This window comes from Neomonachus schauinslandi, chromosome 1 (assembly GCF_002201575.2).
Source record: "Neomonachus schauinslandi chromosome 1, ASM220157v2, whole genome shotgun sequence".
Classification (NCBI taxonomy): Eukaryota; Metazoa; Chordata; class Mammalia; order Carnivora; family Phocidae; genus Neomonachus; species Neomonachus schauinslandi.
Genome location: NC_058403.1, coordinates 84930570 through 85074748, shown reverse-complemented (window position 1 = coordinate 85074748; position 144179 = coordinate 84930570). Strand labels below are relative to the sequence as shown.

The 144179-nt window shown below is 38.5% G+C and overlaps 4 protein-coding genes across 6 annotated transcripts; 2 read left to right on the top strand and 2 right to left on the bottom strand.

Annotated features, from left to right (window-relative positions):
• Positions 1-20018: 20018 nt before the first annotated feature.
• On the top strand, positions 20019-31277 carry ZNF639 (zinc finger protein 639). Of its 3 annotated transcripts, XM_044914768.1 has the most exons (7): positions 20197-20253; positions 24035-24106; positions 24912-24973; positions 25636-25704; positions 27023-27133; positions 29188-29322; positions 29454-31277. In XM_044914768.1, exons 4-7 carry the CDS (start codon positions 25647-25649, stop codon positions 30605-30607), a joined length of 1458 nt encoding a protein of 485 aa, XP_044770703.1. In that variant the 5' UTR covers positions 20197-20253; positions 24035-24106; positions 24912-24973; positions 25636-25646; the 3' UTR covers positions 30608-31277. The 3 variants fall into 3 exon arrangements, with proteins under 3 accessions (XP_021548177.1, XP_044770703.1, XP_044770702.1); XM_021692502.2 differs by lacking the exons at positions 20197-20253; positions 24912-24973 and adding an exon at positions 20019-20032; XM_044914767.1 differs by lacking the exon at positions 24912-24973.
• A 12998-nt stretch (positions 31278-44275) lies between these two features.
• Positions 44276-77804, top strand: MFN1 (mitofusin 1). Its single transcript, XM_044920108.1, has 18 exons — positions 44276-44443; positions 45381-45499; positions 46636-46771; positions 48142-48304; positions 51000-51124; positions 53115-53223; positions 54580-54687; positions 57483-57636; positions 57751-57818; positions 63746-63867; positions 65477-65603; positions 65887-65991; positions 66269-66371; positions 66513-66742; positions 68599-68751; positions 70160-70356; positions 73151-73285; positions 75707-77804. Exons 2-18 carry the CDS (start codon positions 45388-45390, stop codon positions 75786-75788), a joined length of 2229 nt encoding a protein of 742 aa, XP_044776043.1. The 5' UTR covers positions 44276-44443; positions 45381-45387; the 3' UTR covers positions 75789-77804.
• On the bottom strand, positions 69324-69600 carry LOC110582412 (NADH dehydrogenase [ubiquinone] 1 alpha subcomplex subunit 1-like). The gene has a single exon (XM_044920113.1). The coding sequence runs from the start codon at positions 69598-69600 to the stop codon at positions 69388-69390; it is 213 nt and encodes a 70-aa protein (XP_044776048.1). The 3' UTR covers positions 69324-69387.
• Positions 77805-78231: 427 nt separating the features above from the next.
• GNB4 (G protein subunit beta 4) lies at positions 78232-136942 on the bottom strand. Its single transcript, XM_021692456.2, has 10 exons — positions 136843-136942; positions 110714-110811; positions 103022-103060; positions 102219-102325; positions 100527-100590; positions 98605-98767; positions 97355-97421; positions 97047-97248; positions 84813-85029; positions 78232-82466 (listed from the first exon to the last, which is right to left on the bottom strand). Exons 2-10 carry the CDS (start codon positions 110768-110770, stop codon positions 82360-82362), a joined length of 1023 nt encoding a protein of 340 aa, XP_021548131.1. The 5' UTR covers positions 110771-110811; positions 136843-136942; the 3' UTR covers positions 78232-82359.
• Between the last annotated feature and the right edge of the window lie 7237 nt (positions 136943-144179).

The window sequence follows — 144179 nt, the reverse complement described above, 5'->3', positions numbered from 1 at the left end:
AATATGCATTCTATAAATAATTGCTACCAGGTTAAAAGAGGATGTTATAATTGTATGATATTTTATGTAAGGTGGTAACCACAAAGGAAAAATTTATCATAGATACACAAAAGACTGTGATAAGGAAGTAAAAGCACCAAAACTCATCAAATCACAAAGAAAGAAGAAAAGAAGCAATGAACAAAGGATCTACAAAACAACCAGAAAACAATTAACAAAATGGAAATAGCAAGTCCTTACCTTTCAGTAATTACTTTAGCATAAACAGATTAAATTCTCTAAAAAGACATAGAATGGATGAGTGGATTAAAAAAATTAGATCCAGAGGTGCCTGGGTGGCTTAGTCAGTTAAGTGTCTGCCTTTGGCTCAGGTCATGATCTCAGGGTCCTGGGATCAAACCCTGTATTTGGCTCCCTGCTCAGTGGGGAGTTTGCTTCTCCCTCCCCCTCTGCCTCTCCCTGTAACCCCCGCTCATGCTCTGTCTCTCTCAAATAAATAAATTTTTAGAAAGTAAAAAAAATTAGATCCAATGATATGCTGCCTACAAGAGATTCATTTTAGCTTTAAGGAGACATATAGGCTGAGAGTAAATGGAAAAAGATATTCCAAGCAAATATTAACCAAAAGAAAGAAGGAATAGACTTCAGCTAAAATAGACCTTAAGTTAAAAATGGTCAAAAGAGACAAGATAGTCATTATAAATGATAAAGGGGTCAATTCCTGAAGAAGGTATAACAATTGTAAATATTCTTGCACCCAACATCGGAGCCCCTAAATATATAAAGTAAATACTAACTGAAAAAAAAAAAAAGAGAAATAAACAGCAATGCAGTAATAGATGGGACTTTAGCACCCCACTCTCAACAAAGGATAGATCATCAAAAAGGAAACTGCAGATTTGAAGAGCATTATACACCAAATGGACCTAGCAGACATATACAGAACATTCTTTCCAACAGCAGCAGGATACACATTCTTCCCAAGTACAAATGGGACATTTTCTAGGATAGATCATATGTTAGGTCACAAAACAAGTCTCAACAAATACAAGAAGATAAAAATTATATGAAGTCTCTTTTCTTTTTCTTTTTTTTTTAAGATTTTATTTATTTATTTGACAGAGAGAGACACAGAGAGAGGGGGAGTGGGAGAGGGAGAAGCAGGAAGCCTGATGTGGGGCTCGATCCCAGGACCCCAGGACCATGACCTGAGCCAAAGGCAGACGCTTAACAACTGAGCCACCCAGGTGCCCCTGAAGTCTCTTTTCTGACCACAATAGTATGAAACTAGAAATCAGTAAAGAGAAAAGTTGGGAAACTAACAAATATGTTGATATTAAACAACACATTCCTGAACAATCAATGGATCAAAGAAGAAATCAAAAGAGATCAAAAAATATCTTGAGACAAAAATGGAAACACTACATACCAAAAATTACAGGATACCACAAAAGCAAGTCTAAGAGGAAAGTTTATAGCTATAAATGCTTACATTAAGAAAAAGAAAGATCTCAAACAACCTGACATTACACCTCAAGAAACTACAAAAAGAACAAACTAAGCCCAAAATTAGCAGAAGGAATGAAATAATAAACATTGGAGCAGAAATAAATGAAAAGGGGAATAAGAAAATAATAGAAAAGATTAATGAGACTTAAGAGTTTGTTCTTTGAAAAGATAAAATTGACATTTAGGGGGCGCCTGGGTGGCTCAGATGGTTAAGCGTCTGCCTTCGGCTCAGGTCATGATCCCAGGATCCTGGGATCGAGGCCCACGTCCGGCTCCTGGCTTGGTGGGGAGCCTGCTTCTCCCTCTCCCTTTGCATCTCCCCCTGCTCATGCTCTCTCTCTCTCTGTATCTCTGTGTCTTGAATGAATAAATAAAGTCTTTTAAAAAAAATTGGCATTTAGCCAGACTATACACTAACAATGAACAACATGAAAAATAAAATAATCCCATCCACAATAGCATCAAAAATAATAAAATACTTAGTAATAAACTTAACCAAGGAGGTGAAAAATCTAAACACTGAAAACTATAAGGCATTGATGAAAAGAATCAAAGAAGATACAAATAAATGGAAAAATATCCCATGGTCATGAACAGAAGAATGTTGTTAAAATGTCTATACTGCCAAAACCATCTACTGTGTCTATAGAATCAATGCAATCCCTATGGAAATTCCAATGACATTTTTTTTTCAGAAGTAGAAAAAACAATCTTAAATTTGTATGGAACCATACAAGACCTTGAATAGTCAAAGCAATCTTCAGAGAAAAGAACAAAGCTGGAGGCATTACTCTGATTTTAAATGATATTACAAAGCTATAGTAATCAAAACAGTTACTAGCATATAAAGAACTCATAAAACTCACCACCCAAAAAACAAATAATCCAATTAAAAAATGGACAGAAGACATGAACAGACATTTCTCCAAAGAAGACATCCAGATGGCCAACAGACACATGAAAAGATGTTCATCATCACTTACCATCAGGGAAATGCAAATCAAAACTACAATGAGATATCACCTCACACCTGTCAGAATGTCTAACATCAACAACCCAGGAAACAACAGGTATTAACAAGGATATGGAGAAAAAGGAACCTTCATGCACTATTGGTGGGAATGCAAACTGCTACTGCCACTGTGGGAAACAGTATGGAGATTCCTCAAAAAGTTAATAGTAGAACTACCTTGTGATCTAGCAATTGCATACTAGATGTTTACCCAAAGAATATAGGAACAGTAATTCAAAGAATACATGCACCCCTATTCTTACAGCAACATTATTTACAATAGCCAAGATAGGGAAGCATCCCAAGTGTCCATTGATTGATGAATGGATAAAGAAGATGTGGTATATATATAGAAGATGTGTGTTTTTATATACATATGTTTGTGTGTATACACATATACACACAAACATATATAATGGAGTATTATTCAGCCATGAAAAAGAATGAAATCTTGCCTTAACAAGCTCTTTGATATTGTCTTAGCAATATTTTTTTTTTATATGACACCAAAAGCTAAGCAATGAAAGCAAAAATAAACAACTGGGAATACATCAAACTAAAACATTTCTGCAGAGCAAAAGAAACAATGAAATGAAAAGGAAATGTAAGAAATATGAGAAAATCTTTGCAAACCCTTCTATCTGAAGGGTTAATATCCAAAATATATACAGAATTCATCTCAATAACAAAACACAAATAATCTGATTTAAAAATGGGCAAAAGATGTGAACAGACGTTTTCCAAAAAAAAAGATATACAATGGCCAACAGGTGCATGAAAAGGTGCTCAATAACACTAATCACCAGGGACATGTAAATCAAAACCACAAAGAGCTATAACCTTGCACCTGTTAGAATAACTATTATCCAAAAAAACATAACAAGGACTACATGTATGTAGAAAAATGGGAACACTTGTACACTGCTCATGGGAATGTAAATTGGTGCAGCCACTACAGAAAACACTATGGAGGTTCCTCAAAAAGTTTAAAATAGAACTATCATTTCATCCAACAATTCCACTTCTGTGTATATATATCTGAAGGAAGTGAAATCACTATCTTGAAGAGATGTTTGCACTACCATGTGCACTGCAGCATTATTTACAATAGCCAAGACCTGGAAACAACTGAAGAGTCCATCCATGGGTGATGGATAAAGAATTATTCAGCCATAAAAAAGAAGGAAATCCTGCTATTTGCAACAACAGGGATGAACTTTGATATATTATATGAAGTAAATTAAGTCAGACGGAGAAAGACAAATACTATATGATCTCACTTATATGTGGAATCTAAAAAACCAAACTCACAGACACAGAGAATAAACTGATGCTTTCAGGGACCAGTGGGGAAGTAGTGAGGGAAGTAGCGAAGGTGGTCAAAGGGTACAAACTGTCACTTATAAGATAAATAAGTTCTGGGGATCTAATGTTCAGCATGGTGACTACAGTTAACAATACTATATTGTATACCTGAAAGTCGCTAAAAGAGTAGATCTTAAAAGTTCTCACTACACATGCAAAAAAAAAAAAAAGGTAACTGTGAGGTGATAGATGTGTTCGCTAACCTTCTTGTGGTGACCATTTTGTGATATATACATACAGCAAATCATCATCTTGTACACATTAAAGTTACACAATATTATATGCCAATTGTATCTCAATAAAGCTGGAAAAAAAAGATTTAAAAATGGGTCAGGGTCTTTGGCAGAAAATAATAATTTTGAATTTGCTCTCCCCACACAAATTTGGAAAGAAATGTCACTAAATAATGTCAGCAAAAGCTTATTTAAAAAATCAAATAAATATTTTTGGCCATTTTACTTTCTCTTTCATTTTCAGCCTATACTTATGCCATTGAATTTGAAGTAAGTTTCTTATAAGCAGCATATTGTTGGATCGAATTTTATTTTATTTCAGTGTAGCTGACACACAACGTTACATTAGTTTCAGGTGTACAACATAGTGATTCAACTTCCCTTCGCAGTGTGCTATGCTCACCACAAGTATAGCTCCCATCTGTCACCATACAACACTATCACAGTACCACTGACTATATTTCCTATGCTGTGCCTTTTAGTCCTGTGCCTTATTCACTCCATAACTGGAAGCCTGTATCTCCCACTCCCCTTCATCCATTTTGCCCATCGTCCCACTCCCCATGGATCAAAAACAATTTGAAGCCATACTGCCAGTCTTTTAATGATATTTCTATTTTTTTTAAACCACCCACATTTATTTTTTTGGGGAGTTTACATTTTGTTTTTATGTATTTTTTATTATTAACATATAGCGTATTATTTGTTTCAGAGGTACAGGTCCGTGATTCATCAGTCTTACACAATTCACGGCCCTCACAATAGTACATACCCTCCCCAGTGTCCATCACACAGCCATCCCACCCCTCACTCCAGCAACCCTGAATTTGTTTCCTGAGATTAAGGGTCTCTTATGGTTTGTCTCCCTCTCTGGTTTCATCTTGTTTCATTTTTCCCTCCCTTCCCCTATGATCCTCTGTCTTGTTTCTCAAATTCCACATATCAGTGAGATCATATGATAATTGTCTTTCTCTGATTGACTTAGTTTGCTTAGCATAACCCTCTAATTCCAACCATTTCATTGCAAATGGCAAGATTTCATTTTTGATGGCGGCATAATATTCCTGTGTGTGTGTGTGTGTGTGTGTGTGTGTGTGTGTGTGTATGTATACTACATCTTCTTTATCCATTCATCTGTTGATGGACATCTAGGCTCTGTTTCCTGTTTCTCATTCCTATGTTTCTCTTTTCCTACCTTCCTACGGATTATTTGGACACATAGAATTTCTTCTTGATTTATTTGAAATGTTTTTTTTAGTATATTGCATGGTATGGTTTTCTTAGTGTTGTGTATTAGAATATACATATGCAAATTACCATAGACTACTGGTATGAATGTTTTACCACTTTGAGGGAAACGTAGAAACCATATTTCATTTGGGTCCCTTTACCCTCTCCACTTTTTAAATATAGTAATCTTGTGTATTTCCTTTACATACAATGCATACCACATCAGATAATGTTATGATTTTTGCTTCAATAATCAAATATGACTTAAGAAACTCAGGAAAAAGCTAACACACACACACACACAAACTTCGTGCATATGTGACTTCATAGTTGCGCTGGTATGTTTTAAGGGTAAATTTCTAGAAGTGGAACTTATCGATTGAATGGCAAATTTATCTGTAAATTTGCTAATATTGTCCAGGTCTTCCCCCAGGTGTTGTATCGTTTTGTATTCATGAAATTGCCTGTTTCCTTACAAACCTCTACAAAAGAGTTTACTTGCAAATTTTTGGATTTATGCCAATCTCACAGTGAGAAATGATAGCTAGAGGTAGTTTTAATTTGTATTTATATTGTTATGAATTAACTTGAGCGTTTTTTTTATATGTTTAAAGGCCATTTCTATTTCTTTCTCTGTGAACCATTTTGTCTCCATTTTTTAAAAGCTTTCCTTGTTTCTCCTCACAACCACCTCTTCCTACTTCTCATAGGCCAGATGTATTTTAATACTACCTCTATCTTCAAGGAAGTCTGGAAAACACAGTTCAGCCTCACGTCAAGTCAGAATTTCTTTCATAAGGGAGAAGGCAAGATAGGGAACTGAAAATCTCAGTCTCAATTTATCTTGATTTCCATTTAACCTTTCATTTTCAAAGGTCCTTACAGAGATAAAAATGAAGCAGCCAAAGAAGCAAGAAGTGTTAATAGTGATAAGCTGGGAAAATGGGACTGAAATGGGACTGAATTATGTATGTTGCACCCAATAATGTTTCGTTTCTCCTTGGAAAATGAGATTTCTGAATCTGCTTAATATCATGAAGCCAAATAAATTAATAAAAACAGTAATTTCCCTCTCTCCCAACCCCTCCCTCACCACAAGGCTGGTTATTTTGTTTTGAAACTCTGCCTGCTTTTTGTAAACTGGTAAAGACTAAGAGCAGAAAAGATTCCTTAAAGTGCAAATTTTTGGAGTTCTTTTTGTGACAAAATTTGAATATATGAAAGTAAAAAACATAAATTCATCTTTCATAAATCAATGCTATGAAACATGTGGGAAGGAAATTCTCTAGCTTAACTGAGGCTAAAGAGACATGACAACTAGTTTTCATTATGGACCTTGTCTGGATCTTGTTTTTTAACAAACCAACTGAAAAATGATGTATAGAAGACAGAAATGTGTGTTTTTGATGATATTGAGGAATTAATGTTCTTTCTTGTTAGGTGTGAAAATGACATCGTGTTCGTGTAAGAAAATGTCCATATTCTATAGAGAATTATGTAGAAGTGAAATGACCTGTGATCTTCTTGAAATGCTTGAGATAAGAGAGAAAAGGATAAAAGGAATTAAGGGAAGGTGGGAGAGCAAAAGGAAAAAAAGAAAAGAGAAAGCAAGTAGGGCGCCTGGGTGGCTCAGATGGTTAAGCGTCTGCCTTCGGCTCAGGTCATGATCTCAAGGTCCTGAGATCGAGTCCCGCATCGGGCTCCCTGCTCCTCGGGAGCCTGCTTCTCCCTCTGCCTCTCTCTCTCTCTCTCTGTCTCTCATGAATAAATAAATAAAATCTTTAAAAAAAAAGAGAGAAAGCAAGTAAAGTATGGCTTGATAATTATTGAAAATGGGATGCTGAGTATATGAGGGTTCATTTATTATTCTCTCTACTGTATGATTGAAAAAGTTTATAAAAGCTATCAAAAATACCCAAAGAGCATGCAGAGTAAAAATGAAAAAATAAATTTAAGTGAGATTCTCATCTAAATAAACTACCCTTTAAATATACCAAACCTTATCATTTTTATGAGCAAATCAATGATACATCCCTTTAAAAAATACGTTTTTAAGGTTTCAAGTTTTTATTTAAATTATGTTATTTAACATACAGTGTAATATTAGCTTCAGGAGTAGAATTTAGTGATTCCTCACTTACACATAACACCCAGTGCTCAACACAACAAGTGCCTGCTTAATACCCATCACCCATTTTAACCCATCCCCCACCAACACCCCCCATCAACCCTCAGTTTGTTCTTTATAGATAAGAGTCTCTTATGGGGGCGCCTGGGTGGCTCAGTCGGTTAAGTGTCTGCCTTTGGCTCAGGTCATGATCCCGGGTTCCTGGGATCGAGCACCACATCGGGCTTCTTGCTCAGCGGGGGGCCTCCTTCTCTCTCTTCCTCTGTTGCTCCCCCCAGCTTGTTCTCTGTGTGTGTCAAATAAATAAATAAAATTTAAAAAAAAAGAGTCTTGGGCGCCTGGGTGGCTCGGTCATTAGGCGTCTGCCTTCAGCTCAGGTCATGATCCCAGGGTCCTGGGATCGAGTCCCACGTTGGGCTCCCTGCTTGGTGGGAAGCCGGCTTCTCCCTCTCCCACTCCCACTGCTTGTGTTCCTGCTCTCGCTATCTCTCTCTCTGTCAAATAAATAAATAAAATCTTTTCAAAGAAATTAAAAATTAAAAAAAGAGTCTCTTATGATTTGCCTCCCTCCTTCTTTCCTTTCCTCTATATTCATCTGTTTGTTTCTTGAATTCCACATATGAGTGAGATCATATGGTATTTGTCTTTCTCTGACTTACTTCACTTAGCATAATGCACTCTAGCTCCATCCATGTCATTGCAAGTGGCCAGATTTCACTTTTTTATGGCTGAGTGTGTATATATACCACCTTTTCTTTATCCATTCATCAGTCAATGGACATTTGGGCTCTTTCCATAATTTGACTATTGTAAATAATGCTGCTATAAATATCAGGGTGCATATATCCCTTTGAATCAGTATTTTTGTATCCTTTGGGTAAATACCTAGTAGTACAATTGCTGGGTCGTAGGTCAGTTTTATTTTTAACTTTTTGAGGAATCTCCATACTGTTTTCCACAGTGGCAGTAGCAGTTTGCATCCCCACTAAGAGTGTAAAAGGTCCCCTTTCTCCACATTCTCCCAAGCATCTGTTGTTTCCTGTGTTGTAAATTTTAGCCATTCTGACAGGTGCAAGGTGGTATCTCATTGTAGTTTTGATTTGTATTTCCCTGATGATGAATGATGTTGGGCATTTTTTCATGTGTCTGTTAGCCATGTGTATGTCTTCTTTGGAAAAATGTCTATTCACGTTTTCTGCCCATTTCTTAACTGGATTACTTCTTTTTTGGGTGTTGAATTTGATAAGTTCTTTATGTGTTTTGGATACTAACCCTTAATCACATATGTCATTTGCAAATATCTTCTCCCATTCTGAAGGTTGCCTTTTGTTTTGTTGATTGTTTCCTTCACTGTGCAAAAGCTTTTTATTTTGATGATGTCCCAAGTTCATTTTTGCTTTTGTTTCCCTTGCCTCCAGAGATGTGTCTAGTAAGAAGTTGCTACGGCTAAGGTCAAAGATGTTGCTGCCTGTGTTCTCCTCTAGGATTTTGATGGTTTCCTGTCTCACATTTAGGTCCTTAATCCATTTTGAATTTATTTTTGTGTATGGTATAAGAAAGTGGTCCAGTTTCATTCTTCTGCATGTGACTGTCCAGGTTTCCCAACACCATTTGTTAAAGAGACTTTTTCCCACTGGATATTCTTTCCTACTTTGTTAAAGATTAGTAAACCACACAGTTGTGGCTCCATTTCTGGGTTTTCTATGTTTTCCTTTCTGTTCCATTGATTTGTGTGTCTGTTTTTGTGCCAGAACCATACTGTCTTGATCACTACAGCTTTGTAATATAGCCTGAAGCCGGGAATCGTAATGCCTCCAGCTTTGCTTTTCTTTTGCAAGATTGCTATTCAGAGTCTTTTGTGATTCCATACAAATTTTAGGATTGTTTGTTCTAGCTCTGTGAAAGATGCTGGTGGTATTTTGATAGGGATTGCATTAAATGTGTAGATTGCTTTGGGTAGTATAGATATTCTAACAATATTTGTTCTTCCAATCCATCAGCATGGAATGTTTTTCCATTTCTTTGTGTCATTTTCAATTTCTTTCCTAAGTGTTCTATAGTTTTCAGCATACAGATCTTTTACCTTTTTGGTTAGGTTTATTCCTAGGTATCTTATGGTTTTTGGTGCAATTGCAAATGGGATCGATTCCTCGATTGCTCTTTCTGCTGTTTCATTATTGGTGTATAGAAATGCAACAGATGTCTGTACATTAATTTTGTATCCCGTGACTTTGGTGAATTCATGTATTAGTTCTAGCAATTTTTTGGTGAAGTCTTTCAGGTTTTTTACATAGAGTATCATGTTGCCTGTGGATAGTGAAAGTTTGACTTCTTCCTTGCCAATTTGGATGCCTTTTATTTATTTCTGTTGTCTGATTGTTGAAGCTAGGACTTCCAGTACTATGTTAAATAATAGTGGTGAAGAGTGGACATCCCTTTTTTCTGACCATAGAGGAAAAGCTCTGTTTTTCCCCATTGAGGATGGTATTAGCTGTGGGTCTTTCATATTTGGGATACTGAGGTATGTTCCCTTTATCCCTACTTTGCTGAGGGTTTTTATCAAGAACAGATGCTGTACTTTGTCAAATGCTTTTTCTGCATCTATTGAGAGGATCATGTGGTTCTTATTCTTTCTTTTACTAATGTGGTATATCACGTTGATTGATTTGTGAATATTGAGCCACGCTTGCAGCCAAGGAATAAATCCCACTTAATTGTGGTGAATGATTCTTTTAATGTACTGTTGGATTCAATTTGCTAGTATTTTGTTGAGAATTTTTGCATCATGTTCATCAGGGATATTGGCCAGTAATTCTTTTTAGTGGGGTCTTTATCTGGTTTTGGAATCAAGGTAATGCTGGCCTCATAGAATGAGTTTGGAAGTTTTCCTTTCAGTTCTATTTTTTGGAACAGCTTGAAAAGAATGGGTATTTTCTCTTTATTTTATTTTTTTAAGGCATTTTTTTTTAAGATTTTATTTATTTATTCATGAGAGACAGAGAGAGAGAGGCAGAGGGAGAAGCAGGCTCCCAAGGAGCAGGGAGCCCAATGCGGGACTCGATCCCAGGACTCTGGGATCATGACCTGAGCCGAAGGCAGACGCTTAACCATCTGAGCCACCCAGGTGCCCAGTATTTTCTCTTTAAATGTTTGGTAGAATTCCCCTGGGAAGCCATTGGCCTGGACTTTTGTTTGTTGGGAGATTTTTTATTACTGATTCAATTTCTTTGCTGGTTTTCGGTCTGTTCAAATTTTCCTCCTGTTTCAGTTTTGGTAGTTTATATATTTCTAGGAATTTATTCATTTCTTCCAGATTGCCCAATTTATTGGCATATAATTTTTCAAAATAATCTCTTATAATTGTTCGTATTTCTGTGGTGTTGTGATTTCTCCTCTCTTATTCATGATTTTATTTATTTGGATCCTTTTTCTTTACTTTTTGATAAGTCTGGCTAGGGGTTTATAAATTTTATTAATTCAAAGAACCAGCTCCTGGTTTCATTCATTTGTTCTAGTGGGGGGGGGATGTATCTATATCATTTATTTCTGCTCTAGTCTTTATTATTTCCCTTCTTCTGCCGACTTTAGGCTTCATTTGTTGTTTTTCCAGCTCCTTCAGGTGTAAGATTAGGTTGTGCATTTGAGACTTTTCTTGCCTCTTAAGAAGGCCTGTATTGCTATATACTTCCCTCTTATGCCCACTTTTGCTGCATCCCAAAGGTTTTGGACTGTCATGTTTTCATTTTCATTTTCTTCTATGTATTTGTTTTATTTATTCTTTAATTTCCTGGTTAACCCATTCATTCTTTAGTAGGATGTTCTTTACCCTCCATGTATTTGTGGTCTTTCCAAATCTTTTCTTGTTGCTGACTTCAAGTTTCATAGTGTTGTGGTCAGAAAATATGAATGGTGTGATCTCAATCTTTTTGTGTTTGTTGAGGACTGATTTGTGACTCAGTATGTGATCTATTCTAGAGAATGTCCCATGTGTACTCAAAAAGAATGTGTATTCTGCTGCTTTAGGATGAAATGTTCTGAAGGTATCTGTTAATTCCATCTGGTCCAGTGTGTCATTCAAAGCCATTGTTTCCTTGTTGATTTCCTGCTTAGATGATCTGTCTATTGATGTAAGTGGGTTGTTAATGTCCCCTACTATCATTGTATTATTATCAATGAGTTTCTTTATGTTCATTATTAAGTGTTTTATATATTTGGCTGCTCCCAAGTTGGGGGCATAAATATTTACAATTCTTAGATCTTCTTGTTGGATAGACCTCTTTACTATGATACAGTGCCCTTCTTCAACCCTTGTTACAATCTTTGGTTTAAAATCTAGTTTCGGGATGCCTGGGTGGCTCAGTTGGTTAAGAGTCTGCCTTTGGCTCAGGTCATGATCCCAGGGTCCTGGGATCGAGTCCCACATCTGGGTTCCTTGCTCAGTGGGGAGCCTGCTTCTCCCTCTGCCTGCCACTCCCCCTGCTTGTGCTCTCTCTCTCTCCCTCTCTCTCTCTGACAAATAAATAAATAAAATCTTAAAAAAAAAATCTAGTTTGTCTGATAGAAGTATGGCTATTCCAGCTTTCCTTTGATGTCCATTAGCATGACAAATTTTTCTCTATCCTCTCACTTTCAATCTGCAGGTGTCTTTAGGTCTGAAATGAGTCTCTTGTAGGCAGCATATAGATAGGTCTTGTTTTTTTTTAATCCATTTGGATACCCTGTGTCTTTTGATTGGAGCATTATTCCATTTACATTCAGAGTGATAATTGATAGATATGAATTTAGTGTTAAAGTGTTACTTAAGTCATTGTATCTGGAGATTTTCTCTGTTCCTGTCTAGTCTTTGCTGCTTTTGGTCTTTCTTTCCCACTCAAAGAGTCCCTTTAATATTTCTTGTAGGGTTGGTTTAGTGGTCACAAACTCCTTTAGTTTTTGTTTATTTGGGAAACTCTTTATTTCTCCTTCTCTGCTGAATGACAGCCTTGCAGGATAGAGTATTCTTGGCTGCAGATTTTTCCCACTCAGCATGTTGACTATATAATGCCACTGCCTTCTGGCCTGCCAAGTTTCTGTGGAAAAATCCGCTGCTACCCTTAGTTGTCTTCCTTTGTAACTTAGGAATTTCTTTTCCTTTGCTGATTTTAGGATTTTTTTTCCTTGATTCTGTATTTTGCAAATTTTACTACAATATATCTTGGTGTTGGCCTGCTTTTGTTAATTTTGACGGGAGTTCTCTGTGCCTCCTGGATTTGGAGGTCTGTTTCCATCCCTAGATTAAGGATGTTTTTGACTATAATTTGCTCAAATAAACCTTCTGCCCCTTTCCCCTCTCTTCTTCTTCTGGGACCCCTATGATACAAATGTTATTATGCTTTATGGTGTCACTGAATTCCCTAAGTCTACATTCATGATCCAATATTTTTCTTTCCCTCTTCTTTTCAGCTCCATTATTTTCCATAATTTTATCTTCTATATCCCTTATTCGTTCCTCCACTTCTTCCATCCTTGTGGTCATTACATTCAGTCAGTTTTGCATCTCGATTATGGCATTTTTTATTTTGGCCTGATTACTTTTTAGGTCTTTTATCTCTGCAGTAAGGGACTCCCTGGTGTCTTCTATGCTTTTCTCAAGCTCAGCTAATATAGTTATGATTGTTGTTTTAAATTCTGGATTACACATATTACTTTTATCTGTTTTGGGGGGGGCACCTGGGTGGCTCAGTCGTTAAGTGTCTGCCTTCAGCTCAGGTCATGATCTCATCATCCCAGCATCCTGGGATCGAGCCCCACATTGGGCTCCCTACTCAGCGGGAAGCCCAATGTGGGACTGGATCCCAGGACTCCGGGATCATGACCTGAGGCGAAGGCAATCACTTAACCAACTAAGCCACCCAGGTGCCCCTCTTGTTCTTTCTTTTAGGATGAATTCCTCCACCTTAGCATTTTGTCTAGGTCTCTGTCTTCTTTGTATTAGGAAAGCCTGTTATAATGTTTCTTGCTCCTGAGAGTAATGGCTTTATTAAGGTCATATACTGTCCCGGGTCTGGCCCTTCAGGAAGTGTCTCTGGTGTGAGCTGCATGCATTCTGCTGCTGTGCTACGGCTGCTCTATCCCTCAGGTCAGTCTGCTGCGAGTTTCTCCTTGCCTGCAGTGGGGAGTGTTTGGACCTTGTCCAGAGTGTGGTGAGTTTTAACTAGGTGTGCCCTGACCTGCTTGTCAAAAGAGGCCTGATCCACTAGAGCTGAAGCTTTGCAGTACTCTATGATCAGTAGACTTGGAGCATGAGGGGGGCTTGTGCTGGTCTTCTGGGGGAAGGGGCCCGCTGCTGCTCTGGCTCTCAGGCACACTTGCACTACTAAAAAAGAAGCTGCAGAGCACAGAAGGGTGGGGCTCAGTGTAAGCAGCTCAGGCCCCTACTGTGGACACTGTACTGCTAGCTGAAGTCTGTCTGTGCTGATGGGTGGGGGAGAAAAATGGCACCAGTCTTCTCCGTCCTCCCTAGAGAGGGGAGTTCATGCCCACTCTCTGGGAAGCCCTCACAGAAGAGCAAACAATCACTCCTCATTTGTCCCAGGCCTCCCTCAGATCCCTGCCTTCACCCTGTCTGTGTCCAGGCCATCTGCCCACCTGGCAGTGCAGTGCCCATGTGTTTTATCTCAGGCATGCCAGCTGAGTTTCAAAACTCCAGACGTCAGGGGTGTGGTGTGGACCTGTCCTGGTCTTCTGGTGGAGGGTCTCTCCACACTCTGGCTGGTGCTGGTTTGTCCCAGAAGAGCAGTTGCACCAACATGCAGGAGCTTGGAGTCTAGAGTACAGTGCCTAAGTCCAGGTTAGCTGTCCTCAGCAGGAGTCTCTGCCCCTATGCTTAAGGGGCAGGGGAGCACAATGGTGCCTGCCAGCTCTTTTGTCTCTGAGAGGCAATGCCACCTCTCCTAGATGCACTCCAAGAAGGGGTAACCATCTCTCTCAGTGTGCCCCAGGGGATCCTCAGATTATGGCTGTCTGCTCCTGGGTCCCTGCCCTCCTTCTCCACAGGAGCACTGCACTCCCCAACAAGCTCAACACCAGCCACTGCATGGACTTCTAAAACTCCAGTCTTTTGAGCTCCACTAGTTGTTAAAACTCACGATAATCAGCCCTTCTCGTTTTCCCAGTCCATAGCTTTGGGAAAGCACTTTCCTTGTGTGATCCCCTGTGTACTGCTTGCTTTCTCTCTCTCTCTCTCCCCACCCCGGCTTTCTCTCCTCTCTCCATGATCAGGGCTCCCTCCCTCCTGCAGCACCCTCAAACCTTTTCTCCCCCAAATCATGTCTCCACACCTCCTACCTTCCACAATGTGGTCTCTTCTCTCCCTCTAGTTGTGCAATTTGTTCTGTTTAGTTCTGAGATTGATTTCTTGGATATTCAGAATTATTTGATATTTATCTAGGTGTGTTTGAGGGAGGAGGCAAGCACAGGGTCCTCCTACTATACTCTGCCATCTTAACTCGTCTCCTAAAAATTCTTAAACAAAGGGATTTTACATCTGCGAAAGGCAGAAAAATCAAGACCTGCATTCATTATGATGTTCCTCCTTAAATCTTTTTTCTTTTCTTAATGGCTTTAGTATGTTTCTTGTTCATGTCAGGTCTGCTATGGATGCTGATAGCTCTCCACACACAGAAGGGAGGGCTAGAGAAGCAGGAGCTGGAAATGTAATGCCTCCACCTAGAAGTCACACATTAACACTTGTACAGGCATTTTCATGGCCCACACAAGTCATGTGACTCTACCTGACCTCAAACAGGACAGGGAGTATAATCCTCTGTATGCCTGAAAGCAGAGAGCACCAGAAACTGAATATTGTGCAACCGTAGTAATGCCTTCCACAAACCTAAACAATCAATTCGTTTTCTTCCTAGGGATAACAAATATACTTATTTACTGGGGACATGCTTCCTTTTCATCATCTTTTAATCTCAGTCTCCCTTGACATGGCTCAGGCTTCAGATCTTTGCCGGTATATATGTCTAAATCTAAACCTATCAAACAGATACAACACGTGACCTTCATTCAAAATAAAGTCAGCACTCTAGAAAATAAAAAGTGTCATATATGTAGAAATTACTATTAATATTCTAATAAGGAAGTCTAGTCAGATTTTATTCATTCATTCGTTTATTCGGTTAAAGAAAAAATAAAGAATAATAGCAATTGAAAATTCAGCACTGAGTGAAAAAGTTTGATAGTCAAGCAGGGAACTTGATCCAGAATAGAGTCTAGGTAGACTCTCAGTGATAAGGGTCAAGGAAGGGAAAATGGAGTAAGTCTTTTAAAGCCAAAAGACTCTGTTCCATTTTAAGGAATCAATGTCTGAGTGGGCTGACTAGCTGGCGAGATCTAGACTTGCTGGCTTTGAAAGCACTGGGCTGGCTGCTTGGAGGACCTCTGCTCTCTGAGTGGCTCATAATTATGGAGTCCAGGTGTCTCTGTTGGGGATGTGAGGTCCCTGACTCAAGGCTATGGCATGCGGCTGCCTCATGTCTGAGTCAGTAGTATGTCGCTCAGTCGGGTCTGCACTAGTGTTAGCAAGTTAGTGGCCAGGACAGAGTTTACCAATTCATTCAACAAGTTAAATACCTAGACTATTTACCTGCCCCATCCTCCTTAGACCAAGCTAGGTCACCTGTCATGTGCTCCCATAACACTGTATTTACTTTATATAAGTTTGGTCATCACATTCTCATGCTGTTTAATTGGCTATTTTTCCCACTCTATTATAAGGAGCAGCAAGGCAAGGGCTATATCTATCTTGATCACACTGTATCCCCAATACCCAGTATAGTGCTGGACCCAAGGTACATATGCAGTGAATATTTTATTTTTTTGTTCCCCCTCCCCATACACAGTGATTTTTTTTTTTTTTTGAGAGAGAGAGAGAGAAAGAGAGCAGGGGAGAGGGTCAGAGAGAGGGGGAGAAAGACTCTCAAGCAGACTCCAGGCTGAGCGCCGAGCCCCATGCGGGGCTTGATCTCATGACCCTGAGATCTACGACCCGCGCCAAAACCAAGAGTCAGTCGCTTAACCGACTGCACCATCTAGGCACCCCTGCAGTGAATATTTTATTTAAAAAATTAATGAGAGTCTATACAAGACACTGCTAAGCAGGGAGATGGAGCAGACTGGAATATAATATAACCACAATTCAAAGTCTGTAAAGAATATAATAAACAGGGGTGAAGACAGTTTTTGTGAGGAGGTGAAGCTTATGCAAACTGGGAGAATTAAATTGTTAAGAAAAAGAATATAAAATTATAAATACAAAATTTTATTTAAATACAAAATTATACAAGAATATCAAATTATAAATACCTCATCTTGGAAGAGGTTCATGAAATTGAGGGGACTTGAAACTTAAGCTTTGTTTCCTTCACAGTAAATGCATCTCTGGTGATAGGTGGACCAATGTACTAAATACCGTGGAGTCTCTGAAGAGTGATCAGAGATCTCTGCTGGGATAATCAAAGCTTTCACAGAAGACATAAATTGTGAGCTTGACCTTACAGACAGAAGCGAGGTAAAGACATTGCAGGTGGAAAAAACATGCTAAAACACACAGGTGAGAAAGACCTAGAGCCTATCTGTGGAATAGTGAGAAGCGCTACCGGCCAGTGTAGGTTTGGGTGGGGAAAGCCTTAGGATAGTGACTTTCAAAGTGTGATCCTGGGCCAACAACATCAGCATCACTCAGCTCCAGCTCAGATTTACCCATTTAGAAACTGGAACTAGTGCACAGAAATCTATAGTTTGACAAGACCTGTTGGTGATTCTGATGCAGTTAAAGTTTGAAATCCATGCCTTAAGAAGTTAATTGAGCATCAGATGAAGCTATCCTTACAAATTTAATTTCAGGCTATTATACAAGATGGAGAGAAATGAGAAAAAAAGGATTATGACAGAAAGGGAATGAGTTCTCTTCATCCCACACCCCAAAATAAATTACAGATAAGCTAAAAAGTTAAAGTAAAAAATGCAACCAGATATTGGGTAGAAGAAAAGATTAATTTCACAACAATTTAAAACATTTGTACCATTAATAAGATTGAAAAGTAAACAACAAACTAGAAAGAAATATATGCGACACGTATCTCGGGTAAAAAGCTAAAAATTTTAACTTTCCTTTAAAAAGATAAAGAGCCCGTAGAAAAGTGGATAAAAGACATAAACTGAAAATTCTCAAGAGAAATACAAGTGGCCAGTAAACACATGAGAAAATATTCAAGTTCACAAAAAAACAAATACAAATTATGATGGAATACTATGTTTTATTTACCAAATTAACAGAGCATTTTTTAAAGATAGAAACAACTTATTCATCCACTATTTAACTGTATGGTTGCTTATTTATAGTGGAATTCCAAGGTGCCATTAATATTTATAGCATAAGGTATATTCATGCTATATTAAGTGGGGGGAAAAAGCTGCTACAGAATAACATAACACTAGCCAAACTTTTAAAACCAATTTTAAATGGATATAGATTTAAAAAAAATAATGTACAGCCCTTGAGCAAAATGTTACCATTGGTTAGCTCTGGGTTGTAGGATTATGATAACTTTTTCTTTTGCAATTCATACTTTGCTATTGTCTCCATTGTGTGATAAAGATGTATCCCTTTTCTAATCAGGAAAAAATTGAGCTATACTACAAGTGTGATAAAAAGTTGGAGAAAATGATGAAGACTTAATACCCCTTCGGTCAAAATTGTATTAGAAGATAGCAAACTCTACAACTCGGTACTCTTTTGAGATTTGAGGGTTTCATCCCCGGAGCCATTATCCTCTGTTAATAGGAAGGAAAGGAAAAGGGAGACGCAAAAATGAAACTGGAAAACTTAACTCCAGCTAATCAAAGAACGTCAAGTAGCCTCTGATTTGTGATTATGCTAAAGGACATGTCAACATTGTGATGCTCTTTGTAATTATTTCTCTGGGTAAGGGAAAATAGTGTGGGTTTGTTTAAGTAATGTGCTGGGCTGGCGGGGGCGGGGGGGGGGGTGTTTGCTCTCACTACAGAATGTTTTGAAATAAAACTTCAGCCTAGAATGTAAAGATTTTGTTTGGCACAAGGCTACGCATGAGCAAAACAGTAACTTAAAATGGTCCCATACCACCCCCTTGTGGCTTCCACTGTGTCACATCGGGAAACAGCCTAACCAGCCGAGAGGACGGAACCATGCATACCGTTTTCATAAATTCAACAAACACGTGTCCATTCTCTATTCGGTAGCAGGTGCTAACTATACTAGGATTAAAATATACCACTAAATCTCTTTGTACTTTATTCAGGCCATGCCAGCATTCGTAAACATTCACTTATTTGGGCCGAGTACACACATAGAAGTTGAGGTCATAAAAACTGAGCATCGCAAACCGGTGTCTCTTTAAAATACGGCTTTATCTTCTGGGATAAAGGTGAAGGAATGGGAGTAAGGTCTGCGATTATTACTCTTCAGAGTTTGGTTGGTTGGGTAGCATGTGGTAATCAGAAAAAGCACAGGGGATGTGGATGAAAACACATGCACTGCAGCCCTAACTATCCGAGTGACCTTGAGCACGTGATAATCCACATGGGCCCCATTCATCTATTTAACAATTACTTGAACCCGGGTGCTGAGGTTACAAAAATGAGTAAGACCTGGTCTTTTAGACCCTCGCTTTTCTAATTTGTAAATTGGGACTGACAACTTCAATTTACTATAAAAAATTAAACATATACTACCCTTGTACAGAGATGTTCATTTTTGAAACCGTGTTCACAGATTTATTTATGCTTGTTCAATTTAATCCTCTCCACATCTGCTCATAGGAGCTCTAAATCCTTACAGGAATTAAATAATCTAATCCAATACCCTATACTTTTACATTCAGTCCACCGGGATTTCTTGAATCAAGGAATCCGGCTGAAGCTTAATAACGACTCGCGATCTTCAAGATTCTCACCCTCCTGCCCTGTGAACAGCATCGCAGCCCTGCGTAGTTCTTTGGTGGGGCCTCGGTAAAACCTTAACACGGCCGTCGCCCTTTACGTCCCCAGCAAGCAGCGGCCACTCTGGGGGTTGAAATGCCATTTGCCATGCCTAACTCGTGCAAGACGACTCTCGCACGCCCCCTGGAGGAGCCGGGTGGGAAAGGGGCCGCTAGCTTGCTGCGCTTCTCCCACTTCTCTGAAGGCGAGAGGAAGGGCCGGGAGCCCGCAGGGGCGGGGGAGGGGGGAAGTTCCCTCGGCGGCCATGCGGGGAGCAATTCTAGGGAGTGGAATCACCCGCTCGGCTCTGCAGAGGCCGTACCCAGGCCGGAAGAAGCCTGCGGCGGCACAGAAGTACCAGCAGGAGGCGCGGGCCGCCGGGCCACCCCCGGGGCCAAAGAGCGGTGGTCCCTCCCAGGTCCGGTGTGCAGCGTGGCCGCGCCGCTGGATCCCCTGTCGCCCCCCATCCCCCCCCGCACTCTCACCTCGTCACCACCCCGCCCAGTCGGCGGGTCCCTGAGGTGCGCGGCGCAGGCGCGGAGCGAGGCGGTGAGTGCGGCCGCCGAGCCTGGGCCTGGGGCCTGGCGGGCAGGGCGTGAGGCGCGCGGGAGGGAGAAGGGCCGGCCCGGGGGGAGCGCCCGGGAGCGCGAGGGCCACAGCGGCGCCGCCCGCCGGCAGGGCCGCGCGGCCGCTCCGCCGGCACTCGGGCGCCTCGGCTGCCGCCGCCTCGGAGCTGTGCCTGGGCTGGCCGGGCGGGCCCCGGGGTCTTGGTGAGTGTGAGGGAGGAGCGGGCCCGTGGCGTGCGGACGCAGCCTCCCACGGGAGAGGGCAGGGAAGACCCGACGGCGTCTTTTAAAATGAAACCCTGCCTCTGTTTTATGGCGGGATAGCGGCCCCTCCCCCATCCCGGAGGCAGTTCCACCCCTCCGCGGAGGACGTCTCGGCCCCCTGCTGCTGTTTTCCTTATGGCGCCTTTGGGATCGGAGTTTGGGCGTCCCCGCAGGTCGCCTGGCCCTCCTGGGCCCGGCGCGTGGCGCGGGCGTGGAGGCTGCTGGGTGCGGGGGGCTCCTGCGCGGCCCCTCTGACCGGCGTGTCCGGTGGCGGCTGGGCTCTCGACGTCCGTCGGTGCCAGGCTGGCCCCCGGCGGTGCGGAGCGGCTTTGGAACCCTCTGGCAGCGCATCCCTTGTTCGCCCGCGAGCCACCGCCGCAGAAAGCAGGCGTGCGTCCTGGCGCTCTCGTCTCCAGCCAGTGGCCTGGGCCCCTCCTTAGGGTGCTCATACACCCCTTTTGGTTTTCTTGTTTAGTACAACCTAGGGACGCGAGTAATGTGAAGTAGTTTATCTCTTTGCAAAGAGGTAAAAATTTGTACTTGAGCAAAGACTGACACTCAAGTTGGACGTACCGTGGGTTCTAGTTCAAAAACTCTCCTGAAACATTTTTTTTGTGTTTCAATTCTTTTAAAGTCTGGAGAGTATATACTTATTTGAAATGAGTGTGAAAAAGAACTCGCTTTTAAAACCTTATTGTAAAAATGGAGCTTTTGATTATACTTGCCTTATTTTTATACCAGTTAGAGAATATTTATATTACATGAAAGGCCTTAGATGTTGATCTATTTGATATAGGTACTGATTGCCTGTTATATGACATTTTGTACAGACATTCTTGTTGAAAAAAATGACAGGTGGAAGGATGCTGGTATGTATTTTGTAAGTTGCTTTTTAAAAAAATTTTAGTCTTTCATGTGGCATGATGTCATTTTTGTAAGTGTAAAATATACATGTATACCTTAGCATAGGAAAATGTCTAGATGTCTATATACCAAAATGTTAACAGCGGTTTTTCTGGGTGAATAGATTCAAGGTGATTTAATTAATTTAAATTAATTTCTAACCTTTTTTCTAATTTCCCTGCAGTGACATGTATTACGTTGGTAGTTTGTTAAGTGGGGAAGAGGGAGTGAATGATAAGGTGCATGTGATTCAGAATCGTCCCCATGAGAGGAAGACTAGTGAGCAATGTTCATATGACATCTTTGAGTAAAAAGCCAAACTTCATCAGGGCAGTTATGTATACAAAAAGCACTTAAGAATATTTGCTGAAATGAAGGATGGTTAGCATTTCTGGTCTTTTTTTGTTTGTTTTGTTTGTTTGTTTGTTTTAGATTTTATTTATTTATTTGATAGAGAGAGACACAGCGAGAGAGGGAACACAAGCAGGGGGAGTGGGAGAGGGAGAAGCAGGCTTCCCGCGGAGCAGGGAGCCCTATCTGGGGCTCTATCCCAGGACCCTGGGACCATGACCTGAGCCAAAGGCAGACGCGTAACGACTGAGCCACCCAGGCGCCCCAGCACTTCTGGTCTTGAGTAGGATCTTAGCATCATGCAGAAAGGGTGTCTGATAAATGTTTGGATATTGTTCAGCTCTAAGTAGGAGTCAGACCTTTCCTGATCAAGGTGATCCTATTCCTCTCACCTGACAGTCTGAATCCAGGCCAGCTTGCAATGTTAATTTTAATGCCATGTGTGGTTTCCTTTCCTTACTTTTTGCGTTGGTGGTATAGTGGTTAGCATAGCTGCCTTCCTTTCCTTACTTTTTGATTCTTGAAGTTGGAAAGAATTTAAAGTATATTCTGAAATAGCAAGAGGCTACTTTAATGTTTGGCTGATAGTTTCCATTGTTCTCCCTGATAGTTTTAGAACATTTAAAACATGAAGTGTAGTGCTCTGGGCTGTATAAATTCTGGAAGTGTACAGAAGAGGTATTAGGAACAAGTCTTGAGATTTTAGTTTATTACATAATAAGAAATTTTTTATTTTTGAGTGCACTTGATTGGGAAGGGTTCAAGGAATGCTATTTGTGTTAGATAAGGCATTATATAGAGAGGTACTGTTTCTGTAAATCTCATTGCTGTTGGTTTCTTTGGGTGATTCCCTTCCCTTCCTCCCATTTGGTGACTAAGAACTGGAAAATGTCACTTGCTGGTAATAGTGAATAGCAATGAAAATTACTTACAGAGTTAGTTGTTCAAAACTCAAGAGTCAGAAGACATGATTTTTCAGCTCTGGTTCTGCCACTTAGTTGAGTTGACTTTCACTGAATGCTTCCTCATCAGTAAAATTGGAGTGAGTTTGGTGGTATCCCCTCTATGTATGTCACAGGATTGTTGTGAAATAAAATAAGAGGAAAATGCTCAATAAACTAAAAAGCACTGTCTTATTACTGGATGATCACATCACCTGCAGTGCTAATTTATATGTCCAGAACTTAGTGAAGCAGCAAAGACAGTGTGTGCACCTTAGGTGCCTTACCATTAGAAACAAGATGATCTCAGTAATGATACCAAGTTCTACCTGGTATGTATATCACTTTGACAAAAAAAGAAAAGTAGCATAGAAAGCTGGTGGAGAGGGCGCCTGGGTGGCTCAGTTGGTTAAGCGACTGCCTTCAGCTCAGGTCATGATCCTGGAGTCCTGGGATCGAGTCCCACATCAGGCTCCCTGCTCGGCAGGGAGTCTGCTTCTCCCTCTGACCCTCCTTCCTCTCATGATCTCTGTCTCTCATTCTCTCTGTCTCAAATAAATAAATAAAATCTTAAAAAAAAAAAAAAAAAGAAAGCTGGTGGAGAAAATGTCCGTTTCTTTTTCTGACTTGCCCACTTCTGCAATGAAAGAACACTAACCTGAAATGGAAGAGGTGATTCTGATTCTGACAGTAATCTGTTACTTCAATTCGGGTGATCACTTTATCTCCCTATTTGTTTCCAAAGCATGTGCTTTAAAATTAGATCTTTATTCACATTCCAACTCTACCACTTATTAAGAATTGCCTTGACTTAATTTTACTATGCCTCAGTTTCCTCATTAATAACAAGGGGTAAATAATCAATTTTGAGAGAGTGTTGTACATTTTTCATATTATAGGATTAAATAAGATAAAGCATGTGTACAGCCTGCCACATGATTGGTGTTCAATAAATGGTCATTGTCCTTATATTGTTAAATAATCTATAGGGACTTAAACAGTTTGAAGTCTGATTTGGTTTGCTTTCATTGTATTTGTTTTCATTATGGCTGAATAAGCAGATTTATATTCCTATTTTGGTGTTAAAATATACCTATAGCTTTAGAAGGTAAATTCATTTCCAAGAAATGACACATGCATATAGGTATTTATATATGTATATATGTATTTATATGTGTATTATATGTATATTATGTATATATACATATAAATATGTATATACATATAATATACATATATGCATAAAATATAAATTATATACATATAATAACATATACATATAAATATGTGTTATTATACATATATAATGTATACATATATAAAGAAATGACATATATGTATATTTATATGTATACATATTTATCAGTTTTTAGTGTTTTAATACAGTATATTCAAAAGATTATTTATACTTGAATTAATTCCATATAACTTTGCAGTTAATTAAAGACCTGGTGCCATTGTATTCTTGAGTCTCAGAAGTGAACTACATTTTTGCTTATATGACTTCTGTTGTGTTTTTCCTACAGGCATTTTTTACCATCTGTGAAAACTTCCCTGTAATTCATTTCTCCTCACTGCAGTATTAAGAATTATACCAAGTAAGTGGAATGTGGTAAAACCAATTAGTCAATTTTATAACAGTCGATGGGAATTTAATCATTTAATGATTAAACAAAAGTTGCTACCTGTTTTGTTCTAAATAGAATGTTGAATGTGATCTTGTAAGTAAGAAAAGGATTTTTTCTTGAAAATTATATTCTGAGCTTCTATGTGATGAGTATATTTTCTGGAAGTCAGGGGATCAATATAGACTTGTGTAAATATTTTTTTAAGGGAATATATCCACCTTTAGCTTGAAAACTGTATCAAAATATTGCCAGTTGTAAGAAATGTACCTGTTGGGCTCCTGGGTGGCTCAGATGGTTGGGCGTCTGCCTTCGGCTCGGGTCATGATCCCAGGGTCCTGGATCGAGTCCCGCATCGGGCTCCCTGCTAGGTGGGGAGGCTGTTTCTCCCTCTGCCTCTGCCTCTCTCTCTCTCTCTCTGACTCTCATGAATAAATAAATAAAACATTAAAAAAAAAAAAAAAAAAGAAATGTACCTGTCTTAGGGTGCCTGGGTGCCTCAGTCAGTTAAGCGGCTGCCTTCCACTCAGGTCATGATCCCAGGGTCCTGGGATCAAGTCCCGCATCGGGCTCCATGCTCAGCAGGGAGCCTGCTTCTCCCTCTCCCTCTGCCTGCGTGTCTGCCTACTTGTGCTCTCTCTCTCCCTGTCAAATAAATAAATACAGTCTTTAAAAAAGAAAAAGAAAAGAAATGTACCTGTCTTATTCTTAATACGGTACCGTAACAATTTTTTTAATAAAAAGTAATTTAAGAGTATGGTTTATTGTAATTATACAGTTTTCAAAATTACATCAACATGTGAAATGGACTTCTCAACATCACCAAGAAAAAAAAAACAGGTATTGGTGTCCTGCCTTTAAATTTGATCAGAAAAAGGGCGCCTGGGTGGCTCAGTTGGTTAAGCGACTGCCTTCGGCTCAGGTCATGATCCTGGAGTCCCGGGATCGAGTCCCGCATCGGGCTCCCTGCTCGGCGGGGAGTCTGCTTCTCCCTCTCCCACTCCCCCTGTTTGTATTCCCTCTCTCGCTGTGTCTTTCTCTGTCAAATAAATAAATAAAATCTTTAAAAAAAAAAAAAATTTGATCAGAAAAATAAATCCAAATATAAATGGAAGCATTGGGTTTTTTGGGGGGGGGGGGTTGTTTTTTTTTAAGATTTTTTTTATTTATTCATTTGAGACAGATACAGAAAGAGAGAGAGCATGAGCAGGGCGAGGTGCAGAGGGAGAGGGAGAAGCAGGCTCTCTGCTGAGCAGGGAGCCGGATGTGGGACTCGATCCAAGGACCCTGGGATAATGACCTGAGCTGAAGGCAGCCGCTTAACTGACTGAGCCACCCAGGCGCCCCAAATGGAAGCATTGTTTAACACTTCTCTTACAAAGTAGATTTTCAAGTGGTGCATACATTTCTTATTACCAGTAAGTTCTTTGGTTAGAAGGAATTTTTATAAAATATTAACAATCTTTATTTGTGATATTTTTATTAAATTTTTCCATTTTTAGATTGAAAAGATATGAATGAATATCCTAAAAAAAGAAAAAGGAAGACATTACACCCTTCTCGTTACTCAGGTCAGTGGATTATTTTAAAGTTGGGCCCTGGATTAAGTCCCATGCAATTGTATTCTTATCCATTTTTTCATAAATGATCAGATAACAGTTAAATATGTGGGTCAATTTTTAAGTAAGAGAAAACTTTAAGTTCTCTGAATATATATTCCTTATTGTCTACCATGTGCTAGGCACACATCAGAAGTTTACGGACATTATTTAATACTTACAACTTAAAGGTTGAAAGATATTTAAAATTAGATATCCAGGGTTGCATGCTTATACAGCATAACTGAGATTTGCTTGTGTGATTCCCAAGCTTGTCCTTAAGGCACAACATTAACCTTGGTGGAAGATATTTGGATCATTGGGAAAAAATTTTTTATCCTATACATTATTTTCAGAAATGTGAACTTTATTTTGATTGTGTTATTTTAGGTCCTTTGGTTGAGGTTGGCTCTGCTATCCTGGCAATAAGAGAGGTCTTAAGAAGACTCATGTGGAATTTAAGAAACAAAACAGAGGAGCATAGGGGACAGGAGGGAAAAATAAAACAAGATGAAATCAGAGGAAGACAAACCATAAGAGACTCTTAATCATAGGAAACAAACAGGGTTGCTGGAGGGGAGGGAGGGTGGGGAATGGGGTAACTGGGTGATGCACATTAAGGAGGGCACATGATATAATGAGCACTGGGTGTTACATAAGACTGATGAATCCCTGAATTCTACCTCTGAAACTAATAATATATTATTTGTTAATTAATTGAATTTAAGTTAAAAAAATAATAAAGTATATATTGGTGCAAAAAAAAAGAGAGGTCCCTGTGTGGCCACCTGTAACTAATCTCACATATCTATATTTGAGACAGTCTCTGGCATACCTGCTAGCCCACCCAAGCTACACATTCTTCATATCTGAGGAAATTAAGCCTGATTTACTGCCCCATCCCCTCCCAGACAAGACTTGAAATGACTATTCAGAAGCCCTAATTGGTTCTTAGACCATTTCCCCTATGCCTTTTGTTTTCTCTTCACTACATGTCAGATCTTCTTGGTAGTTAATTCATTGTTTTTTGTAGTTAATACATTTATCACATATTTATAATTTGTGCAATTCTGACAGTAAGGCAGATCTATCTTTGTGCACTTCAAGTGTTGTATTGTAAATCATGTAATTTGTGGTTCTTTCATGAAGTTCAATGTCAGTATCCTTTCAGAATTGAAATATTAATATTTTTTACAAATATGATAATTTATATATGTTGGATAAAGGGATGGCTGTTATTAAATGTATGTATGTTTACTTGAAATTTTTAAAATTTTGCTCTTATGTTCAGATTCTTCTGGAATAAGCAGAATTGCAGATGGATTCAATGGAATTTTTTCTGATCATTGTTATAGTGTTTGTTCTATGAGACAACCAGACTTAAAATATTTTGACAACAAAGGTATGTATCGTATTTTCCAAAATATCCTTTAAGTTGCTTTTGATGTATTTTTATTTCTTACTTGAAAATGTGAGTGAAAATTATGACTTCTAAATGGGCAAGTATTGTTTGTTTAAATGTAAGGAAATAAGGCTTTTTGTAAGAAAGCAAGTATGAATTTTTAATTTTTAACATTATTTCAGACCTATAAATAAAAAGCACACTCTCCTAAGTCCATTTTAGGTGGCAAGGAATTGGTAGAAAATCAGGACTGACCTAGAGTTGGGAGCATTTATGATGAAAGGTTAGGATAGTGTTAAACACAGTTCTTCCACTCAGCTGTAGTCTAGAGGGCTAATGGAAGGAAGGAACAGAGGGTGAAGGATTTGGTGTTTTTCAGTCTTGCATCTTTTATTGAGTCTTTTCGAGAGCATTGGGTATATGATAAAAATTTGCATTTGCTCTCTTCTTTCTTTGCAACCATCAAAACTGCCAATTTCCTTGAGCTCCTATCAGAGGCACAGAAACACAATTTTTTAAAAAGCATAAGGAGTTGGAGGCATTTTTATGAACTCATGTTTGGCTTAATAGAGACACAGATGGTTACATACAGAGATATTTATAGATATGTCTGTGTATATGTAGCAGTGTACAAACGTTTTTACTCTGTTAGCTGAGAGGGCCTAAAAGAAATGACGCCCCAGTAGAAGTGAGCCCAGATTTTGGTTTCTAAAACCATTCTCCAACAAAAAGAACTAGCACTTGGAGAAATGGCTGATTCTAGTTCTGAGGCGGGGAAATACATAAGATGAGCCTGGAGCATTTTGTAGTGCCAGAAAATAAGGAAGTACTCAACACACGCACAAAATACAGGTACGTCAAAGGAACACAGGAGCCAACTAAAAAAGCTCCCAGTAGCCAAAGCTGAAACAATTTGAGGGAAAAAAAAGAATTATAACCCAAAATATAAAATATTCCTGAGTCCATAGTGATGTGATTGAATGAATAAATAAATTAGCAAGAAACTGTATAGAAGAATTCCATATTATTTATGTGGAGGCTCCTCCCTCAAGGAAGTGGAATATAACTTTCCACTCCTTAAATGAGGACTGCATACAGGGAGTTTGTTCCAAAGCATAGAGTATGGAAAGTAAAAGCGTGACTTTACAGCAGAGAAACCTGATCAATACTACTTCACCCAGGTGACCACAGTCAACATCTACAGTAATAAATCATGTTAGTACCATGTACCCTTGATGTGATGTGATTAAAAATGGCAGCTTGCCTCTCTAGTCTACCTCTAATAACCCATAATCCCAGTCTAATCATGGGGTATCCTACAAAATACCTGACCTCTACTCCTCAAAACTGTCATGGTCATCAAAAACAAAGTCTGAGAAACTGTCACAGCTAACAGTATCCTAGAGAGAGGTGACAGCTAAATGTAATGTGGAATCTTAGGATCTTGAAACAGAAAAAGGACATTAGGTAAAAACTAAGGAAATCTGCTTAAGTATGGACTTTAGTTAATACCATCTTACCGGTATTGGTTATTAATTGGAACAAATGTATCATATTAAGAGCATGGAGATACTGAAATGTAATGTAAGAGAATGGAGAAACTGAGAATGCAGGATATAGGAATTCTTTGTACTATCTTCTCAGATTTTTTCTGAGAACTTCTAAAAAATAAAGTCTTAAACAACAGTGACATGATGTTGAAGCCCAGTTTTTTCTGCTGACCTGTATTTTAGTTTCCCCATGCTAACTTTAAAACACTGGGTCTGGGCTGAGGGAATAAAGCTTATTCAGACTTTCATTAAACTGAAAATTCCTAAGTAACTTTAAAGAGTATATTCTAGTCCAAATGGGGCACAGACGCAAAAGCAGTTGCTTGTTTGGACAGGTTTTTTTTTTGTGTCTGTTGGATAACATCTCTTTTCCTGGCTAAATCTGAGTCCTTTAGTTCCTGTTGGAATTCAAAATTATATTTAAAGTGTTTAGTGCTTTGTTTAGTAATAATATTTAATGCTTTGATATAAATAATAAGTATTTTTCCAAATCTCTTTTTACAGATGATGATTCTGATACAGAGACATCAAATGACTTGCCAAAATTTACAGATGGAATCAAGGCCAGAAATAGAAATCAGAACTACCTGGTTCCCAGTCCTGTACTTAGAATTCTAGACCACACTGCCTTTTCTACAGGTTAGGGAAGCCAGTTGATAGCATTTACTTATTTTATATAGATTAATGAAAAAATTAGGGATAAAATAAATTTTTTGCCAATTTATTCAGTAGGTCTTATTTAGTGATAATAGACGTGTTATATTTTTCAGAAAAATCTGCTGATATTGAAATTTGTGATGAAGAGTGTGACTCACCTGAGTCAGTCAACCAACAAACTCAAGAGGAGAGTCCTATAGAAGTTCACACTGCTGAAGATGTTCCAATTGCTGCAGAAGTGCATGCAATTTCTGAAGATTATGATATAGAGACAGAAAACAATTCCTCGGAAAGTCTCCAAGACCAAACTGATGAGGAGCCACCAGCTAAACTTTGCAAAATTCTTGACAAGAGCCAAGCTTTGAATGTGACTGCCCAACAGAAGTGGCCTTTACTGAGAGCCAATAGCAGTGGCCTCTATAAGTGTGAACTTTGTGAGTTCAACAGCAAATATTTTTCTGATTTAAAGCAGCATATGATCCTGAAGCATAAGCGTACTGATTCAAATGTGTGTCGAGTATGCAAGGAAAGTTTCTCTACCAACATGCTTTTGATTGAACATGCCAAACTGCATGAAGAGGATCCCTACATTTGTAAATACTGTGATTATAAAACAGTGATTTTTGAGAACCTCAGTCAGCACATTGCAGACACCCATTTTAGTGACCACCTCTATTGGTGTGAGCAGTGCGATGTACAGTTCTCCTCAAGCAGTGAACTCTACCTACATTTCCAGGAGCACAGCTGTGATGAACAGTACTTGTGTCAGTTTTGTGAACATGAAACAAATGATCCAGAAGACTTGCATAGCCATGTGGTAAATGAACATGCATGTAAATTAATTGAGTTAAGTGATAAGTATAACAATGGAGAACATGGACAGTACAGCCTCTTAAGCAAAATTACCTTTGACAAATGTAAAAACTTCTTTGTATGTCAAGTATGTGGTTTTCGGAGTAGACTTCATACAAATGTTAACAGGCATGTTGCTATTGAACATACTAAAATTTTTCCTCATGTTTGTGATGACTGTGGGAAAGGCTTTTCAAGTATGCTAGAATATTGCAAACATTTAAATTCACATTTATCTGAAGGGATCTATTTATGTCAATACTGTGAATATTCAACCGGACAAATTGAAGATCTTAAAATTCATCTAGATTTCAAGCATTCAGCTGACTTACCTCATAAATGTAGTGACTGCTTGATGAGGTTTGGAAATGAGAGGGAATTAATAAGTCACCTTCCAGTCCATGAGACAACTTGATTATTTTCTTTAACTGCCGTAATGTTAATGTAAAATAATAAATTTGACTTTTTTGGAGATGTGAAAATGGATGATTTTAAACATAACTTATGAGAATTGCTTTTAACAAGTAAGATTTTTTTAATTGTCCAATTTTCTTGGCATTGCTACATTTTTCAGTATATAATGGTATCCTAAATGTGGTATTTTCAGTGCATGGTAGTTTTAACCACTCTTGGTATCTGTCGTCTTGTTTCTTACATAAGCTCTGATTTCATGAATTGATGAGAAACAGATGTACTAAAGAAACTAGACTACAGTTTTCCTTCTGTAACCATGGGTGCTATTAAATTTTTTAAACTCAAGATGAACTCAGTTTTTCATGTATGAAGTCATTAAAGTACTGCATTATCAGAACTTAAATGCAATGTACCATACAATTAAGTCCACTGATAGTCCCATTAAGAACCCAAACCTAGATAATCCCCATCAGGAATTATCCCCAAGACTCAGTGGACACTCCATCTGTGTAATTCTTTTAACAACACTAGGAGGCAAGTGTTACAGTAGGAAGGGAAGATCTAGTTTTGTTGGCGGTCTTTTTTTTTCTTTTTTTTTTTAATTCTCATTCAATTTTAGCCCCAATCTGTGAGTTAAATGATTTAAGATGGGAGTGAGGAAGAACTGGTAAGGGATTAGACAATAAAACCAGTTGTAACATTTCATAGCTCAACCTTTTCACAATTCATTTTCAGTTATGCGACAGCAAAGTAAGCCCAAGATGCTGATGTCAAATCATTTATTGACTGCGAAAACCCACTGAGGTATTAATCTAGAATTAGGAAGATGTGGAAGATAAGGGGTTCTGGCTTTCTTCTTGGCTTATAGATGGCCGTTTTCATTCACATGGTGTTCTCTTTGTATGCAAGTCTATTTCTCAAACTTCCCTTTTTTATAAGGTCACCAGTCATACCAGATTAGGGTTAACCCTGATGACCTTATTTTAACCTAGTAAAGATCCTGTCCCCAGATACGGTCATATTTTGAGGTGCTGGGGCTTAGGACTTGAACATTTGAATTGGGAGATGGGAGAAAGAGACATAACCACAATTCAATAGCAGCTTCTTAAATAGCGGTATCACAAAGATATGATTTGGTCTATCAAGAACTCCAATAAACACTGCTGCTAACAAACGGCAGTGTTCAGGAATATTGCTATAGTTGAAGAGATCAATTTATGATCTGTGGTTTTCCCACTACAAGAACCGTGGAAATGTAATCTATCTTGAGAATGGTGGCAGCAACAAGTTTTTTCAAAGCCAATCATTTTTAACTCTATTATTGTCAAATATGCATAATTGTATTCCTAGAAATTCATCAGGGCTACCTGATAGAAATGTTTCTGAGAAAACTTAGTATCAGAGTGGTTTAAACTGGACTAGAATCTTAGAAACCATCTGGTCTAAATCCTGTAGTGCTCTAAGTTTCTTACAGAAATAGGCCAAGGTCACAAAACCAGTTGTAGCAGACAGGGGTGGGATCCAAGTAATTTGGCTTCCAGTCTAATAATGTTTCCATTACACCATGTTACATTAAAATATAAGCTTTGTCCTTGGGGTGTTTTTCATGATTACTTAACCTAGCTGTTCGGCTACCTTCTTGGTAATTCTGTTTTTATGCCTTTTTTATATACATACACCTTCAAGAATTTTATTTTTAGGAAACAAACTAATACCTTGGTAGGTTTTTTTCAATTTTGTATTTTATTGCTTTACATTTGATCACATTAGTAATCAAAGTAATTGTAAGGAAACCTCAAGAGATATTAATCCAAGTTTTAGAACCATATAATTTTGTGCTTTTGATGAATCTGCATCTTGAGGCCACATCCCACTGACAGTTTGTCCAGTAAAAACTTTTTGCTTTGACTCAGCTTTCAAATAAGTCAATGACACCATAATTTGCTTGGGTAGCTGGTTTATATTTTTAGCTTATTAAAGAACTTCTTCAGAAAAACAACCCTAACTAAAAAGAGATTTTTCTAACTACTTCTGGGTTTTTCCCCCTCAAAAACAAACATTTCCACTGAACTCTTGTGATTTGAAGCACAGTTCAAGTCTGAGAATACATAACTGATAGTGATGTTTATTAGCACTACAATAGGATTCTTGGCAGCAAGAATTCTTGGCAGTATTGGGTCATTTTTTTTTTTCTTACTTTTTTTTATCTTCACCTTGCAATGAGTTATTACTTATGGAATTCCAAATTCCCCTGTACTCCAATATTTGAAAGTGACTGTGCACTACTCAAAAGCCTCTCCTCCTGCTTGTAAATTTGCCAGTTTTACCATTTTAAATCACCTCTCTTAGATTTCCTGAGTGTGTGTCATCACATACTAACCAGTTTCTCCATTTCACAGGGCCCACAGCCTGTTGTTAGGTGATTGCTGAGTTGTTAGCAGGTGTAGTATATGTAGGGTTTTTGGTTTTGTTTTTTTTTTTAATAGACTAACACTATTCCTAATTTTTAAATCTGACTTGGAAAGCATTGTATTACTTAATTTCTGACACTTTACCATTAACCTTACTTTTGCTTGTTTTGTCAGTATTACTACCTTTTGCAAAACATTTAATATGTTTCCCAAATGACTATGATTCATTTTTAATGGAATTTTAATGCCTAAAAAGCACTATGACTTACACAAATTTGAAAAAGCTAATAAAAATCAAATGGCCACAATCCTCTTGGGAAGCAGATTGGTTTGCCAAAAAATCAATACTCGTTAAGAATTTAAGTGAAAACAAATAGTTAGACCAAACATCCCAATGGAGAAGCCAATTTGGTTGGTCAGGTTTACCCTATAATTAACACAGTCTCATTCCTATAAATTAAGATGAAATTTGGGGATATATATATATGAGTTTGCCTGTAACTTTCAGTTCTGATGACTGAAGATAGAATATCTACAAGAATTTTTGTTCAAGGCATTTAGGTTATGGAATTACATATACTCCTAATATTGGTTTAGCTTTCCATAAATTAATCTTTTAAGACAACATTCAAATCAAAGAGAAAGAAATGTGTACATTTACGTTGTAAAATACGTATTCACAAAGCTAAAAGTTGTCACGTAATTTACATATTTATATGAAGTTATATGTTCAATTTGTAAGTTTAAAAACTAAAAATTTTAAGACCGTGTTGTTTGAAGCCTACTTCATACTAGCCATTGAAAATAATTTTCTGGATAAAGACTTCCTGTATTAAAGCATCAGTCATCACAACTTCCTTAAGTTCATTCTCCTTAGTAATCTTGGTGTTAAACTGGTAACTACCCAAACCCAAAATAAATCTCATTTGTGAAAAGTAATTTCTTCATTCTAAAAAGAAACAATTTTGGAGGGCAGCTGGCTCAGTCAGTAGAGCATGAGACTCTTGATCTCAGGGTTGTGAGTTCAAGCCTCATGTTGGGTGTAGAGATTACTTAAAATCCTTTAAAAAAATGAAAATTAAAAAAATAAATAATTTTCTCACATTGCTACATAGGAATATTATATTATCTACTAATATTATTCCCACATTTTAAGAAGGATGATTATTTAGACAGTTTTTTAAAGGAATTTTTGTTATCAAAACCTTTAAAAGTGTGTTATTTTTGGTCTTAAAAAGGCAAGTGAATATAACCTGAATAGCCTTTTTCTTGCTAAAAATATTGAGCTAAATGACTTATGCCCTGAGAAATTTAATGAAAAGTATGTTTTGAATGAAAACTCAAAGTTTTCTAGTTTTTAACCCCACCCGGGTAGTGTCCACTACCAAAAAACATTATAGTTGCCTTTCTTTTTCGAATAACCTGAGAGCAGGAATTGGAATCATACCCATCAAATGTAATTTCTGGTGGGTAATTGTTTTTCTTTATTTAATCCTCTATGTAAAGGCCATTCACCATTCTGTTCTGAATTTGAATTGACTGGAGTTTGAGACTATTCGATTCTCTTTTCCTGCCTACCCTGTTCATTTTATTTAGGGTTACCTCTTCTTTTAATGGCATTACTCATATTTCTAAAACATATTCCTCAAACAAAATCTGTGGTTGATTACCTTCATCTTTGCAACTCTTCCGTACCTCTTTTGAGTCCCCAGAAAGTTTCATAAGATTAAAGTTTTCCCAATTAGGGTGAGAGTAAATTTGTTTTCTTTAATTCTTCTATACTCCAAACTGTTAAAATAACTTACTTCCCTCACTCCATATACCACATCACTGGTTTCTGTACCCTATAAATATTTTATATGTTCCTGTCTAACAGCAGTTGGCCGCGCTGAATTTATAAATTCCGGTGTATCTATCTTGGATTTTAAGAAGCAGATTATCCTGGCACAGATCTTAATAAATACTTCTTTATGGCCACAAGATTATGGTTATGTTCCTTATGGCACTGATCAGTGTTCTTTACTGAATAATTAAAATACTGAGGTATAGGAACTAACCTGGAATGACGAAATGTTTGTCTGGAGGGGACCTCAGAAGTCATCTAATCCAGACTCATAAAGTGTACAACATATAAAAATAATTGTATGTGGTACAAGTTTTATTTTCATGGTTATAAATTATATGTTAATCACATCAAATCTGATTCATGGATATTTTTACTTAGGACAAAACTCATTTTTTTAAGAAAAAAGATTGATTTGAAGAAAAATATGAAGTAAATAATAATACATAGACATGGAAAAAGCTGGGTAGGTGATACATGAAAGACTAAAATTTGAGAATACAAAATTCTGATCTAAGCTTGTTTATAGCTTAGAAAAATGGTTATCTAATATCATTAGTTAAATGCTTTTTTTTTTAAGATTTTATTTATTTTAGAGAGAGAGGGAGCGTGTGAGGCAGGAGGAGGAGCAGAGGCAGAGAAGAGGGAGATAATCTCCAGAAGACTCCATGTTGAGTGTAGAGCCTGAGGCAGGGCTCAAACCCATGACCCTGAGACCGTGACCTGAACTAAAACCAAGAATCAGACGCTTAACTGACTGAGCCACCCAGATGCCCCAGTCAAATGCTTTTTAAGCTAGAATAAATGGAACTTCTAATTTCCCCATCACTCTTCAAAAAAATTTCTTTAGATTCTAAAGTTAAGGGCGCCTGGGTGGCTCAGTTGGTTGGGCGACTGCCTTCGGCTCGGGTCATGATCCTGGAGTCCCGGGATCGAGTCCCGCGTCGGGCTCCCTGCTCGGCGGGGAGCCTGCTTCTCCCTCTGGCCCTCCTCCCTCTCCTGCTCTCTGTCTCTCATTCTCTCTGTCTCAAATAAATAAATAAAATCTTTAAAAAAAAAAAAAAAAAAAAAAAAAGATTCTAAAGTTAAAATATGCCCTATTTTTTTTTTCACAGAATGTTATACTAGACACCTGAAGAGAGTAAATGACAGATTAGAGAGTACTGGACCAAAACATGAGTGATTTTTAATCCGTTTGCTAACTATAAATCATATGACTATAACCATGAACAGTGGACATAATGTTACTAAATTTTTCTCAAATAGTCCATGAAGTCTCTTCAATTCCTTAAAAACTTCTATTTCACTACTCTTCAATTTAACAAATAGCTATGGAATATCTATTATCAAGCCATGTGCTCAGTGATAGGAGGATAAAGAACTATGGTTCTTGTCCTCAAAGAGATTTACCGTATAATGCAGGAAACTCATCTCTCACATTTCTGAAGTATTCAGTTAAATATCAAACTGAGTGACTTTTGCATTTCTAAGTGTTTTATGTACAAGGCTACCAGAACAGGGCGCCTGGGTGGCTCAGTTGGTTAAGGCTACCAGAACATTCTTGTATGTGTTGAGGTGTTTTGGCTTTGTTTTGGTTTTCTTTGGGGGGGTGTGGGTGGGTTGAGTTACATATACACATAGTATACTTGTGATTAAATACTTCCAAAATATTATCCAGAATGGCTAAAGTTTATATTCCCATTAGCAAATCGTATTTCCCTACATCCTCACCAAAAATTAGTATCATACCACTTTTTAATTTTCTGTAAATCTGGGGGTCATAAAGTAGTACATTATTATTGTTTCAATTTGCATTATCAGATTACTAACAAGATTGAAAATATATTAATATACTTATGGGATATTTTGGTTTCTTATTTTGTGAACTGCCTCTCCTGGTTGACTTTCGAAAGTTCTTTTTTTTTTTTTTTTTTTTTTTAAAGATTTTTTTTTTTTTTTTGAGACAGAGAGAATGAGAGAGAGAGAGCACATGAGAGGGGGGAGGGTCAGAGGGAGAAGCAGGCTCCCTGCCGAGCAGGGAGCCCGATGCGGGACTCGATCCAGGGACTCCAGGATCATGACCTGAGCCGAAAGCAGTCGCTTAAACAACTGAGCCACCCAGGCGCCCGACTTTTGAAAGTTCTTAATAAATTTTAAATATCAGTCCTTTGTTTCCTATATACACCGCAAAAAAAAAAAAAAAAAATTTTTTATCTATTACTAATTTCTTTTGTTGAACAGAAATCTTTTTTTTTTTTTAAGATTTTATTTATTTATTTGACAGAGAGAGACACAGCAAGAGAGGGAACACAAGCAGGGGGAGTGGAAGAGGGAGAAGCAGGCTTCCCGCGGAGCAGGGAGCCTGATGCAGGGCTCCATGCGGGGCTTGATGCGGGGCTCGATGCGGGGCTTGATCCCAGGACCCCGGGATCATGACCTGAGCCGAAGGCAGACGCTTAACGACTGAGCCACGCAGGCGCCCCGAACAGAAATCTTTAACGTAGACAGATCCATTACATATTCCCTTTACAAGCTGTGCTTTCTGCATCTTGTTTACAGAATCCTCTTTAACCCCAATGTCATAAAGTTATTTTCCTACATTTTCTCCTAATAATTTTCTGTTTATACCTTGCATGTCCAGGTCTGAGTTTCTTTGTGTGTTGGTATGATTCAAGTTGTTGTTTTGTTGTTGTTGTTGTTTTATTCAAGTGAGCCAATTTCCCTAATACTATTTGTTAATTAATGCATCTTCCCTCAGTGTTCATACCAATTTTATCACAGATCAACTGCCCATGGGCATAACTGGCATATAGGTCTGTGTCTGTACTCATTATATTCCTCTGTTCTAGCAACAGTACTCCAGGCTTAAATAGTTACAGTATGCTTAAAATATTAGGGCTTTGCAATGTGTATTAATATCAGGTAGTGTGAATTTATTCCCTCTACTCTTTGAGAGAACTGTACTAGTTATTGGTGGACTTTTTCTTCTTCCATGTAAATTTAGGATTAGTTCCAATTCCATCTGAACTTTTGTTGTAATTGCATTAAAATTTTAAATCATTTTAGAGGGAATTAACATCTTTACAACATTAAAATCTTTCCTTTTGTAAATATCGTATATTTCTCCATTTACTCAAGTCTCTTTTTAATGTTCTTTTAAATTTTTTCATGAAGGTCATATGTAGTTTTTGTTAAGTCAATGCCTAGATTCTTTACAGTTTGGGTTTCTTTATTTTTTTTTTTAAAGATTTTATTTATTTATTTGAGAGAGAGAGACTGAGAGAGAGAGAGAGCATGAGAGGGGGGAGGGTCGGGAGGGTCAGAGGGAGAAGCAGACTCCCTGCCGAGCAGGGAGCCCGATGCGGGACTCGATCCCGGGACTCCAGGATCATGACCTGAGCCGAAGGCAGTCGCTTAACCAACTGAGCCACCCAGGCGCCCACAGTTTGGGTTTCTTTAACAAGCTTATTTTCTAATGGGTTATTACAGGTACATAAGAAGGCTTCTGGTTTTAAACACTGATTTTGGGGGCGCCTGGGTGGCTCAGTCGTTAGGCGTCTGCCTTCGGCTCAGATCATGATCCCAGGGTCCTGGAATTGAGCCCCGCATCAGGCTCCCTGCTCAGGAGGAAGCCTGCTTCTCCCTCACCCACTCCCCCTGCTTGTGTTCCCCTCTCTCGCTATGTCTCTCTCTGTCAAATAAATAAATAAAATCTTTAAAATATATATATATATAAACATTGATTTTGTATATAGACACCTTTTCAGGTTCTAGTCTTCTTAGTTCTAATAGCCATCTTTGCTCAATTTTTTTTTATAGTTTTTGTTTTTGTTTTTTTTAAAGATTTTATTTATTCATTTGAGACACAGAGATACAGAGACAGAGAGAGAGCGTGAGCAGGGAGAGAGGCAGAGGGAGAGGGAGAAGCAGGCTCCTCGCTGAGCCAAGAGCCTGATGTGGGGCTCGATCCCAGGACCCTGGGATCATGACCTGAGCCGAAGGCAGACGCTTAACCGACTGAGCCACCCAGGCGCCCCTGCTCAATTTTTAATGTAAATAATTATATAATCTGCTCTGAATGACATAAACTTAAGGAATTAAATGTCCTTAATAGTTTTTTTCTCTTATCACAGAATTTGGTTGTAATTTCCACTATTATTACTAATTAGCTCCATTATTAATGAGCAGAACTAACAATAGCAGGCATTCCTTCTTTTGTTTTTAGTCTTAGATGTAAACTCCTAAAGTTTCCCCAGTAAGTTTACTTACTGTAGGTTTTGGTAGGTAGTCTTTATTAGGTTTCTTAGTTTTCTAAGAACTTTTATTTTAAATAGGGATTAAACTTAAGCAATGACTTTTTCTGCACCTATTAAGATAAATATGTGGGATTTCTCTTTAGTCTACTAATATAATAAATTACCCTGGTTGATTTTCAGATGTTGAATTATCTTTGTATTTCCAGGAAGACCCTGTTTGGAAAAAAACTTTTTTCGAATACAATGTTGGATTCAGTTAGCTAATATTTCATAGAGAATGTTTGCCTCTACATTCATAAATGTAATTTTTCTTACTTGTACCTCCTATCCAGTGTGGTATCAAGGTTATTCTACTCTTGTAAGTAAGTTGGGTGTTTCCTCTCTTGTTCTGTTCTCAGCAAAAACCTGTATAAGATAAGATTAATCGCTTTTTAAAGGATTTGGTAAAAAGTCACCTCTAAAATCATCTATGCCTGGCTTTTAAATTGGAAATTGCCATTTCAGTTTTTTGAGTGATTATTAACTTATTCAATTATTCTTAAGATAATTTTGGTATTTGATGGCTTCCCAGAAATTTTACACTTCATTTAAGTTTTCAAATTTATTGGCTTTATGGTATATATCTAGAGTTATTTTCCCCTTGATTTGTGTCTTCCTTGTTTTTGACATTCTTGAACAGATTTGGCAGTGGTATGTCAAAATTATAAGTTTTTTGAATAATTACACTTCAGTTTTTGTTAATCTGTATTTGTTTTAGTCTTTATATTTTAATTCTTTTCTCCTTTATGTTTACTCTGCTGGTTTTTGCCTATGAAGTCTGTTCCATTAAAAGAAAAAATGGATTAAATTATTTATTACTTATATTAAAATATCTGTTATGTGATTTGTAACTCGTTTTTACTTTAAAATACAATAATTATATAAACATGTAATTATTACTTACAGAACTAACAAAGGGACACCGTCATGATTTTAAAAATTCAAACAATATGAATAAAGCAAAAGTTCCTTTTGAGATTCCCTATGCTCAAAACTGATTTGAATAGTTAAGGATTTCACATAGCTATTAAGTGGCATAGTCTAGATTTGAACTGAGGTCTTCAGATTTCGAGTTCCACACTTCTACATTAAAAGATTTCTTCTTCAGGGCGCCTGGGTGGCTCAGTTGGTTAAGCGACTGCCTTCGGCTCAGGTCATGATCCTGGAGTCCTGGGATCGAGTCCCACATCAGGCTCCCAGCTCAGCTCCCTCTGAACCTCTCCCCTCTCATGCTGTTTCTCTCTCTCTCATAAATAAATAAATAAAATCTTAAAAAAAAAAAAAGATTTCGGGGGCGCCTGGGTGGCTCAGTTGTTAAATGTCTGCCTTCAGCTCAGGTCATGATCCCGGAGTCCTGGGATCGAGCCCCTCATCGGGCGCCATGCTCGGCGGGAAGCCTGCTTCTCCCTCTCTCACTCCCCCTGCTTGTGTTCCTTCTCTCACTGTGTCTCTCTCTATCAAATAAATAAAATCTTCAAAAAAAAAAAAAGATTTCTTCTTCAATCCGTGTATTTGTTGAATGAACATATGAATAGATCTTAAAGGTGGTGAATGCTTTCAACCTCCACATGCTGGTTGATGTTTGAAATTCGTCCTTAAAATTTCATTCCTCTTTGCTTAATGCCTTAACAACATTGTAAATTATAGTGCTTATCAGTCAGAATTGTTACTAGACATGTATATATTTTATTAAGAAATAAAAATAAAAACTATGTTTATATTTTTCTCATTATAGAAATACATGCTTAATATAGAAAATGTGAAAATAGAGAACTACAAAGGAAAAAAAAATCACATGTAATATCATCATCCAGAAATAAAATATATGTGTTGCACGATTTACAAAAATATTTTTATATACTGGTGAATATATGTGTCAAGTATTTTTCTAAAACAAACTTTAATGACTACATCATATTCCATACTGTCCACATACCATAATTTATTTAACCCATCTCCTTTGGGGGGGAAACTTGGACTGTTTACAATTTTTCATGGTTTTAAATAATATTTTACTAAATATTTATTTGTATTTTTAAATATATTTATATTTGGTTATATATTTATAGCTAAGTGTCTGTCCACTTATTTTCCTAGAATTGCTGCGTCAAAAGATCTTCACATTATAAATTTTGAAGATTTTTTTTTTTAACAGAGCACAAGCAGAGGGAGAGAGAGGGAGAAGCAGGCTCCCTGCTGAGCAAGGAGCCCAATGTGGGACTCTATCCCAGGAGCCTGGGATCATGACCTGGGCTGAAGGCAGCCGCTTAACCGACTGAGCCACCCAGGCGTCCCACACATCATAAATTTTGAATAATTTTCCCAAATAGTCCATAACAATGTGATAGACAATTTTATGTGTCAACTTGAGTAGGCTATAATACCCAGTTATTCAATCAAATACTAATCTACGTGTTTCTGGGAAAGTATTAGTGATTAATATTTATAAGCAGTTGACTTTATGTAAAGAAAATTATTTGGGATGATGTGGGTAGGCTTGACCCAACCAGTTAAAAGGCTTTAAGAGGAGAATAGAGGTTTTCCTAAAAAGGAATGGTGCCTGTGGACTGCAGTATCAGGTCCTGCCCAAGGATTTCCATTCTGCCCCTTTAAGAGCCACTGAATTTGCCTCTTAATAAAAAAAAAAAAAAAAAGGAAGGAAGAAGAATTTCCATTCTGCCCTTATTGACAGCTTGCCCCAGAAATTTTGGATTTGCCTAGCCAGCCCTCACAATCACAGAAGACAATTCTTTGTGATAAATTTCTTGCCCTCTGAATCCTGACTGATACACACTGTAACCCTCCCACCGGCCAAGTATGCGACTGCCCGTGGTCATTTACATTGTAATGCAAAGTTTTCTTATATAAACAGATCTTTATCTATCGTAGATCTTTTTTTAAAATAAGATTTTATTTATTTATTTGAGAGAGGGAGTGAGCAAAAGAGCACATGAGCGGGGGGAGGGGTAGAGGGAGGAGCAGACTCCCTGCTGAGCAGGGAGCCCAACGCAGGGCTGGATCCCAGGACCCTGGGATCATGAACTGACCTGAAGGCAGACACTTAACCAACTGAGCCACCCAGGCGCTCTGAAATAGATCTTTATTGGAAAACAAATTCTGATAGAAGTACAATATCAGGATTCCTAGCTGAATGATTAGCGTACTGTTTATGTGTGTGTTTGTTTATGGTGTGGAGAGAGATTGGTGAAACAAGATAAGGGATTAAAAAAGCATAGAACACTGAAGTCAAATCATTCCAGTTTATTTCTCAACTATGCCTAGGGCTTTAGTATATTACTGATATTAAAAGCCATTTTTTAAATTAAATGCCTCTAATTCCAGCCAGTGGGCTGGCCCTTTAATAAACATTGTGTGGACTCTTGGTAGAGTCCAGTACCTACAGGGCAACCAAAGTGACCTTTTAAAATGTAAATCATATCAGTCCCCAAGTTTAAAACAGCTAGCTATTGCACTTACAATAAAATCCAAACTTCTGATCTTGGCCTATATGATTCTACAGCTACCTACCTCTCTAAACTTCCCACATTTTTTTCTCCCTCCCTACATCCTAGATACATTGGCCTTTTCTTTTTCACCCACCATACCACTCTCCTTCCTATGGGCATTTGGACTTCCGATTCCCACTGTTTGGGGGCACTCTTCCTCTAATATTCCAAGGATTGGCTTCCTGGGAAAAATCAAGGAAATATTATCTCCCCAGAAAGGATCACCCTATGTGACTTAATTTTTCTCATTTTTCTTCCAATAGTCTATCCCATTGTCTTTTTTTTTTTTTTTGGAGTAGGAAGCATATCTGAAATGATCTCATTTCATTTTTTAATTGATATTCATCTATTTCAATAGAATATTAATATTCCTTTACCCAGTTCTAACTATATACCCAGCAGTGTTATTAGCACTTTACATGCTATCGACCCATTTAATTTTCACAACCTACAAGGTAGGTATTATTAGTACTCCAGTTTTATAGATGAAGTGCCTGAAGCTCACAAAGATGAAGTGACTTCACTTGCAAAACTGCATCTCACTTACCAGCTCTGGAAAGAAACCTCCAGACCAACTGTTAAGCCGGGAATAGACCAGCAGCAGCCCCTCTCCAAGGATGTTAGAAATGCACACTCAGGCCTCATCTCTGACCCAATGAATTAGAATGTGCAGCTTAACAAGATCACAAGTGATTCTTAAGTATAAAATTTGAAAAACACTCAACAATGTATCAATTTCCTAAGTCTCACCTCTAAAGTAATTCAACACACACACACACACAGCCATACTCCAAGCCCAGGTCTAACAAGATCACAGGTGATTCTTAAGTATAAAATTTGAAAAACACTCAACAATGTATCAATTTCCTAAGTCTCACCTCTAAAGTAATTAATTCAACACACACACACACACACACACACAGAGCCATACTCCAAGCCCAGGAAACCAATCACACAACAGAAGAGAGTACAGGAAGCCAATTACACAACGGAAGAGAGTCCTGGAGCGGTCAAAAGGTTTTCCTTTATTGGGGCTGCTGCGGCAAGCAGAAATCCCTTTTCTCTGGCAGCCCAAACCCCACCTCATCCCAGTTCACCCCACCTCCTTTTTAGATCTCCCTCACTAAAGTGTAAGCTTGTTATGCCTAAACTAGGCAGAGCTTTGGAGACTTTGATGGGAGAAGAGACGGGAGGCCGACACACGGGGAGAACGCAAACCATTCTGGTACCATTCCCTAGCCTCAACAAGCCCAGCCTTCTGCCCTTAAGAAAAATGGCTGTCGGCGTAGCTCCACTTCCGGCCACGGAGCCAAACAAAATCGGGGCGGAGAAGAAACCGGAAGTGACCGCCCTTTTGGCACTCCTCCCACCTCCTCTCCTTTTCCCAGCTTCTCCGGGGAGGATGAGGAGGCCTGGGGGCTGAGGCTGGTCTACGGTTGCCGGGTGACAAGTTGGAGCCGGGACAGTGTGAGTGCTCGCTGCCTCGGCCGTCGGCCCGTTCACTTCGCTCGGGGTGACCTTCGTGCGGCCAGGGACAGGGGGCGGGGAGTCGTGCGCCGGAGCTCTGTGACGAGGCACCGCCGCCGGTCTGCGGGAAAGGAGCTAGCGAGCGGATTTGCGAGCGGGGCCCTCGGCCGGGTCGAGCCCGCGGAGCCCGCGAGGCCGGAGCCCGGGGCCTGGGGAGCCGGGTCTGGGGCTGGCGCTCGCGAGGCGGTGGTGAGGTCCGGTCCTTAGCTCTGCGGGCGGGGCTCCAGCGCCCGGTGTGGAAGGCCTTTCCCCAAGGTAGGTGTTCACACCCGGTTGAACCGGGTCGTTGCCCTCACCCCGCTTTTCCCACTTAGCTCCTTCACTAAGTCATTTCCTGACCCTCTGGAAGGCTCGGCCTTTTTTTTTGTGGCCACTCTGCTCCATTTCACACGCATACATACCGGGAGTAGACTGGCGTGTAATCGTTTTTGTTTGGTGTCTTTTTCATGAGAAGTTGCCAGAAAAGGAAATTTGTTATAACTTACATTCTTTGAAGTTCTTGGTGCTTTGGCTGGAAACGTTAATGCTCGCTTTAAGCCTTGCCTGCTTATTTGTTGTGATGAGAACTAGTTTTTTTTAAACGTCGGAATTACATTATGATACTGGAATTTTGTTTCCTCACTCTGGGTATCCACCTCCACCCGCTAGAGCTCCAGGTTGAGAAACTTGTTTGCGAACTTGCTTTATCTCACTAACCCTGTTACAGTTTTCCACTATTAGTTTCATCTTCACCAAAAGGAAATAGGTAGAAATTGCAACCAAGATTTTGGCCAATAGAGTTAGTTATTTTAATGGGCTGTCACTGAAAAGTAGTCTTTAATTGCTTGTCTAAAACATTTCTCAAAAAATTATCCAAAAGTATTTTGACAGTTTATTTCACTGGGGAGTTAATGTGGTAGGATGGTGTCATTAATTTGCATGTCTTTATCATATAGTTTAACTTGTGTTTTTCTTTTTTCTTTTTAAAGATTTATTTATTTTAGAGAGAGACACAGGGAGAGAGTGGGCGGGGGGAAAAGGCCGGAGAGAATCTTAAGCAGAAAGCAGACCCCCCCTCCCCCCCAGCATGGAGGTTGACGTGGGGCTGGATCTCAGGATCCTGAGATCACAACCTCAGCGGAAACCAAGAGTCGGATGCCCACCCAGGCACCCCTAATTTGTACTTTTCTAACTTTTAATTTTCTTCCCCCAGTAACATAATGGCAGAAACTGCTTCTCCACTGAAGCACTTTGTGCTGGCCAAGAGGGCAATTACTGCAATCTTTGACCAATTACTGGAGTTTGTTACTGAAGGATCCCATTTTGTTGAAGGTTAGTTTCTCTAAGTTTTGAAAAGAATATGGTTGAAAGTATATGCAGGTACTTTATCCTTTCACCCTTAGTTACTGAATACCTATACGAGGCATTGCTCTATATTCTTGGAGAGATGCCCTAACAAATAAAATCCTTTTCTGCCCTCCGAAGGAAGAAGATTAAGTGGTATTGATAACCTAAGATATAAGTGGTTGTATGTATGATACCACTAAGCTCTTTATTATATTAATGCATTTAATCCTCATATCAATGCTGGGACAGATTTTAATTGCAATTATATTTTATTATTTTTTAAAGATTTTATTTATTTGTCAGAGAGGGAGAGAGGGCACAAGCAGGGGGAACGGCAGGCAGAGGGAGAAGCAGGCTCCCCGCTGAGCAGGGAGCCCAATGTGGGACTCTGTCCCGGGACCCTGGGATCATGACCTGAGCCACGGGCAGACGTTTAACTGAGCCACCCAGGCGTCCCTAATTGCAATTATTTTAAAAATGAAGAAACCAAGGCACAGAAAATTTAAACAACTTGCCCAAGATCACCTAGCTAGTAAATGCCCAGACTAAAAATCAGGCAGCGCACATTTATGCCATTATACTTATCTCTTCCCCAAGTCGGCTGTCAGCCTAGATCTCAGACCTATCTTCTCAGATGAGGCTGGAATGTGGTGGGGGAAAGGGACAAAAAAGTTTTCTTAAAGTGAGTGTAACTGTTCAAACAAGGTTGGTGAGGGATGTCTTACTGGGGAATACTGCTTTGGAGGTAACTGTTGAAATCTTTTCTGGTTCTTAAGATTACATGACTGTCAAGTACAGTGAAAAGCGAGGGATTCTATATACTTCAGTGACATTGGGGAAACATTTGGTAGGTTGGTAGAGTCAAACTTTTTGAGGATAGCCCCTGTAATTTTTAATCATTTTGATATTTTGGGGGCCGGATTCTTATGACCTGTTGCAACAAGGCATTCACCTTTTATCAAATATTCAGATACTGTGGCATTTTTACTTTTCAAAATGGCCATGTTAATGTAGAGCAGAGCCAAAATATGCGAAATGTGTGCATATCTTAGATATTCCCTTGTATAATTAACCCAATATTCATTTTTGTCACTTCTTCTAACACCATTTTAATTTTGTAGCAACATACAGGAATCCAGAACTTGATCAAATAGCTACTGAGGATGATCTGATAGAAATACAGGGTTATAGAAACAAGCTTTCCATCATTGGTGAGGTGCTGTCTCGGAGACATATGAAAGTGGCATTTTTTGGCAGGTAATCCTTTATTGTTTCTCTCAAGGGTAGTTTCCAGAAATCAGCTTTTCTAAGTCATATCTCCAACTTTGTTTCTGATATTTCAGCAAGTGGTATTCCTACCCCTTTGCGCCACAAAGAGTTTCTCCCTTTGCTAAATGTTAAAGCTATTAGCATGAGAAAGCATTTGTTCATTTTAGCTCTTGGTATAAAATGAAACTTTCTAAAGGTCAGTTGTATTTTTACTTTTTAAGGATGCTGATGTCTAAAAATTAGCTTCTTAGCCAGTCCAAAGAATAGAAATACAGATAAATGATATGCATAACTTGTGACTTTCTAAAGTTTCTCTTAATTATCAGGTGTGTCTTCCAAAAGGATTCTCAGCCTCATGATTCCCAGAGGGAGAATAGGAAATGCCATTTGTTAACATAACTATCTGGAGTGATAGAGTGATCTCTGACACAGCTCATGTTCATTTAAGAATCATTTGTTAACTTCCTGTGTACTGTGCACTCTGTTAGGCACTAGGGATTCGAAGACAGATGAGTAGGCCCGTATCATGTGCTGAGTATCAACAGAAACATTTACTCACTAAACTAACTTTTAAGCCCATCTTAGTGCTTTTTTAGTACTTGTGATTTCCTATACTTAGAATTCCCTTTGCCTTGTTTTATCTATGTCTGGCTCTTTCTCACTCTTCAGATCTCATCCTAAATGTTACAACATCAGAAACCTTCCCTGACCGTTGTATCTAAAGTATTCCTTCTCATTTATTCTCTTCTAAAGTGCCCTGTTTATGCCCTTTAAACCTTTTCCACAAAGCTGTGCTGGGTTTTTGTGTGTGTGTTGTTTGTTTGTTTGTTAGGTTTTTTTGTCTGCTTCTCCTGCTTGACCTTACTCTCAGGGCCTTACAGAGTGTAGTATGAGGTAGGTCCATAAATAGGCCCTAACTCAGATTAGGGTGGAGTGGGAATGAGAAGGAAGAGGGCTCCTGGTGAGGTGATGACTCCATTGTCCTATTTGAGAAGGAGAAATAGGTAGTAGCTTTGGATATGAAAAAGATCCAGCCCAGATTTAAGGAGATGGGGACTTCAGACCACAGCTTATGATGGGAAGAATTTGGGGTTGTGATTTCAAATTGTCACAAGAAGCAAGAAATATAAAAAAGGCAAGGATAGCTATATGGGAAAGGTGGGATTTGTGTTCCTCTATTTTTCTGATATGTACATTCCTAATATCTGTGTAGATCAGGTTGGCAACTTTTTTGTAAAAAATGCAATCTGATGAAATTTCTACAAAGTTTGAATTCTAAAAAGGTTGGCCTTCAACCCAATGAAAGAATAAAGTTTTTACTGTTATGTTTTATTTTCATGATTTTATATATTCTTCAGGACAAGCAGTGGGAAGAGTTCTGTTATCAATGCAATGTTGTGGGATAAAGTCCTCCCTAGTGGGATTGGCCATACAACCAATTGCTTCCTGAGTGTTGAAGGAACTGATGGAGATAAAGCCTATCTTATGACAGAAGGATCAGACGAAAAAAAGAGTGTGAAGGTATATTTGACTATTAGCAACCACATGTACCTGAAATAATGTCCTTGTTCTTTTTAAAAAAAAAATTGTAAGATGTCTACATTGCTAGAGATAGAAGAACCATTAATGTTTCTATTTGTAGCTTTAAAGCCATCACTAATATTTTGAATTCTCTAAAATTTTTTTGCTTCAGAGCTAAATCATTAGAAGAATGTATCTTAAAGCATACCTTATTAGAAAAATAAAACTTGTCCTTAAAGTAAATTAGAGTTAAGAGTTTATTACATTTTGGGATGCCTGGGTGGCTCAGTCGGTTAAGTGTCTGCCTTCGGCTCAGGTCATGATCCCAGGGTCCTGGGATTGAGTCCCGCATCGGGCTCCCTGCTCCGCGGGGAGCCTGCTTCTCCCTCTGCCTCTGTCTCTCTCTCTGTCTCTCATGAATAAATAAATAAAATCTTAAAAAAAAAAGAGTTTATTATATTTTAAAATAATGTTCCCAGTGAAAATAACATTATTGAAGTGTGTTGTTGCTATTTAATCTCAAATCTAATTTCATCTTTTGAAAGAAAACTTTGTTTAAAAATTTGGCTCTGGAATGTTTTTGATGCATGTCTGTGCCTTTTGAAACTATTTTATCTTTGGAACGTTTATGAGCACATTCATGAATAAATGTAACAGTTTTATCAGAAAGGGCCAATGGCAATCCCCTACCTTCCATAAATTTCTTAAGGAACCCAGTGCCACTAGGTTCCTTTAGCCAAAAGAAGGGAAAAAAGTGTTTCTCAGTATTATCACTTTCTCTTAAGTCTTCCCCCCCCCCCCAGTTTCTCTTAAGTCTTAAGATCTCTCCCACAAATGCAGTAGTTCAGTGTTTAAAATCCATGCCATATTAGTTTTTGCAAAACTGAGTTGAATTCACTGGTCTAGTTAATTGTTCTGTGAGTTTGCTGTTTGATTTAACTCAGGTAACTCAATTTGTGTAATACCCTTCAGATTACGAGGAATAAAGGAGGTGATGTTTAAGAAAATATTTTCAAAGTTTTAACCCATACAAATGACGGAATCACTTATTTCTTAATCAGGATTTTTACCAAATCAGAATTCAAACTGGCCTTAGATCCTTAAAGTAAAATGTATATGATATTTTAAAGTAATCGTCTCCTTTTTCTTGGTCTGTGCTCTCTACTTCCAATCCACTTCCTTCATGCTCTTTTGCTCCTCTCCCCAACTCCAAAATTTCAATTTGTTTACCTCAAGTTGTGGCCTGCTTTAAGGTACAGACTTTGAGTCTTGTGCTGTAGTAGTTTACTTAGTAAAAGAAATGGAATATTAACAGCTAATAAGCTTACTAAGTACCAGGTAGTATTCTAAGTACCTGCAGTAACTCAAACCTCACCACAACTCTGTCAGATAGGTGCTTTTATTTTTTATTTATTTTTTGTTTTTGTTTTTAAAGATTTTTAATTTATTTTTTGGCAGAGAAAGAGACAGCGAGAGGGAACACAAGAAGGGGGAGTAGGAGAGGGGGAAGTAGGCTTCCTGTGGAGCAGGTACCCGATGCGGGACTCCATCCCAGGACCCTGGGATCATGACCTGATCCAAAGGCAGATGCTTAACAACTGAGCCACCCAGGGATAGGTGCTTTTATTATCTTAATTTTATAGACCAGGCATCAAGATTTTAGTACAAATTTATAATTCTATCAAAAAGTTTATGAAAGCAAGCAAAAATAAAACCTAGCTAACGTTGTCACTATGGAGATTCACCTCAACCCTGATCAGGACTATTGTGCCAATTTGAAAATAGATGTTTCCCTTTAAAAATGGATACCCCTACAGTTCATTTGTATGTGTGCTGGTGTCCTTTCCTTGAATATTAATTTTATATTAAGCCCTTTGTATCTATTGTATATTTAACACATACATGAACGGTATTAAAGTAACACATTAATAAATTAGCATATGTCAGAAATCATCTTGAGAAACAGAAATATTTTAGTGAATTCAAATGGAAAGAGAAGGCATAGTCATTGATGTCAAGCAGGCTTATGTAAGTAAATAACTGCCTGCTGAGAAAAATCCTTTATTAAAAGGATATGTCTTGAGCTTCTCTTGTATTGTTTTAGTCTTATTATTCTGGTGTTTTTAAGCTATCTTAATAATGTTCCTTCTATTTTCACCCCTTACTACTGAGCAGTACATTTTAGAAGAGACAGAAAATACAAATGGGCAAAAAGAAACTCCAAAACTCACATGCTTCCTAAAGCCAGTGGAAACTTCCCTGTGGTATAGAGTTAAATGTGTTTGTATTTTGTAAACAAAATGGTTTCATGTGTGCTATTTTGACTTGCCTTTTTTCTCTTAATATACTGTAAATTTGTTTTCATACATATAATATCAATTTCAGGTGTTACATAGGATTCCATTGCCAGAATTCACTTACTGGGCATTTATAGAGTGTTACCAGCTCTGCTTATTTTTGCAGAGTGGATGAGTAAACTGTTTTAAGGATATCTCCTCCCCCCCGTCCCCGCCCCCCTTGGTAATTCTAAAACTCAGTTTCTCAAGATTGCTGAGATGGTTTTATTTCAGATTATTTAAAGTTCTGCTTTTTGTATATGTTTTGCAAAAATAAATATACCAAATCATAGTGTTTTTAATTTTTATTGAGTTTTATTACAAGCAGAGTTTTGTTTTTTCTTTCCCTTCCACTTTAGACAGTTAATCAGCTGGCCCATGCCCTTCATATGGACAAAGACTTGAAAGCTGGCTGTCTTGTACATGTATTTTGGCCAAAGGCAAAATGTGCCCTCTTGAGAGATGACCTGGTTTTAGTGGACAGGTAAAATTACATATGAATTGCATTTTCTCCTTGTAAAAGTTTATTTAATAGAATAGTATTGCTTGCACTGTGAATTGTGTAAGACTGATGAATCACAGACCTGTATCCCTGAAACAAATAATACAGTATATGTTAAAAAATTTTAAAAAATAGTATTGCTTGCTTTAGCATATAATACATAAAAATTTAAATGTTTAGTTGCTGCTTTGTTCTCATTTGTTAGATTGTTAAGGAGCAGATAAGGTGTTGGTTTATGTTTTTTACTGGTTACATAAAGTGCCAGTTTCTTAGTCTAATTCTATTAGGAGAAATTTCAAGGATAGTGAAACTTTTTTTCCCCTCTAGATTGTAGTTTGGGTAAGTAGCTGGGCCTTAGAGATTATCTAATTCTAGATAACGAGGTAGGTAACTCTGATAAGGTAAATTTTTTTAACTAGTAATACATTTTTTTTTTTTTTTTTTAAGAATTGAAAGAACGCACTTATGCAGTGGGGGAGGGGGGCGGCAGAGGGAGAGAATCTCAAGCAGACTTGGCACTGAGTTTGGAGTCTGATACAGGGCTTGGTCTCCCCACCCTGAGATCACAACCTGAACTGAAACGAAGAGTCCAGCGCTTAACTGACTGAGCCACCCAGGCACCCTAGTAATAAATTTATGCTGAGACCCGTTTCCCAAAATAACTTACTGGACAGTTTACATAGCTTTTCATTGTTCAAGAATTAATTGAATACTTCTGGAATTTTGTTTTGACTCTTCTGATGAGTCTTCATTTATTATGTGTTCTTTTACTACATTGGTGCTAAGTAAAATGATAATGTACATCTGCTAAGCAATGTCCTTAACTAAAAAAGGTAGTTAAATGATTTTTCAAAATTTTGGTATGCTCTTTTGTTTTCTCGGTTAAAATTTCAATGTTGTATGGAAACCATTTTGGTTTTGGTGATGGGCTTTTAATTTTGCTTTATTTCATGGCCAGACTATGTCCATGACTGCAGCCTCTCATCTTGCCACATTGTCACAGGATACATCAAGCCAGTGTGTAGATAGTTGCACTATAATTTTTATAGTATAGATAGTATATTAAACTTAGGTCTTAGCAGAGGGTGTTTTATTATTTATGCTCATGAGCACTTAAATATTTTCTGAGCTGTACTGGACACAGCTGCTTGCACCTTTGATTTTGGTTATATATTAGCCTGTTTGGTTTTGGTTTTGGTTTTTTTTAGTACTTTTCATCCATCCAAAGCATAAGGATTTAAAAGATTAAAATATTGACCATGTTACTTACTTTGTCAAAAATCACAAGGTTATTTATTTTGTTTTTTTTTAAGATTTTTATTTAGTTATTTGACAGAGAAAGATACAGCAAGAGAGGGAACACAAGCAGGGGGGAGTGGGAGAGGGAGAAGCAGGCTTCCCACCAAGCAGGGAGCCTGATGCGGGGCTCGATCCCAGGACCCTGGGATCGTGACCTGAGCCGAAGGCAGATGCTTAACGACTGAGCCACCCAGGCGCCCCTATTTGTTTTTATTTTAAAGATTTTATTTATTTATTAAAACACGAGCAGGGGGGAGAGCCGGAGGGAGAGGGAGAAGCAGGCTTCCCACTGAGGGCTCCATCCCAGGACCCTGGGAGCGTGACCTGAGCTGAAGACAAACCTTAACTGACTGAGCCACCCAGGCGCCCAAGTTTATTTCTTTTTAGTAAATAAACTATTTTTTTTTTTTTTAAGCATTTGTTGTCAATTGGATAGGCTCTGAGATTTCTTTGTCAGCAGAATAAATATTGAAGTTTATAAAACACAGAATCAGCTTGCCACAAGTGCTCTCTTACAGGTGAAAAAGTAAATCTCTTAGGCTTTGTGCTAAAAACTGGTAGAAATCCTGTCCTTTAGACTTCAATTTATAAAAGTTAAAAAAAATGTCTTTCTATAATCAAATTTTCTTTTTAAAAAATATTATAAAATACAGTATTCTCTTACTCCCATTAGTCCAGGTACAGATGTCACTACAGAGCTGGATAGCTGGATTGATAAGTTCTGCTTAGATGCTGATGTCTTCGTTTTGGTTGCAAACTCTGAATCAACACTAATGAACACGGTAGGATTTAATCACATTACTATGTTTGAGTGGTAGGAAATGAGTGTCTATTCTGAAAAGTGAGGGAAATCCAAATCATGGATTAAAAAGAATCCAGGGTGAACAAAGGAGTTTGTGTTTCCATGGGACTGGAAAAGCTGATGCTGGTCTTCTTGAGTGTTCCCATTGGGAATCTAGGGTTTGATGGCTCTAGCTTCTAGTAAATCTTTAAGTTCAAGGTGTGACACATGTGTGGTGTTGCCATTGATTGTGGTTATTTGCCAGTTTCAGAAGGAATGGGCACCAGAATTGTTAGGCTTTTCATACTTCTAGTCTTGTCAACCTTTCGCAGCTTTACGTGTGTACACTCTAGGTTCCAGCTTACCTGTGTACGTTCTACGCCACTGTCAAACCTAATAGATTAGATTATTTATCCAGGATGTCTAGAGCCAGACTCATCCCACATAAATTTCAGAGTTTATAGATATCTAATATCCAAAACTATGGTATGATTTTTTAAAACTGTTATTCCTCAAAAGCATATTAGTGGCCAAGCACCATTATAACCTAGATGTTACCAGCAAAGACCTCTGTTTTGCCACTGTTACTCGTTTTTGTATAACCTGATCTATATCACGTGGACCAGGCTGCTGTGACAACATGGACAGTTGTTTATAATCTCATGAGAACTGATTAATGTTTTAAATCTTTTTTAGAACAACCTCATTATTTGGATATTGATAAATAAGCTTTGATGTACATTCTGACTTCTGTGTCTTTGTTTATGCTATTCTTTGCCCACAATTCTTCCCCCGCTCCCAGCTTCTTATTTTTCAGAAAGCCATTATCAGTACTTTTTAAGCATATCTTTATCACCATTCCCTTCTTTATGGAGTTTTTCCTAATTCCAACTAGATATGGTGTCTCTTTCCTTTAAATAAGCATAGCATGTATTTATAGCATTTAAGGCACATACGTTTCTCTGTTGCTTATTATGATGTACATAGGTCTTACACTGTTATTAATTTACTTAGTCTAAATCTTTAGAAAGATTTGAGGTAGCTTTTTGAAAATACGGACTGTAATACCCAATATCGATTGTGTTCTGCACAATAGTAGAGACATAAATATTTGTTAAATTGAATTTCAGAAAAGACTCATGGCAGGAGCAGGAAAATCTTCAGTTTTGCCTTCTTATAATTTAATTTTCTCATCTTTGAGAAGTGTAATGTTCAGTGCTTTGGGATCCTTTATCAATGGGTATTAATCACTGTTGTCTAAATGGTTCAAACTTTTAGATTAGAGCTTCAACTATAAATGTAAATATAAAATAGCTGTTAAAAGTGAACATACTCTTGGGTATTTGATGTTTTTTAGGAAAAGCAGTTTTTTCACAAGGTAAATGAGCGACTTTCCAAGCCTAATATTTTCATTTTGAATAATCGTTGGGATGCCTCTGCATCAGAGCCAGAATATATGGAAGACGTAAGTTATTTTTTCTTTTAAGTTGTGAAGTATAGTCATGTACGTTATTATCTGAGAAAACAGTATACCTTATAGAATAGAACGTCCTAAGTAGCTGTTCTTTTACTTGAGAAAAGGCTTATGTGATAGAGACCAGAATATTAAGCTACTTTGGAGGAAAATTGTTATAGAAGTACTATATAATCATTTTAGATATTGAAACTCTGTTTTGTTAAGTGTTTTATTGAAGTGTAACGTAACAGAAAAGTGTGCAGATCCTAAGTGTCCAGCTCAGTGAATTTTACAAATTGAACACACCTGTGTCAGGATACAGCTCAAGAAGCAGAACATTCCCAGCACCCTCTTCCAGTCTCTGTCCTCCCTCACAAGAATGAGCACTTACCATGACTTCTAACACCTTTGATTATTTTTTTTGGTTGTTCAGCTTTATGTAGTGGAATCATACAGTATCTACTTTTGTGTCACGTTTCTTTTACTCAGCATTACATTTGTGATATGCATCCATACTCTTGTGCAGAGTTGAAGTGCATTGTCATTACTGTACAATATTTCAGCCTTCGAATAACTACATTTAATTTATTCATTCTGCTAGTGATGGGCATTTGGGTAAATTTCCTGTATTTAGCTGTTACGAGTAGTGCTGCTGTACATATTCTTACATGTGTCTCTTTGATGCACATAGGTGTATGTTTCTGTTGGGTATATACCAGTGGTTCTCAACCTGAGGGGTTGGGCAGTTTTGATCTCCAGGGAATATTTGGCCATGTCTGAAGATATTTTTGATTGTCACAGCTCTGGAGTGTGCTACTGGCATCTGTTGGGTAGAGGCTAAGAGCTGTTAAAAGTCTCATAACAGAACAGCCCTCCCAACCAAAGATTTATCTGACTCAAAATGTCAGTACTGCAGAGATCAGTAATCTGTGAGTATATATCTAGGAGTAGAATTGCTGGACTATAGGTAGAGAATATGCTGTTTCAGTAGACACAGCCCAAGAGTTTTCTAAAGTCTTGTACTGGTTTATACTCCCAAGCAGATTAAGAGTTCCAAGTGATTTATATATCCTTACCAACACTTGGTATTTTTGGTTGTTTTAAATTTTAGTCATGCTGGTGGTTTTAGAAACTTTTTTTTTTTTTAAGATTTTATTTTATTTGTCAGAGAGAGAAGGAGAGTGAGAGCAAGCACAAGCAGAGGGAGAAGCAGGCTCCTGCCGAGCAAGGAGCCCGATGTGTGACTTGATTCCAGGACTCTGGGAACATGACCCGAGCCGAAGGCAGAAGCTTAACCATCTGAGCCACCCAGGCGTCCCTAGAAACTTCTTTTTAAAAAGAATAGGGCGGGGGCGCCTGGGTGGCTCAGTCGTTGAGCGTCTGCCTTCGGCTCAGGTCATGATCCCAGGGTCCTGGGATCGAGTCCCACATCGGGCTCCCTGCTCGGCAGGAAGCCTGCTTCTCGCTCTCCCACTCCCCCTGCTTGTGTTCCTGCTCTCGCTGTCTCTCTCTCTGTCAAATAAATAAATAAAATCTTTAAAAAAAAAAGAATAGGGCACCTGGGTGGCTCAGTCGGTTAAGTGTCTGCCTTCGGCTCAGGTCATGTTCCCAGGGTCCTGGGATGGAGCCCCACATCGGGCTCCATGCTCTGTGGGAAGCCTGCTTCTCCCTCTCCCATTCCCCCTGCTTGTATTCCCTCTCTCGCTGTCTCTGTCTCTGTCAAATAAATAAATAAATAAATCTTTTAAAAAAAAATTGAGAAGAATAGAGTATCTGGAATTTGGTCTGTGATCTATAAAAAATATTTAATTTGCCTGATTAATTTCTTTTTCTGATTTTGATCATAGTTTTTCTTTACAAAAAAAATTAAAATTTACACTATCCTATCACTGTTTACATGTTAGATTATTTGCTTTCATTCTTTCCCCCACCCCCAAAATTGGAATTTTGTTTCATATGAAGTTTTATATCCTGAAGTCTTAAGATAGAGGTCTGTTATCATAGCCACAATCCTAGAGGCTAGTACTAAACACTAACTAGTTTCATCCTTAGTCCTATTTTTTATATTTTTAAAGTTTGAAGTAATCTGTACACCCTACATGGGGCTCAAACTCACAACCCCAAGATTGAGTCACATACTGTACTGACTGAGGCAGCCAGGTGCCCCTCTTAGTTCTAATTTTAATACCTAAGTGCTAATCTTAAACCTAACATTGCAACCCTAATCCCTAGCTAATGCATTCTCCCCAACTTTAATTCTCAGTGCTTTAAGAAAAATAGACATTTATGTTCTGATTTCACAATAAAAATAGCTTAATTGTAGCAAATTAATTGTAGCACTTATTTTCTGGTATCAAAGATATTAATACCTTCGTTGTAAGAAAATTTGGAAAATAAGCATAAGAAATAAAAATGCCACCTGGTTTGTGGTTGTTGCCCGCATGCCACCTGTTAATTTTCAGAGATACATATACACATTTCTTTTTTGTGGTATAGTCATATATGTCAATAACACAGAAATAAGAACCTTTTCCCATGGCAGTAAGTACTAATATATGTCTACAATATGTTGGAAAATGGCTGCATAGTATTTGGTGGCCCATCAGAATTTTAAATGGTCAAAGAAGGATCATTACTTTAAGAGAAAGTATTCTGTCTATTTATTAGAATTTTTGGATTTGTTAAGTAATATGGGAGCTATTACTTATTATAATATCACTATAAATGGAGTTTAGTATAGGCCGATAGCTGTCAGTTACATTTGTTTAATTACTAGAATTATTTCAGTACCCTGTTTTCTTTAGGTACGCAGACAGCACATGGAAAGATGTCTACATTTCTTGGTGGAGGAGCTTAAAGTTGTGGATCCTTTAGAGGCACAGAATCGTATTTTCTTTGTTTCTGCAAAGGAAGTTCTTAGTGCTAGAAAGCACAAAGCACAGGGGATGCCAGAAGGTGGTATGTATTATTATAGATTGTCTTTTGAAATACAAGTATAGTTATAGAAATAACATGCTAGAAATCTTACCTTGCTGTATCCTAGGTTTTAAACTCTTCACGTAAATATTATAGGTGGGGCACTTGCTGAAGGATTCCAGGCAAGATTACAGGAGTTTCAGAATTTTGAACAAATCTTCGAGGTAGGAATTTTGTGAATGTATTCACTAATATAAAACCCTAACATTGGTTGGAGAATGATCATAATCTTCTGTTTCCACTATTTATCTTTGTCAAATAACGTTTGCTTGCTGTTATTTAGTATAGTTACTGCTACAGCAAGTGAAGCAAGTTTGAAGAAAGGAAGTCCCTGCAAAATGGATGATCCGTAAGAATTGAGAATTAAAGATTGTAATTTCTTATTTTTTCTTATGTAGTTGTATTTAAATGGAAAACTGTTTTTCTGATATTGCATGTGTTGTGCAATGAGTGAAATTCTCTTTATTCAGTAATTTGAGGCAAGATTAAATAAATGTAATTGCTGTTGGAATGGGTAATGAGCAAAGTGAAGATTATCTTTTTCTTTTGTACCATACTGTTGATAGAGAATGTAGTTAACGTCATTTGACAAAAGTTTATTACATTTTAAACTGTGTTGTCACCTATTTATTCTCCACATTTTATGTCAAATGTCCTAAATGAAAGAATACAAAAATAATTATGATACAGGGTATCCTATAGTTTAGGAATCTGGTAGGAACTACTGGCGCACATGAATAGCTAATGTATTTGCAGCATTGGGAAGGAAGGATACTTCCTTGTATTTTGGTGTAGGCATTTTATTCAGAGACATTAAAACATCCTACATTTGAGTGAAAAGTTCTTTAGATGTTAAATTTCCAAACTCTTATTTAGCCCTATTTAATCTAGCTCTGCTTAGATTGATATCCCCTTTTCACCCATGAATGAACACGAAGACTTCAGAACTTAAAAAAACTTCTTTCTGTAATTATTCTTCCTTTAAGTCGTAACAGCTTTAATAGTAAGGACATGAATGTTGAATGTACTTGGCAGAATTTTTTAAATTAAACATTTGCTATCTCCCATCTTTAATTTGGTGAGTTGGAGATAGACTGTTATGTAGATGAAAACATAAAGAAGGAAAGCCCACTAGTGGCTATCTTGGTAAGATCTCTCTAAAGTCAGAGGCCCCCTGGGATATTAGCATATGTTGTCCCAAGCTAATCCGTAGATTACATGAAGGCCCAGTCACTCAGAGACCATTGTTTATATTCTTTCCTTTTTGCTTTCACAAGATTCAGTGCTCTCCTTACTCTTTCTCAGTTATTTCATCCATGGGGAAAATACTGGGGAGAGGATGTATTGTTCTGTCTCCCTTTGTCTTATTTATTGACATTTTCTTTCTTTCCTTCTTTCTTTGTGTGTTAGATATTTGTCATTGATTTCTCCTACCAGATCATATTGTTCTCTTACGCATTTATAACCTCTTTCATATTGGTTCCTGCTACCCAGACAGAATATCTCCTTGAAGAAGTGGGAATGAGAAGAGTAAAAGCTGTGCTGTAGAGCACTGGTTCCTAAACCTTGGCTGATCATAAGAATCACATGAGGTGCTTTAGAGAACTGCAGACTCCTGAATTATCCCAGAGACCGATCGAGTGGGGCTGGGATGGACCTAGGAATCTGCATATATTCAAAGCTCCCCAAGTCATGGCAATAATCAGGCAGACCTAGGAATTACCGTTTTTTAATGTTTTTAGAAGAAACTTGGCAGTTTTTCATTGTAATAGTTCATTTGGGAATCTAAGAATTATGTATGGAAAAAACTATGTGCAAGAGCTTTTACATAAAATTGTGGAGAATGTCAGACCTTAGAGTTTGAAATGTTTGTTCAATTAAAAGTATGATAGATTTAATATGAGAATCAGCTAGAAATTATTCGAACTTACCTAAAAAAATAATCAGATGGGCAAAAAGTCTTGTCTTGGTGGCCAGAGCATTTTTTGATGATTACATTGACAACTCTTCAACTTTTTTTCCAGAGTAGAATGTGTTACTTCTTAAATCAATTTTGGTAATTTAAGATTTCATATAACTTGGGACATTTTTAAGAATTTACAATTTAGTAGGATAAAATTGTTCATTTTTAAAAACTTCTGTATTCTTTCTCAGTTCTTTATAGACATACGTACATATTTGTGCACACGTGTATATATTCTGACCTTAATTGGATCTGCCAGTGATTTAACTACTCTTGCTTTATCTTTCAAAGACCTAGCCGCAGCCTTTGGTTAATTTTTCCATTCATAAATAGTATTTTTTGGTTTTTATTCATTAAATTCTATGTTAATCTTTAAACATAGTTTCTTCTGCCTTTTTTTATACCTTTGTTTAAGTGGAATTGTCTTGCTTTTTATTCTTCAGGAGAGAATTTAGGTCTGTGAATTTGTGATGTAACTTTGGACATACACCATAGGTTTCGGTATCCAGTTTAGTTTTCATTGTCTTTAATAGTTTTTAATTGTAGTTGTTGGCATTTTCTATTCAATACAGGAGTTGTTAAGAATCAGATGTTTTGGGGGCGCTTGGGTGGCTCAGTTAGCTAATAAGCGGCTGCCTTCGGCTCAGGTCATGATCCCAGGGTGCTGGGATTGAGCCCCGCGTTGCGCTCCCTGCTCAGGGAGAGTCTGCCCTCCCTCTCCCTCTGCCTGCCTCTCTGCGTACTTGTGCTCTCTGTGTCTCTCTGTCAAATAAATACATAAAATCTTTATAAAAAAAAAGAATCAGATGTTTTGATTCTTTTCATCCAACTTTTGGTTATTTATTTCTTGGTTTCTTTGCATTGTGATCACAGAATGTGTCCTTTATATACATTTTCTCTTTGTTTTTAGAATTCACTTTTTTTTTTGGAGTCTTAGAAAATGATTTTTGTGAAAAGAAAGTACCAAGTCTTTCATTTTTAGCGGTCTGAACTTTGCCATAGACTTTTTGGGTTTCATTTGGTTCTTATGAGCAAAACAGTACAGGAACATTTGGAGTACCAAGTTTAAATAATGCTTGAAAATTAAATCTGTTAAAATCAATCAAGAAAATCAGTGTTAATTCTGTCAATACGTTTCTTACTGTTTTAAACCTGTGTTTGAACAAGTGTATATTCTAAAGATAATTTAGAAATCTAAATATCTTTGCTCAAATATTTGGCAATTAACTGTTTTTAATTTGATTATAAGATGGAAAACGGGTATAAAATAATTCTACTCTAAAATGTCAGTGAATTTGTTGTACAGGACATTCTGAGACAACTGGTGAAATTTGAAAATGGACTGTGTGTTAGGTTAATAGTACTGCCCCAGTGAATGCAGTAATTGTTTCTTGGTTGTACAGGAAAATGATCCCATTCCTAGGGACACATGTTAATATATTTAGTAGTAAAGTTGTGATGGCTGCAAAGTACTGTCAAATTGTTCAGCAGGAAAAAATATCTGTAAAAATATATGTGTCTATATAGATATATCTGTATGGAGAGGGAGAAGGAAAGGAAAACAAATTGGAAAGGTATATTGTATATTAGTATTTTTTCTTGCACTGCCCTGTCAATTTAAAATCTTTCAAAATAGTAAGTTGGGAGTGATGAATAGCATGTTATGGGATGTTTGGGGTCTGTTAAGAGGATTTGACAAAGTCATTTTTTGTCTTAATTACACATAAATATTAATATCTACAAATCTATAACTGTAATTAACTACCAGCTGGCTTCTTTAGATATTATTAGAAAGTTAGAAAACTGTCTTCACTGAGATGTGATTATTGTTTTGGCTCTAAATCCTTAATAAGTTTTGAGATAGTCTATAGGATAATCAGACAAGATGGCATTTAAAATGGTTTGGTGTAGTATTTTAACCTTCTCCTTGGAAAATTAGAGTTCCTGATAAAGTAAGTCTGGAAACTGCTGCTCACTATGTATGTTCTCTATGGGGATTCATAAGCATATTAGTGTAGTGAGGGTTCTGAGACATAATTCAATTTAAGAAAAATCTGTATTTAAATTAACATTTCCCACAACTCAGAATAGAGTATTTCTTTTGCAGGTTGACTTGATATTTTTGTGATCAGTGGGAACATCAGTGTGGGATACTTCCTAAGTAGAAGAAGATTGCTTATTCTCTTTATATTTATTCATGACGTGATTGTATATTTTTAAATAAGGAATGACTTTTATATTGCCTAATAACTTTTGAAAATATTTTCTTTCTGGTCTAGCTCTAATACTGTGCTGTTATCTATAAATTTTGGGTCTTCATTGCTGATATCTAGATCTGCTTCATCGAGGAACATAGAATTTCTTTTAACCTTTTTTTCTTTTAAATTTTCATGGTTTTATTATCATTTTTATGGAGGTTAATTTGTCAGTTTATGAGATACAGTTATTTAAAGAAAATCAAAGCTTTGTTTTGGTTGTTAAAAATAAGCAGTTTATACTTTAACTGTTTAATATTGTGTAGTTATTGGTGGTTTTTCTGTAGGCACAAATAGAACGGGGAATACAGTAACTTCCTACAACTAATCTCTTCAGGATTAGTGATGTTGAGTGATGTATAAATAAGTTTAACCATGAACAAAAGTTAGGCTATACAGTGAAAGAAAGTAATGGGCTGGAGTTAAGGCTTTATAAATTGTTAAGTAAATGAATTACCCTCACATGTCCTATAGCTAAAGAAGTGAGTCGGTTTTATTTTTCATACCTCAAAGTACTGAAGAGGACAGCTAAAATGTCAAAAGAATTAAAAGTTTTTTCTATCTGAGTTGAACAGGTAATCATTTTAGAGATGTGAAGGCTCTAGGTTATAAATAGTGTATTGAATGAATGTAACATACTAATGATTTCAGTATAACAAATACTATAGTATTAAGTGAATACCTTTTAAAGCTTGAAAGCCATTTATTGTGGCAAAGGATAGTTACCACAATTTATACTGGTTACAATAAAAAAGAGGTTCAAGAAGATGAATTCATGGAAATCATGGAGAGTTGGGGTATATCCCTAATTTTTAAAAATTCATCACAGCGAATAAATGTGGCTTCCTACAAAACACCTATTGTAGTTATTGCTGCTTTGACCCAGACAAGCATTTCTTGATTGTTCGAAGACCAGATGGCCTTCCTCTGTAAACACTTGTAGTTGTTTATAGATGTTATGTCAATGCAGAATTTAACTTTCTATGAAGTAAGAATGAAAGGACAGTTTTAACGTAATAATTTTGTGAGCTTTCAATGATGAATTCATAGTAAATATTTTAAATAACAAGTAGTATGCACATGTATTGAAATTGAAACAAATTTTATAGTATAAATGTATCCATTACTATATGTGATGCATTTTAATATATTCTCTTCTATTTAAAAAAAAAAACAAAACAAAACACTGGTCTTGAAACCTGATTTGTATAGCTGTGAATGGTTTATGAGCTATAATTAGCTTGAAGGTGAAACAAATGAGATAGGGCATCATTCGAACTGTATGCACAAACTATAGAGCAAGGACAATAACAGGATTATCTTTGAAATAGCTGTAGATATTTTTCTAAAAATATCCTATAGGTTGTTGCTAAAGAGTATTTTTCAAGTTCAAATATTAATGACTTTGTGTGAATCCTGTCATTCAACTAATTTCTTAAATTGTGGAATTCTAATTCATAACTCAGTTAAGAACTTCATTAGGTATTGTAAGCATGAGAAAAATCAAGACACTAGGAGTAGATTAAAGGCAATCCCGATAAAATTGGTGATTTTAATGGAGAAAGCTTTAACATTGACAACAGTACCCTGCTTATTTATTCATTTATTTTTAAAAATATAGTCAAAAAAACCATTGCACATTACTGTATAAAATTACACAAAGATGATATGAACTTGCTGTTAATGCCCTTTTTACTTTTGATTTCTTGTAGGTTTTTTAACCTTTGTTATTTTAAGTTCTGTTTATCATGCGTTTATTTTCTGCTCTTATTTATGTTTTGGTTATCATTTCAAACAGCAAGTTTTTGTGTTTAAATTCCTGAAAATGTTGGGATGGAATTACAGTAATGTGTTATGGCTTGGGCCCTCGCAGGAGTGTATCTCGCAGTCAGCAGTGAAAACAAAGTTTGAACAGCACACTATCAGAGCTAAACAGATACTAGATACTGTGAAAAACATAATGGATTCAGTAAACGTGGCAGCAGCAGAGAAAAGGTATGAATTCATTTTATTGCAAAATAAAAATATCAGTTTGTGTCAGTATAAATTCCTTAGACTAAGGTCTTAAATTGTTATATTTTAAATACTTACGCACTAAAGTCAGCAACCTACTTGCATGTTTTTAAATGAGTATTTGAAATTATAAATATTCTACAACCTTAAATACATCATTTACATTTCCCGGAACTCAGTATTTTCATGAGCTATGATTTTAACATGCTTCATAGTTTTAAAATACCTTTAAAGCAGTGGAAGGACTATTTCTTCAAGTGGAATTTTTTGAAGAAGTCCATAAAGGAGGTGGCCCTTTTTTTTGTTACATTCAACCTATGACCCATTTTTCATATATTTATACATTGGTACCTTGAAATCTCTTTTGATGCCAGTTGTGGGTTTTTATCAACTGGTAAGCAAACAAGGTGATACTACCTGCCAGCCAGAAAGTCAGTTTGGTAAGCGCTACCCTGTATGTCATTGTACTGCGCTGTTATTCCATTTATTACCTTATAAAGATGAAAGTAAATACATGAAATTGCTAACATTGAAGAAAAGGGTAGTTCTCACAAACTTGGTGCACTTAAAACAAAGTTGTGGATATTATTAGATGTGACACACGTAATGATGTTAAGCCTTGACTGAACTGTTAGTGGGCTTAAGCCAATCAAGGGAAAGATACAAAGCATCAGAGATTGAGGACATTAAATTGGGAATTTTAAATGCATTTGATCTTACAGGGAACAAATACACCTAAATCTATTGCCTAATTTTGACACTTTTGCTGGAATGCATCATGTATAAAATTAGAGAATTTGTAATATATAAAACACAAGAGTGAGAACTCAGAGTCTGATCTCAGGCCCTGTGCACTGTTTCTGTATGAGAGTGTGGTGTCATTTATACCTCTTCCAGCTCAGTTGCTTTATCATAGTAGTCAAAGTGAGTATTTGGTCCATAGGTTGACCTTAATATTACTGATTTGAAAAATACAGGACATTGAACTAAACATAGCACAAAGAAGATGTGACTTGAGGATGGTTTGTATAATCATGTCTTTGGAACTCTCTTAGCTAAAGATAATTTAAAAGAATCTCAGGTCTTTGTTTTCCTATATCCTGTAGTGGTTGACAAATTTTCTGTAAAAGCTAGATGGTAAATACTTTAGGTTTTGTGGGTTGTACTTTCTCTTTTGCAACTACTCTGTTCTGCAGTTTTAGGGCAAAGACAGCCAGCCATACAGATGATAGGCATATGAATGGTCATGGAAACTGTAACAAAAAATAACAGCTGGCTGGATTTGGCTTTTTATTAAATGAAGTCAGTATTTTTATTGTGACTGTTCATATCTGTGTTTGGAGAATCCTTATTCTTTGTGGGATTCAGATGCCACATGTGCAGAGAGACAAAGTAGTTTATATACAGTCATCTAGGAAATATTTTATAAGTGAAATATTATTTGAATCCTTTTAGATGTTGAAATACAAGATTCATTTTCCCCCTGCATATCATGCTAACAGCTGGTTCATTACATAAGTGAATGCCCTAGCTTAATTGCTTTGGGACTTTAATGTATCCTGAGAATTAATTACTCTGCATACTACAATAGGGTTTATTCAATGGAAGAGAGGGAAGATCAAATTGATAGACTGGACTTTATCCGAAACCAGATGAACCTTTTAACACTGGATGTTAAGAAAAAAATCAGGGCGGTTACAGAAGAGGTGGCAAACAAGGTGGGTTGGTCACTTTTATGATTAAAATTTCTGGGAATGGAGAGACTGGCTCAGTCAGTAGAGAATGCCACTCTTGATCTTGGGGTTGTGAGTTCGAGCCCTATATTGGGTGTAGGATTACTTAAAAATAAAATCTTTAAAATAAATTTCTGGAAATGAAAATATTTTTGATAATCCTAAAAATGTTATCCCTGTTACCCTAAAGGCACATTTTGTTAAGTTTTTTACAATTTGGTTGAGTAGGTGCTAATCTTGTCTAATTTTTTTAACTTCATATTTTCAGGTTTCCTGTGCAATGACAGATGAAATTTGTCGACTGTCTGTTTTGGTTGATGAATTTTGTTCTGAGTTTCATCCTACTCCAAGTGTATTGAAAGTATATAAAAATGTAAGTTAAATTGTTGTTAAAGAGAGTTACTCAGTTTTTCTCACCTTATTCTACATTTTTATTTAGTGGATTAGCCATTTTAGTGTCTTCATGGCAATCAATACATGATTGAACTCATATCTCCTGTGCACTCTTGTAATAAGTGTAAACTATCTTGTATATAAAGTACACAACGTTATCCTCTTAGAATAAGATCATTTACTATACTTTTTAAGCTTTCGTAAAATTTGTACATGTTCTAGAGAAAAAATAATGGGCCCATGTACCATGTTAACAGGAGTTAAATAAGCACATTGAAGATGGTATGGGAAGAAATTTGGCTGATCGGTGCACCAATGAAGTCAATGCTTCAATGCTTCAGTCCCAGCAAGAAATTATTGGTAATGTTTATGTCTACAAGTTCATGTGTGGTTTTTTTATTCATTTTGTTGGGAAAGGATTTATTTTCCTTTAGGTGTTTTATAAAATGTATAACATTATTTACTATTGTTTCTTAAATATCATGATTTTGTTTTGTCTAGAAAATTTGAAGCCATTACTTCCAACTGGTATACAGAATAAACTTCATACACTGATTCCTTGCAAGAAATTTGATCTCAGCTATGACCTAAATTGCCACAAGTTATGTTCAGATTTTCAAGAGGATATTGTATTTCGTTTTTCCCTGGGCTGGTCTTCCCTTGTGCATCGTTTCTTGGGCCCAGTGAATGCTCAGAGGGTGCTGCTAGGATTTTCAGAACCCTTTTTCCAGGTTTTTTTTTTTTTTTTTTTTTGAGCTTTTTATTTTGTTATTTCTCCTACTACACAGTTATGTATCTTTGATTTTACCAGTTGAGATTCTTTTTTATTTTGCTTATGTGATTTCTCTAATAGACCTAGTTGTGTCCAATTTGCATATTTATGAGCTAATATCTATCACATAGAACCATTTCTGAATTAGGTATACAATGCAAAGGGAAAGGCAGTTCCAGCGTTTTCATTCAGTACTATTGGAGGTTGTTGTACATTCATTTTTGAAATGGTTTTTATTCCTTAAGTTTTTGTTTTCAAATAGAATTGAAGTTTTGACTTCAATAAATTAGAGTAAATGCAAGCATTTAGAAAAAAACTTGAATTTATCAATTCAGTACTTTTTCAGAAAATCTATGGAGTTGTAAAACCATCACCACAACCCAGTTTTAGAACCTGTCACCCTAGGGCACCTGGGTGGATCAGTCGTTAAGTGGCTGCCTTCGGCTCAGGTCATGATCCCAGGGTCCTAGGATCGAGCCCAACATCGGGCTCCCTGCTCGGTGGGAAGTCTGCTTCTCCTACTCTCCCTGCTTGCGTTCCTTCTCTCGCTGTCTCTCTCTATGTCGAAAAATAAAAATAAAATCTTTAAAAAAAAGAAGAACCTGTCACCCCAAAATGGTACACTTGTGCCCATTTGCAAGTAATCATCATTCCCACCTCCAGCCCTATTGCTGCTAGTCAGCTTCCTGTAACTATCATATTTTGGCCTTTCTGGACATTTCCTATAAATGGAATAATAAAAAATATGGCCATCTGTGACTGGGGCATCTTTCACTTAGCATAGTATTTTCAAGGCTCATCACCATGGTACATGAATGTTGTAGCATTTATCAGTACTCCTTTTTTTATAGGTGAATAATACTCCATTATAGATATCACACATTTTATTCAGTTGATGGACACTTGAGTTGTTTGTACTTTTTGGCAATTATGAATAATGCTGCTATGAACACTCATGTACTATTTTTATGTGGACATCTGTTTTCATTTCTCTTGAGTATATACCTAGGAATGAAATTGCTGAACTTTCTGAGGAACTGCCAAACTGTTTTCCAAAGCAGCTACACCATTTTACATTCCCACCAGCAGTATATTAAGGTTCTGTTTCTCAACATTCTCATCAAGACTTGTTATTGTCTGTCTTTTTTATTTAGTGGATGTGAAGGGATATCTCATATAGTTTCAGTTTGTGTTTCCCTAACGACTAATTTTGAACATCTTTTCATGTGCTTGTATTGGCCATTCTTATATCTTGTGAACTGTCTATTCAGGATCATTTGCCCATTTTTAATTGTATTATTTGGCTTCTTATTGTAGGAGTTCTTTATATATTCTCTAGATACAAGTCCTTTCTCTAGATACATGTATCCTTTGTCAGATACATGATTTCCAAGTACGTTTTTCTAGTCTGTGGCTTATCTTTTAATTTTTACACAGTGTATTTTGAAGTGTAGAAGATTTTAATTTCTAAGTAATTTAAAAAAATACATTTTTTTAAGGATGTGTCTTTGGTGTGAGAATTTTAAAATACAGCTTTAATTCCTCTTGAGAGTTGAGGGCCTACTGTTACAGGTAGAATCATATAGTGTGAAAATTCATCATCATCATGGTATCATTGGTTCAGTATTGATCATAGAAAATAATTTTCAGACCATTTTTATTTTCTTCATATATTTATGGTAAACTCATTGGAGTCATTCTCTTTATAGATTTACTACTGTAATTATACAAGAAATACAATAGAACTTTATAAATGTAACTATTCTATTTGTAGTTGTTTAATTGTGATAATCCTTTTTTCCCCAACCTTATCAGCTCCCCAGATCTTTAGCCTCTACTCCCACTGCTCCAACCAATCCAGCAACGCCAGACAATGCATCACAGGAAGAACTCATGGTTACCTTAATAACAGGATTAGCTTCTCTCACATCTAGAACTTCTATGGGCATCATCGTTGTTGGAGGAGTGGTAAGAAGTCCATTTTAGTATAATTAAAATTGGAATTTTTGCAAAGTTGTCTGCTAGATCACAGAAAGGTATATTTACTTTTATTTCCAGGATACTGTATAAAATGACATGAAAAGTTGTTGGTTAAAATTAGTGAATAAAGATGAGTTTCACAGGTCTAATCTTAAGTTTTTAAAAATACAAATTTATTTATTTTAAAATTGAAATATAATTAACAACATAACATTGTATTCTAGGCACATGAGATAATGATTTGATATACATATATTGCAGAATGATTACCACAGTATACATTTTTAACAAATACTTTTTTTCCTACTTTTTTTTTTTTTTTTTTAAGATTTTATTTATTTTTTTAGAGAGCGAGCAAGAGAGAAACAGCATGAGAGGGGAGAGGGTCAGAGGGAGAAGCAGGCTCCCCGCTGAGCCGGGAGCCCGATGTGGGACTCGATCCCAGGACCCTGGGATCATGACCTGAGCCGAAGGCAGACGCTTAACCATCTGAGCCACCCAGGCACCCTTTTTCCTACTTTTTTGTTGTTTTTATTATGCACTACATTCATACACTGCATAACCTTCTAGAAGGGGTAGATGAGTATGACTGAGTTATTTTTCATCAATCAGGAAAATGCTTCCTTAATCGATATTCTCCAAACCCTTTGACACATAGTAACGATTAACTCCAGAGACCCACCTGTCTCTTTGCATCAAACTCCACTGATATGGGTAATAGGCAACCCTTTTTTCTTTGCCCCCGTTACTGAACCTGTGGATGTGCGCCTTGGCTATGCCGGCGATGACCAAGCACACGGCCATGGCGCCGATCCCGGGCAGGATCTCGAATGACATCACAGCACGGTTGCCAGAGCCCAACAAATACTTCTTTAGGGAAAAAAAATACCACCAACCATCTAGTCCTTAAAACAATGCTTCCTGTTTTCACTTCATAGCACATGAAGAAATGATATTTGTACTTTGGAGTAACAAGAATGATTCAAATCCTTATGACCAAAGGGATCTGCCTGAAAGTATTAAACATTATTTTTTAGTAGTTTTTCTTAACTGTTAAAGTTTTTTTTTGACATCATTAACAACATAGGCCTTACTTGTTTTGGTTTTTAAAATCTCTGACCTAAAAAAAATACACATCCCTTTTTGAGATACATTATATCAACTTAGCAAATGTCTGGCAGGTTATAAAAATTCTTGCCTGATAGTTATGTACTGCTCCTTTTTCATCTTGATTGATTTCCACTTCAGATTTTCTCACAGAGAAGGAAATACATTTTTTTAAAATATGGATTTGAGTCAAAGATCTGTGGGGAGCTGATGAATTTGTTAAAATGCCTTAACGTACAATCTCCCTAGTGGTGATAGTCTTTCTCTAACCTGTGAATTTATCCTACAGATTTGGAAAACTGTAGGGTGGAAACTCATATCTGTTTCACTAAGTATGTATGGAGCTTTGTATCTTTACGAGAGGCTAACGTGGACCACGCGTGCCAAGGAGAGAGCCTTTAAACAGCAGTTTGTGAACTATGCAACTGAAAAACTGCAGATGATTGTTAGCTTCACCAGTGCAAACTGTAGCCATCAAGTACAACAGTAAGTTGAAAGATGTGTCTTTATTTTTTGTTTTTAAGGATTATTGATGTATGACATGTGTAAAAAATGCATAAACAAGAGTATAGCTCAAAAGAATTATCACAGTGTGAACACATTCTGTAATCACCACCAAGGTGAAAAAACAGAATGATATCAAACAAGTGGGCTCAAAAATGTGTGATGGTGAGTGTAATTTATTTTTACTGTCACAGCCCAGATTTACAAGTTTAAATTTTGTTGTTGTTGTTTGAGAAAGAGAGCTTGCGAGCAGGAGCCAGGGGTAGGGGCAGAGGAAGAGGGAGAAGCAGACTCCCCATTGAGCAGGGAGCCCAACACGGGGCTCGATCCCGGGACCCTGGGATCATGACCTGAGCCACCCAGGTGCCCCACCGGATTTACAAGTTTAAAGGCATAATTCTTTTAGAACTCAAGAGAATTTTATAATATACTGGGGTCCACTAGTTTCTTTTATATATCTTAAAATTTGTTTCATTGATTTAATAAAAATACATAGAACTCCAATTAAGTCAATGCATAATACTCTATATTTGGATGCTGCTGAGAGCTGAATTAAAATGTTTTCTGATCTGAAGATTGTGATTTAATGGAAGAAATACCATGTACATAGTTATAATAAAAGTTGAAAAGTGTTAAGTAATGTAAGTGGTAAGTAAGCCTCATAATACGAGGCTCTAGAATTTTATTTTTTTATTATTTTTTTTTAAAGATTTTATTTATTTATTTGACAGAGAGAGACACAGTAAGAGAGGGAAGACAAGCAGGGACAGAGGGAGAGGGAGAAGCAGGCTTCCCGTGGAGCAGGGAGCCTGATGCGGGGCTCGATCCCAGGACCCTGAGATCATTACCTGAGCTGAAGGCAGACGCTTAACAACTGAGCCACCCAGGCGCCCTGAGGCTCTAGAATTTTAAATCATGAAGGATAGTGGGTCAAAAAAGACTTCCCACAGGAAGAGTAGCCTAATGAGTTTTAAATGTGTGGAATAGGAAGATGTAGGCAGAGGAAACACCCCAAACCAAAAGAAAGAAAATAGTGGGGAAAGAAATGTGTTTGGAAACATGACAAAATTTCAGTGTGGTAGATGTGTATATGAGGGGGGGTACATTCGAATATAAACCTAATACTAGGACAGGAGCTTGGATATTTGGGAGTCCTGGGAGTGATGTCTTTGACATTTAGCTCTAGAACAAATAACTGCAGTGGTATGGTGTATTGAATGGTTTAGGCTAAGGAGACAAGAATTGCAGGGAGATTAAACTTTCAGACACAAGATCAAAGCCTGTACTGACATAGTTAGAGCTGCAGAGAATGGAAACAATGAGGGCACAGATTGGAGGATATTTGCCAAATATTTATTTATTTATTTATTTTATTATTTATTTATTTATTTATTTTTTCCTTTCAAAGATTTTATTTATTTATTTGACAGAGAGAGACACAGCGAGAGAAGGAACACAAGCAGGGGGAATGGGAGGGGGAGAAGCAGGCTTTCCGCCGAGCAGGAAGCCCGATGCAGGGCTCGATCCCAGGACCCTGGGATCATTACCCGAGCTGAAGGCAGACGTTTAACCATCTGAGCCACCCAGGTGCCCTTGCCAAATATTTATTGAGCTCCTGTCTTACACAGTAGGTTTTATTTATATTAAGATCTTTTCTCTAGTGGAGGTACCTAGACCTCCAAAAGAAATCAGCTGAGGTTAATATGTAAAAAAAAAAGTTAAGCTTTTCATTCACTTGATCATTTGTTAATTGCCTACCGTGTGCTAATAACTATACTAGAGGTGGTTGTAGGAAATATAGATAACTAGATCTCTTTCTTAGAAGACTTTACATCCTTATGGAGGCAGCCTTGAATAATTACTCAGTTAAAATAATACTAGCTAAATGTTGATTTAATGAAATATGAAAATAATGAAAGATGCTTAATTTGTCTAATATTGATATATGGTGGAATGGGTTGAGAATGGAGAGGAAAAAAGACCATGGGAAATATGAATATACACAGGAGAATAGTTGCAGAGAAAAATAAGTCAGTTAATCATATTCCAGAGGTACTCACATACTAGGCATGCTCCCAGTTGCAAAAATAACATGTTTGCCAAAGCTACCATATTAACTGGCACACAAATTAAGTATAGCCCTTTGGTTGTAGAAACATGGTTCAGTATTGCTATGATTTAAAGTATTTTTTTGTCTAAGTCACATAAGCTCATGAAATTTTCTTGCCTGTTCTCAGTAATTGTTATTTCTGTAGACAAGGGACGAGTGAGGCTTATTGTGCTTTTGAAGAAATACACCCATCTCATGCCTTTTTATAGCTTATTTATATTCACAACCACATATTAGAGGTTGATACTGCCTGTTGAGCATTTGTCTTGAGGCCAGATGAAATTAAGCCTATAAGTGCCATACCCTCCCTCATAACATTTTTAACAGTGTTCTTGGATATCTTATGTTTTAGGTATATTTTAAACGTGCAATCTTTCTATATAAGCTTTAAATTAAAGCTTCGTTCATTTTTTTTTTAAAGATTTTTTATTTATTCACTTGAGAGAGAGAATGAGATAGAGAGAGCATGAGAGGGGGGAGGGTCAGAGGGAGAAGCAGGCTCCCCGCTGAGCAGGGAGCCCGACGCGGGACTCCATCCAGGGACTCCGGGATCATGACCTGAGCCGAAGGCAGTGGCTTAACCAACTGAGCCACCCAGGTGCCCCAAAACTTCGTTCTTTTTAAAAGACATTCATGACTGCTGAAAAAATCATTTTTTATTTTAAGGGAAATGGCAACCACTTTTGCTCGCCTATGCCAACAAGTTGATATTACACAAAGACATCTGGAAGAAGAAATTGCTAGATTATCCAAAGAAATAGATCAGCTGGAGAAAATACAAAACAATTCAAAGTTCTTAAGGTATTTGAACCTTTTTTCCCAATAATACGAACATTTATTGGTCTAATTACCTGAATTATGTAAAATTACTAGTGAATTTGTATTAAAACTTTCTACATTGGCTTAAATTATTATTGTCCATATTCCATATGCTTTCCATTTTCAGTGAAACCTAATTTCAACAAGAAAAAGCAAATCTAAAAAGATTAAAAGGAATTTTTTAGATCTTTATCTAAAACTTTAAGCCATACTAGTAGTCCCCATTCAGAGCAGAAGTTTTGTAATTAAAAGTGCAAGGTTTTTGTTTTTGTTTTTTTTAAGATTTATTTTAGAGAGTGGGTGCGTGCTTGCACACTTGTACCACCTGTATGAGTTGGGGGGTGGGGCGGAGGGAAAGAATCTTCAAGCAGACTCTCTGCTGAGCCAGGAGCCTGATGCGGGGCTCAGTCCCAGGACCCATGAGCTCATGACCTGAGCCAAAACCAAGAGCTGGGCACTCAACTGACCGAGCCATCCAGGCGCCCCCAAAATGTGAGTTTTTAGTCCTGTGTATTCAAGACCCTTAACTTCCATTTTCATTGGGGGACTGTTGGGTGTGCTTAAATTTGAAGTAACAGAAGTAAACAAGATATCCTAATGCGCGATTCTTTGGTTTAACATTGACTTCTCATGGATTCTGTGGGGTCTAAGTAAAGTTTGCCTTTGGGAACCTGACCAGGAGTGTCACATGAGGTGACTACTTCTTCTTTTTTTTTTTTTTTTTTTAACGTTTTTTTTATTTATTCTTGAGAGTCAGAGAGACAGAGAGGCAGAGGCAGAGAGAGAAGCAGGCTCCCCGCCTAGCAGGGAGCCCGATGCGGGACGCGATCCCAGGACCCTGGGATCATGACCTGAGCCGAAGGCAGACGCTTAACCATCTCAGCCACCCGGGCGCCCAAGGTGACTACTTCTTGGTAGTTCCTGACTTTCAGCTTTTACCCCTTAGCTAGCTCACCAAGTATCAGTAAGCGTCAGTTAATTCCTGCTGCCGTTTACCAGGGCGTGTGCTACATACAGTTGCCCATGTAAGAGCAGCTTGCAGTGTCTCCAAATTGAGCTAAATTTTGGGACATACATCTAAAAAACGTGCAGTCGAGTCTATCCATGGTGTCTTAATCTGATGCGCAGTGACATTTGTCATCGCTCCTCAATTTCATAATCTCTGGAAAAGACAACCGCCTGTCACTTAGACCCCAACCTCCTTATACATACAAACACACCCAAGTAAATTTCTTTATTCCGTTCCGCCTGTTTTAAGCTAGATCATCTCAATGTCTTTCAAATTTAGTAGAATTTTTTTTTTACTTAGGTGTTTTTTTTTGTTTTTGTTTTTGTTTTTTTTATTTATTCATGAGAGACAGAGAGAGAGAGAGGCAGAGGGAGAAGCAGGCTCCCAAGGAGCAGGGAGCCTGATGTGGGACTCGATCCCAGGACCCTGGGATCATGACCTGAGCCGAAGGCAGACGCTTAACCATCTGAGCCACCCAGGCGCCCACTTAGGTGTTTTTTTTAGTAGTGTTTCATCTTGTTAGAGTAAAATGTAAATGATACTATTGGCACCTGCTGTAGCTGTTTGATTTTGACAGGACTGACTTGGGTAAGTATGAATAGTTTTGATCTGCTAATCCTTTTCCTAACAGGAAAGTTTAAAATAACAAATACCATAATGTTTAGAATCTCCACTGTTACTAGATTAGGCTCAGAGATTCAGATAAAATTTAATTTACCTCATGCTTCAGGACAGTTGCCTGAAGACGCATACAGTGGAGTCCATATGTACATTAACTCATATGACCTTGACCATATGCACCGAGCAACAGTACAAGACCAAGAGAAAAGAGAGCAGCTCATTCAAGTATGTGCGTGCCCTGGCATAGTATGAGAATGGGAGACACAGTCTGTGTTCCTCTGTCAATGTTAGTTCCTGTTTTCCTCTTGTTAGGGTATTTGGCTGCATCAGGTATGATTCTAGTATTAAAAAAACTTTTGGTATACCATGGTCCTTTGACATCTGACAGCTACTTTATGTATACAGAAAATGTTATTCTACACTATGTGCTTAACTTAAAGGGGAATTCAAGGACAGTTAGGACTGTGACTTAGAATATAACTCCCATGTAAGGTAACAGGACTCCGTTGTCTCTTAGGCTTTTCATTCTTAAGTTTTTGGTTTTTATCTCAGTGTACCTTTTTAAAGTTCTGGACATTGGATTCTGTGTTTACAGCAAAGCTATAATAGCATATATACATACTCTTAAAAGGTTGATAATAGTTTAATCTGAGTTCAGATATTATAGCAGCACCTGACTAGTGATTTTCTTCTTAAGATTGGATGGAATGCATTTTTTTCTCATTGGCTTTTATGATAATTAGATTGGTGTTTTATTCATTTTTTTAAATTAGAAATAAAGCTGTTCAACTTGAAAATGAGCTGGAGAATTTTACTAAGCAGTTTCTACATTCAAGCAAGGAAGAAGAATCTTAACAGAGATTGCTTTGGTGATCATCATAGGAGAAAATGGAACTTGGAAGACTGGGACAGTTGTTTATGAAATGACTTTAAATATGAATTATACTAACTGTACCTAAATTGCAAATCCTTGTGTAGATTCTGGTAATGATCTGTCTCAGGGTGTTTGCATTTCTGAAGAGTGTTACGATGTATTTTTAGTTTTAATTTTGGGTAAAGAAAAGGCTAAATTGTGTTTAAAATGATGAATTAGTTAAAAGCAACAGAACCAACTATGTGACCCCTGAGGGGTGGGGCCTTGTTCTTAATTAGGGCTCTCTTTGTTTTTGATTCTGAAAAACTCTGCTTCCTGGCATCCAGGAGTTAGAGAATGCTCCTTTCATCTTAAAACTGATTTTTGATGCCTACCTTAATGGGAATAGTCATTTGTTTTCTGTTGTTTTATAAACTGTATTGCTCTATCAAGGAGGAGTGTGGAATGTTCTTGAGTATATTGTTTATGCAAGTTACAATCACTTTTGCCGTCCTGGCAGGTATGTAAACCACTAATATACTGTTTTTACTCCCTCTTTTTTCCCATTAAAACTGATGTAAAATAGTATAAAGGTTTGGTATCATAAAGTCTCTCATAAAAGTATCGGGGTCTGAATAGTTTCTAAAGAAACATTTTCCGCTTCAACTAGGATTAGGGCAAGGAAACCTTTCTACTCAGTTTTAGGAATAGTTTGATAAAAATAGCTAAAGATATGGGAGCTCTGAATTTTCGGTGGTTATGGTCATGAACAAATGTTATTCTTCAGAAGGTATTCGCCAAGGATACTGCTGGACTGTCCCTCTGGGTGGCCTTTATTTTTATTGAATGAATTTGCCAGGGCACTGTTAATACTAAATTTTTAACAGTGAAATGTTCATGAGTTCAAGTAGTGTCTGTTTTTGTGTAAAAATTAATAGAAACTTATTTGGAAACATAAAAAATGGCATTCTAGGGCTTTGCTACGCAAAATGTAGTCTGAGGATCACCAAAGCAGCAGCATCTAGATGCTTGTTAGATGCATGACGACAGTGCATTTGGCCAGGGATGGTTTCTGCTTCTCCACAGAGCAATACCATGTTAGGCTCTTTTATATCCATAATACTCAATATTTCCTTTCTTGTGCCTTTAAGGCTCCTGGATGCTACTCAGTCTTTTCATAGCAGGTGCAGCACTATTTTCCAGGATGTTTTAAGGAGAAAATTACATTACTTAGGTCACAGAAGCCTTTCAAAAATATATTTTTATGCAGATCATATACTGGGATACAGTATTAAAATCCAAAAACTAGTTTATAGCTTTGGTTGTTGCTTTATAACCAAAAAATAGTACAAGCTACCAACAAATGGAATTCGGTAGCAACTGCCACGTGAAAAACTGATGTCTAAGACTGGGTACTGCGAATTTAGGTTACAAGTTTAAGACCTTAATCTTTATGTGAAAGTACTTGAACTTTTTGAAATAGCATAGTGGTTTGGTATCACCTCCTTAGTAGTAGTACAGTGGCTGTCAAAGTTTGGTCCCTGGATTAACTGTACATCACTTGTGAACTTCTGGGAAGTGCATACTGCAGGGTCTCCCCCTGACCTACTGAATCCAGTAGTGTTGCAGCCTGTTTTAACAAGCTGTCCAGGTGATCCTGAGGCACACTCAAGTTTGAGAACTACTGAAATAGTGATTCTGGTATAGTGAAGCTACAGTAAGTTCTGCAATACCAGTTTGAATGCAGTTCCTCCTGATCAAGTTTGAAAATGCATGAATGTTGGAAACGTAACACTAAAATAATGAAACCCAACCTTTACGCCTGGAGATCTTTGCACCTCTGACTAAGCCCATGAATTATACAGGAATTATGTAATTCACAGCTGTAGTTCAAAGTTGTTGCACATACTTGATGGTTTACTATATATGTTTGCAGGATTATTTATAACTTTGTATAACCGTAAACTTTTTACAGAACTACATTTTTATAAGTATGCAAGGTGAAAATAAAACTTGTTTGCCTGATAGTTGATAAATGTAGCATTTATACTGGCAGTGAGTTTTAATCTTCATGTTTGCAGTAGGCATGTACAGTATCTTGGGTAGACTGGCTCATGCACCTAGCCAAGTAAGGAAGTTCCCTCGCAGTAACTTTGTAGCCTTTTAACAGTAGGTAGCATTCATAGTGGTAAGGAGTAGGTTAAGGAAAGGAAAAAGGCTTGGAGTTTACTTCTGGGGCTTAATTTTTGGTGTGATTAAGTTTTTTTTTATTCTTTTCGGGGGGGGGGGGGGGGGGGGGAAGCAGAGGGAGAGGAAGCAGGCTCCTCACTGAGCAGGGAATCTGAGCGATGCGGGGCTCAATCCCAGAACGCTGGGATCATGATCTGAGCTGAAAGCAGATGCTTAACCAACTGAGCCACAAAAACACACTATATGAAATCTGGTTAAAAGCACTTTATTGATTACAATATCAATTCACAGCAACATTTCACAGAGCTACTGTACAAATAAAGGAATGAGTCATTGTGCAAGAAAGATCCAAGAATACTATTAAATCATGGTACAAGTCCATAGTTTGGCTTAAAGCTTTTATGAGCTTTAATCTACGTTCACCTTGCCCATAGTCCTACTACTGACATTCAAAGTCAATTGGCTACAAGTTTGTAGAAACCACTGTAGGTGAAGAAAAACATTTTAATCAGCTTTAAAAACCCACTTCTATGTGGATGCCTTTGGATAAGAATATGCGAATCCAAGTGTTCAGATGCTTTGAAAACAATAGAGCACCATTGTGTAAAAGACAAAAGGCTTGAAATATCTACCAAGTATCACTGAAGTTCAATTAAAAAATAAATACTATATGATGTAAGATTTTGTCAGGAACACAACACCAGCTGAAACACATAACCAGGTTTTTCATGATGCTGCATTATAACTATTTTATAGGATCAGTAATTGGATTTAAGAAAAAAGACTTAGGAAATTTTATCAACATGCAAACAAATCTGCTAAATACAAGGTGTACCATCCATCTGTGACTAATAAACTTTTAAAAGATGCACTGCTAGCTTAGCCATTCAACTACAAACCATTTTAATGAGTACCTATTGTAACCAGTATTTTTAGATATACACAGAATTTAAGGCAACTCAAAATGAGCAGGAGGAAAAACTAGTAAATATGAAACATAATACACCTAAACAATCTAATTTAAAATACCTATTTTTTTCATTGTGCTACTCTTTCTCACAAGAAAGATGGTCTAACCTTTGAGGGTGTTCTAAAAAATTCTAACAGAGTTTAAAATTTTGCTTTCCACAATGGCAAAAGGGAAATTTGAAGCTGAACACAGTACTTGATTTAAAAGCAAAAATTTTTAAGCATGACTTATACCCTAAAGATTCTAGAGAGAATATTGTGAAAATGGTAGGCCCATTTAGAAGAAGGCCCATTTAGAAGATTGTTTAATCAATTTCCGTAAGTTTAAACATCAACAGGTAAGCCACAAGTATTCACTTGCCTTGTAATTTAAAATGTGAAACATTCAACAGTATCCAAAGCATAAATTTCCCTGAATGTTTTCACTTTTAAAAAAGGTTAATAACAATTATTAAGTCTAAGACCTCAATACTGTTGGAGAAGGCCAGTTATAATATTGGCACAGTATATTTTAGCAATAAAAATTTCATTGTCACCTGGAGAAGGCAAGATCCATTTCTCTTAATAGGTTAACTTTAAAATTGCTTAACACGTTCCAGAAGCACCTACATCCATATGTCTAGGATACCAGTTTACTATCATCATGCAGTATCAGTTCAGCTGAGTCTACATTAAAATAAGGAGAATGGCCTATTAGACTCTTAGAATTGAAATACTAAGCCCAAATTTTTGCCTCTGTGAAGCTGAACTCAGTGTGGTGCATGGGACCATGGGATCCAAACTAGAAAAATCTGAGTGAGGGAGGAAGGGGCCTTGGATATTCAGTCTAAACCTCTAATACAGCTGCCAAAAATGAGGCCTGCCTGTCCATCAAGGTGGAGAGGTCTTTGCTATCAGCTTTTGGGACGATCTGCGGATCCACAGGGCAATCACTATCACTCTTTTTAGAAAAGAATACGTTCTCTTAAATTATTCTTGCCAGATCTGAAAAAACCACTCTTTAGGAAGTGATTAAGGAATCTATAAATAAACATGCTGAGGCATATTATGTTTAATGTTTCTTATAAGGTAAAAGAAAACACGCACCAGATAAATGCAACAATCCTGATGCGAATTCTTTAAAACTGTACAGTAGTACTATATTACTCTTACTGGTTAAAAGTCTTATGCTCAACACTTGAGACTATCAGCTGAACTCAAACTGCAAGTAAATATATTTAGCAATTGGAACCTATATTACTAGAGAGCAAAGGTTTAGAAGTAAGTTAATGTGGTAATGAGGTCACCATTTGGTCATATGTATATAGCCACAACACTGGTTGGGTCTTAGTTGCCTAGTACACATTTAACTATGGGAACTGCTTTTAAGCTTATCTACAAAGACTAACTCATTCTATCAACATGCTTAAGACCATGGATTTTCTTGTAGTCTGTGCCTCTCTGACAAAATTATCTTGTTATTAGAATAACTTTCAAAGAGGAAGAGATACTCTCATATATACATTATGTGGCTATTTTGCACATGGCAGAGTGCCTTCTTGAACAGGATTTTGGAATGAATTGCTGAACTACACGGCAAACCCTCACCTTCTTGGGAAATGAATACGTTCCTTTAAAATATTCTTGCCTTACCTCAAAGAGCTATTCTTTATGAAATGACAGTCCACAAACATTAACTGCAAAAAAAAGTTCATAGAAATCTTGTATGTGTTTATAAATACACATTCATGCCTGCCATCTACAATATATTTATATTTTTGGTCCTATATCTTAATCTTTACCCATTTCCTTTTTATTATTAGCTATCTTAAAACTGATACAGACTTCATTATAGTTGATGCACTTACTAGCACATTCACAATAGAAAAATGAAAATTCACAAGTGAAATTTGGGGAGTACTTAGATTAGGGTTACATGTGATCATAAGTTGAGACCTATCTCAACAGTAATGAACATGGTTAACTAAATTACAAAAATAATGCACTTCTCTATATGAGAATAGTCCATGACTTCACCATCAAGCAAGACTAAATCTTCTACTGTCAATCATTTAGCTTTAGTTATAGGGGAGAAGTATCTTTGTTTAAATTGGGGAGGAGCATTCTAGTAATAGACACATTATATCATTGACAAACAGGAATTGCTTAGTACTTTCCTCTGACTCCTTTAGAGACTGCTTTTGGAATTTTTCTTTTGGCTGTAAAGTGGAGTCACTTGGATCTAAGCATTCTTTTTTGCGAAATCACTTAGAAACCATTATTTTGTGCCAAGAGAAGAATTACAGAAGTACAGAAGAGCAAAAAGTCTGAATATTTCCTTTTTTAAATTTAAGTCACAGATATATAAAATCTGAATTAATATAAACTATTTGAACATAAATTCATAAAGCTACCTCACTACACTAACTAATCAACTCTAGTGACTGGTTAGATATTAACGCTTCTTTTTCAACAAGATAATGCCATCACGTATTTCCCATCTACATGTATATCAACGGAGAACACTGGGGAAAATTCTTCAGAAGCAAGGACAATCCAAACGTTAATCTGAAATAATGAGTGTGCCCTACAAACTCAGTTCTAGAATATGACATCACTAGGAAAGCCCAACTATTTAGAGGGCTACTCAAAGTGTCATTTGATCATAACCAGATTTTTTAAACGTCAAGAACCGTTTTTATGCAATTACTGCTGTCTAACTATTAATATAATGAGTTTATGTATGTCTAAAATTTCAGAATGAAATCTCGATTCCCTGGCCTTCAGATTATCTCCCCCTCCAAGGACTGAAAATGAGCACTTATTTAAATTCATAGGATGGCAAAGGATGCACCAGAAACTAATGATATTCAACAGAGACTGCCCTCAGAGGTACCTAGGCCTGTGAGCATTCTTAAACATTAAGCAACCAGGAGCTCTTTTAGATTAAAAAGGAAGGTCAGAAATCAAGGAGACCTTCAAACATAAGTACACATACATATGGGATCACTTCCATCTATTACTGTGCCTACTTCCTCCATTATAAAACTCAAAAATGTGGTATTTCTTATGTATAAAGTTAAAAATGTAGGTCTTAAAAAATGCAAACACAATCAAACATGATAAACGGCTATAATGTGTACATTCTGTCCTACACAAAGAAAATAGTTTGAGTACAAGCAAAAATTCATCAAGGTTAAATTAGCTCAACTCCTCAAGTTAATGCACTGGTCCTTTTGATCTCAGCAAGCACCCTTGCCTTTTTTTTTTTCTTCCCCACTTGTTTTGTAGCTTACTGAAATATTTTTGTATATAATAATCTCAATAGAAAAATCTTCACCTGCAAATATAAGGTAGAGTTTTCTTCTTACAGCGATAGGCTGTAGCACGGATTTCTCCAGATCGCAACGGAGAACAGAAAACCTGTACGCACTATTAATTCCAGATTCTAAGAAAACTGTCCCAAGAGCCTGTTGCTACAGCCATGCCATCATCTGTTACACCTAGACAGCTGACACGGTTATCATGACCAGCAAGAACACCTGAAAAACAAAGTTCAGTAAAAAGTTAACAACAGGCAACCTTCAGAATTAAACAAGTATATGCATAAAAGATCTAGAAGGGTATTTAAAACCTAAACGGGGGCGCCTGGGTGGCTCAGTTGGTTAAGCGACTGCCTTCGGCTCAGGTCATGATCCTGGAGTCCCTGGATCGAGTCCCGCATCGGGCTCCCTGCTTGGCAGGGAGCCTGCTTCTCCCTCTGACCCTCCCCCCTCTCATGTGCTCTCTCTCTCTCATTCTCTCTGTCTCAAATAAATAAATAAAATCTTTAAAAAAAAAAAAAAAAAAAAAAAAACCTAAACGGGGAGCCTGGGCGCCAGGGGTAGCTAGATATGTGAGCAAAATACAATTCTTTGCATTACATGCATTTTTGACACCTACATCGGCCTCATGCTTATCACTTTTGAAATATTTTATAGTCATGCTTGGTTATATCTAGGAAAAGAGATGTATACTTTATTCTACATCTCTAATTAAAGTTCATGATCTGACAGCTGTTGCCACTGCTGTTCTCAAAACAAAATTTCAAATGCAGTTCAGTGAAGCAGTCTTTCACCACAAGAACAGTAAGGATGTTAAGAATGAAGAATGAAGGCAACTGACATCACCACTTCCAAAAATACCAAATTAGTTTATGTACTTTGCTCTGTTAAACAGCTAACACTGCAATGTTTTGATTCTAACTTTGGTTGTAACCAACTCATCTAGTTTTAGTTTTGTAAAAGTTAAATTCATTTGATATTCAGATCACCACACGGGATAAAATGAATATTCCCAATTAACTGCAAGGAAAATGAGAAATGTGAAGATCTATAAGAAAAATTGGCATATATCAAATTCAAGAATTTTTTTCTTTAATAAACTGTGTTTGAGTTTGCAGTATCTCTAGATAATGAAGCAAAATCATTTTCACTCAACTTCAGGAACATAATCTGGTCTCTTAATATTCTCTGTAGTACATCCGGCACAGCAACGTTTGGCAACAGGCAAACGTACAACTACAGGTTGAAATAACAAAAAATGAGCATTGTGACTAAATGCTCCTAGTCACATTGGAAAGGAAAATGAATTAGCAACTCACAAGTCGCCATTCAATTTTACTGTGAACGTATCCAGTTGAGCCAACTTGAAAACAAGCAGCTGTACGCAAAGCAAAACTAACTCAAGCATATGCTAAATTATGGAAAACACACACATTCTGGTTTTGTTATGGATACTAATTGATTCAATCCAGGCAAAACACCTAATACCTCTTTAAATAAAAGTCCTAATTGTGTAAACACTGACATTCTCAATGAAATCCACTCTACATGGGAAACAGAAGATAGGAAGGATGTGGCTGTGGTGGGAGGAGAGATGTTAAAGCTGAACCCTCAAGAGAGAACACCGAGAACTTAAAAAAAAAACAATGACTCATTCGAATTGTTTTATTTTTTTTTTTTTAAGATTTTATTTATTTATTTGACAGAGAGAGCAACAGCAGGAACACAAGCAGGGGGAGCGGGAGAGGGAGAAGCGGGCTCCCCGCCGAGCAGGGAGCCCGATGCGGGGCTCGATCCCGGGACCCTGGGACCACGACCTGAGCCGAAGGCAGACGCTTAACCGTCTGAGCCACCCAGGCGCCCACATTCGAATTGTTTTAAAACTTCCAGACAGTGTCTGTTGAGGGTCCAGCTTTCACACCACTCTCCCACCGCTCCCCAGTGTGGATACTAATAGACCACGTTGGGAGTGCGCACACGCACACAAATCAAGTAATAGCAAGAGAGGCATGTTACCTAAAGATCTGGAAGTAAATACTTAGGAGCTACCTTTGGGAACAGGAAACAGGCGCTGTGGCCAGAGGACTGCTGTTTTGGTAACAAGCCATGTAGCTGTGTGATTCCATATGCATAATACGGATTCTAAAAAATACTTAAAAATCACTCTGTGGAAGCTGTTATTCCTGACAGTCTCCGCGGTGACCTGCTACACTCGCTAGTATTCTGGCAGCTACGGGGGAGAGCTCAGGGCTGAGGTTTAGAAAGGGGGGCTGTGTCCTGTCCCAGACAGGATCCGCTCCAGAAGGAAGAGGATTCACAGCCGTTACAGTGCTTCCTGTCGGGTTAGAAGAAACTCCACACTGAATTAAGACTCAAAAACTTACCAAACAAGAAGATATTCTAGAACCAGATGTCACTGCTCTTTACAAGATGGGAACGTCACTATGGACCACGGACGAGAACTGCCAGGGTGCCCGGGTGCCCTTCCCCGCGGCTGCGAGGTGTCCGGGGAAGCTGCCCGTGTTTCCTGACAAAATCCAAACCTACCGTGACCTCTTTACCAACCTGCACGATCTCCTTTTAGCGTGTCCCACACGTTACAGTTGAAGTCATCATAACCAGCTAACAGGAGGCGCCCGCTTTTTGAGAAAGCCACGGAAGTGATGCCACAGATGATGTTGTCGTGCGAGTACAGCAGTAACTCCTGGTCTGCGCGGAGGTCAAAGAGCCGGCAGGTGGCGTCATCAGAGCCAGTGGCAAAGGCATAGCCACTTGGGAAAAACTAAAAGCAAAGGAACACACATTTATTCCACACAAGTCTACAAAATCCACGTGAGGCAGTGTGGTAAGACTCTGGGTGAGACAGACCTAGATTTGAACTCCAACCTGGCTTCTTCCCAGGTGAGAAACATTGGGCCCTGAAAATTCTTCCACACTTCAGGCCTGAGTTTCAGAGTGTTGGTGAGGATGGAATGAACTAACATGCAAGGTCCATGGTTCAGCACAGAGCAAGTACTCACTAAAGACCGGCTCTCTTCCTCCATACGGCTTATTAAAAGATTTGAATCAAACATTACTGTTTACAGAATTTATATATGTGTTGTCTTAAACATTCCAAAATCCCATCATGAGAAATAGGAAACATTTTACAGAAGAGAACATAAATCATCCCAGTTAGGCTGGGTATAAAGTCAAGCTAGGAGTAAACTATGCATTATTAGTTTGTGAATCCCCTTTTCTCAGAACCTAGCACTACTCAACATTTTTTTTTTTTTTAACAGTTTTTTTCATGTATCTTTTGGTCATCTGTATTACTTTTGTGAACTGATTCTTCACGACCTTTGCTTATTTTCTACTATGCTGTTAGTACTTGATTTGCAGGAATAACAAATAGAAATTTTTTTTACAGATTTTAGTTTTTTATTTTTATTTATTTTTCTTAAAGATTTTTTTTTTTTCATTTATTTGACAGAGAGAGAGAGACATTTCAGCAGTCAGAAATACAAACCCAAAATCTGGATGCTATTGTCAATAAATGGTCTTAAGAAATTGCTATCAGAATTCCTAGAGTCTGTAGATATATTTTTTAAAGATTTTATTTATTTATTTATTTGACAGAGAGAGACACAGCAAGAGAGGGAACACAAGCAGGGGGAGTGGGAGAGGGAGAAGCAGGCTTCCCGCTGAGCAGGGAGCCCAATGTGGGGCTCAATCCCAGGACCCTGGGATCATGACCTGAGCCGAAGGCAGACACTTAATGACTGAGCCACCCAGGCACCCCTATAGTTTTCTTTTTTAAAACTATAAAGCAATATTTCATTTTTATGTAGTCAAATTTATCTTTCCATTTGAGATTTCTTCCATTGTTGTAATGAGTAAGGTCCTTTCTCAGGCTTATTAGCTGATGTTCAATTATATCTTTTTCTATTTTTTTTTTTTTAAGATTTATTTGAGAGAGAGAGAGCATGAGTGCAAACATGAGTTGGGGGGAGGGGCTGAGGGAGAAGCAGACCCCCTCCTGAGCAGGTAGCCTGATGGGACTCAAGCCCCGGACTCCAGGATCATGACCTGAGCAGAAGGCAGACACTCAACCGACTGAGCCACCCAGGTGCCCCTCTTTTTCCAATTTTTTTTTAAGTAATTTCATTTTTCACATCTTAATTTTTTTTTTTTTAATTTTTTTTTTTTTATTTTTTTTTTAAGATTTTATTTATTTGACAGAGATACAGCAAGAGAGGGAACACAAGCAGGGGGAGTGGGAGAGGGAGAAGCAGGCTTCCCGTGGAGCAGGGAGCCCGATGCGGGGCTCGATCCCGGGACCCTGGGATCACGACCTGAGCCGAAGGCAGACGCTTAACGACTGAGCCACCCAGGCGCCCCACACATCTTAATTTTTATCTATCCAGGATTTATTTGATATACAGCATTCAGTATAAGGATCTAACTTAATTTTCTTAATAGTCAAGTAATTGTCCCAGCTGTTGATTAATCATTTTACTGATTTTCTTGTTACATCTTTAATTCACTGAACTAATACACACAAAAATGTTAGTTTTGTCTACCCTTTCTTGTACCTGTACCACACTTTGTAAAAATCCTAACTTGATAGTAAATTTTTCTATCTGGCATGGCAAAATACTCATGGTACTCTGATTTAAATCAGTCTGTTTTCTCCTCCCCCCCACTTCAATTTCACAGACATTTGATCAAGTTTCTTTTCTCCATATCCTTCTGACTCATCTCAAAAAAAAAAAAAAAAAAAAAATCCACTTGGGTTTTTTTGAGGGAGAGGGAGAGAATCCTGGCAGACTCTCCCTGGACGTAGGGCTCAATCTCATGACCCTGAGATCATAACCTGAGCCGAAACCAAGAGTTGGACACTTAACGGACTGCACCACCCAGCCACCCCCCCTCCATGTGGGTTTTATTTAAAATTTGCATTAAGCCTAAAAATTAGTTTGAGGGATAGATGATTAGCTTATAATATGCAGTCTTCTCATTCAGGAAGATGGTATTTTTAAAAAGATTTTATTTTTTTAATTTAGAGAAAGCGAGTGCAAGAGTTGGTGGGGGGAGGGAGAGAATCTTAAGCAGGCTCCGAGGTGGGGTTCCATCTCATGACCCAAGCTGAAATCAAGAGCTGACGCTTACCTGACTAAGCCACCCAGGCACCCTGGGATTATTTTTAAGTCATCTCTATGCCCAACAAAGGGCTTGAACTCACAACCCCGAGATCAAGAGTCACATGCTCTACTGACTGAGCCAGCCAGGTGCCCCAGGAATATTGATTTAAAAAAAAAAAAAAAAGTTTCCACAAAATTTTATTATAAAGATTCTACACATTTCTTGCTAATGTATGCCTCTTCCTAATTTCTGTTGCTATTCCCAATAGGATTTTCTTCCTTTCTGTTTTCTACCTGATTATTGGGGTTTGTATATAAGACAGTTATTGATTTTATTGATTTTAAAAGTTTCTGTCGCCCAGAAAATACACCGAACTCTTTGTGGTATCTAGATAGCCAGACTCTCTCGCCTGCAAATAATGGTATTTTTTCTACTTTCTAATTCAGCTTTTATTTCAGTGTCGGGTCCAACTATACCAGCTGGAAGTTTCCGAACAATGGAAACAATGGCGATGGCATTATGGTCTTGTGACTTAATACAATGAGAGTGCCTCCAGGGTTTTCACTGCTAAGAAGCCCCCCACACTCACGATGATGGTGGAGGAAGGCAGTGCTAACAGGGTGAAGGTTCTCAGAAATGCAAGTACTTCTAATTTTAACGCTTTTTAGGATGGTTCAAGCCTGGTCCCAGTGGAGATGGTTCTTCCACATCAAAAACAAGGAACTGCTTTTCCTTTTCAAATTCCCAAAGGCTAAGGAACCTCTAGCCACCACTTCCTCTACCTGCCAAGGATCCAGTTATCAGTCCTCCCAGGCCACAGTGAAGTTTAGCAAGAAGGCCCTCAAGCAAGCGGAAGGCTTCACCAGACCCTTACTGCTACCTAGAGGCTACGATTTTGACCGCTTTCCTCCACTGTAACAGCCAGCAAGATACTCTACATTGTTCCTTTGCAAAGGCCAACAATACCATTTACACACATTTATCAGCATGTATGGGTTAAACCTGATCTCCACCATGGACTGAAACAGAAGCTATACTCAGTAACGGCCACCTAGCGCAGAACACCCAATCACAAAGCTCAGTGTATGGGGCACGGCTTGCCAACAGTCTGTGTTTAAGACACAGGATGACCAGACATCCCGTTTTGTACAGGACAGTCCCCATTTATGCCTTTCTCCGGCGCAAAATTGGTAACAGCATTCTTTCACACTGAAAGTTACACATTTCCTAGTTTGGATGATATATGATCACCTTACCAATACGATGAACTAGTTTTAATTTCCTGGGTGCTTAGGACGGCCCTAAGAGCTAGAGGGAATACTTGAATATAAAGTCTGCCAGATGCATTTAAAGAAAAGTGTGTGTGATGTTGGCTGTTCATTTAAGTTGGGTTTCTTTGGGTTTTTTGTTTGTTTTTAATGACAGAGAAGCTTTCTAGTACTGAGTTTTTTGTTTTTTAAAAATGGGTGTTTGTTTTCTATCAGATACCTTTTGGTATCCAAAATACTGACAAAATGACTTGGTAAATTTTATTAATAGATTTCCTAATATTAAGTCATTCTTTCATTCTTTTTTCTTTTTTTAAAGATTTTATTTTTTTATTTATTCATTTGAGAGAGCGAGAATGAGAGAGAGAGAGAGAGAGAGCACATGAGGGGGGGAGGGTCAGAGGGAGAAGCAGACTCCCCGCCGAGCAGGGAGCCCGATGCGGGACTCGATCCTGGGACTCCAGGATCATGACCTGAGCCGAAGGCAGTCGCTTAACCAACTGAGCCACCCAGGCGCCCTCATTCTTTCATTCTTATAATTAATTTTTACTTGATAATTTATTTTTACCTTGACACCTTGTTGGATTTGATTTGCTATAATTTTTCCTAAGATGCTTTTATCTAGTTTTAAGGGAGACCCTTTTCTTGTGTTTTGATGTAAGGGTTATGCTAGTTTGACACAATGAACTGGGAAACTTTCAGTCTTTTTCTGTGTTCAAAAACAGTTTTAATAGTACTGAAACTCTGTTCCTTCAAAGTATGGATTATTTGCCAATAAACTACATGGGTCTGAATTTTCATAAAAAGTAGTTTTAAACTATCTAGTCAACAAACTGAGGGTTTTAGAGGGGAGGGGGGTGGGAGGATGGGTTAGCCTGGTGATGGGTATTAAGGAGGGCACGTACTGCATGGGGCACTGGGTGTTATATGAAAACAATGAATCGTGGATCACTACATCAAAAACTAATGATATACTGTATCGTGACATAACAATAAAAAAATCATAATAAACTAGTCAAGTTTTCATTTATTGAGTCAGTTTTGGAAAACTGACTTAGAATTACCATGTTAAGTATTTTATGATTTTTTAAATCTTTAAAAAATAATAAAATCTTTTATATGTAATATAACCTTTACTATTCTTAATTTTATATATCTGCAATATTTATCCTTTTCTTTTTTTAAAGACTTTATTTATTTGACAGAGAGACAGCAAGAGAGGGAACACAAGCAGGGGGAGTGGGAGAGGGAGAAGCAGGCTTCCCGTGGAGCAGGGAGCCCGACGTGGGGCTCGATCCCAGGACCCTGGGATCATGACCTGAGCCAAAGGCAGACGCTCAACGACTGAGCCACCCAGGCACCACTTTATCCTTCTTAAGTTTACCAGAGATTTAGGGAGTCAAATCTTAGAGTATTTGAATTTTTTAATTTTCTAATAATTTTCTAGAAATAATTTTTTTTTAAGATTTTATTTATTTATTTGAGAGAGAGAGAGACATAGCGAGAGAGGGAACACAAGCAGGGGGAATGGGAGAAGGAGAAGCAGGCTTCCCGTGGAGCAGGGAGCCCGATGCGGGACTGGATCCCAGGACCCTGGGATCATGACCTGAGCCGAAGGCAGACACTTAACGACTGAGCCACCCAGGCGCCCCTAGAAATTACAAAATTTTCTAAATATTTGTTCATTCAACATATATGCACTAAGCACCTACTGTATCATGCACAGTTCTAAATGCTGGTCTGGTGGTAAATGGAAGTCAACAAAACTGACAAAAATCTTTGTCTCCATGGAGCTTATATTCTTGTGAAGCAGACCATAAACATGAAAAGCAAATAAAAAATAAGCATGTTAGATCATGGGGGGGGAAAAAAAAGGCCAGAAAAAGAGCAAGGGTGCATGGGCAAAAGCTTAGAGTGTCCAGGGAAGACACTACTGAGAAGTAGGATTTACTGAAGAATCCCCCCCTCCAACCCTGCAGGAGGTGAAGTGATGGGATTCTGTTGGGAAGATCAGAGACATGGGGGTGGGGGGGCAGTAAGGGTGACAGTCCTGGGGTGGGGGGGAGGTGGCGGTGGCAAGGAGCCCAGTGTGACTGAGGCAGAGGGACGACTGGGCAGTTGAGAGAGAGAGGGAAGCAGTGTAGGTCATGGGTGACCACAGGTCCACAGTCCCTAAGAGGCTGATATGAACCCCTCAGGATGGTTGTTTTTCAGAACTTATTGGAATATGCTGTGTATTAAGAACAACTCCACTGGGCCCAAATTAGCATGCTGTAATGAACACAACAGTGTGTCCAGTGACAGATACAGTCATCCTAAGTGGGGTAAGTAAAGACTATAAACCACTCCTTGTTGCTCTGGTCAGGTTCTGCCACACGGTAAGTCTGCACTAAACTGAGGGGACGAAACGTTTTTCACAACTCTGGACATCAGACTTGCTGCTCAAGGCTGGACGGACCACAGCAAAGGGGCAGAGGGTAGATGGTGGAGGACCTGCTGGTTCAGGTAGAGGTTCTCACTTCAATCTGCATTTTTTCCTTTTCTCCTTAACCAGCTCCTTTCTCTCCCTCTCCTAGTGTGAACCGTTTTTTCGAAGTCCTGAGCTATTCACTTCAGATTATTTCTTTAGTGGCCTACTATGCGACTGGTTCTTATGTTTAAGAACGTATGTCCAGTGCAGGGTGCAAGGTTTATTCAGTCAACATTATTAAACTACATTATTTAAATCCTTCATCTTTTTTCTTGCCTACCTAGGGTATCAGGATCCCAAGGTTGTATATGAAAGTCTCCTACATAATGGTGTTTTGGATTCATTTCTCCTTGCATTTCTAATGGCTTTGGCTTTCTGCGCACTTCAATGTGACAGCTTCACCACGGACCATTTCTTGTTAACATAAAACTTCTCATCTTATAGTTTGTATTTCAATTTTACTTTGTATAATAGAAATATAGTAATATTACTACAGATTTCTTTCAGTTTATCATTTGCCCACTCTTTCTTTTTTACCGTTAGCTTTCCTGGGCCATTTTGTTTTAGATGTAGCTCTTATAAACAACATATAGTTTGACTTAACAATGTATCTTTTAATAGTGGCAACCATTTACATGTATTGCCTTGAGTTATTATATGTGGTCTTAATTTCTTATCCTAGGTTATATTTACTGGGATATTTCTCCCCTGTCATAAAATAAGGCCTCTGATACTTAAAATTCCTGGGTCACAGTATTTCTCCCTCAACACTCAGCAGATATTGTTCAGAAGCCTTCCAGCCCTGTCTATTATGGGAAAGTGTGAGGCTAGCCTAACTTTTTTTTCATCTTTTGTATCCAGGTAATCTACCTTTTCATTTTGAATATTTCTAGAATTTTTTTGTCCTTATGTTTTGATATCTTAATTTCAAAAGGATAGGTCTATGTTGGTCTTTTTAAATTACTTTCATATACTGGGCAACCCCCTTAAATTGTTAATTTTTCAAAAATGAGCTGAAGAAAGAATTATACTTCTGCTTTCAGCCCAAATGGAGTTAACAGTGATTACATTTACCCCCATGCTGAAAAAAATAAAATAAATAAAATTGACAAAGTATATGAAACCTGGTTCTAAAGACACTGGCTATCAGTCAACAAAGGAGAGTGGTCCCTGAGAGACAGGACACACATGAGGTGAGCCCCGTAACTGCCCCAACTTCCTGCCTGGAGAAAGTTTACAGGTCATGGTGCTGGGAAGGGGATCCCAAATGGAGCCCACAGATGTCCCAGAGTTGAGGAGACAGCTGGGAATCCAGGGAGTCCAAGGCAGCTAGAGTTCACAGGCCAGAAACCGGAGAGGACAACCCTCTCTGGTAAGGGGCCCCTCAAGTATTCAGCTGAGTACTGACCACAGGTATGTGAGGAAACTACTCAAGCACAGGAGATACCCATAAAGATAACAGGAAACAAGCCAATGCTCACCCAGGCCCAGGAATAATGTCTGTCCCTCCTAGAAAGGGGGGAAACCTCACAATTCACTGGGAAAAGAGATCATAAGGTTTTCCCCTCACTGGTGGGACAAACTTAAGCATACCCAAAGTGGTGCTCTGGTCCACCTAACAAAACTGAAATGTAAGACCCGAAAGGATCAAATTATTTCCAAATAACTATTCCCTAGGACAAAGCTAAATAGTATTTATATAAATACAAAATTATCCAACACCCAACAAGGTAAAATTTACAATGTCTGGCATCACATCTAATGAAAATCAGACATGCAAAAGCGAGAAAATACGACCCATAATTAGGAGGGGGAAAAAAAAAATCATTCTTCTGACACAAACCCCAAAAATATCAGATGACAGAATTAACAGACAAGGACAAAAAGCAATGTCTGAGATTAAAAAGGACACTGTATGGGTTTAATGACAGATGAGACACTGCAGAAGTGTACTGAGCTGGAAGACACAGCAACAGCCAACTATCCAGAGTGAAATACAGCGAAGAACAAGGCTGAAAAATAAAATGAACACAGTATGAGTGAACTGTGGGAACACTTCAGGTGTCTTAATATATGTGTATTTGGAGACCCCAGAGGAGAAGAGACAAATATATTTTAATGATAATGGCTGAAAAGTTTCCAAATTTGATGAATAATCCACAGATACAGACACGAGAAATATGAAGAAAATTATACAAAGACACATCATAATCAAGTTGCTTAAAAACAAAGAGAAAGGGCACCTGGGTGGCTCAGTCGGTTCAGCCATTAACTCTTGGTTTCGGCTCAGGTCATGGTCTTGGGGTTGTGGGATCAAGGCCTGCGTCGGGCTCCGTGCCCAGTGCAGAGTCTCCCTGAGATTCTCTCTCCCCCTCTCCCTCTGCCCCTTTACCATGCCCCAGCTCAACTTGTTCTCTCTCTGAAATAAATGGATAAAATCTTCAAGAAAAAAAAATATATATTAAAAGTAGCCAGAGGAAAACAAAGGACACACTGTGTAGAGACCAAATATAAGCATGATAGTACATCTCACATCAGTACCAACATAAACCAGAAGACAATGGAATAACATCTTTAGAGTATCAACAGAAGGGGGGGGAAAAAAAAAAACCAGTGAAAATATTTTTCAAAAATGAAAGCAAAATAAAAAATATTTTAGATATACAAAGCTGACCGACTTTAACAGATTTACACTATAAGAAACATTAAAGGAAGCCTTTCAAGAAGAAAAATAGATGAAAATCTGAACCCATAAACAAAAGAATGAGGAGCACAGAAAATGGTAGCTATGTTGATAAATGTAAAGACTATTTGTTAAATCTCCCTAAAGGAGCATCAGCTCTTGAAAGCAACAATAATATCAATGTACTGTAGGGTTTAAGACCTATAAAAGTAAAATGTACGACAACAATTGCACAAAGGCTGGGAGGGGAGAAGTGGGAGAATCCAGGTAAAAGGTGCTTATCTATGTGTAAAAGTGGTATAAGAGCACTTAAAGGTAGACTGCCATAAACTAGAAATGTACACCACAGATTTTCTCGGCAACCACAACCACAAAAACCAACAAAAATATTGCTAAAAAGCCAAGAAAGGAAATTTAGAAATTCAAAAATTTTCTAAAACCTCAAAAGAAGGCAGAAAAAGAACAAAGAATAGACAGGAGAAAAGGCAAAGAGCAAGATGGTGGATTTAAACCTAATCATGTCAATACAATAATCACATAAAATGTAAATGGTCTAAACAGTAACAGGCAGAAATAGGACTTTTTTTTTTTTTTTTTTTAAAGATTTGAGCGCATGAGCAAGCATGAGCAGGGGAGGGGAAGGGGGAGAGGGAGAGGGAGAGGGAGAGGCAGACTCACTGCTGAGTAGGGAACCCGATGCAGGACTCGATCCCAGGACCCTGGGATCATGACCTGAGCCAAAGGCAGACGCTTAACTGACTGAGCCACCCAGGCACCCCAAAATAGGACTCTTTAGACCCAACTACTGCCCTATAAGAAAATCACTTTGAATATAAAATACAAATAGCAAGTAAAAGCAAGGAAAAAGATACGCCCATGCTAAGACTAATCAAAAGAAAGCTGGGGTAGTTCTATTAATATCAGACGAAAATTTCAGAGTAAATAATACTACGAGGAATAAAGAGGGACATTTCATAATGATAAAGAAATCAACTGACCAGGAGAACACAATAAGCCTAAAGGTTTATGCTTTGAAATACTCACTGAAGCAAAAACTAGTAAACTGCAAGGAAAAATGGACAAATACATGATTAAAGATTTCAATAGCCCTCTCTCAATAATAAATAGAAAGAACTGACAAGTATCAGTAAGGATACAAAAGACCTGAATAATACTATTAACCAACTTGAGATAATTGTTATCTGTGGAACTCTCCATCCAGTAACAGAACAGAGATTCTTTTCAAGTGCAGAACAATGACCAGGCCAGACTGTATTCTGGACCATAAAACAAGTCTCAAGAAGTTTAGAATCCTATAAATCATGCAAAGTGTATTCTTGGACCATAATGCAATTAAAAACTAACAAAAATAAAGATATCTAGAAAATCTCCATATATTTGAAAACTATGTAACATACTTCTAAAAAACTCATGCATCAAAGAGATCAAAATTATAAAGAATTTTTAACTAAATGAAAATGAAAACACAGCACATCCAAATCTGTGGAATGCACCAAAAGCAATGTTTAGAAATTTACCACTGGGCGCCTGCGTGGCTCAGTTGGTTAAGCGACTGCCTTCGGCTCAGGTCATGATCCTGGAGTCCCAGGATCGAGTCCCGCATCGGGCTCCCTGCTCTGCAGGGAGTCTGCTTCTCCCTCTGACCCTCCCCCCTCTCCTGCTCTCTCTCTCATATAAATAAATAAAATCTTTAAAAAAAAAAAAAAAAGAAAGAAATTTACCACTTTAAGCTTCAATATTAAGAAAGAAAAAAAAGTATCAATGGTATCAACTTCTACATTATACACCTAGAAAAAGAAAATGAAACCCAACTACACAGCAAAGAAATAATCAGAAAAATCAATTAATAAAGCAGAAAAATAGAGCACACTGTTCAAACCAAAAGATGGTTCTTTGAGAAGATAAAAGAAAACAGATAAACCTCTACCAAACGTATTCATTTGCTAGTGCGGCCATGTAACAAAGCACCACAAACTGGGTGGCTTACACAGCAGAAATTTAAGGTCTCACAGTCCGTGTCTAAGGGCTGTGGATGGCAGTCTTTTCCCTGTGAGTCTTCACACTGTTTACCTTCTTTGCCTGTTGGTCTGGAGCTTTCCCCTTTTTCTAAGGATACCCCTTATCTTGGATTAAATCACCTCCAATCCGGTATGACTCAGCTAATCACATCTGCAACAACCCTATTTTCAAATAAGGTCACATCCTGAGGTAGTGGGGGTTAGGACTCAATGGATAAATGGATAACCTCAACAAGCATATATCCAAGTAAGACATTAAATTTGTAGTTAAATCTCTTCTCACAAAGAAAATTCTCCTAGAGAGCTTTCACAGGGAAATTAAACCAAACATTTAAGGAAGAAATAAGACCAATTCTACACAATCTGTCCCAGACAACTGAAGTGGAGGGAATGGTCCCCAACTCTGCCTACAAGACCAGCATTAGTCTCATACCAAACCAGAAAAAACATCATCTGAAGGAAAAATAGAACTTTTATGAATATGGCTGTAAAACTTTATAAAAACTTTTATAAATCAAATGCATTAATATATTTAAAAAGTTATGCATGATGACCAAGAGTGGTTTGTCCCAGAATTACAGGGTTGGGTTAATATTTGCGGGGTGGGGGTGAATCAACGTGAATTCACCATTTAACAGACTAAAAAAACAAAAACCACATGATCATCTCAACAGATGAAGAGAAAGCATTTAATAAACTCCATTCATCCCTGACAAAATCTAAGCAAATTAGGAAAAGAGAATACCATCAACCTGATAGAGGTGATAGGATGAGAGATGGAGAAGACTAGGTTTACCTGCTCTAAAATTCTATTTTTCTAACCAGGCTGGCCTACTAATAGGGGGTGGGGGTAACAAAGCATTTACTTTCTCAGATGTTCAACAAAATTATAAAAAATGGCTTTCAATATGTGAATAAATAGAAAGCAGTTTTTTCCCCAAATACATCTTCTTACAAAATTAGGAGTGTCTTATACACATAAGCATTTGTATTCATAGTAGTTCTGGAAATCCTAGTCATTTCTACACAGTTTAGCATTTGACCTACATAGGACAATAATAACCACAATGACTACTTCATTTTCATATACACGAATACTTACCTGGCTTAATCTATTTGTGGTTACCTCTTTGGAGTTTTTGTTGTTAAAATCATGTTAAAGACTTCAACAGTTTATAGGCACAATGCATTTCTTTAGAAATGCTATTTACTTACACTGACAGCATTAATATCTGACACATGTCCAGTGAAAGACTGTCTGCACATTCCATCTCGAATATCCCACAATTTTGAAGAGGCATCACAAGCACCAGAAACAAAAGTCCTCATGTCAGGACTCAGAGAAAGACTCATCACATCTCCAGAATGCCCAGTGAATGTGGTGGTCTGCTGGGCAGTTTCGATGTCCCATAAAGCACTATAATTAAACATAAATTAAAATAATGACTATTAGATCTTTCCTAATGTTAGTTCCTGCTACCACCCTCAACCCCCGAATCAGTGTTCTTGTGGGCCACACTTACCAAGTTGTGTCTCCTGAACTTGTAACAATTTGGCTGTCATCTAAAAATCGACAGCAGGACAAGTAGCCTACGGCACAGAGAGCAACACATTTCAGGTTATCATTGACGGAGTGACTCAATTACCATGTGAAATAGTAACACATTTTTTTAAAACCCAATACGTGGGCAACAAATGTTTGTTAGTATAATCTATAGTTCTACTTTTAGTTACCTCAAGTTCCATGCTGTCTGCAACTCAATTTTATCAACAAACTCTCAGGTATTTACTATGTCGATGGGGCGCCCTGTTAGACACTCTGAAAATGACAAACTTAGGACACAGTCCCTTCTGCCTACTATGATTACCAAAGACAGAGAGAGAGATTCCTTTACACAAATCTCTATTATCTATGGAAGACTAGGTTAGGTACACTGGGAAATCCTTTAATAATACTGTGAGAAATTACGACAACCTCAGTGAAGGCTTCATGGAAAAGGGTCACCTGAATGAGAATTCACCAGTGTTTCCAAATATGGAAATGGCAGGAAAATGCTATTAGAGATTTTTGTAAAAAGCATCATCAAATAGTACTACCAAGAATTCGGAGATTTAAAAGTATTCTTGGAAAGGCAGAAGCCTGATGAGTGGCAATAAATTCCTTATTAATACTGCAAACCAAATGCTACAGTATGGTGTACACTCTATGGTGTGCATACTGGCAAATCAAGCAATGCACTACCACATTCGTGAAGTATTTTCCACTGTGTATCTAATACACCCTTTTAATTACATAACTAAGTACAGATGCCAAAATCCCGTAACTGTTATATGGTTGTAGAGAAAACAGAAAATTCTGTTTTCTCCCCCCCCCCCCCTTTTTTTTAAAGCAGGCTCCATGCCCAGCATGGAGCCCAACACAGGGCTTGAACTCACATCCCTGAGATCATGACCTGAGCCAAAATCAAGAGTCACTTTACTGACTGACCACCCAAGTGCCCCTGTATTTGCTTTTTCTTTTCTTTTATTGTTTGAATATTTTACAATCAATCTGTCATTTTTATAAAAGTGACTATTTTTGAAAGAAAAATAAAGTTACAGTCATCATTTGTAGAACTATAAAGTTGGTCCTTTGCCGATTCATATTCCTTTCTCCTCTCACTTAACACTCAATCTTCAGCAGCTGACCATGATTTGTCACTCGCTCTCGTTGATTGGCTCCCTTAGGAGTCCTCATACTTGGTAGGAAAGGACAATATTTAGTGGAGCTCACCTGTGTGACCCGGTAACTCTCGGCTTACTCTCACGTTTCCCTCTCTGGTTTTTAAGTTATATATAGAGCAGATGTTGTCCAGCCCTCCACACGCGACATAATTACCGGAGGGAGCATAGGCACAGGTCATCACCCAGGAAGACCTCAAAGGAATAGCATGCATCTGTACAACAAATATAACATACAAAAACTATTACTAAGATTACAAAAACAGTCCATTTTTGAAAACGATTTACAGTGAAGCAAATATTACTAAAAATTAAATGCATCTAACTAAAAATAAGCCAAATTAAAAATGCAATGGTTTAAGAGAACAATGAAAAATAAAATACTAATACAGAAAAAGTAATAGGCATGTTAGCATTTATCACCAATTCATTCGGATTTAAGTGTTCTTTTTCAGAAATTATTTTAAGAGGATGCAGAATGTTTCAATGCTAATATACCCATTCAAAATATTAAGTGCAAAATGTTAAAGAATTGAATAAAATTCTTTGTTTTCACAATAACAGTCAAAAGAGGAATTTCCTCCAATATAACACTGAACAATGCAATTATCAGAGCCAATTAAAATGGTTCTTCCATAAAAAATAAAAAAATAAAATGGTTCTCCCATGAAGAGATAGCTCCGTGGGGGCGCCTGGGTGTCTCAGTTGGTTAAGCGTCTGCCTTCGGCTCAGGTTATGATCCCAGGGTCCTGGGCTCAGCAGGGAGTCTGCTTCTCCCTCTCCCCTCTGCCCCTCCCCCTGGCTTGTGCACTCTCTCTCTCTCTCTCTCAAATAAATAAATCTTAAAAGAGAGAGAGAGAGATGGCACTATGTCCTAATAGTAGGATATATACTCTGCACCCAAATTTTAAAAATGTCCATAGTTTGCACTGATCTGCCCACACCGCTCTGGTGCCTTATTACCCAATACCAAACATTTCAAGTAGGCAGCAAAATTTAAGGTATACGGGAATAAGCAAGGCTAAATGGTGATTACTATTATGCTCTCACTTAAACCTAAAATATTTTAAAAGCTATTTTTGTTCTAGGAAAATATAGTTCAAAGACATGCTGGATGGGCAAATTAATATAGAAAAACTGTTATAAATCTGTCTTAGCTAGCTTTAAAATCTCAACCAGGCTGAAGTTATTATTTACTTCACAAAACAGTACTTTTAAATCTTCAATAAAAATAGTGATAGAAGTATACACAGAATCTAAAAGGTATTTCATGTGTGTAAGTTTTCTTGAAGCTTTTCTGCTACCACTCAACCCCTTTACACCAAGGATTCCTTCCAGTGGACACATTAGGAGGACCCATTGGGTTCTGCCAAGAGACAGGGAAAAGTTGTAATTTGCCTCCAAGCTACTGCATCTTCTGAGCAATCCAGAAACACCAATCAGTGGCTAGAGTGGACCCAAGGAAAGCCTCACACTAGCATTCTGGCTTACCCACAACTAGAAATAAAAATCTCAGGGTCTCTGCCCATTAGGAAATGGGTAAGTTAAAAAAAAAAAAAAATCATTTAAAGGGGCACCTGGCTGGCTCAGTCAGAAGAGCGTTGTGACTCCTGATCTCAAGGTCGTGAGTCTGAGCCCCATGTTGAATCTAGAGATTACTTAAATAAATAAAACTTTAAAAAAAATAAATAAATCATCCATATTTAAAACTGATGCACATCCTTTTCTAATATTAAAATACAAAGTAGGAGACTCAAGTAAAATACACTGAATGATAGTCCTACCACTGTCCTTGGGAACATAAAAGGGCTTAATATTAAAAGCAAACACTAAGCCCAAAGAGAGGATCTAGATTAAAATAAATGGAATAAATTTATCTTTGAAGGAAATTGGTTTGAAGTAATTGAATAAAGGAAAGAACTGTTGGACACCAGACCAAATAAAAGGTTAAAGAAAATGACTAAGAAATCCTACCTTATTTGTTGTATAGCTATCCCAAATAATTAATTTTCCATCTTGGGAAGCACTGACTAGTAGCCTAGAGGAACAAACACAAAAATAATTTGACACAGAGGAAAAAGTAGTTTAAATTAGTCATGCATTGCATTACTGTAGGGCAGTTCAGAAAAAAATATTTTTCTAATTAAAAACTTGATACCAGAAAATATCTTCCCAATTTAAAAAAATAAAATTTATTTTGCATGCCAAAGTTTTCAATAGGACATAGATTTTAGCAAAATTTAAACATTTTGGGGCGCCTGGGTGGCTCAGTTGGTTAAGCGTCTGCCTTCAGCTCAGGTCATGTTCCCAGGGTCCTGGGAGTGAGCCCCGCATCGGGCTCCCTGCTCGGCGGGAAGCCTGCTTCTCCCTCTCCCACTCCTCCTGCTTGTGTTCCCTCTCTCACTGTGTGTCTCTCTGTCAAATAAATAAATAAAATCTTTAAAAAAAAGAATTTAAACATTTTACTAAAAATGCCTCTGGTTAAAATTCAAAAAAATGATGCAACTTTTTATGGCGACAACATTCTAGTTCTTATTCAAGATTCTGATAGTAGCTGAGTGGTTCATTATTTACTGACTTAAATTTAATGACATATAAGCCTAACAACCATATTTCACTCCACCTAAAAATCTTAACTGAGAGCCTGTGAAGGCAAGGCAGCGTTATGGGTATGATGCAGGACATGCCTCCTGCCTTTTGAGGCCTCTACCATCTGGCAGAGAGAAGGTATTTACACACATTTACAATAAATTAAGTAAAAATGGTCAGAGGGGTGGTATAAAAATCAATGCTACAGGAAAGTAAAAGGGGGACAAATACCTCTGCTTGTTGAGTTTTGAGAAAAAGAATGCATACTGAAAAACGGAATTCTGTAAGCTAAAGGTAGAAGTCTCTATTCTGTGAGGAGGGTATGTTCATTGACAAGAGGAGGAAAAATACAGCAAGTGTTTCAGGAATTGTGAATTTTCCAGTTGCACAGAGTGTGTGAGAAATGGGCATTACAGCTGAGAAAAGTGGACCGGGCTTGAACAGCAGAAAGCTTTGTCTGCTGGCTAAATATGAACTCTTAACAACTATTAGTTACTGAACTTTTTTGTTTTGCTTTGGACATTTTCATTAGAGTATAAAATTCAAAAGATACAAAAAAAAGCTACCCAGTGTGGGGGAAAAAAAGTCACCCTCCTATCCCTGTCACCAAGTCACCCGGATCCCTTCCCTATAGGTAAATAACATTAGTGGACTTTATGTAGCGGCTGCCACAAATTTTTTATCAAAGGGAAGATAACAGTAGGATACGAGGCAGAACCTGAATTTTTTTTTTAAGTAGGCTCCATGCCCACCTTGAACTCACAACCCTGAGATCAAGACCTGAGCTGAGATCAAGAGTTGGACGGACGCTTAACCGACTGAGCCACCCAGGCACCCTGAAATTAAATTCTTTAAAAATCAATTGGCGGGGAGCCTGGGTGGCTCAGTCGGTTAAGCAGTTGAGTGACTGCCTTCGCTCAGGTCATGATCCCAGGGTCCTGGGATCGAGCCCTGCCTTGGGCTCCGTGCTCAGTGCGGAGTCCGCTTGAGATTCTCTCTCTTCTCTCCTCCTTTCTCCTACCCCTCTCTCTCCCCATTTCTTTAAAAAAAAAAAAAAAAAAAAGGGCAGGTACAAACCTTGAATCATATCCCCAATGCATAGCATAGATCTTAGCTAGGTGACCCCTCAACGTACGTCTCGTTCGCATTTGTATTCGGCCCACAGAATCCATATTTGATGTGATCTTTAGAAAACACCAAGAATGTTATTTTTTACATCTTAGACATAGCTCAGACAATAAAGTAGATATAATAGGCATAAGAAGAAGACAAATTTATAGCAATAATCTCAGAGCCATTATAAGATCAGTAAGTTGAAGAAAAAGCATGACTTAAAATGATCCTATCTGCACACCTTCCAGTGAGAATATCTATTATAGACTATTAATATATATCTCCCAACTTTAGTAAAAAAAAAAAAAAAAAAAAAAAGAGCCACAAATAAAAATCAAATAGATGATCAAACAGTAAAACACGTATAATTTTAACTGTCCATAAGAAAGCAAGCTTTAGTACAGCACATAAAGTATTTCCTTAATAAAAATTATCAATATTAAACTAATGAAACCTTCCTAAGAGTTGATGTAAGAAAAAAAAGTATAATAGCGCATATCAAAAAGAATCAGAGGTTACCTAAAAAAATACATATGAATCTATGTATTTTTTAGAGTATTTGTTTTTCCACAGGCTTCTATTTTAACAAGTATGCTTTAAAAAGCACATGTACATCATTTGACAAATTACAGATTACAGTTTTTAAATACAGATCTCTTTTTTCAATTAAATACAAAAACCACCTGAATGTCATTTGCATCCGTTATCAAGCTCTTTCATGTGAATTACTAAAATGAATGGAGAAAAAAAAAACAAAACAACTTTACCTGAATAAGCGTTGCATCATTACATGCTTTCCTAGCATCCTAAAGAAAGAGGATTATGATACATTTAAACATGGAAATCTCTATAGATAGGACTTAAAATACTATTTTCATTGAAAATGTAGACTGACAAATACACCTTTCACTGTACCACATATTCTTTATTTAAAATTCAGTGGTTAGTATCTTCACAACTTTGTGCAACCACCACTAATTCCAGAACATTTACCATAAACAAACAAACAAACAAACAAAAAATCCCTACACCTCCCAATTCACTCATTCCCTGGTAATCACTAGTTTACTTTCTATCTCTATAGATTTGCCCATTCTGGACATTTCCTACAAATGGAATCCTATAATATGACCTTTTGTGTCTGGCTTCTTTCACTTAATGTAGGTTTTCAGGGTCCATCCATGTTGTAGCAAATGTCAGTACTCCATTTCTTTTTATGGCTGAGTAATAGTCCGCTGTATGGATGGATCACACTGTTTATCCATTAACTGATGGACTAAGTTCTTTCCACTTTTTGGCTTTTGTGAATAATGAGGCTGTAAACATTCATGTACAAGTTGTATATACATGTTTTCAGTTCTCCCATGTATATACCTAGGAGTGGTGGAGGATGTGATAACTCTACGATTAACTCTTTAATCAAGTGTCAAATTGTTTTCTTCACAGCAGCTGCACCATTTTATACTCCCACCAGGAATGTATTATGAGCTTTCCAATTTCTTCACATCCTCACCCACAGTTGTCCTTTGTATTATTATTATTATTATTATTATTATTATTAGCCATTTTCATGGTTGTGAAGTGGTATCTCACTGTAGTTTTGACTTGCATTTTCCTAATGATTAGTGATGGTGAGCATCTTTTTCATCTATCTGTACATGTGCTTACTGGCCATCTGTAGATCTTCTTTGGAGAAATGTTTATTTAAAGCCTTTGCCCATTTTTAAATTGCATTATTGTTGAACTGTAGGAGCTCTTTATATATTCTGGACACTAGATCCTTATCAGATGTATGATTTGCAAATATTTTCTCCCATTCTGTAGGCTGTCTTTTCATTTTCTTGACTAGTGTCCTTACAGAAGTTTTTACTTCTTCTGTTGCTTGGGCTTTCAGTGTCATATTAAACTGCTGCTGAATCCAAGGTCACAAAGATTAACAGCTTATGTTTAGTTCTAAAATTTTTACTTTTTTTTTTTTTTTTTTTTTTTTTTAAAGATTTTATTTAGGGCGCCTGGGTGGCTCAGATGGTTAAGCGTCTGCCTTCGGCTCAGGTCATGATCCCAGGGTCCTGGGATCGAGTCCCACATCGGGTTCTCCGCTCAGCGGGGAGCCTGCTTCTCCCTCTGACCCTCTCCCCTCTCATGCTGTTTCTCTCTCGCTCACTCTCTAAAAAATAAATAAAATCTTAAAAAAAAAAAAAAAACTTAAAGATTTTATTTATTTGAGAGAGAAAGAGACAGCACGAGCGGGAGGGGCAGAGAGAGAGAGAGAATCTCAAGCAGACTCCACAGACTCCACCTGAGCAAGGAGCCTGATGTGGGGCTCCATCCCAGAACCCTGAGATCATGACCCAAGCCAAAACCAGGAGTTGGACGCTTAACCAACTGTGCTACCCAGGCACCCCTAAATTTTTACACTTTTAGCGTTTATATTTAGGTACTATTTTCAGTTAATTTTTATAAATGGTATGAGGTAGGAGTCCAAATTCATTCTTTTGCGTGTAGATATCCAGTTGTCCAAGCACCATCTGTTGAAAAGACTGTTCTCTCCCTCTCAAATGGTCTTGTTATCCTCGTTGGGAAAAAAAAAAACCAAAAAACAAAAAACAATCGGCCCTAGATACATGGGTTCATTTAGGGACTCTCAATTCTATTCCATTGTGCAAATATACTTCTGGTTTATGATTAAAAGATTTTAAATTTCACCCCCATGAGTAAAAATGAACTAGGTTGATTTAATAAGCCCATAGTATTCAGAGTTATATTTGTTACTAAGCTTCAGCAAAAAGCTTCAGAGTTCCCTTTTGGTTTGTTCTGGCATCTAGAAGTTGAGGTGATAGGAAGGATATTTATAGCATACCCAGGTCATTTCAGAAATATTTTGACAAATATATAAGCACTTCTTTAAAATGCTTAGTATCTGTATACAGTGTACTTGCAATCAGAAATACAATATTTTAGATCCAATGAGGAAAAGATAGGATACATCAGGAAAACAATTTATGTAATAGGTAACAGCTCTTACTTAGTCACATCTATACATTAATAGCAAGGTCCTTACATGTAAGCAGGTGTTTATGTTTAAGCATTACAGGACAGCCTTTCAAAGAGACCTTAAATTTTTCCACAAGCTGAAGGGAATTATCAGAAAGAAGATAATAGTGAACAGAAATCGATAGAACAAAATAACATTTAATAAGCAACAAGAGGTTTTAAACCGGGGTTCTCAATAAATTGAGAGGATGCATATAACATGGGAAAATCAAAAGCACAATTCTTCCTACTAGACTTGAAACAATTTTTCCCCCTCTCAAAAGTCAGGGTAGTATCTTCTTCAACTCTTCTTCCCTACTGCACTTAGCATACTCCAGCCGCCAAGAGGAAGCACACAGTTGTTAAATAAATGCCCCAAATGGACAACTTGTCCCGTCAGCCGAGGGAAAAATGCCTACCTCCGCTTGTGGCAAAGACTACATGGAATATACGAACCTTTTAACTGCCCTTCAACCTATTTATATAACACTTACAATATTTCTATGTAAGGCTATTCATAAGTAGTTACACAAACATATGATCTGATTCTCTCATTCTTAGTCAAACCTCATTTGGCAAGGAATAATTGGGTCCAGTTTCCTACAATGAAAGGAATTTCCAGAAACGACAGTGATGGCCTGAGCCACATTCTAAAAACAGGGTTTTCTGATTTTAAGCTTTGTGAAAATGAACTATCATTGTTTAGGTCATCGTTCTTAATTCAGTTATTCAATTAAAAAAAACCCCACAATCTGTGTCAGGTTCTATTCTGGGCATAACAGTTACAGCAGCAAACCAGACAGGCCAGCCCTCAGAGGGCTTGTAATATTAACGGGACAATTAAACTGTAAGTGAAAACTATTGACTAGTGCAAATCGGTAAAAATTAAAACGCTGGAATATAAGCATTCTACAAATAGCAGTTACGTGCAAATCATGAAAAGATTCTATTCACATGCAGAAGAATTTACTCTTATGACACTTATCCATTATAAAACTGAATATAAAATTATTCCCAATTAAAGGCTGAAGTCCATATTGTCCACCATAATCTAAGACATCTTTGTGTAAGAGAAAAGTGAAAAGAGAAAAATAACAATTACGAAAGAAAAGTCTGTTTCCTCTACTTCTGTTTAATTTAAAAGAATATTTTATTTTATTTTTTTAAATATTTTTATTTATTTATTTGACAGAGAGAGACACAGTGAGAGAGGGAACACAAACAGGGAGAGTGGGAGAGGGAGAAGCAGGCTTCCCGCGGAGCAGGAAGCCCGATGCGGGGCTCGATCCCAGGACCCTAGGATCATGACCTGAGCCGAAGGCAGACACTTAACCGACTGAGCCACCCAGGCACCCCTAAAATAATATTTTAAAATACTGCATAAGATTCCATACATTTCTATGATGTCAGGTGTTTACACCACAGTGAAGTATACAGTTAGATTATATTTTAGAAGTGAGGGAGAAAGAGAGGGAGGGTCTTTAAATATAGCATGACATGATTAAACGGAGAAATAAAGTACGTGGCACCTTACATACATGTGGCTACTTGAAATCATGGGAGAGGAATGTGAGCACCTGCACCCACGCAATTGTGTTTGGGATGCTGGTGAGCTACGAAGAATGATTAGGACACAGAATTTTTCATCCAAGTACAAGTAGCAGAGGGAAACGCACACAAGGAACCACAACACAAGGCCAGCTGTGATCAACCCTGTAACACAAATCCAAAGTGCTGTATGAGTAAGGAGCTACCATTTACTGGTAAGTCCTATGCATGTCATTTCACGTGATCTTCTCCACAAACCTACACAGTGGGCACTGGTATTCTCACTTTACAGGAAAGATATCAAGAATCACAGAAGTTAAAACTTGCTCATGGCCACAGAATAATGAAAAGCTGAAGCCCATGCACTTTCCACCATGCCATGCTGCCTGCCTTCCAATAAAAGGAGAATAAATCCAAGTACAGGACTCTGGTGAGGCTTTTCAGAGGACTGGGACTCAACGAAGAGGAGTCGCAGGAGAAAAAGTGGAGCCAAGGTAGTATAACCCTAGGCAAAGGAAACCATTTGTAAAACGGCGATGAAGGGGGAAAGAGCAACGCACAATCAGAGAACAGCCACCAGACTACAACACAGGCTGAAGGGCTGGGAGGGCATGGGATATGGTGTCAAAATATACCTGGCCTGCGGGGCTCCTGGGTGGCTCAGTCAGGTGAGCATCCGCCTTTGGCTCAGGTCATGATCTCAGGGTCCTGGGATTGAGCCCTGTGTCCAGCTCCCTGCTTGGTGGGTCTGCTTCTCCCTCTCCCTCTGCCCCTCCCCATAGCTTGTGTGCACACACATGCTCTCTCTCTCAAATAAATAAATAAAATAAAATCTTTAAAAATATATATACACCTGGCCTGAATCCTGGAGCTACCACTTTGTAGTTATGTTACCTTGGCAAGTTATTTCATCTCACTGAGGATCAGTTTCCTCATCTTTGAAACAAAGCAACACCATCTACCTCACAGGGTTGCTAAGAGGATTAATGAGATTAGCATGGGACCCTGTGTTTGGCCAATCATTCCAGGCAAGGACACCACAAGGAAATTACAGATCAATATCCCTGATGAACACAGATGTAAAAATCCTCAACAAATTGGCAGCAAAACAAAGTCAACAATACATTAAAACAATCACACCATAATCAAGTGAGACTTATTTCAGGGATGCAAGGATGGCTCAACATCACAAATCAATGATACAGGACATTAACAAAATGAAAAATAAAAACTGTATGCTCATCTCAAAACATGCAGAAAGGCATTTGACAAAATTCAACATCCACTGATGAGAAAAACTCTCAAAAAGGTGGGTATAGAGGAAGTGTGCCTCAACATAATAAAGGTCCTATATGAGAAGCCCACAGCTAACATCACACTCAACAATGAAAAGCTGAAAGCTCATCCTCTAACATCAGGAACAAGACAAGGATACCCACTCTCCCCACTTTAATTCAACATGTTACTGGAAGTCCTCACCAGAGCAATTAGGCAAGAGAAAGAATAAAGGCATCCAAATTGGAAAGGAAGAAATAAAACTGTCACTATTAGCAGGTGACATGATATTATATATAGGACACCCTAAAGACTCCACAAAGAAAACCATTAGAAATAAATTCAGTAAAGCTGCAAGATATACAAAATACATACAAGATACACAAAAATCTATCATTTCTATACACTAAAAACTATCAGAAAGAAATCAAGAAAACAATCCCATCTACAACTGCATCAAAAAGAATAAAACACCTAGGGATAAATTTAACCAAGGAGGTGAAAGACCTGTATACCGAAAACTATTAAGACACAGATGAAAAAAACTGAAGACACAAATCAACGCAAAGCTATTCTATGCTCATGGATTGGAAGAATACTGTTAAAATGTCCATACTACCCAAAGCAAGCTACAGATGCAATGCAATCCCTATCAAAATTCAAATGGTATTTTTCACAAACATATAATTTTACATCCTAAAATCTGTATGAAACTGCAAAAGATCCTGAGTAGCCAAAGAAATCTTGAGACAAAAGAACCGAACGGGAGGCATCACGCTCTCGGATCTCAAACTGCATTACAAAGTCACAGTAATCAAACAGTATGGTATTAGCATAAAAATGGACATATGGATCAATGGGAGAGAGAGCCCAGAAATACACCTATGTATGTATGGTCAATTATCTTATGACAACAGGGGAAAGACTCTCTTTAATAAATGGTGTTGGGAGAACTAGACAGCTACAAGCAGAAGAATGAAACTGGACCACTGTCTTATACCATACACAAAAATAAACTCAAGATGGACTAAACACTTGAATTTAATACCTGAAACCATAAAACTCCTAGAAGAAAACACAGGTGGTACCTACACATGCACAGGAATATTTTTCAGCCATAAAAAGAAAATGAGATCTTGCCATTTCCAACAACGGTGGATCCTATGAGCATTAAGTGAAAAAAGTCAAACACCATAGGATCTCATTTATATGCAATCCAAAAAAAATAAATATCCAAGCTCATCTATACAGAGAACACTTTTTAAAAATGACACGGTCATGTGACCACATGCTTAGCCAGTCAGTCCGTCCTGTTCAGCTTCTGGGGCAAGTGACACAAAGCCGAGGTGGCAGAGAATCCATTCTGGTGTTGGCAACATCTACTTCAGAGATTATTCTGTGAAGCCTTCTCTCATCATTCCAGGCAAAATAAATCCCTCCTTTGTTTTGACAGCTTTGTCAGACACCTAAACTACCAAACTCAAGAGTTCTTACTCACATCTAAATCATCCACTTCCTTGAATTCCTGGCAGTGAGATTTGGTTTAGGATTTCAAGCCAATCGGAATCAACATTTTCTTGGTGAGTGTTCTTCAGCCATCCTTTGTTCTTTCCACCCCTTTCCTCTCTTTTCTTGTAATATCCTTGTATATATCCTGTGCTCAATCCTTTCTTCTCATTCTTCACTCATCAAATCAGAGGAGTTCTTCTGAAACAGCTCTTGCAGAAAGTTCACGGTTGGGGGGTTGGGGGGCCAGCAGTGTTCCGAGCCATTAGGGATTCTTCTGGCTTTGTGCTGAAGTTCTTCATGTGTATCCCTTACTGTGTCAGCCCTTGCTTTCTCTGCAGTCAGGAGGCAGAGCCAGGCTACAATTCAGTCTCTTTCCTTTACCCTGCTCACCAAGAGGCTTCCTAAACATGAAGGGATATAGACATGCCATCTTTTAGCTCTATCTTCCTTGATATTCCTCCGTCCAGGGAAACATCTGTTCCCACTGTTCCAGAGGATTACTGCTGTTTTTGCTGAGGGAGTACTCCCCACTTTGCAGAAACCCTCCCTCTGAGCCTTCCCACACCCTGATGCATCACTGTTCGATTCTTGGAGTGAAGTTCTAAGTGTCTTTTAATTTTGTTGTCAGATGGAACTTGTATTTAAGTTCTTTGCTGTTCTGAGTTGATTCCCAACAGTAAAAGATGACAGACATTATTATGCCACTAATAATTTCTAATGTTTTTCTGCAATCTAATATTTTAGAGATTCAGATTTTTCTAGTGTATTACAATGTGATAACATCTGCCTCATCATATTGCACCAAAAACCAAACTACGATTCCAGGTGTGTGACTAAGAGAATTAGGTTTGTCTTTCAGCAGGAATTACATATAGAATATTAACTTCTTAGGGACACAGAGGTCATAAGTCCACACAGATATTTGTTAGGAATGATTTTTAGAGAGTACTTTAGAGGTACGATAAAAACAAATTGACCACCTCAAGACTGATACATTTAATATATGTAGGCTGATCCAATAATGAACACATCTTATTCATCGCTGGTACTAAATAAAAATGTTAAAATTCCAAAATGAGAAACTTTGCTCTTACCTGGATCTGATTCCGAAGCTGTTCTGCTTCCTGCCTCAACTGCTCCAGTTCACTCATCCTTTCACTTGTTTGCCTCAGAAATTAGCAAGTGAAAGCAACTGTCAAAAAATAAAAAACCAAAGCGAGCTGAATTCAGTTCTCCATTTAAATATTAACCTACTTTCTAAACTACTGACATATAACTTCTTTTTCATCCTTCTGAAACTCAAGTGAGCTAGCAATTCCAAGTTCCAGTAACAACCGACTTAGTAAATATAGATCTAGATCACTAACAGGGTCTGATGGAGAAGGTGATCGGAGGATGGAAGAAAAATCCTGAGTTGTAATATTCAAGACTAAATTACAGACCGTTAGTACTAGAATACAGCCCAGTAGGAAATACTTGACAATACTGCAGAGAGCACCCATATCTATTTATCCCCATTTAGATGTCTAATAGGCACCACAGAGTTCATACATCAAAGCTGAACCCCACTCCACCCCCAGGGTCTTCCCTGTCTCAGTAAATGGAAATTCAGTCCTGTCAACCCTTTAAGCCGAACACCTGGGAGTCATCCTTTCTTTCACACCCTACATACAATCCATCAGCAAAGCCTGCCAGTTCTTCTTTCAGAAAAATATCTAGGATCTGACCAACCCCGATAACTCCCACCCTGCCTACCTTGGTCTAAGCCACCACCATCTTTCACCTGGTCTCCTTTCTACTGCCCTCCACCACACCCCAGTTTATCCTAAATACGGCAACTGAGTCATCCTTTGTTAAAACACCAGTCTTTCTTCTCCTTTAAATCCTACAAGGTTTTCCACTCCCATTCAGAGGAAAACCTAACTCTACCTTGACCTACAGAGCCCTACCCAACCTCTTACACCCCTCTGACCTTGTCAATCACACTGTCCATCTCACTCTGCTCCACCCACTCCAAAGACTTCTTGATGTCCTTTGAACACCCTAAGTAGGATCTAGTCTCAATGTCTTTATACTTGCTCTTCCCTCTGCCTGAAATGCTCTTACCCCTGATATTTTCATTGCTTGCTGACTTTTCCTCAAATGCTACCTCCTCAGAGGGACCTTTGCTGATAGCCCATAGCCACCTGATGACTCAACACCATCTAGCATGTATTTGCTTATTTGTTGTTTCCTCCTGGTAGAATGTAAGCTCCTTGAGGCTGGGACTTTGCTTTGTTTTTTTGCTACATCCCCAGCGCCTAAGACACTTACCCAGTAAATTAACCTGAAATAGCTTAATAAATAAAGGAAAAAAATTTTAAAGGATTTAGGATGAATCACAGAACCCAAAGGCAGGCATATTACAACCTCGGGAAGAAACTGAAGCTGAAAACTTATGATAGCATTCTTTCTCTACCTGTCCCGTTTTTCTCTTCCTATTTGTTTTTCTTCTTTCTACAAAATAACTTTTTCTGCTTCTCCAAGCACAAGACCCAGTTTGTATTTCCTCAGGTCAAAATTAGAGACCCAAATGACCACCCTATCTCCAAATTCCCATAAGAGAGACTCTGATTCCCATAAGGGAAAATCTGGGAGCGCCTGGGTGGCTCAGTCGTTAAACATCTGCCTTCTGCTCGGGTCATGATCACAGGGTCCTGGGATGGAGCCCAGCATCGGGCTCCCTGCTCTGCAGGAAGTCGGCTTCTCCCTCTCCCACTCCCCCTGCTCAAGTTCCCTCTCTCGTTGTCTCTTTGTTAAAAAATAAATAAAATCTTTAGAAAAAAAAAAGAAAATCTGTTTCTGGTGCCATCCTGCATTCACTTCAACCTGTAGTACAAGTATCCGTTTATTAGGGTTAACTTTATTTTGTCAAATTAACAACTTAATCTACTAGGATTGCTTGGAAAGGCATTAAACCGTTAAGTAAGAACTGACATCATTCTAATATTCCATGTCCAACTTACTACTATAATATAGCTCTCCGTTTATCTAAATTTCCAGCAAATTTTGATCATTATAAGGCTTAACCATTTTTTGATGAAGTTCTGTTTAACAACTTAGTATGTTCCTCAGGGAGTACCAGGCTGATTAGATTACTGCCAATCTGGAAGATCATTCTGCCTAACTGAAGATAAATAGCATTCTAGGTTCTTTAAATTCACAACCTTAATTACCCTTGCTGGACCATACCGAGGCTATCACTGGCCCCCAAATCCTAAAAACTCTGGTTCTGATGCTGCTTTATTTTCTGAGTTCCAAAAAAATCCTGGGCATGCAAAACTGATGTAAAGCTCTTACTGAGTTGCTAATGTACCTAAAAAAGGAGTATCAAGGGGCCATCACAGGTCTCATTAGTTTCAGGGTGTTCAAAACCACCACTTACCCACCCACTACTGCCTTCCCACCCCAATAGCCACCTGCATACAACTGACTCTCTAAAGCAGAGCTTCTCTGCAACTGTAAGCAGAAAGGGGAGGGGTCCCCGAAGAAAGGCCAGTAGACCTAGCTTTCTTGAGAAGTCATTTCGGGCCCCCAGACATCTTGGGAAAGAATGTGAGAACAAACAGCCACTATCAGGCCAGGAGACTGACCTGACCCACACTCTTGAGTTATCTCTGCAGGATCTAAATCCCTCTGAGCACTCAGATACCAGTCCCACCCGAGCCACAGAATTGATGATCTGGCCTCTGCTTTTGCAGCTCCCCGGGACTTTGACCTGGACTCCGTCACCTTAGGACGACTTCTGCCCCACTGCCCAGGCCCCTTCATGAGTACAGACGCATCCTAAGCTTCAAAGGTCCCCGATTTTGCCCTTCGGGGAGACACTGCTTTTGGCGGGGAGGGGAAAACCCACGGTTCTCCTTTACTTACTGCAAGTAAAACCCTTCCTTTTCCTTTTCTTTGGCTTGGTTGTGTCTTTTGGCTCAACTCCCACCAAGAGGCAAATCCAGTTTCAGGAAACACGGCTAGCAAGAGCTACTCAGGATATACTAGGATCTGTACCAAATGGAGATTTTCCAGCATGGGTGCTGAAACGGATGGAGTACCATGAACAGAAACAGCACACAGAAAGCCGTTCCCTCACCACCACTACTGGATGGGTTACTTTTGGGAGAGGCCATGGGTCCTGAATACCCCTATACATTTTTCCGGGGCCTGCCAAAATATAAGGCCCTCATCACGCTCACCTGGGCCGTTTCTCAGGGTTGTATTTGGAGCAAGCAACCTTGAGAGATGAGACAATGTCTCCCTGCCAAGACAGAGCAAAGCTTGCTTCCACTTATTATAAAAGTGGTACATTCCCCAAGCTCAGTGTTTCTGGGCTGTGACACAAATCCAATGTATGTGTGGCATCTATCTAGGCCCACCTGTGTTAACCCCATAGGAACTGAGGAACATGGGGGAATCAGCACAAACCAACACCAGGATAGGCTACTTGCTGGGCTGACCAAGGAGTCTCACGTCATCTGCTAGCGTCCATGAAACAGTAACAGGCTAATTTACTAGCTAGTAAGTAATTAAAATCCCAGACACTTTGAAGTCCTTGAAGGAGAAGGTTCAAAAGGGAGATGAGGAGTTCAAGATGAAATATCATGAGTTTGTGGTACCTCTCCTCTTTTTATGGATATAATGACCTATAACATTGTGTAAGTTATTGTATAAGTTTTAGTTATAGGATGTGATTTGAAATTTACATATTGCAATATGATTACCAAAGAGTTAACTATCCCATCACACAATTACCATCTCTTCTTGGTAGAGAGAACATTTAAGATCTAATCTTTTAGCAACTTTGAGGCATAGAGTACCAAGTGGTTGACTATAATCACTACGAGGTGCAGTAGATCTCCAGAACTCATTCATCCTCCACCTGCAAGCTACACCTCCCTTCTTAAACAGATTAGATTCCAGGTCCAGCACTTCACCCACAATTTTGCCAGCACCCTAGTTTCCCAACCCTTTTATGTTGTCACACTCAACAGACAAAAGCCACAACCTTGTATGAATCCAACTACCTACCTTTTGGCCAAGTACTCAAGTGACCAAACACTGATCAAAAAAGTCAAACAGGGCATATTAGTTATACTACAAATTCATTTCACCCATCTCAACTGGGCCCTCAAAACCACCCAGCAACCCTATACAGCTTTTTACTCATCACTTCTACTCTTACTATGAACTATGTCAGTTCCTTTGAACTCTTTAAGCTTCTGACCTTTCACAACCCCTATTACAGAAGACCCTGCTTTCTATATCACAGAGAAAGCAGAAGCCATCAGACAGGAACTCTTTCAATTTTCTACCACTACATATATAAAACTATACAAACATAACCGACTCATCACATTCTCCTTTCCCTCTATTCAGAAGAGGAACTGACTTTTCTGTCATTTGGTCCAATTCCTCCACTTACAATTTAAATCCCATCTACCGTCTTTTCAGTAATCTTACACTTCTAATTATCTCTTCTAGAACATTCAAGCTCTCATTTTTCCTCCATTGTTTTAGTCTTTTAGGAAAAATTTCAAACAGAGAAAGGTAGAGAAATCAGTATAACAGATACCCATAATACCCACCATGTGACTTACAAATTGTTATTGTTGTATTTGCTTCTTGTTTTTGCTCAAGTATTTTTTTTTTTTTTTAAGATTTTATTTATTTGAGAGAGTACGAGCACGAGCGGGGCGGGGGAGGGAAGGGGTGGAGGAGATAGTTGGAGAAGCAGGGAGCCCAACAATCCAGGGCTCGATCCCAGGACCCTGAGATCCGGACCTGAACTGAAGGCAGAGGCTTAACCGACTGAGCCACCCAGGAGCCCCCATTTGCTGAAGTATTTTATTTTATTTTTTTTAAGATTTTATTTATTTGACAGAGAGAAACACAGAGAAAGAGGGAACATAAGCAGGGGGAGTGGGAGAAGGAGAAGCAGGCTTCCCGCAGAGCAGGGACCCCGATGTGGGCCTCGATCCCAGGAGCCTGGGACCATGACCTGAGCCGAAGGCAGACGCTTAACGACTGAGCCACCCAGGCGCCCCGTTAAGTATTTTAAAGTCAATCACAGACATCAAGACATTCCACCATGAAATATGTCAGCATACATCTCCAAAAGTATTAAGACACTTATCTTTTAAACCATAATACCATTAGTAGATCTACCAAAATTAACAGTAATTATTCAAGAGCTAATACACCTAGTCCATTTTCAAATTTCCCCAATTACTCTACCAATGTCTTTTTACATCTGATTTATTCAAATTAGGATCCAATTACAGACTACATAATACACTTGGCTATGTCTCCTAAGTCTCTCCATCTAGAAGTATCCACAGCCTGCTTTATTACCCCTAGAATACTGACTTACTGGATAGAATGAGCCACTTGTCCCACATTCTGTTTACTTCCTTATGGTACCATTTAACTTGTTTATCCTCTACATTGCCAATAAACTGTAAGTTAGATCTACAGGTTAGATGATATTCAAGTTCAATGTGTGTAGCAGGAATACTTCTAGGTAACACGGCAGCCTTAGTGTAATAAATCAGAACAAACTTAATCTCTGTTTATGCGCTATTTGTAAAGCTAAGGTTGGTCAGGGTATCAGGTGTTAACGGTTCAGTCTATTGTAAAGTTGTATTTCCTCATTTTCATCTAGCAAACCACCACCTGTGGGTAACCTTTCACTTTCAACTGGATTCTATCAGGGTTGAACATGCCCAAGTCTCTCCCTTGAAGAGAGAGAGAGAGAGAGAGAGACACACACACACACTGCCTTGATTCCACATTTCACTATCATGGACCCTCCTTTTTCTATCCTTCATTATGACCTCTCAAACAGAGCTGCCTATACATGACCCCATTTCTTCCCATGGAATTCTGAATCCCCAAGCCTCACTCCTGTCCAGTCACCCCCTCAGCTAAGCTGAAGCAGACACCATGAAAAAGGAAGGGCTGTCAGAAGGCATGGCTCTGAGAAAGGTTTCTAGTAGCAAAACCAGAGCCCTTGTGATGCTTGTACCAAAGGAAAGGTAGAATAGGCCACCCCAAATATAGTTTAAGGATGTGGCATAGGATTATTCAGAGAAACAGGAGAGACTGAAAACAAGAGAAGTTACACCTGAGATGGAAATTTACACTTAAAAAGAAAATCCATTCTAGGAAGGAAAGGACTCTAAATCACCAGAGAATCTTAACCAATGGAGAATGTACTGATTTAAATCTGCACAACAAACCTTACCTTTGTTTACCCTTGCCTTTCCTGATAACCTCCCACAACAGGTCCCCTACCCAGCCCACCCCTGTTCCCAGATCTTCTTTCTTTAGCTGAAGACTGTTTTTTAAACTGGTGCCTTGGACTACCTCAGGGGTTACACATTTTTCCCCCTGGAAATCTTTCACATATACCCAAGGAATACATACATATTCATAAATTTGTTTCTCTCATTTATCTTTTATTGCAGGGGGTCTCCGCCAAGAACTCAGAAGAGGAAAGGGAAAAATCACCTTTCCTCCCCTAGAAAGACAACCACAAACTTTCTCTGGATGCCTGAAAAGAAATGTTAAAGCTGCCTTCCCCCACCTTCCATTATCTACTGCTAAAAGGAGGAACTAGTTTTTGACTCTTTAAGGAAAACTTATTGGTTCTGTCACTAAGGAGAAAGAATATTTTGATTACACACTTTCTGTTGATCTTTTCTTCCCACCTGACAATTGCTGGATTGCAACAAGGAGCACATCTAGCATAGACTAAGTTATAAATGACTTCTGTACAAGCCTAGAGGTTGACTAGGGTAAAACGAGGCCACAAGATAGCCCCAAGTGAAACCTAGTAAGATAAATCCTAATAAATTGTGTTTTGAAGGTCTAAAGGAGGATCTAACGAAGTGCCTAGTCTATGGATTGACATGGTCTATGGATGTAATATGGCTATGAAAGCTCTGAATTCTTGAGAATGATATTGCTGCATGAGGTACAGTTTAGTAAGTCGCTCCCTCAAACCATAGATCTAAAGCATGCTCCAATTCAGAGAAGTGAGGTCCTCTGGGGCACGTATTTGACTAGAGCGACAAAGTCATCCAACGACTTGCCCTCCTGCAGGTCCTTTACATCCGCAGTTAATAAAGAACAAAAACAAAGGAAATGGTAAAATAGTTCAAAAAAACTTCGTGAATTCAATGTGTGTGGGGGTGGGGTGGGGGGGAACATATGAAAAGTAATGGCAGGAGAAAGAAAACCAGTAAGAGGCACCCACCACTAAAAATTCTCCACTGGGTATAGCCAGGTGAACTGCTGCATAAATTAACTCCAAATCTTCCTTAAAGATAATCAAGAACCCAACCTGAGAAGAGAGTAAACCAAAACATACTCTCTCACTGATCAGACTTTACCTGAATTAATGACCAAAAAAGGAAGCAATGATAGGCAGAAATTAAGGTTTCCATCTACACTGGTCATAGGCCTAACAGAAAACGGAGTAGGACTTCTGAGGACTCAGACATAGTGAACAGCCCCAAAGCTGAAGGCAAAGAGGTACCAATTATGCTATTTTTTTTTTTTTTAAGATCTTCCAACATATGGGAGCAGAATCAACCTCAAGGTGTACTAAATAGCCCAATGGTCTGCTGCACTCCCCCCAACACAACTGTTGACAATGATTCTTACAATTATCCCTCTATACAAGAAGGCTAAGAAGAGAAAGGTCAGCTAGAAGGGCTACCTAGCACCTTCAGGTGTGCAAGGACAGTGTATGAATGAGAAGAGTTTCTCTTCTATGGGGGGGGGAGGGGGAACCAAGCCACAGATTGGGAAAAGATCATTACAAGCTAAAATTAAGATAAAGGATCAGTATCTAGAGTTTAAAACCAATTCCTCCAAACTAATAAAAAAGACCAATAATCTAACTGGAAAATGTGCAAAGATATGAGTCAGCAAACCACAGCAGGAAAAACTGTGGAAGCCAATATACAAATGTAAAGATATCCAACCTCAGTAATCAGGGCAATGCAAATCAACAATTTCATACCTATCAGATTGATCAAATTGTATCTCAACCAAGAATTAACAACGTTGGGGTACCTGGTTGGCTCAGTTGGGGTAAAACGTGTGACTCGATCTCGAGGTCATGAGTTCAACCCCCACAATGGGTGTAGCGATTACTTAAATTTAAAAAGAAAAAAAAAAAGAATTGGCAAGGTTAAGGAAAATGGTAACTCACTCTGGTAGGCAAGCTCTTGAAAAGCAACTTGGCCAATATCTAACGAAGGTGATGATACCTCTATCTTTCAATAGGACAATTCCATTTCTGGGGGCATCTGGCTGGCTCAGTTGGTAGGACACACCACTCTTGATCTCAGAGTCGTGAGTTCAAGTTCCACTTGGGGTGTATAGATTACTTAAATTTTTTTTAAAAGTTTACTTAAAAAAATTTAATTCCATTTCTGGGTATATAAGCCCTAAAGGAAAGTCAAGTACTCATGTGCTTGAGTGGGGTTCATATAGTACTACTTGTAAGAGCAATAAACTAAAAACACTAATTGCCCACCAACAGGAGAATGGATAATTGTAGTGTTTTCATGTTGAATTATTATATTGCAATGAAAACAAATGAACTACAGGTATAGACAATGTAGATTAGTCTGAACAATACTGGGGGTGGTAAAGACACATACCAGCATAATACTCTTTTTATAAAATTCAAAAACAACTAAGACTGTTTAGGAATGCACACATACGTAATAAAAGGTTTTTGAAGAGAATGATAAAACAGTACAAGGAAGAAGCACACAAGTACAATTGTTGCAAGTAATTGTTAATTTTCGAATTCCTGAGTTGGGTATTTGCTTTACAGATGTTTAGGTTACCAATAAGCAAATATAAATATATAAAAGTGAGTCATATGTGGGTCCACAAGAAATATATTTATAGTTAATCTAACTCTTGCACTAAATTAAACAAGGAGACCATTAGGCTGAGGTGGTTCTAGTATCTTAGCAAACTATGTAAGCAAACCCAAACCTAAGCCTGTGAAACCCAAGGACAACCAATCACAGCCAACTAGGCTTTCCAAATAAGGCAAGCACATAGCCACAGCTAATCAAGTAATTTCCTTGCTTTGCTTCCTTCTCTATGAAAATCTTGCCCCTACGTATGCCCAATCCAAATCGATTTTTGCTATAAAACAACTTAAAATGTTTACTATGCCTCAGTTTCTCTCTTAACATACCTGAAGTCCACTGGGAACCATAAGTAGAATGAGATAAAAATAAAGACAAAAAGAAACTGAGGCTCAGACAGGTTAAATGACTTGCCTGAGATTAGTAGCACAGTTGGGAACTGAATCCAAGTGTGTGTGTGACTCTGGAACCCAGCATCTCTCCACCCTGCCACACTGCCTCTTTTCAAAAGGCAGCTCATTAGACTTCTCAGCTGAATCTGACTAATGATATTCCCTCCGTATTCCCTTTACTACACTACTATGGCTTTCATGACTCCAACTTCCTAGATCCTCCTTGTATTTCACTATTGTTTCTGGGTTTGTTTGTAGTTTTTGCTGTCTCCCCCCCACCCCCATTCACTTCTTAAATACTTAGGTTTCCCAGGATCTATCTTCAGCCAGCTAGTTAAGAAATTTTCCTCCTGGGAGGAGGGAAAGATAAAAGAATAGGAGATATATATGAGCCATCTCTACATTCCATTACAAAAACAAAAAAACCCCACAACCACCACAGGGGTGTCTGGCCGGCTCAGTTGGTGGACTGTGCGACTCTTGATCTTAGGGTCATCAGTTCAAGCCCCAAGTTGGGTGTATAGACAGCTTAAAAATAAAATCTTAAAAAATTTTAATTATACAAAAAACACAACTAAGAACAAAACACACAGACAAAAAACATCAGAAGGGTACAGTGTAATTGTCAAGAAATTTCACCAATGGTGATTTTTACTCTAGGTCAAACTGGGGCTATTCATCACAATCTCTGAAGTGGTACCGAAATTATAGATGAAAGCAATTTTAAACTAATAATTTAACAGAAATTAGTTTAAGATCAGCAGTGTCTTTCAGTTACCATAACTTCTTGACTAAGTTCTTTTTCAGCATGAATAATTCATTTAACACAATTGAAATTACTCTCTTATATAATGAAAGCACTGTAAGTTGAGAAGAAAGCAGCATATTAGTTATCTTTTTAAAAGTTCGGCTGTGCCAGTTACACATATAAAAAAACCAATGAGCCACTGTATCCACACCAATTAAAAAAATAACACAGTTGCATAATTCAGCCCTCTCTCCCCAAAGCAAGGCATTATGCAGCCTGTACAATTATACTACTGTTAGTGAACAGCCATTTTCATCTATATGTGACAAGGAAATATATTTTGTAGCTAATAATTTTCATACTGATTATGAAAGCTCGCAAAGCATGAGAGAATATTTTAAGTTGTAAATTTAGCCATAAAACTACTTTTGCTTACTAAGTCTATTCAGCAGAAAAATTCAAGTTTGTTATTATAATCCCTAATGTTCTACGTTTCTCTTTGCAATCTGTTAATTCCTATACTTTGTAAAATTAAAAAAAAAAAACTGCAAACCCATAATGAATTAGGTATTTAAAGCTTTTATGATCATTCTTAGCATGGAATTTAAAAGCACGCTTGCCTATCCACCCCAAGTATTCCAGATACAGACATTCCCATGGGGCTTTCACAAGTTAGCTAAAAATCTAGGGCTGTAGGGGGCGATGGATAAGACAGAAAAACATTAGAGCTGCTGAAACTGTAGCCTCGGCATTCAGGTTTTTTTTTTTTTTTTTTTTTTCTCATCCCATTGAACACTTAAATGTCCCCAAAGTAAAAAAATTCTGCCTCTTGTGAACTGCAGGCAGTCTGTGTTGTCTGTGTTCCAGAAAATAAATAAGGTGCTATTCTTCAGTCTGTTTCCCTTCACTCAACTGGTATGTTGTGGCATGGTTCATTACTTTATTTTTAGATTTTATTTATTTGACAGCGACACAGCAAGAAAGGGAACACAGCAGGGGGGGTGGGAGAGGGAGTAGCAGGCTTCCCGCTGAGCAGGGAGCCCGATGCGGGGCTCGATCCCAGGACCCTGGGATCATGACCTGAGCCGAAGGCACTTAACTACTGAGCCACCCAGGCACCCTGATGAGGGTTGAAAGAAAGAAATGGTTCATTCTTTCACCATTTACCAAATGCCTATCATGTGCTAAGACCTGAAGCTACACATGAATAGGACAGGCCCAGCTCCCCAGGAGTTTACAGTTCAGTAGGAAAACAGACATTTAAGTGCATACTCACATAGGTCCATAATCCCATTATCTAAAGCCCTAGCACCAGGTGTGGTTCAGATTTGGGAAGTTTTCAGATTTTATAAAGGTGTGGACCCTGGGGCATCACCCCACATAATCAAGGAGTATTTCTGTAGCAAAACATAAGCACATTCACAACTAGGTGGGGAAAAACAAACTAGCAGGTTTCATGTTAGATCAGGCCAGGTTGTGGCATGAAATGAGTCCAAATCACATAAGGTTTTGCCACTAAGTGATATATGAAAAAAACCTGCCATTTTTATAGCATTTTGGATCTCCAATTTGTGGATAAGAGATTACTGACCTTCAATGCCTAAGAGGAAGATAACGTGGCACAAAGTCAGGACAAGCCCGGAACTGAGGCATTAGTAGGAGTTAGCCAACCAGGAGACAGCATTCATTGAGCACTTTTGTGCCATGCACTATTCAAAACTCCCCACAGTAACTCATTTAATAGCCTCAAATCAACCTCAGAAGGGAGGGGCTGGGGCGCCTGGATGGCTCAGTTGGTTAAGCGACTGAGTGCCTTTGGCTCAGGTCATGATCCTGTAGTCCCAGGATCAAGTCCCACATTGGGCTCCCTACTCAACAGGGAGTCTGCTTCTCCCTCTGACCCTCCCTCCTCTTGTTCTCACGCTCATTCTCTCTCTCTCAAATAAATAAATAAGATCTTTACAAAGGGGCGGGCTAATATCATCCCCATCCCACAGACGATGAAACTACAAGTTATGGAGGTTACCGTGCTTACCTGAGTTCATATAACCTAATAGCTTGCTGGCTCACTGGAAGTATCCTTACTGCGTGATCCCAGAAATTGCTCACCTGCTCTGAGTCTCAATTCCCTCATCAGTAGAGTGGAGATACCCCATGGGATTGGTTGGAGAATTAAATATACACATTCACAAAATGTCCTTGGAACTTTAAGCGAGGGCTAATTTGGCCCAGCAAGGGAAATATACAAAGACACTACAACCAGAAACACTACTCAGGCCATTATCTATATATGATCAGTAGATATAATGCAAAATACTTTAAACAAAAAAGAAAAATACAATTATTACCAGAAAGAAATTTTTTCATGGCCTCAGCATCCCAGTTATGATGCCCTGTAACCCCTTTGCTCTCTCTGTAATTCCTTGGGAAGTGCTGAAGATCCCTCCCTGGGAACTCTGGAGACTTCTGTTTGCAGGGAGAGGACTCTATCCTTATGCCCTATTATATAGACCAGGACTCTCTAATGAGTGGGGAGGAGAGGAGAGAGATTCAAAAGGGGAAAGAGGGTAGGAGAAAACACCCAATTATGTGAAGACCTTTCTCAAACTACACCCACCTCGTGAAGACAGCAGTACCTGGCCCACCCCCACTCCAATGCCTTGACTCCTAGATTGAAGCACTGTTAATTACTGTTATACCCTTCAGGTGTGTAAGGGAAGAAGCATGGTTGATAACCACTGATTCAACTAAATAACCTCATCAGTGGTTCTCAACGTGTGGGGACCACCACCAGCAGCAGCAACATCACTGAGGAACTTGCTAGAAACGCACACTTTTAGGCCCTTTCCCAGGTCTAAACAACAAACTCGGAGGGTGGAGCCCAGCGATCAGTGCTTAACAAACACTCTGATTCTGGTGCCTCCTACAGTCTGAGAAACACAGTCTAAACTCGTTTACATAGGAAACAAATCTAAAACCATTTGATTGAGGGAAGGTTCAAGAATGTGTGTTCATTTAGGGGCGCCTGGGGGGCTCAGTCGGTTAAGCATCCAACTCTTGATTTTGGCTCAGGTCATGATCTTGGGGTTGTGGGATCGGGGCTCTGCGTTCAGCATGGAGTCTGCTTGAGGTTCTCTCCCTCTGCCTCTGCCCCTCCCCCCCTCTTTCTCTCTAAAATAAATAAATGAATCTTAAGTAAATAATTCTGGGGCGCCTGGTGGCTCAGCTGGTTGAGCATCTGCCTTGGGCTCAGGTCATGATCCCCGTGTCCTGGGATCGAGCCCCACATCGGGCTCCTTGCTCAGTGGGAAGCCTGCTTCTCCCTCTCCCACTCCCCCTGCTTGGGTTCCCTCTCACGCTCTCTCAAATAAAATCTTTACAAAAGTTCCAAAAAAACCCTAAATGGCATTTATATTATCTTCCTGGTCAAACAAAACATCTAAATACTTTAAAAAAAGAAATCATGTAGTTGGAATACATGATTGTAGAAAAAAATCATTCCCATTTTTATCAGTTTTTAAATAGGGCAGAATTATTTCCCACATCTGAATTGTGAAAATTTTTTGAATTTTTTTTCTTGAGGAATGCCTTCAGAATGGGAAGAGAAAAAAAGAGACGCTCCCCATATAAATTTCCTATTTCTCAAACACAACTTAAAAATATTTTTACAAAGAAATCATTAACAATTTCTTGACATATTTCAGGTGGTATCTTCTCTTTCCTCAAGGGAACAATGCATCTGGCAAAAACTTGAATTTTTTTGGCAGCCATCACCTTCTTTAAAATAATCTGTATTTGGTCTTGCTTTTACTCTTTAAGAATATAAGAATGAAATAAACTCGAGTTGAAAGGATAGCTTAGGAACCAGCTATCTTCTATCAGGAAATACCCAAGACACCTGAAAAGAGAGATACTTAAGGTTTTTAATTAAAGCTTAAATGCATTAATCTTTGCTAAAGTAGTGAAGTGTGTGAGAAAATAGCTGCCAATAGTGTTTCATGTATCTCTGGAATTAAGAAAGGGACTTTAGATTCTCAACTGCCAAAAGTAGCTCTTAATACATTTTTTCTTAAAAAAAAAATCTTGTGATTTAGTTTTCTTAACAAGTCACAACATGATCAGTCCACACAGTCAGAAATCAACCAACAAGAAAACAAGCTCTTTATCCAGGTATCATAAACAGATCCACTGAGGGTGAACACTTTGGATAAGAATCAGGGGGTCTCAGGGCGCCTGGGTGGCTCAGTCGTTAAGCGTCTGCCTTTGGCTCAGGTCATGGTCCCAGGGTCCTGGGATCGAGCCCCACATCGGGCTCTCTGCTCGGCGGGAAGCCTGCTTCTCCCTCTCCCACTCCCCCTGCTTATGTTCCCTCTCTCGCTGTGTCTGTCAAATAAATAAAAATCTTAAAAAAAAAAAAAGAATTAGGGGGTCTCTCATTGAACAGGATTTGTCATCTTGGCAGAAATCTAAACTGAGGTGGTAAATTCCACGGCCCAATAAAATGTCATGCATAAAAGTAAAAAAAATGGAGAGGTATTCATGGAATTAAAAGCAAATGGATTTTGTTGTTTCATTCCTACATTTTACATTTTTACATTTGTGTGTTATAAATAGAACATGTGTGACAACTGTCGTGTTTTAAACTATTTGCCATTTATAAAAGCTGAGCGTTTCATCATAAATTCTTTAGGTTTAATTTTTAAATTACAAATTATAAAAGTATCCTTTAAATCAAGGAAAAGAAGGGAAGACCTCTTTGAGGCAAAAGTAGTAACAAAACCTAAAATTATAATAATATCAGGTACTACAGAAAAACCTGATGCACAGTTTATCTTTTAAATGCAGAGTGCGGGCGCCTGGGTGGCTCAATTGGTTGAGCGAGCGACTGTCTTCGGCTCAGGTCATGATCCTGGAGTCCTGGGATCGAGTCCCACATCGGGGGGGGGGGGGGTCCCTGCTCAGCAGGGAGTCTGCTTCTCCCTCTGACCCTCCCCCCCCTCATGTGCGCTCTCTCTCTCTCTCTCTCAAATAAATAAAATCTTAAAAAAATAAAATAAAATAAATGTAGAGTGCACGTGTCTCCATTCTTTTAGTGTATCCTGCCTACAGAAGAAATGAACACTATCCCGACCTACTGTCAATCCAAATTGTCATGTGATTCATTCTTCCACTCAACAAATGTGTTGAACGCCCACCCTCCACTAGGCACCCCCACACACCGACCCACCCCGATCAGAAAAGTTCATCTTCTCACGAGAAACTAATAATAATTATATCAGGATGGAAGGGCTGCAATAGAGCACATATTTAAAATGTTATGTCACCAAAACCAAATGTTTCATGGGAATATGACTGAACTTACCATACTAAGGATTTCCCTTAAACTGAAACTGTTTCTAGTATGCTTATATTTTTAGCTGCACTACTTCTTAAAGCAACACGTTCTATGAATTCACTGGCAGCTATATAAAATGGCAGGGAATTTCCTTTACTTAGTCCTAAAACTACCTTCTCTAAGCTGAGAAGCCTCTAATTTTAGTATTTCTAAGACTCTGTGACTCAGACATTAGGAAAATAAATTATGAGTATGTAAATTACAAATCACAACCTTCTCAGACTGTCTTTTCTCAGATGACTTCACTCAAGTATTATTACCTCTTGGATTTTTTTGATAGGACCACGTATGGTTCATCTCTGTATCACTAAGTCACAGTCTTAGATCACTTTAAAGTCACATAATTTGGTTTTTTTTAACCAAAAACAATCCCTTAAATTTACCAGAATTGGTTACATATTACTCTTGATTATATCTAAAAAATATTTAAATAAACCCCCCCACTAAAGGATGAAAATATGACAATAGTGGCTATCAGAATTTCATCCAACAAATGTTTCTAAGTGCCCATCCAATAAATATTTATACGTTTATAAATGTTTATAAGGCATCATGATCTAGCTTATTTGCTAATTTGGCTTCACGGGACAAAATGTGACATGCAATTAACATATTCATGGGAAGGCAGCTAGCTACAACTCCATGTGTTCACAGCTTTAATAAAAGTAAAATATCTTTTTTTAAAAAAGTAAAATTATCTTAAAGTTACCAATAGTAACTAGAAATAGAGTACATTATTCGGTGTCTTTCTCCCACCCAGTACAGATCTTTTTTTCTAACATAAAGCCATTAATACTGAGGCAGAAGGTAAAACTTTGGAGGTTTTACTAATTAAAAAGCAAATGCACCTATGTGGTATTGGTATGAGATGAACAGATATCCATCAATGCTACTCCAGGATCACACTTTATCAAAATATCATACGATTGCTTTCTTGGGTTTAGACTAACAGCTAATAACCCACACTAGCTATCTGTGATTCCACTCCATGCTCAACTCCCTCCCCCACCAAGGTTCTCAAAAGCCATCAATCCAAGGGGTCTTCTCTCTCCCAGGTGGCTTGAACTGTGTTTTAGCAGCACTCACCCTCACATACACCAATATTGCTCTTCAGCATCGCTGAAGAAACATACATTAATCCTGATGCTTCACTAGCCTTTCATGATGTGTCTCACCATCATCTCTAAAAACTTTGCAAAGATGTTTCCTCACTGAAAATTAGCACATAACCATGGGTGAAATTTACATAGCAACATTTCTCTCCTTCTTTATACCCTAAGTCACAGAGGAGTATTTGTGTGTGTTTTTAAGTGTTTTCCCCCCAAAAGCTTCCCTAGTGGCACATAAATAATGAAATAATGAAATCCCTTGATAAGTTTTAATTCCCATAAACGTTAACATACAACCATGAAAACTAATATCTAAGTTTAAAAAAAATTTTTTTTAATAAGTAGGCTACTGCTTAATTTTTTTTTTTAAGATTTTATTTATTTATTTATTTATTTGACACAAAGAGACACAGTGAGAGAGGGAACACAAGTAGGGGGAGTGGGAGAGGGAGAAGCAGGCTTCCCGCCGAGCAGGGAGCCTGATGCGGGCGGGGCTCCATCCCAGGACCCTGGGATCATGACCTGAGCCGAAGGCAGACGCTTAACCGACTGAGTCACGCAGGCGCCCCCTACGTTTAAAAAATTTTTAAATACCAACTGCTTTTGCTTTTTATATCATATGACAAGACCACATTTTTTTTCTTAAATGTTTATTTATTTAAGTAATCTCTACACCCAACGTGGGGCTCAAACTCACGACCCCAAGATCAAGAGTCTCATGTTCTTCCGATCGAGCCAACCAGACGCCCTAAAACCACATTTTTTCAAAAAGTTTATTCCTACTCCCACAACAGCTTCCCCAGAGACCCATTTCGTAAGTAACGCACATAATGAAGATCCCTTGTTGACAAACTTCAATTTCCTTAAATAATTAGCTGTCCTCCATTTTTCTATTAAGTACATAATTTAATTTACAGAAGTCTAGAAAATAAAAAAATGTTTAAATTATTTCCTTATAAAAACATGGTCACTATAAGCCTTGTTAACTATCCTAAATACAATGTATAATCTATGTTGCATGCCAGTTAGACAACAAAGTCTCATTCAGCTTAAGGTGTTATTACTGGGTTTTTGATTTTACATTACTAAATAGTTAAAGCCCAAATTTCACTCTTTAAACAATTCCAGGGTAAGGGTGTGTAGGTGGGGAACTCATAAAAACTGAAGGGGAAAAGAAAAATGAGTCAGCCATTGCTACATGTTATCATAACAAAAATACCAAAATCCCTCCACACAAGCCCAGGGACCACTGTCCTCACCTTTGTCTATTCCAAAGCAGTGTTCTCTCTCTACGGTACAGATTCTACCAATTTCTCCATCGCTAAAAATGTATTACAAGTTAGAAGATGAAGAAGAAACAGTAAGACTTCTAAAAACATAGAATTTTTGCATAAATAAGAACGAACGTTTAAGGACCGTCACTCTTCAGTTGTTTTTAACAAAAAAGTTACAAACATAAATCAACAGGAGAGCAAATATGGTAAATCCATACAATGAAATATTACGTAGCTGTGAAGAGGAGAACTTCAGAGCTCTAAATACTTGCAAAGATGCCCAGCACTGACAGCCCCTGAGCAAATGCTTTCTTTTGGGGTTCCAACCGTAAGGTAAGCATTTTGGTGGGAGGACGCCCTTACCCAGCAAGGTATATACTAAGCGTCCTTGGTAATAACCAAACAGTGCAGGAAACAACCCTGCTAAAGCCAAAACTGGGTAGGAGAAGAGGGGATATTTAAGCTATGTACTGCCTTAAATATTAAAGATGGACATTAAGAGAAACTTTACATTTATGTTATTTTAGCAAGTCCGTAGTACACGAGTGTTAAAATCATTTAATGTGATTGCTACTGCAAAACAAATTAAGTAAGATGTAACTTTGAACAATTCCAGAAGGCTCTCCCTAATGCGTACTGGAAAAATGGTATTGAGGAACATATACTGTAAACTTACCAAGCATTTTTTATTCATCACTATTGCACCAAAGGAAATTCTTTGGTACTTGTGCCGTCCCTAGGACAATAGGAAGGCTGTCGGGTAGCACAGTAATTAAGAGTGTTGCCTGTACTACCCAACTGTTGGGGTTTGTATGGGCTTCTCACTGGCATATGTTAACTGACATATGGAAAAGTCAAAAGACTAACTGAAATTAATAGTAGTTGAGAAAAAGGTGTCTGTGAACTAAAAATGGAAAAATACTGAAAATATTTTAAGAGGGGGCGCCTGGGTGGCTCAGTCATTAAGCGTCTGCCTTCGGCTCAGGTCATGATCCCACGGTCCTGGGATCAAACCCCGCATTGGGCTCCCTGCTCAGTGGGGAGTCGGCTTCTCCCTCTCCCTCTGCCTCCCCCTGCTTGTGTTCTCTCTGTCTCTCTCTCTCTCAAATAAATAAAATCTTTAAAAAATATTTTATTTTTATTTTTTTAAAGGTTTTATTTATTTATTTGAGAGAGAGAGAGAGCATGAGACGGGGGAGGGTCAGAGGGAGAAGCAGACTCTCCGCCGAGCAGGAGCCCGATGCGGGACTCGATCCTGGGACTCCAGGATCATGACCTGAGCCGAAGGCAGTCGCTTAACCGACTGAGCCACCCAGGCGCCCTTAAAAGAAAGAAGTATACTTAAGCAGGAATTATTTTAAATAGTCAAAACATTTTGGAGCTAGTTTTTTGTTTTTTTTTTTTTTACATCCTAAACCAGATCTCTCTTTAAATAGTGTCCTTTTTCTTGTCATTCTTTCCAATATTAATATGGTTAATTTAGACGCTTACCAAAAATTAAAATTTTTTAATCTTTGTAATTTAAAAGTTAATTATCCAGTTTGTGGTCAAGATTTTTCCCTTTTTGTTTCTTCCTAGTGACCTACTGTACTCGTCTGGCTGCTTATCAGGATTACATCCACCAGAGGGCAGACAAAAGAAAGATGAAGCTGGGAAACAAAATTAACTTGTTAGCTTCCAGAGAAGCTTTAGCAGTTATCACCAAGAAACTTTACATTATAGGATTCTCTGAGACAATCTTCTCCATTTGAAACAGTATTAGTTAAAACACAGCAAAAAAGCTGGAATATATTAATTCATGCATTTACTCATTCATTCAACAAATATCTGAGTTCCAACCACATGCCAGACACATTCCAGGCTCTAGGGATTCAGCAGTAAACAAAACAAACAAAAGGCTCTGTTGTCATGGAGCTTTATTCTATATCTGTCTAGGAGATAGATAATAAAGCACATAAATAAACAACAATTTCAAGTACAGATAAGTACTATGCAGGAGAAAAAAACCTGCAAGAAGTCAGCAACAAGGAAGGCTATTTTTAAATAAATTAATCTGTAAAGCCTGAATGAAATGATCAAATGAGTCATGCCTTAAATGGGAGAAGAGCATTCCAGGAAGAATAAACAGTAAATGCAAAGGTCCTGAGGCAGAAACTAACCTGGCATGCTAAATCAACAACAGAGAGGATAGTGAGGCTGGAGGGGAGGGAGCAAAGCAGAAAAGATTAGAGGGGGTGAGCAGGAGACCAACCATGTAATCATGTGGGCCTCCTGACCACAGTAAAAACTTCAGATTTTATCTCATAGTAATGGGTTCTGCTGCCTGAGATTGGAAGCTGAAAGACCAGTTAGGAGCTACTGCTGTAGTCCAGGCCCAGGAAGATGGTGGTTTGACACAAGGGTGGTGGCAGTAGAAACAATAAAAAATAGCCAAATTAGAAATAATAGTAAGTTAGAACCCATTAGAGTTGCCAATGGGGGAATAGATGTAGGATGAGTGAAACAGGAGAATTAAAGATTATTCTTAGAATTGTTAGCCTAAGCAACTGGGTGGATGATAACACCATTTTCTGAGAGTAAGAAGCTATCGCCAGTGGAGCAGGATGAAAATCAGAGTCCATGTCCCAGAAGCCAAGGGAAAATTGCTTCAGCCGGAAGGAGTTCTCCACTACCCGTGTGAAAGGTGGCCAAGAGATCTAACGTGGCAAGACTGATGTCACTGGTGACCTTCGAGAAGAATGGTTTTTTCACAGCACAGGAAGGATAAAGCCACTCTGGAGTGGGTTTAGAAGAGGGGAGACGGGGAGTTGAGGAGTAGATACAGCCTACATGGAATCCTTCAAAGATTTTTTGTTGTTGTTTTTGGACACAAAGTAGCTTTATTATTTTTTGAAGTTTTATTTTTAATATTTCATTTTTCAAAATTTCAAACAAAGCTGAAAAAAGTAGTATGGTGAATAAATACTCTTAGACCTTTCACTTAGGTTCACTAATTATTAATATTTGCCACGTTTGCTTTATCATTCTCTCTTCATATGTAATAATTATTATTGCTTGTCCATTCTGAGAGTAAACTGAAGATATTTTGACCATTTACTCCTAATAACTCACTGTGTATCTTCTAAGAACAAGGGCATTGTCTTATATACCAGAGTACAATGACCAAATTCAGGGAACTTAATATTGATGCAATACTATTTTTTTTTAAAGATTTTATTTATTTGACAGAGAGAGACACAGCGAGAGAAGGAACACAAGCAGGGGGAGTGGGAGAGGGAGAAGCAGGCTTCCCGCTGAGCAGGGAGCCCGATGCGAGGCTCGATCCCAGGACCCTTGGACCACGACCTGAGCCGAAGGCAGATGCTTAACGACTGAGCCACCTAGGCGCCCTGCAATACTATTATTTAATATTCACTACTTATTCAAATTCTGCCAATGTCCTGATGTCAGTTAGATTTTCCAATCCAAGATCCAATCTAGGATTATGCATTGCACTTTGTCAGGTCTCTTAAACTATCTTTATTTCTTTTTTTAGCATTCTTTCCTTTTTTTTTTTTAAGATTTTATTTACTTGAGCAAAAGAGTGCACACACTAGAGAGAAAGAGAGAGAGAAAAAGAGAGAAAGAGAGCACATGTGCACAAGCAGGGGGGAAGGGTAGAGGAGAGGGAGAAGCAGATTCCCTGCTGAGCAGGGAACCCTGCCGGCCGGACTCAATCCCAGGACCCTGGGATCATGACCTGAGCTGAAGGCAGATGCTAAACCGACTGAGCCACCCAAACGCCCCAAGCTTCCTTTAATCTAGAACACTTCCTTTGCCTTTGTCTTTCATGACATTAGCATATTGGAAAAGTCTGTAGAACGACCCTCAATTAAGGTCCCTCAATTGTTTCCTCTATGTAGATTTTGGTCATGCATTTTAGAAAAACCACAGAAAAGTAACGATGTCCCCAGTTCAAGCACATCAAGAGGAACCTGTTTTGTTGTTGTTTTTAAGATTTTATTTATTTATTTGTCAGAGAGAGAGAGCGTGCGCAAAAGCAGGGGGAGCAACAGAGGCAGAGGGAGAAGCAGGCTCCCAGCTGAGCAGGGATCCCTGCCTGATGCGGGGCTGGATCCCAGGACCCTGGGATCACGACCTGAGCTGAAGGCAGACACTTAACCAACTGAGCCACCCAGACGCCCCAAGAGGAACCTGTTTATCCCGCTACTGGTGATGTTAACTTTCATCACTTGGTTGAGGTGGCGTCTGCCTGATTTCTGCACCGTGAAGTATTCCTTTTCCCCTCGGTCATTAATCTCTGGAGAGACCACTGGAAACCGTATTAGTCCCCTTTTCCCCATCCAATTTTCTCCATTAGTGATGCTCGCGAATCAACATGACCATGATGGTTGTAAACCAGTCACCCTTCTAATTCTATTGCACTTTCTACATTTTTACTGGCAGTCAACTGAAAATGCTTTCTCCTTTTCCTTTATTATAAACTTGTGGATTCTTATTTTTTATTCAATGGGTTATAATCCGTTACTATCATTATTCATTTTTGGCTCAAATTTTCCCAGATTTGGCTGTTCAAGCTAGTTCCTATGTCCTTTTGATGTGCTACCACCATTTGGGGGAATACTTCCTAATGTTGTGTTCTAGGCTCTTCTACTTTCCCTGCCCCAGCCCTGGAATCAGCCATTTAGATCTGGGCACCACTTGTGCTCACTGCTACTAGGGTGTCATTGCTTCTAGACCTTTCCATCACACAGAGCTAGGAAATATGTAACTCTAAATCCAATCCAACACCAAAGAGTGCTTCACTGCCTTCTTCCATTTCGTATCTTTATTTCCCTTCTCCCACAGTGAAAACCCTACCTCAAAAAATATCAATGAATTTGGGGCACCTGGGTGGCTCAGTCGGTTAAGTGTCTGGCTTCAGCTTGGGTCATGATCTCAGGGTCCTGGGATCGAGCCCCCCATTGGGCTCCTTGCTCGGCGGGGAGCCTGCTTCTCCCTCTCCCTCTGCCTGCTGCTCCCCCTGCTTGTGCTCTCTCTGTAAAATAAAATCTTTTTTAAAAATCTACGAATTTACTCATTTGCTCATTTCTATGATACATACAAAATAGTCCAAGACTTGCTATATCTCTATCACTATAAAAAACCAGTTTACTACAAAGGACTCAAGATTTTTTTTTTTTTTTGCAGTCCTTTCTCTAGATTAAAGGTAGATAGTCAAAGTGGTGTATTAAAAACTTACTTGGATTTTTCTTTTCTTCAGAGAATTCATGTTATTCATTGAAATATAGTTGGTTCCTTTGTTCCTGTTTGTATTAAATTTTGGAGGATTTTTCTTTCAAACTTGTTAATTTTATTTTTGAACATATAAAACATAAACAAGTTTCCAAAACTATACAAAAAGATAAAATCACAGCAGTGCTGTTCCCTCCATTATGCCTTCTACTCAGTTCCTACCCACCCCCTGTAGGTAACTAATTATTTCTGGTTATCCTCTCCTGTATTTATTTTTATTCTCTCAAAAAATTACATTTTCAAAAAAAAAAAAATGCTTTCTCAATGTGGAGCCAGAGACATGGGGCAGAATAATAGGTCAAGAAAAGAATTTTAAGATGGGAGACACAGGAGCGCCTGGGTGACTCAATCATTTGCCTTCGGCTCAGGTCAGGGTCCTGGGATCGAGCCTGAATTGTCCTCCCTGCTCAGCAGGGAGCCTGCTTCCCCCTCTCCCTCTACCTGCCATTCCCCCTGCTTGTGCGCGCTCTCTCTCTCCCTGACAAATAAATAAATAAAATCTTTAAAAGAAATATCTTCTGGTTTAATTTGAGGAATATCAGAGGGTTCCCATATTTCAAAAGACACGTCATACTGTTTATAACCTTCCAAAATAGTATCTACAGCTCTAGAAAACCCACATTAAAATGGGGTTATTATTTTGGAAGGATAATCAAGTTTTCATTACCTATTAACGTCAACAGGAGAAAATCTGCCCTCGCAAGAGGGAGGTCTCGAACTTTGAGTGAGCCAGACATTGAACCAGGAACAGAGAGGTGAGAGAATGGCTGACATGAGGATTTGCACAATAACACAGACGGATAGTAACAACCATGCTGGAAAAACAAATCCACATCTCTGGCATGTCTTGGAAAATTTACAAATATGCTAACGAGTAACTGAGGGTCATTCCTCATGTCCTGGCACAAAGTCAATGTGGCACAGAGGAAAGAACGTGGACTTCAGATTCTGAGAGGTCTGGCCTTGAATCCCAGTTGAGTGACTAAACAGCTACATGACCACAGGCAAGTTATTTTAGATTTCAGGGGCATAGGTTCCTTACCTGTAGAACTGGAGAATGCCTCCTTTGCCAAGTTCATGTGAGATGTAAATAGAATAATGTATAGCATCACCCCTGGCCCAGAACAAATGTCTAATAATTAGTCCCTACAACAAACCCAGGTTAAACCAGCCAGCAAGGTAAAGAAACTAGTAACAAAGTGTACTTTAGTAACATGCCTGAAAGAGAAATCACACCATCTCAGGCCGTACTTGGTAAGGGCAGAAAAATGTCCGATACTTTGTTCCAATTCTCAATTTTCAAAATGTCCCAGAATCTATTTTTAAAGTGTAAAAATATGTGCCGCCATACTAAAGTGCCAATGACTTAAACAATTCTGGGGAGATGTTGATCAAATGGTACAAACTTCCAGTTATAAGCGAGTACGCTCTGGGAATATAAGGTACAGCATGGATACTACTGTTAACAACACTGTATTCTGTACTTGAAAGTTGCTAAACACAGCCACAGGCACACACAAGTGATGAATATGTTAACCAATCTTACTATGGTCATCATTTTGCAATATATATGAATATAAAGTCATCACGTTGTTTACTTTAAACTTATACCATGTTGTATGTCAGTTGTATCTCAATAAAGCTGGAAAAAATAATAAAAGAAGCAATTCTACAGGTTAACAAAGACCAATGACTCAGAATAACCCCCTAAACAATGCTTATGGCTCACAGAGATGAACCTGAATGTATTGCAAGCCACGGTAACCAATTTTATAATTTAATAAATGTGTATACACAAGATAGTTAACCGCGTTCAATAAAACAGTATTTTAAAAGCTTCTGTTTCAGTTTCAAATTCATCTACAAACCAAAATGCAACACGGAAAATCTTAAAATGATCTTTAGCCAAATACTGAAATATACAATAAACTTTCAGAGCCGCGGGTCGGTAATAACCCAAAAGCTCCACACTAAAGAGTCTTAAAATGTACAATGGCAAAGAGACTCAAAGCATACAATTTTATGTATCCAAACTGTCCTTTTCCTCCACGACTAGAAAAGACTTCCCTTTCATCTTAAATAAGCAGTGTGTGCTCTGTGTTCTAGAAGATGTACTCAAAGGTCACAATCTCAGTTTGCAACACGAAGAAGGAATGATAATAAAGCGTTGTGATCAACAATTAAATCTGAAATGTCTTAAGAAAACTTCCCAGCAGGGTGCTAATCTACACGCCGAGCTATTCTGCCAGTGGGCGAAAGAGAAAAAGATGTATCCACATCCTCTACCAAAAGAGAAAGGGAAGGAATGGGAGAAAAGGGAAGAGAGACACCGAGAGAGAGAGAGACAGAGAGAGCGAGATGCAAAATAACAAAGCATCGCTTCTATAAACAAATGAAAGTCTGTTCTTAAACTTTTGGAAATTCAGTCTTCCCTTACCGTATAGAAATAAATATCAAAGTAGAAGGCAATCATTTGTGTTCTGAAGCAGAAAAAGAATGTGGAGAGAAAAGGAAAACATTTTATCATGTACAGAATTTACAAGAATTCATAATCCATTACCCCGCGCCCCAATACTGGACATATCATTTCCAAAACAAATTTAACACGCAACCACTAGTCTCATTTTTAGCACTCAGCGTAAAACTTTTATGAGCTACCCAATAACCCTTCTGGGCAGTCCCGAATAACCGCTATTTTCAGGGCAGCCAGGAGCTCGCGCTCTGAGTCGCCCGGCGAGGCCTCGGGGCGTAGGGACCGACCTGGGGGTCTGGAGGCCGAGGGACTCCAGGCCGCCCCCTCGCCTCCCAGAGCGAGCAGTCCCAGCCGCCCAGGAAGTGCCCGAGGCGGCGGCCGAGGGGCTGGCCCCCGCGCGGGAGCACACCGCGACCAAGGCGCGCCCGTCCCGTCCCTGCCGGGCAGGCTCCGCCGCCCAGGGCGCCCGACCCGGCCAGCCCCACGCCACCACCGGGCGGGGTTCCGCCGGGGCGGCCCCGAGGCGCCCCACGCCCCCTGCGGGAAGCCCGGGATCCCCCCGCTGGGCGCTCCGACGAGCCGCGGCGCGTGCGATCGCCGCCTACCTGGAGGGAGCTCGGGTCCGCGTCGACCTGCCGCTGCCTGAGTCCGCGGGGAGCTCAGCAGCCCCTCGAGCGCGGAGCCGGCGTGCAGAGCACAGCGCACCGCCGAGACCAGCGCCGCGGAGATCCGCCGGCCACACCCAGGCCCGCACCGCCCAGCAGCCAACTCCGCGGCGCGCCGGACCCGGGGCGGGGACGTGGCTCGAGGCGCGAGGCGCGAGGCACGAGGCGCGCGGGCCCGCTGGGGACGCGCCGCGGGCACGCGCGCACCCTGGAGCGCGCGTCGCCGGGGCGGGGGCCGGGGGGCGAAGGCAGCGGGCGCAGCGCGCAGCTTCTGCTTCCTATTTTCTCTCTCGTTTCCTGCTAGAAAAAGAAGAAAAACATTAATTCCCAGGCAGTTTCGTTTTCTTGTCCTTGTGGCGCCTGGACGCCGGAGCACACTTCTCAGTTGCGCCCAAGTGGTGTGGCCGATTTCCTTCCTGGCACCGCAGAAGCCTCAATTTGCTCGTGGGCAGGATGGGGGGCTGACGTAGAGGACCCCAAGGTCCCGTTTAGGTTTAACAGTCTGGAATTTATGTTTAAGAAAGTAAACTGGAGCCCAGAGTCACACTAAATTGCGTTGGAATCCCAGCTCTACCATCGCTGGTCGGGTGACCGTGTACGTCTCAGGGACTCAGCTCGGTCATGGGCAAAATAGGGATGATACCTGCCTCATAAAGGTGCTAAAATATTAAATGAGATACGGTTTGCACAGAGCCTGCCTCTAAATAGATGACCAATCCTTGGAAGTTATTGTTACTGATGAAACGAGGCCTTTCCGATAACCCTGGCAAGTCGCTCATCTCTGCATGAGTTAAACATCATATGCATCTCAACCGACTTTTTCTTTCACATTTCTCCGGGTGTTTTATGTTTAAAATGTCATAAAATGAATGCAACTACCCAATTTGCTTCCTCTGAAGTCAGTACCGCCCGGGAGCAGTTTTCCTCTCCCCACCCCCATCCTTCTTCTGAGTTAATTCCAGTTTGACAGTCTGTTGCTATAGCATTCCTTCTCTGACGTCAAACAATTTAAAGAAACCGCCCTGGGTAACGAATACTGCCGAGGAGTTCTTTGTGGAGTTTCTGTGCTGGAGAAAGGTTTGAACAATGTGAGAGAACTTTAACACCTCCGCAGCTTTGCATTCCTTCCTGGTCGGCAGCTTCCCACTATCACCTGGAATAAATCTCTTAGTACCTTAAAGGAGATGATGCCATGCGAAGCACAGTCTCATTGCGACTGTGCAGAAAATGTGGCCTTTTTGTATAAAAGCCAGACAATGATAAAAATGGAAACTGTTGTAGTGCTAGGATGATGAAATTATAGGTGTTTTTCCCAAAAATTTTTAATTTTCCCTGATGTGGGGTGCTTTTTCCATGAAGAAGGAAGGAGAAATGTCAAATATTCTACATACCAAAGTGTCGAAAAGTTGATTGAGACTTGAATGGTTTGCATCTGTCACTGTTTGCTTTAATGATTAAATCCTGAGCTTTAGGACTGTCATTTTAAAAAGGAAGCAAAGGGAAATTATTATTTAGAGAATTCCTATTATACACCTGGCTCTCTGCTTTCTTGTACTGTGCTTAGTTCTCATAGGGACCTTACAATGTGTACTTTACCCCCATTTTACAGATAAGAAAGGTATTTTCTGTCTTGTTCTTGTGCCCTGGAACTTAACAGATATTATAGGCCTTTGAGAGGTAATCTGGTTAAGTTTATTCATTGAAAAACAAGTTGCTGGTATTTAGGAAAACCTGGTGGAAATTACTGAAATATTCTATTCCAGAAAAGAATGGGGGAAATATAAATCAACAGCTCCTTACTACAAAAATCTGAGAAGATATAACAAGAATTTTACTGACCTTTGTTCGAGGATTTGAGAATAAATTACACAAAATGATGATTTCGACCTTTGTGAAAATCTGGATGCGGACAGAGAAATTACTAGAAGAATAAAGTCCAAATACGAAAGTTTAATTGTTATCCAAACTAGCCCACTTCCAAGAATATTATGTTTCTGTTTTGCCACATCTGCTGCATATTTTTCTGAAAAGAACACTTACTTATTAAAGGACAAGCCTGTATTGCAAATCTGAAAGTGGAACTGATGAAAAGAATTTCATTACCAGGAATAATTTCCTAAGAGCACAGTAATGCATCTAAGTGATCCAGCAATTAGTAATATTGCAAATGATAATGTAATCCATGTCAGAAGAAAACGAGAGAGAGGGAAAGAAAGAAAGAAAGAAAGAAAAAGAAAGAAAGAAAGAAAAAGAGAGAAAGTGTTGTGTTAATATTTTTGAAGCCTGCTGATTTGTGTAGACAATTGTAGTGATGTATCCTGCTTCTAATGCTTAAACCCGGTGTTCTTGTGTTTGGGTGCCGTCGGCTGATACTCAGATTTCTAACTCATTAGGCTCTTGTTCTCAAATCTTACTCTATTAAAAGAGGAGGATGGGGTCTGGGCTAAAGAACCTTTGAAGATAAAACTCCTGTTTCATCCTTGTGTTCCAAGTAGTGTTTAACAGAAGACCTTGCACATAGTAGGTACTCAGTGAACAAATGGATTAATGAAGGAACTTGGCCACTTTGGTTTACTCAGATAACTTTCATAGCTAACCCTACCCCCATGCCCTACTCAGAATCATAGAAAGGGAGAGAGTGATCATTATTTTTCTGGGAGTTTGCTTGTGGTTGCTTCTGCAGGGTGTTTTGTACTCCTACGATCAAGTTGGGAGAAGCTCTGCTCTTGGTCCTATGTTGAGTGAATCTGAGAATCTGGATCTCAGGGAGCTACACTAAAATTCACAGTGCCCTGGCTTTATAACCTCCGCTTTTAAATTATACCCTAGAAATCATATATTTTTTTCTGAGCCTGCTTTGCTCTCAATGACAAGTGCATTATGAAGAACAGAACTCTCAAAGTATACAAGACACCACTACTGCTCTGTTGAATGTGTTGTATGCATTCCAATTCTATTGTATTCAGGATGAGGCCAAATTTTATATGTATACAATATACTTTGTAGAACTAAAGTAACAGGTTTTCTTCCAACAACAAAATAAGTTCTTTTTAAAAGATTTATTTATTTATTTTAGAGTTGGGGGCAGGGAAGAAGGAAGAGAGAGAATCCCAAGCCGACTCCCTGCTGAGCATGGAGTCCGTCGTGGGGCTGGATCCCACAACCCTGAGATCATGACCTGAGCCGAAATCAGGAGTTGGATGCTCAACTGACTGAGCCACCCAGACACCCCACAAAATAAGTTTTAAAATATGAAATGGAAATAGTCTAATAGCATCTACAACATATTTCCTCAAGGATGTGGAAAGTGATTCCTTAAGTCAATTCTGTAAGAAGCTTATGTGTCATTTCAGACATCCTTGATCCCAAGTGGTTATGTCTAAATACTTTCCTTTTTCTCATGCACGATGCACTTCCATATTAGATCATTTTACAGCTTATGTTTTGAGATTGCCTTTGCTGTGTTCTTCTGACACTCCTGATATAAATCAGTTATAGCTCTTGCATCTTTCTTCTCAGGTTCTCTAGTGGCAATTTGGGTCTACAATCTCCATGCTCATCAGTGACCTTAGGAGAGCACTGTACTTAACTAATGATATCTGTCACAGGCATGAGAGGGGTAAGAAGCACCCGGCATATATTTATTGCCCCAGATCCTGTGGTTCAGGTCTCTGGAATCTGTTACTGGAAAGGGACAGGCAGGGTGAAAAGAACACTAAACTTCATGTCAGAAGACTTGATTCGGAGTTTTGGCTCTGATACAAAATATCTGTGTGATCTTGAGCAGATCACAACTGCACCCTGTCTCTTATTCAAATACAAAATGAGAGTGCTGGATCCGACAGGACAGGCGACTAGCACTGATGCTAGCACTCAGTCCTCTGCCCAATGTACCACCTCACTGCTCAGTCATGTGTTCTTTTGCTCTAAACTCATCCCATCCCAGGAATGCCAGGAAGGTCTCATCTGTTGGTGCTAAGGAGTTAAAACATTCTATTAGCTACCTATTGCTGTGCAAAAACCCACCCCAAAACTTAGTAGATTAGAACAACAACAATCATTTACTTTGCTCATGAGTAGCCAACTTAGCCAGGACCTGGCTGACAAACTCTTTGCTCTAGGCAGTTCACCTAGTTTGAGTTTCCTTTCAAGGTGGCTTTTATGTGGTTGGCAAGTTGGTGCTGGCTGTTGGTTGGAAGATGAGCCAGGGCTGTGTGGACAAAGACCTCCGTTCCTCTTCACATAAGCCTTTCCATGGGCTACTGTATGGAAGTCCTCACGATACACTAACTGGGTTCTGAGAGCAAGTGTTCTAAGGGAACAAGGAGGAAGCGCATAGCATTTTTATGACAGCCTCAGGAAGCACGTACTGCCGCTTTCCCCATACTCTCTTGGTGTATGCAATCTCAAATTCAAGTGGTACGGACACAGACCTCTTGATGGAGGAGTAGCAAGATAGGCTGACACATAATGTTGCAGCCATTTTTAGAAATACAGGCTGCCACAAACAAGAGTATTCGCTAACCCTGGGTTAATCTCTCATAGATTAACACAGTCTAAGAATCTGTTTTTCCATTCCTTCCTCCCATTTGGCGTTGACTTTGCTTATTTATGCTAATGTGCTCTACCCAATAGATATTTCAAACAAGGGAAAATATCTTGTTTTCCTTGCTAATTTGTTTGTTTGGCTTTGCTTTCTTTTTTTAATTTTAATTTTTAAAATTAACATACTGTAAAATTGACCTCTTTCTCTTCGTATATGGTTCTATGATTTTTTTTATGGTTCTATGATCTTAAACACTAGTACAGATTCATGTAACCACCTCTACAATGAGTATACAAAATAGTTTCATCACCCCCAAAGAACTTCCTCATGCTATCCCATTATTGTTGTTATTGTTGTTGTTGTTGTTACTAGCTCACCTCCCTCCCCTAACTCCCCTAACAATCACTGATCTGTCCTCCATCTCTATAGTTTTGTTCTTTTAAGAATATTATGTAAGTGGAATCATACCATGTGAAAACTTTTGACACTGACTTCTTTCATTCATCATAATGTCTTGTTCCTCTTTGTTGCTGAGTAGCATTCCATGGTATGAAAATTGAATGTTTGTTTATTCATTCACCTACTCAAGGATATTTGGGATGCTTTCCAGTCTGGGGATTCATAATTCATAATTACGAATAGTTTCTATAAACACTCATGTACAGGCTTTTATATTAACATATGTTTTCATTTCTCTAGGGTAGATAACCATGAGTGGGAATGTTGGGTTATATGGTAAGTAACCTTATGAGAAATTGCAAAATCATTTTCCCAAATGGATGGTTCATTTTTCAATCTCACCAGCAATGTATGGGAGTTCCAGATGCTCTTGAGTCCTTGCTAGCACTTGATATTGTCAGTTCTGTATTTTTAAAAATTTTGCCACTCAAGTAAGTGTGTAGTGGTATCTCATAACAGTGCTTTCTTTCGGAGTCTTCTTCAGCATTGCACCTGCATGTTATCTCCTGCCTTTTCCTGCCCAGATCCATTCCATGCATTTCTGTCAAGTTAATTTTCCTGAAACACAGCACTGATTGGATCCCTTTTTGGCTCAAAGAACGTACAGTGGTTTCCAATTATTTACTGAATTGAATATATCTTCCTTGCCCTGGCATGCAAGGCTTTACTTAATCTGGCTTCAACCTACCCCTCCAGGCCCATCTTTTACTACTTTGCTCTATTTTTCACTCCACTCAGTCCTTTTGCTCTTCAGAGACTGGTTCTTTGCTTTTTTATCTTTCTCAATGCTGTTCCCAAAACTGGCTCTTCCATTCTTCCTTCTGTATCTTTCAAGACCCAAGAATTATAAAGGGACTGTCCTGGCCCTTTTGTGCCTGGAATACCACTATGCAATGTTTTGCAATCTCTCTCAGACACTCTCCCAGGCTCTTAGAGGACCCTCCTGGACAGGCCAGCAAATCCAGGACTGAGCAGGTGTCCAGCTGGGGAATGGTTCTCCTTTGCTTATAGAGACCAGCAACTTTCCAAGCGGTTCTATTAGACACCCCTCCCTTGGAGAGGGGAGAGAAACTGAAGATAGGGGGTTAATCTCTCTTCCTGACACTGCATTCGCCTTAGGACATTTCCTTCCCCAAACTCATTCCCCCTTTAACCGATGTCTGAACACTAGAAGGCAAAGAGTGAATATATAGTAATGATATTATGTCTGTCTTATTTTTTTAAAAAAGATTTTATTTATTTATTTGACAGAGAGAGACACAGCGAGAGAGGGAACACAAGCAGGGGGAGTGGGAGAGGGAGAAGCAGACTTCCTGCCAAGCAGGGAGCCTGATGCGGGGCTCGATCCCAGGACCCTGGGATCATGACCTGAGCCAAAGGCAGACGCTTAACGACTGAGCCACCCAGGCGCCCTGATATTATGTCTGTCTTAGAAGTTCTCAGATTTTTGAAACATTTTTGAGATTTGAGTCTAATGATATGGTAATTTTTCAAGGAACTTTCCAATATAGCATGAAGAGTTCTGATAGCTGTCAACAATATGTCATTTCCCTTTAGCACTGGAAGCTGAGAAAGAATAATTTAAAAAATAACATTAATAATTTTCTGTTGGAAACAGTTGCTTTTGTCTAATACCAAGTCATTTTGTCTGGACTTCAGACTTTGCTTAGGAGGTAAAAAAAAAAAGGAGCTATGTAAATCAATTACTGCTCTAAACATTTTTATTTGGTGGTAGAAACATCACTAATGACAAACATTAATGAACCTGTTCTTTAGAACAAACCTCTAAGATTAAGGGAATGACTTTGAGCTTGCTCTGCTTAAAATGGAGTTATGAGTTCCAACTTCCTTAGCCATCTTCTCTTAGACCAGAATATTCAAATCATGTTTCCACCAGCCCATATAAATTCTAAAGAAATCAAGTGAAATTGTTAATGATAGCAAATTCAGTTCAGGTCAAGTGTATGATGTATTCGAGTTACATTTACATACCTTCGTCCTTGTACAATTATTATGCTCATAATTACAGCATCTAGAGCATAATATATTCTTTTGTATGATCTAGAAGTTTGCAATTGCATGACTATTTTATGCCAAAATCTCATTCCTGGAGGACTCCTATCTTATCACTATATCCATAATGTTAGCACAGCACCTGCACATAGAGGGGACCCATTAATGTTTGATCAATGAATGAATGAATGAATGAGAGACGAAGTCACTGGGAGCATCATTCATTCATTTGTAAGTATTTAATGAGTTTTCAGATGAA

Coding starts and splice junctions, on each gene's coding strand:
- ZNF639 (XM_021692502.2), top strand. CDS start 25,647: ATGAATGAATATCCTAAAAAAAGAAAAAGGAAGACATTACACCCTTCT. Junction 27,134..29,187: donor AAAATATTTTGACAACAAAG/GTATGTATCGTA, acceptor CTCTTTTTACAG/ATGATGATTCTGATACAGAG. Junction 29,323..29,453: donor CCACACTGCCTTTTCTACAG/GTTAGGGAAGCC, acceptor TATATTTTTCAG/AAAAATCTGCTGATATTGAA.
- MFN1 (XM_044920108.1), top strand. CDS start 45,388: ATGGCAGAAACTGCTTCTCCACTGAAGCACTTTGTGCTGGCCAAGAGG. Junction 54,688..57,482: donor AGCCAGAATATATGGAAGAC/GTAAGTTATTTT, acceptor TGTTTTCTTTAG/GTACGCAGACAGCACATGGA. Junction 70,357..73,150: donor TGTAGCCATCAAGTACAACA/GTAAGTTGAAAG, acceptor TTTTATTTTAAG/GGAAATGGCAACCACTTTTG.
- LOC110582412 (XM_044920113.1), bottom strand. CDS start 69,600: ATGTCATTCGAGATCCTGCCCGGGATCGGCGCCATGGCCGTGTGCTTG.
- GNB4 (XM_021692456.2), bottom strand. CDS start 110,770: ATGAGTGAACTGGAGCAGTTGAGGCAGGAAGCAGAACAGCTTCGGAAT. Junction 98,768..100,526: donor ATAGCTATACAACAAATAAG/GTAGGATTTCTT, acceptor TTTGTTGTACAG/ATGCATGCTATTCCTTTGAG. Junction 85,030..97,046: donor CAGATATTAATGCTGTCAGT/GTAAGTAAATAG, acceptor CTTTGCTTTTAG/TTTTTCCCAAGTGGCTATGC.